Source organism: Pristiophorus japonicus, chromosome 23, assembly GCF_044704955.1.
Source record: "Pristiophorus japonicus isolate sPriJap1 chromosome 23, sPriJap1.hap1, whole genome shotgun sequence".
Taxonomy (NCBI): Eukaryota; Metazoa; Chordata; class Chondrichthyes; family Pristiophoridae; genus Pristiophorus; species Pristiophorus japonicus.
In genome coordinates this window covers 33950952-34095130 of record NC_091999.1, presented here as the reverse complement: position 1 = coordinate 34095130, position 144179 = coordinate 33950952, and the positions used below count along the sequence as shown (strand labels likewise).

General features: G+C 45.4%; 12 non-coding genes and 1 pseudogene across 12 annotated transcripts; all 13 read right to left on the bottom strand.

Moving 5' to 3' along the window:
• Window positions 1-43568: 43568 nt before the first annotated feature.
• Window positions 43569-115093, bottom strand: LOC139235475 (probable G-protein coupled receptor 139; annotated as a pseudogene).
• Window positions 49600-49682, bottom strand: trnal-uaa (transfer RNA leucine (anticodon UAA)). Its single transcript has one exon. It is a non-coding gene; the product is annotated as a tRNA-Leu (tRNA).
• Window positions 52007-52089, bottom strand: trnal-uaa (transfer RNA leucine (anticodon UAA)). Its single transcript has one exon. It is a non-coding gene; the product is annotated as a tRNA-Leu (tRNA).
• Window positions 54414-54496, bottom strand: trnal-uaa (transfer RNA leucine (anticodon UAA)). The gene has a single exon. It is a non-coding gene; the product is annotated as a tRNA-Leu (tRNA).
• Window positions 56820-56902, bottom strand: trnal-uaa (transfer RNA leucine (anticodon UAA)). Its single transcript has one exon. It is a non-coding gene; the product is annotated as a tRNA-Leu (tRNA).
• Window positions 59223-59305, bottom strand: trnal-uaa (transfer RNA leucine (anticodon UAA)). Its single transcript has one exon. It is a non-coding gene; the product is annotated as a tRNA-Leu (tRNA).
• trnal-uaa (transfer RNA leucine (anticodon UAA)) lies at window positions 61624-61706 on the bottom strand. The gene has a single exon. It is a non-coding gene; the product is annotated as a tRNA-Leu (tRNA).
• Window positions 63583-63665, bottom strand: trnal-uaa (transfer RNA leucine (anticodon UAA)). The gene has a single exon. It is a non-coding gene; the product is annotated as a tRNA-Leu (tRNA).
• On the bottom strand, window positions 65976-66058 carry trnal-uaa (transfer RNA leucine (anticodon UAA)). Its single transcript has one exon. It is a non-coding gene; the product is annotated as a tRNA-Leu (tRNA).
• On the bottom strand, window positions 68379-68461 carry trnal-uaa (transfer RNA leucine (anticodon UAA)). The gene has a single exon. It is a non-coding gene; the product is annotated as a tRNA-Leu (tRNA).
• trnal-uaa (transfer RNA leucine (anticodon UAA)) lies at window positions 70338-70420 on the bottom strand. Its single transcript has one exon. It is a non-coding gene; the product is annotated as a tRNA-Leu (tRNA).
• trnat-ggu (transfer RNA threonine (anticodon GGU)) lies at window positions 76264-76346 on the bottom strand. The gene has a single exon. It is a non-coding gene; the product is annotated as a tRNA-Thr (tRNA).
• trnas-aga (transfer RNA serine (anticodon AGA)) lies at window positions 80796-80877 on the bottom strand. Its single transcript has one exon. It is a non-coding gene; the product is annotated as a tRNA-Ser (tRNA).
• Window positions 115094-144179: the final 29086 nt, after the last annotated feature.

Genomic DNA, 144179 nt, shown 5'->3' with positions numbered 1-144179 from the left:
TTTTATACCTTGTGTAAAAATCAACAATCAACTCTGGATTTATACCTTGTGTATTAGTTATATCCAGCTTACCAATGAACTGTACCTCTAGTTATATCCAGTTTAACAATTACCGGTGAGATTAGTCAACTCTTGTGCATGAGATATCATGTCCAATTTAACAATTATCTGTAAATTTAATCAACCCTTGTGTATTAGTATTATCGAGTTTAACATTAAACTGTAGAGTTATTCAAACCTTGTGTATGAGTTACCATGTCCAATTTAACAATTTTCTGTAAATTTTCGCCCCGTGCCTATGTTCTTTTTCCAGATTTAAAATTAACTGCAGCTTTTACCCCTGTGCGCTCATTATCATGATCAGCGTAACAATTAACTCATTCCATTTTCTGTGTATTTGTTTTATTCAATTAAACAATTGACTGCAACATTACTAAGCATCGATATCAGGCTGAAACAGACTGTTCGCAATCTTAGTGTTAAATTTGATTTTGATTGAGTCCCACAAGGCAGAATGTTCAGGAAAATATAGGCCCATGGGATCCAAGGCATTGTGGCAAGTTGGATCCAAAATTGGCTCAGATGCAGATAGCAAATTGCAATGTTTGATGGGTGCTTTTGCGTATGGAAGGCTGTTTAGAATGGGGTCCAACAGGGCTCAGTAATAGATCCTTTGCTTTTTGTGGTATATATTATGATTAAAATGTTAGCAGATGATTCTAAATTTGGCTGTGTGGTTCAAAATGAAGAAGAACGCTGCAGAATGCACGAAGATGTAATAAACTAATCAAAGGTGGGCAGAACAGTGGCAAATGGAATTCAATCAGGAGAAGTGTGAGGAAATGCATTTGGGGAGGGCTAACAAGGTAAGGAAATATATATTAAATGGTACGGCATTGAGAAGTGTAGAGGAACAAAGAGACCTTGGTGTGCATGTCAACAGATCAATGGCGATAGCAGGTGAAGAAAATAAGGTGGTTAAGAAGGCAAACGGAATACTTGCCTTTATTGGCAAAGGAATAGAATACAAGAGCAGGGATGTTATGCTTGAACTATATAAAATACTAGTCAGGCCAAAGGTAGAGTACTGCGTGCATTTCTGGTCACCACATTACAGGAAATATGTGATTTCATGATAGGAGACTTACAAGGATGTTGCATGCACGGATTAATTTTAGATGAGGAAAAATTGGATTGACTGGCCTTGTTTTCTTTGGAAAAGAGGATGCTGAGGAGAGACGTTAATGAGGCGTGTAAAATAATTAGGGTATAAATAGAGTGGCTCGGAAGCACTTATTTCGCTCAGCCGTGGTGTCAGCAACCAACGGGCATATATTTAAAATAATAAGCCTTGGAGAGGCAAGAACAAGGTAAAATCCCAGGCCATTTAAGAAAAAAAATCTGCGAAAATTCCTCTCCGACTCATCCAGGCGATCGAAACTAGAGGTGATTTGAGGGGAAATGTTTTCACCCAGATGCAGGTGGAGGTCTTGAACTCACTGCCTGGAAGGGTGGTAGAGGCAAAAACGCTCACCACATTCAAAATGTGTTTGGATGTACACTTGAAGTGCTTAACCAACAAGACTCCGGACCAAGAGGTGGAAATTGGGATTAGGCCGGATAACCCTTTGTCAGCCATAATGGACACGATAGGCCGAAATGACCTCCTTCTGTAAATTTCTATGAATGTATGATTGTATGATTGATTTAACCCTGAAATGAAATTCCGACCACAAGATTGCACCGTTATTAAGACGGCCTATTCTCACCTCTGGAACATTGCCTGACACTCGTACTGTCTCAGCTCATTGGCTACTGAAACCCTCATCGTTGTCTTTAGAAACATAGAAACCTAGAAATCTACAGTGCAGAAGGAGGCCATTTCAGCGCATCGTGTCCACGCCGGCCGACAAAGAGCCACACGGCCCTTGGTCAGAAGCCCTGAAAGTTACATAAACCTATGAACAATGAACAATGGCGGAAAGGTGAACAGCACCTTTCATAGCCTGAGAATCTGTTTCAATCTGTCCTGAACTGTCTGTCAGTGGCCCGAAATCATCTTTAACGGTCTTCTGACTCCTGAAGTAGCTGGAAAAGCTTTTGCTATTATTACCAGTATTGTTCACCATCTTCTTTTTCCACAGATCTCTTAGATTCTCTAATGGCTGCTCTAGTCTCCCTCAATTGTGGGTGATATTTGCTGCTATTCTGCTGTAAACTGAATCCATCTTGTTCTGAACTGGAGTCAATGTGAGACAAGAGTACAATACTGTGGATCCTGGAATCTGAAATATAAACAGAAAATGCTGGAAATCTCAGCGGGTCAGACAGCATCTGAAGAGAAAAACTGAGTGAACGTTTCGGGTTGATGACCCTCCGTCAGAACTGGCGAATGTTCGAAATTAACAAATTCGTAAGGAGCACTGAAATGGGAAGGGGAAAAAAGGGAAGGTCTGTGATAGGGTGGATGACAGGAGAAACCAAAGGGATGATGGGACGACTTGAGATTATAATAGCAGAAGTTAGAAACGAAACGAAGCTACGTTATAGCCTTCTGGACTCAACATTCAGTTCAACAATTGCAGACCTTAGCCTCTGCCCATATTTTGCTCTGATATATTTTTTCTCTCTTTGTTTCCCATGGCAGCTGCTAATTAATCTGCCATTCACACCCTATCTAAACTAATCTTGATCTAACTTCTGCTATTACCATCTCAAGTCGTACCATTAGCCCTTTTGTCTCTCCAAACTCTCCTGTCTTCCACCATATCACAGATCTTCCCTTTAGTTCTTTCCCCCTTTGGTCATTTCAAATATTCGCCTGTTCTGACGAAGGTTCATCAACCCGAAACGTTAACTAGGTTTCTCTGCACAGATGCTGCCTGACCCGCTGAAATTTTCAATGTAAGACAGTTCTGGGAGTCAGGAATCATTCACCCCCAGACCTAGGCTGGCAGCTAAAACCCCAGGCGAGTCTTTAGTAAGGATTCATTTTGGTCCTTGTCATATATTTGTCAGGGTACCGAATTCCAGCTTTCTTACAGTCCACTCCTGGAGATTCCACTCCCTGAGCCTATAACCTTCAGCGGGGTCACTGGTGGAGTTCCATAGCGGGACTGTCCCAGATAAACTGTCGGGATCACGCCTCAGGGGTTGTTCCGTGTCATTTATTTTTAGCTTTACCGATGTCTAATAAGCAATCATCCATAAAGCAGGGAATTTCTGGAAACAGGCTGCAGGTCCTACTGTAACTGGAGAGGAAATATCTGTTGTATAATTGTACCAGGCTATAATGCAGATGCTGCAGGATGGTGGTGCTCAGCACCTTTCACTGTTTGCCCTCGGTACCTTGCCGAGTGTTAATTCTGAGCTCTTAGCCTTTCCAGAAGCTGCTGCATGATGGTGGGGTTCAGCCCCAGTCACCGTTTGCTCTCAGTAACTTGCCGAGTGGTAATTCTGAGCTGTGAGTGAGCCTGCGGCATTTCATAAAACATTATAAAGAGGAGGAGAGTAGGGCCCAGCGCACTTTGAGCCTGCTCCAACATTCAATAATATCCTGGCTGATCATCGACCACAACTCCACTTTGCCACCTGATCTCCATTCCTTGATTCCCCTAAAGGCCAAAAATGTCTCTGTCTCAGCTGTGAATATATTCAGAACTCAGCATCGACAGCCTCTGAGGTAGAGAATTCCAAAGATTTACAAGCCTCCGAGTGCCGAAATTCCTCCTTACCTCATTCTTAAGTGGCTTACCCCTTATCCTGAGACTGTGCCCTCGAGTTCAAACACTCCAGCAAGGGGAAACTACCTCCCAGGGCTAACAGGGGTAGCAGCACAGCCTCCGTCCCCGGCTGAATCTGTCTGGCGAAGCAGAGCAATAGCAACTAGAATTTACATAGGACCGCTACCATAGTAAAGCGACCGAATGCGCAACACAAGAGAGCAATCTCTCAAAAATGTACACTGACCCACGGAAGAAGACATTGGAACAGGTGACCCAAACCCGGGACAAACATTGTAGGTTATCAGAAACTGAAGGCACGGCCGCCAATGGTGGAGAGAAGGAAATGGGGTTTGCACAAGAGGCCAGAGTTAGAACCATACAACAACACAGCACAGAAGGAGACTATTCAGCCCACGGAACCTTTGCTGGCTCTTTGAAGAGCTTTTCGATTCAGTGCCAAACAACTGCGCTTTCCCCTGAAGGTACAGCAGTTATCATGGGCGACTTTAATCTACGTACAGATTGGGCTAACCAAACTGGTAGCAATGCGGTGGAGGAGGATTTCCTGGAGTGTATTAGGGATGGTTTTGTAGACCAGTATGTCGAGGAACCAGCTAGAAGGCTGGCCATCCTAGACTGGGTGATGTGAAATGAGAAAGGCTAAATTAGCAATGTTGTTGTGCAAGGCCCCTTGGAGATCAGTGATCATAATATGGTAGAATTCTTTACTAAGATGTAGAGTGACACAGTTAATTCAGAGACTAGGGTACTGAACTTATGGAAATTTAACTTCGATGGTATGAGACGTGAATTGGCTAGAATAGTCTGGCAAAAGGTACTTAAAGGCTTGATGATGATAGGCAATGGCAAACATTTAACGATCACATGGATGAACTTCAACAATTATACATCACTCTCTGGAGTAAAAATAAAACGGTGAAGGGGGCTAAACCGTGGCTACCAAGGGAAATTAAGTATAGTGTTAATTCCAAGGAAGAGGCATAGAAATTGGCCAGAAAAAGCAAAAAACCTGAGGACTGGGGAGATTTTATAATTCAGCAGAGCAGGACAAAGGGTTTAATTAGGTGGGGGAAATAGAGTATGAGAGGAAGCTTGCTGGGAACATAAAAAATGACTGCAAAAGCTTCTATAAATATGTGAAAGAAAAAGATTAGTGAAGACAAATGTAGGTCGCTTGCAGTCAGATTCAGGTGAATGGGGAACAAAGAAATCGCAGACCAGTTGAACAAATACCTTGGTTCTCTCTTCACGAAGGAAGACACAAATAAACTTCCAGAAATACTAGGGGTGCGAGGGTCTAGTGAGAAGGAAGAACTGAAGGAAATGCTTAATGTTGGGAAATTGTGTTAGGGACATTGATGGGATTGAAGGCCGATAAATGCCCGGAGCCTGATAGTCTGCATCCCAAAATACTTAAGGAAGTGCCCCTAGAAATAGTGGATATATTGGTGATCATTTTCCAACAGTCTATCGACTCTGGATCAGTTCCTGTGGACTGAAGGTTAGCTAATGTAACAACACTTTTTTTTAAAGTAGGGAGGAGAGAAAACTGGTAATTATAGACCGGTTAGCCTGACATCAGTAGAGGGGAAAATGTTGGAATCAATTATTAAAGATGAAATAACAGCGCATTTGGAAAGCAGTGACAGGAACGGTCCAAGTCAGCATGGATTTATGAAAGGGAAATCATGCTTGTCAAAGCTTCTAGAATTTTTTGACGATGTAACTGGTAGAGGGGACAAGGGAGAACCAGTGGATGTGATGTTTTTGGTTTTTCAAGAGGCTTTTGACAAGGTCCCACACTAGAGATTGGTCTGCAAAATTAAAGCACATGGTATTGGGTGTAATGTACTGACATGGATAGAGAACTGGTTGACAAACAGGAAGCAGACTCGGGATAAACGGATCCTTTTCAGAATGGCAGGCAGTGACTAGTGAGATGCCTCAGGGCTCAGTGCTGGCACCCAAGCTATTTACAATATACATTAATTATTTAGATGACGGAATTGAATGTTATATCTCCAGTTTTGCAGATGACACGAAGCTGGCTGGCGGTGTGAGCTATGAGGAGGACGCTTTGAGGTAGCAGGGTGACTTGGCCAGGTTAGGTGAGTGCATGACAGATGCAGTATAACGTGGATAAATATGACGTTATCCATTTTGGTGGCCAAAACATGAAGGCCGAATATTATCTGAATGGGGGCAGAATAGGAAAACGGGAGGTACAAAGAGAACTGGGTGTCATGGTACATCAATCATTGAAAGTTGGCCTGCAGGTACAGTCGGCGGTGAAGAAAGCAAATGATATGTTGGCCTTCATAGCTGAGGTATTTGAATATAGGAGGAGGAAGGTCTTACTGCAGTTGTACAGGGCCTTGGTGAGGCATCACCTGGAATATTTTGTTCAGTTTTGGTCTCCTAATCTGAGGAAGGACGTTTTTGCTCTTGATGGAGTGCAGCGAAGGTTCACCAAATTGATTCCCAGGATGGCAGGACAGACATATGAGGAGAGATTGGATCGGGTGGGCCTATACTCACTGGAGTTTAGAAGGATGAGAGGGGATCTCATTGAAACATATATAAAATTCTGATGAGACTGGACAAGTTAGATGCAGGAAGAATGTTCCCGATGTCGGGGAAGTCCAGAACCAGGGGGCATAGTCTAATGATAAGGGGTAAGCCATTTAGGACTGAGATGAGGAGAAACGTCTTCACTCAGAGTTGTTAATCTGTGGAATTCCCTACCGCAGAAAGTTGTTGATGCCAGTTCATTGGATACATTCAAGAGAGAGTTAGATATGGCCCTTACCGCTAAAGGGATCAAGAGGTATGGAGAGAAAGCAGGAGAGGGGTACTGAGGTGAATGATCAGCCATGATCTTATTGAATGGTGGTGCAGACTCGAAGATTCGACTGGCCTGCTCCTGCATCTATTTTCTGTGTTTCTATGTTTCCATGTCTCGCCTGCAATTTATTTTCCAATTTAAATTTTTACCCAATTTCCATTTAAAAATTGCTAGTGAATCTAGTTGCATTGGCCTTTCAGGCACTGCTTTGCATGTCTTAACATCTCGCTGTGTAATTTATGCCCTCATGTCACCTCTGGGTCTTTCACCAATTACCTTCAATCTGTGGCCTCTGCTTATCGACTCTTCTCACTGCAAACTGTTTCTCCTCAGTAAGGTGGGTTGTGGGGCTGGAGGAGGTCAAAGACATACGAGCGAGGCCATGGAGCGATTTGAACAAGAGGATGAGAATTTTAAATGCTGAAGCCACCAGCCCTATTTCCCAGTGCAGAATGTGACTCAGTACTAACAGGAAAGACATTAATTTATCTCCTAAAGGTGCAGCATGTTGAGAAATTGTCCCTCTAAATAACACAACAGATGCATAATGAGGGGAAATCAACCTCTGTACCTTTAACTAACAGTGACATGGAAATCGGAAAATGTATGGCCTTTAAATATCTGGTCCACTTGGCATTGAGCTGACTGAAACTCATAATAGGAACTCCAGGCAAATGAAAGAATGAGAGATGCTAAACAGTTCCCTTGACAACAGAAACCTCGATTTAACTTTCAAAAGATAAATAGTTTAACAGGGGTTAATATTGACTCACCAGAATGGCCAATCAGGCACCACGATTGGTTTCAGAACACGCTGCTCCCTTGGCCCTCCGACCTCTGACCAATATTCCTGTTGGTTCCTAGGACATTCGATCACCACTCATTACGCTACCAGGTGAGTCCCAAATGCTCCGAGGAAGAATCTGAGCTGGGAACTGCAGTTACAGAAATATGATACAGTTTATAAAATAAGCTATTTAAAATCAAATCAAATGAATTGCTGGAATTAATATTTGCCTCTTGCTCCAAGTGAGCAGCAAGTGGTGTGTGGGCTGTGCAGGAGTGTTTGCACCCGATTAAACTGCATGTTCCTGTCTGTCCACTCCAACTGCACTTCTTTCAGCTCATCGGTCTCATTCACACATCCAACTGACTGGATTAGCCTCGCCCTTCTTCACCCCATCACAGCAAGAGCAATATTGGTGTTGACTTCTGGAAAAGATTTATAAAACACTGGTTAAGTTTCAGCTGGAGAATTGTATTCAATTCTGAGCGTCACACATTTGGAAGGATGTCAAGGCCGTAGAGAGGATTCAGATTTACTATATTGGTAGGAGGGACGAGGGACATTTGTTGTGTTGCGAGACTGGAGAAGCTGGGGTTGTTCACCTTAGAGAAGAGACGGTTTAGAGGAGATTTAATAGATGGGGAGAAATGGAGAAACGGTTTCCTCTGGCAGAAGTTTCTGTTACCAGAGGACACAGATTTAAGGTGATTGGGCAAAGAGCCAGAGGTGATGTGAGGAACGTTTCCTTTACACAACAATTTTTTATGACCTGCAATGCACTGCATGAAAGTGTGGCGGTAACAGATTCAATCGTAACTTTCCAAATGGAATTGGATAAATACAGAAGGAGAAATATTTGCTGGTTTATGGGGAAAGAGCCCGGGTGTAACATAGAAAAAACATAGAAAATCGGTGCAGGAGCAGGCCATTCAGCCCTTCTAGCCTGCACCGCCATTCAACGAGTTCATGGCTGAACATGAATATTCAGTACCCCCTTCCAGCTTTCTCGCCATACCCCTTGACCCCCCTAGTAGTAAGGACTTCATCTAACTCCCTTTTGAATATATTTAGTGAATTGGCCTCAACTACTTTCTGTGGTAGAGAATTCCACAGGTTCACCACTCTCTGGGTGAAGAAGGTTCTCCTCATCTCGGTCCTAAATGGCTTACCCCTTATCCTTAGACTGTGACCCCTGGTTCTGGACTTCCCCAACATTGGGAACATTCTTCCTGCATCCAACCTGTCCAAACCCGTCAGAATTTTAAACGTTTCTATGAGGTCCCCTCTCACTCTTCTGAACTCCAGTGAATATAAGCCCAGTTGATCCAGTCTTTCTTGATAGGTCAGTCCCACCATCCCGGGAATCAGTCTGGTTAATCTTCGCTGCACTCCCTCAAAGGCAAGAACGTCCTTCCTCAAGTTAGGAGACCAAAACTGTACACAATACTCCAGGCGTGGCCTCACCAAGGCCCTATACATCTGTAGCAACACCTCCCTAATGTGTGACTAATTGGATAGAACATAGGAACATATGAACAAAGCCACAATGACAGGCAGGTAAAAACCATTTGGTCCATCAAGCCTTCCACATACAATTGCAATAGCGTGTGTATCACAACATATACACTTCACCCCACCCAAATCATGTGATCTCCTGGGAGCTGCGAAATACCAGATAAAAAGCACCGGTCAATTTGTGGGGAAAAATCTGGGAAATTCCTCTCTGATCCATATAAGCGATCGAAACTAGCTCAGGAGATCACTGTCGACTTTAATTCCCTGCAGAACCTACGCTTTGAAAGAGTTAAACTCCACCGCAGCAAGAAACAAATTCAGCTTTCACATGAAGAAATTCAGTGAGTGTGCATCCACCAAATGAAATGGCAGCTTTTTCCTGAAGTCTATTTTTTCTGGCGAATGAACTACTTCGTGACGTCTAACCTCGACCTAATTCTATAAAATTAAAATATGTGACTGCTTGTCCCGCCTAACCTATTTAATTCAAATAAACTGTCAGCTGGAACACCGTCTATTCTCTTTATTATCTTATAGAGCTGAACCAGATCGCCTCTAAGTCTGCGATGCTCTAATGTATAGAGGGGGCTGGAAGCTCCAAATTTTTTGCCTGCTTAACGCCCACTTAACGCCCATTTTATCGCAATGATTGTAGTAAAAAGCCATCTGGTTCAAAAAGGTCCTTTAGGGAAGGAAATCTGCCGTCCTTACCCGTACTGGCCTACATGGACTCCAGTCCCACAGCAATGTGGTTCACTCATAACAACCAAAAGGTATTAATCTCCGGACTACTCCTGCTGCCACGGCGAGTGAGTATAGAACCTGGAGGATAGAGCAGATTAATGCATGGCTGCAGAGATGGTGCACAAGGGAGGGCTTCAAATTTCTGGGGAATCTGGGACCGGTTCAGCGGATGGTGGAACCTCTACAGGCCCGAGGGAATGCACCCCAAAACAGCTGGTACCAATATCCTCACGGGAAGGTTTTCTATTGCTGTTGGGGAGTGTTTAATCAATTTGGCAGGGCGATAGGCCCCAGGGTGTAAGATTAGAAAGGGGAAAGAAAGTGTCCAAAGAATTGGGAGAGGCAGAGAGCACTAAAGTACGAAATAGTAAGGTATCTGGTGGGGTCAAAATAAGAGAGAATACAGGATGGCTTTACATTGTATGTATGTAAGGGAGTAAAGGGATATGGGGACCGGGCTGGGGAGGGGAATTGAGGCCAAGATCAGATTTGCCATGACATTATTGAATGGCGGAACAGTCTCGATACGCTGAATGGCCTTCTCCTGCTCCTATTTCTTATGTTCTTATTTGAATGCACGAAGTTTAGTAAACAAGGTAAGTGAACTGGAGGCACAAATAGCCAGAAATTGGAATATGATTTTGTGGCAATAAATGTGATCTGGCTAAAAAAAAGGCAGGATTGAGTATTAAGTATTCCTGTTTATAAGGTATTCAGGAAAGATAGGGAAGGAAAGATAGGAAGTGGCAATATTGGTTAAGCAGAATGTTACAGAGCTGGGGAGGGAGGATGTCTGGAGAGTCCCGGACAGAATCTTATGGCTACAGATAAGAAATAATAGAAATGCCATTACACTACTAGGTGTTATCTAAAGATCACTAAATTGTGGTAAAGATATAGAGGACGAAATTTGCAGATACATTACTGAGAGGTGCAAGAACTATAGACTAGTAATAATGGGGGACTTCAAATAACTTAATATAGACTGGGATCAAGTTAGTGTTATGGGCAGAGAAGGGGAAGAATTTCTGATGTGTGTTCCGGAGATATTTTTTGATCAGTATGTTTACGACACTACGAGAGAGGAGGCATTGCTGGATTTTGTTCTGCGGAATGAAGTTGGTCAAGTGGAGCAAATGTCAGTCAGTGAACATTTAACCATCAGTGATCATAGTATCATAACGTTTAGATTAGCTATGGAAAAGGACAGGGAGCAAACTAATGTAAAACATCTTCAACTGGGTGAAGGCCAATTTCAGTGGATGAGAACGAAATCTGGCCCGGGTAAACTGGAATGATATATTGGCAGGCAAAACTATAGTGGGATAATGGGCGGACTTTAAAGAGGAAATAGTTCCGGTACAGCCGAGGTACATTTGCACGTAAAGAAACTAAAGTCAGAACTCCCTGGATGAGGAAACAGATAGGGAATATGATGAAGCAGAAAAATAGCGTGTAAATCAGATATGAGGTTGCAAATATATATAGAAAGATGAGAGGAGAAATGGAAAAGAAAATGAGGGGCAAACAGAGAGTATGAGAATAGAATGGCAGCCAAAATATATCATAAAGGGTTAATAAGAGATGGGGTGGAGCCGATGAGAGAATTTGTGTGGAGGCAGAGGGTATGGCTGAGAAACTAAATGAGTAACTTGCATCTTTCTTCACTCAGGAAGAGCATGCTGCCACAGACATAGTGAACGACGAGGTCGTGGAGACACTTGATATGTTAATATTGGTAAAGAATGAGGTAGTAGAAAGGCTGGATATACTAAAATAGATCTATCACCAGGAGTGGATGGTATGCATCCCAGAATGCTGAAGGAATTGAGGGTAGAAATCGCAGAGGAACTGCCCATAATATTCCAATCCTCCATACGTACGATGGTGATGCCAGAGGCCTGGAGAATTGCAAATGTTGCACCATGTTCAAAAAGGGAGTGAAGACAAACCTAGCAATTACAGGCCAGTCAGTTTAACTGCGGTAGTGGGGAAGCATTTAGAAAGAATAATCAGGGACACAATTAACAGCCACTTGGATAGCTGTGAATTAATTAAGGAAAGCCAGTATGCATTTTTTAAAAGGCAAATCGTGCTTAAGCAAATTGATCGAGGCTTTTGAAGAGGGAACAGAGAGGGTTGAGGATGGCAATGGGATTGATGTAGTGTACATGGATTTCCAAAAGACGTTTGACAAAGTGACACATAATAGGTTTGCCAGCAAAATTGAACCCGTGGAATAAAAGAGACACTGGCAGCATGCACACGAAATTAACTACGTGACAGTGGTGAGTGATTGTTTTTCGGATTGTAGGAAGGTATACAGTGGGTGTTCCTCAGCGGTCGGACCTAGGAGCAATGCTTTACTTCATATATATTAATGACTTATATGTGGGTGTACAGAGGGTTAGTTCACAATTTGCAGATGAAACTAAACTTGGAAATATAGTGAACAGTGAGGAGGAGAGTGATAGACGTCAGGAAGATATAGACAGGCTGGTGAAGAGAACACACATGTGGTATTCGATGTTTAACACAGAAAAAATGCGAAGCTACAGAGGTAGAAATAATGAGGAGAAGCCTTATAAAGTAAGTGGTACAACCCTAAAGGGGGTGCATGTACAGAGAGACCTGGGGATATATATGTGCAGAAAGTGTTGAATGTGGCAGGGCAGGTTGAGAAAGCAGCTAAAAATGCTTACGGGATTCTCAGCTTCATAAATAGAGCTACAGACTACAAAAGTGTGGATATTATGATGAACCTCTTTGAAACAGTGGTTCAGCCTCAGCTGGAGTATTGTTTCCAATTCTGGGCACCGCACTTTAGGAAGGATGTGAAGGCCTTAGAGAGGGTGCAGAAAATAATTACGAGAATGATTCCAGGGATGAGGGACTTCAGTTACGACATCAATAAAGCACGCAAAGTCAAGATGGCTCCAATGTGGAACTTTGTTTATTTGTATTTCTACTTCATCTTTGGCAGTCCCTTGGACTCAAGGATGACTTTCTTGCACGCTATTATGAGTTCTCAGGTTACTGATGAGTCCAGTGTGGGACCGACAGTGTCTGTCACAGGTGCGTCAGATGGTGGTTAGGGGGACGGGTGGATGGACTGCTTGGGTTGCCATGTGCTCCTTCCACTGTTTCCACATGGCTTCCATGTGCTCGCAGCTAAGAGATTGGTGGAATTCGGCCCATTCCCGGATGCTTCTCCTCCACTTTGAGCGCTTCTGTGAGAGGGATTCCCAGGTGTCGGTGGGAATATTGTACTTTTTCAAGGAGGCTTTGAGGGTGTCCTTAAAGAATTTCCTCCACCCATTTGGGACTCGCTTACCGTGTCGCATCTCTGAATAAAGCTCTTGTTTTGCATGCGGATGCTGTGGCCCGTCCATCGGAGCTGATCAAGCAGGGTCAATGCTTCAATGCTAAGGATGTTGGCCTGAGCAAGAACACTGACGTAGGTTCGTCTATTCTATCAATGGAGTTGCAGGATCTTGCAGAGGCAGCGCTGATGGTTCTTCTCCAGTGCTTTAAGGTGCCGACTGTGCACGGTCCGTGTCTCTGTAGCATACAACAGGACGGTTATCACTACTTTTGGGTAGACTGTAACCTTACTGCCGGGCTTGAGGTCCTGGACTTCGTCATCCACGTCTGCCCTTGTCAATAGTAGGATCCAGAGGTATGGAAAAAGGTCCATGTGGTCCAAGGCTTCCTCGTGGATCTTGATAATCACGGGGCAGTACTGTTTGACGGAAGCAGATTGATTGAGGTCCTTTGCCTGACGGATGTTTATTATAAGGCCTATACTTGGTGCGCTCAGTGAAAGTGTTGAAGACGGTTTGGTGTTCGACCTCCGAGTGTGCACAAACACAAATGTCGTCTGATTACTGTAATTCAATGACAGACGATGGAATATATTGGATCTGGACTGGAGACGACGGATGTTGAATATTTCCCGTTTGTTCTGCAGATTACTGTAATTGAATGACCGAGGATGGGATGACCTCGGACCTGGACTGGAGGATATGGATGTTGAACAATTTCCCGTTTATTCTGCAGATTAGCTCCACTCCCGCGGGGAGATTATTGAATGTGACATTGAGCATTGCAGCAAGGAAGCTTGGGTAGAGCGGTGTTGCGATGACACAGCCTTGCTTGAGAGCGGTCCGCACGTGTATTGTGTCTGGGATAAATCCATTTATCAGGATCACGGCTTGCATGTCATTGTGAAGCAGGTGGAGGATCGTGACGAACTTTTGAGGCGAGCCGAATTTCAGCAGGACACGCCATTACCCTTCGCACTTGACAGTGTCCAAGACCTTTGTGAGATCAAAGAACGCCATGTACAGAGGTTTGTGCTATCCCTGCATTTTTCTGGAATTTGTGGGCGGAATCCACATTGCAAATCTAGGAGGAGCAGTTCAGCCACTTCAAGACAGCGATTGAGGAGGATTCTCGAGATGACTTTCCCTTTGACAGATAGCATGGAAACTCTTCTGTAATTACCACAATCGGTCTTGTCACCTTTCTTGAAGATGGTCACGATCACAGCGTCTCTGAGATTCCCTGGCATGCTCACCACCTTCCAAATAAGAGAGATGAGTTTATGGATTCGCACCAATAATGTTTTTCCAACATACTTTAGCGCTTCAGCGGGGATTCCATCTGCTCCTGAATCTTTTTTGTTCTTCAGTTGTCAGATGTCCTTTTCAACCTCATGCCGGGCTGGGCACGTGCTGAGGTTATGGAGTCGAGGATACTCTCGTCGAAGACAGTGTCTTGGTTAAGGAGATCATCGAAGTGCAACTTCCAGCGGGCAGTGACCCCCCCCCCCCCGCACCCTCTCTGTCCTTCACGAGTAATGCTCCGTTCTTGGCCCTCAGTGGGGTAGGTCCTTGGGTGCTTGTGCTGTAGGTGGTCTTGACTTCGATAAAGAGTGTTTGCATGTCGTGGTTGTCGGCTAGTTGCTAAATCTCCTGCATTTCTCCACACATCATCTGTTTTTAGGTCGCGAGTTTTTTGTCAGACCTCTTCTTCAGACGACAGTAGATTTGCTTTCTTGCTCTTGAGTTGTGTTGCTATTTCGAGTTCAAGAATGCCTTAAACTTGTCGGCTATTAGCTACTGGACCTCTGATCTTTCTCGTACAACCAGTCTTGGTATTTCCTGGTCGAATGACCGAGCGTCTTTTCACAGGTGCTAATTATAGAGGCCTTGAGGGCAGACCAGGCACTGTGGAGATTCTGTGCCTCTGGATCACTGGTAGTCGTCAGGTTGGCAGTGAGGCGCTGGCTGAATCGAACTTTCTTAGTCGGGTCTTTGAGTGCTCCAGTGTTGGTTTTCCTGCCGCATTGCTTCTGTTGCCGTTGCTATTATGGAGCTTCATTAATGGTGATGACAGAGCGGATTAACAAGTGGGCCGTCCAGCAGTCGTCAGCTCCTGTCATGCCGTGGGTGATGCGCATGAACTTGTGGTCCCTTGCTCGGACGATGACATAGTCTAACAGATGCCAATGCTTGGAGTGAGGGTGTTGCCATGAAGTCTTATATTTGTCTTTTTGATGGAATAAGATGTTGGTTATGACAAGGCCATGTTCCAAGCATTTCGTCAGGAGGAGGGTGCTGTTGGAGTTGGTTTTCCCTACTCCCTCTCTGCAGGACACAAATCCCCGGAGGTCTGTGTCCTTTCCAACTCTGGCGTTAATTTCGCTGAGGAGGATTAGATTGTCGCCCGCTGTTTTGGATCAATAATAACAGACCCAGGTTCGGGATCTGGATGAATGTTAACTAAGAGACAAGACAAATGAAGTAAAGAATAAAATGCCGTTTACTGAGAGAAAAGAAACATTAGTAATACAGTTTACGAAGAAAAGAGAAGTATGATAAGATGCAACAACACTCACGGTCTTCTGCCCGTCTGGAACTCCTCAAGGGACACCTGGTCTGGAGCATTGGGGTCCAGGCACCGCTCGCGAATCACGGTCCAAGGTGAAGTTCGAAGAGCTACGGTAGAGTGCTGTACCTTTATACTATCAAATAACATATTATTGAGCAAAACATGGGTGCATGTGGCTTATGGCCAACTCCTAATCTGTAAGGCCCCAGGTGCTCGTCCACAAAGCATGAGACCTCAAGGTCTCTCTCTCGCTGTTTTTCTGCATAACATTCCACGAGGCCTGGGGCAGAAACACACATAAGATGACTAAATATCATAATTAACCTTATATGATTAACCCTATAAATTACAATCCACCCTTGATATCTAGACATTCTAAGTGATATAATCAAGTTAAAGGCGTAATGCATTAGTTACACGTTGAGTAGGCACAAGCAACACACGCAATCTACACCAAAGAATACATACAAGCAGTAATATCAGTAATAACACGACGAGTCAAATGACGATCAGTGTTAGCTTTTAGAAATTGAGCTAAACGAGTTAGGTCTGCAGTGGGAGGAAGGTTAGTCATTGTCGTGCATACGACCAGTGTTAGCTAACCGCCACCCTATACAGCCATCCCATGCTGTGTTTGAGGATGGAGTAGCACGGTCACAGATAACGAGACACAGAGACTGGCCAGCATGAGTTGGTATTTCGCCATTTTGGGCAGAATTCCTGCGGGAGGAAGCATAGGTATGTTAATTCAGCCTCGTTTAGTCAATTTACCCTTGTCAACACAGCGAGGAATATCTTGACCAGTCAGGAACACCCAATAAGTGTTTTCTTCTCCTTTCGCTAAGATTTCTCCTGCTTGTAAGGGTTTCTGGGGGTACTGCACCACCACTTTTCCGCCTTCACAAACTGAGTCCTGAGTCTGATTTTCCTTTTCAATAGTAGGGACACTAACTTTGCTTAACATGTGGCTTATGGGAGGTCCCCCCGCTTAATGGTCGGTGATTCAGATTGCGCACTGCTTGTGGTAAGACCTTTAACCACCCTTGCAAGGTGTTAGTGGGAATTAATATTAATCTGTTGTTTAAGTAGACCATTCATGCGTTCTATTAACCCTTTGTTTGCAGATAGTAAGGTATGTGAAACATCCAATAGATCCCATTGTCTAACACCCACTGTTGCACTGCTTGACCTGTGAAGTGCGACCCATTATCGGACTGTACTTCTGCTGGCTCTCCGTAGTATACGTTTAAATTCTCCAGTCGTTTAATCGTACTTTGTTGATTCGCTTTAGTCACTGGATAAGCTACCAAAAGTCCAGAATAGTTATCGACAGCAGTGACGAAATATTGGAACCTTTGTTGCAATGGTAAGGTCCTATATAATCAACTTACCATATTTGTGCTGGTTGAGTCCCTCTCTTAATGTGGGCACCGGTTTGTCATTGTAGGGAACATGCTTCACCTTTTGACAAATTTCACAGGTGTTTATGATCTGTTTAACACCGTCCGTAATCAAATGTAACCCCCTATTTCGTGCCCATTGTATCGTACCATGAATGCACAAACGTCCAGATTAGTGGTCGGTCCACTTGCCTTTGCCATATTCTTCCTCTTCCGCCTCTTTGAAAGCCCATACCCGGGCTATATTATCAATGGTGTTATTATACTCAGAGGTCTTTGAAGTGTTTTTCACGTGAGCGTCCACATGATATACAGCTATTTTCATCTTCTGGACTTAGAACGATATTTGTTCCCATACGTGCTTTCCCCACAAGTCTTTGCCAGTTATTTGCCAGTTATGTTCATGGCAGTTTTGCATCCAGCTCGCCATGCCATTGGCTACTGCCCATGAGTCAGTATATATGTGTACTTGTTGCTGTTCCTCTTCTAACGTAAGGACTACAGCTGCTAGTTCTGCGAGCTGGCTGGAGCCTCCCACGCCCTCAACATACACATTTGTCTGGGTTTTTGTATTGAAGGCAGCGGCTCGCCATCACCGAAGGCCGTTTCGCCAGACCGCTGAGCCATCTGTGAACCAGGCATGGCTACGTTCTTCAGGTGTTAACTGTTCAAAAGACACGCCCCAGGAGACGGGTGACTCTTTGGTTAAACTGACAGACGACTGCGTAAGTTCACTCTCAGCTATATGTAGGCACTCATCCACATGATCATGTAGTCTGGTGATTCCTTCTATTCCTGTACTTGCTCTGTCTGCGAAATACAATTTCCAGCGCATTATGGAGCTTTCCTGCGCTTGCCTGACCTTGTGTGTCTCATTGGCCAGGTCGATTACCGCATACCACTCCGCACCTTATTTAGACAGCCGCTCTGTTATAGTTGCTACATCTGGAACAGCGGTTGCCAGGGGAGGGGTAAATTTGTTCAGTTATCGGTAGTCCACAGTCAATCTACAACTTTTGTCGGGTTTCTGCACAGGCGAAACAGGACTATTGTAGGGGGACACTGCATGTCCAATGATACCCGCCCCCAAGAGCTCTTGTATGGTGTCCGCTGTATGGTTCACACTTTCTGAAGACTTCCCACATACAGGAAAACACTACGAAGGGTTAAACATGTTTTCACTCTGTTTGAAAAAATGGGTGGAGCTAAAACAAACAGGCAGCTCCACTATTTTTCCAAACAGGCTTTCAGACATATGAAAAATTCATTCCGCAGACAAAAAAACACAAAAGCGCTTTCATTCACAGACAGTCATTCACAAAGTCTTTCGTCATTCAACAAAGCTGATTATGGTTACTCCCCTGTCAGGTAAGTAATCAGAATGTGTGGCCTCAGATCCCCGGGAGCTTGGGTTGATATAGTTGTAACAGGGGGTGCTCCCGGATTCCGGCAACACCCCTAGTCGAGGGGATCTTCTACATCCTCTAACTGTCCTAAAAATAGGCAGGCGTGCGCCACCCGCTGCCCTTGGGCTGGTCCCAATAATGCGTGTAGCGCACCCCTCATCATAGGAGGGCCACTCTTCATCAGCCTGCTCCGCCTTCCTGCAGTAAAGAGCTCCTGATCTGGCCCCCCAGATTGTTGGTGATATATTCCTCCCTGTGTTGCCATGTTGCGCAACTGTGTTGCACACTCTGCCATAGTCTTCCAAGGTTTTACCTCCCCTTCCCAATCAACGGCAGAGGGATAGTTTTGCTGGACCCCAATAGTAACCATTTCTTGTAACTCACGAGTGGTGAAGTCATGCACCCCTCTAGTGGTTACCGGCTGTTCCCCATCTTACTGTTTCGTCTTATTTGTTATAAGGGGTCTAGCTTCCGTGCTCGCAGCGTATGGGGGAGGGTCTTTAGTTTCTCCCATTCCCCCCTCCTCTCCATTTCTTCCACCTTGTATACATTCCCCATATGATTTTGCATGGGCTTTTAAACACTCACTGGGATCGGATTGAGCAAGCCCATACCACATGCAGCAGCAAATACAAACGATATATTTCGAATCCAGCTGTAATTTCCGTCGTCTAGCTTTCTTTTTAATTTTTACTGTCACCAGACGGCATATTAAAGATTCTGTTTGGTCATTGACCTTGTCCGCCCGCTCTTGTGCAGTGTGGACTGCTTCAGTCAGGGTCGAGTTTTGAATTTCCAAAACCTTAACAGCTGTTTTTAGCGGTAGGATTTCTGTCTCACTTTCCTTCAGTTGTTTACAAATCGCCCTTAAGGCTATCAACAAAATCCATTCCATTTGTGGGAGATTATTTTTCTCCTGTGGGAAGCCCTCTTCGTCCAGGAGAGGCAGTACTGCATGGGGTACGGCTCTACCTTTGTTCTGTTCCAATAACGGCGTCTCCCCATGTTGCCGGGGTCTAAACCGGGCTAGCACCTTGGCAAGAGAGCCAAAACCCTCATCCCTCGTGCCCCACCCTGGTATTCTATACTTCTCTCTCGCAGGAGGAGACTGCTCTTCGTCTTTTCTCTTAAGCATTTTACCAGATCCTGTTTGTGACGCCAAAATGTTTTGGATCGATAATAATAGACTCAGATTCGGGATCTGGATGAATGTTAAATAAGAGACAAGGCAAATGAAGTAAAGAATAACATACCGTTTACTGAGAGAAAAGAAACATTAAAAATACAGTTTATGAACAAAAGAGAAGTATGATACAAAGTAACAAAGCTCACGGCCTTCTGCCCGCCCAGAACTCCTCAAGGGACGGCTGGTCTGGAGCATTGAGGGCCCCGGCACAGCTTGCGAATTTCGGTCCAAGGTGAAGTTCGAAGAGCTACGGGACAGTGCTGTACCTTTTTATTATCAAATAACATACTATTGAGCAAAACATGTGTATGTGGCTTATGGCGAACTCATAATCTATAAGGCCGCAGGTGCTCGTCCACAAAGCATGAGGCCTCAAGCTCTCTCTCTCTGTTTCTCTGCATATCATTCCATGAGGCCTGGGACAGAAACACACTCAAGATGACTAAATATCATCATTAACCCTATATGATTAACCCTATACAATACACCCGCTGAGCCGAGGGACAGGGATTGTTCGAGCCTGGAGTAGAATTACTCTTGGGTCACGTCTGTTGCTTCCCGGGTTGGGGGGTACGCTCTGTAGACCGTAGCACCCTGGTTCTGGGCTAGGGTGAGGCAAAGAATCATGATGCTTTCGTTTATCCAGCAAGGGGAGTCTCTGACACGGCCGACTAGCTAATTTTTTTATGTCGAAGCTAACACTACGGAGCCGGCATTCTTCTTCTGGTTTATCTTTCCTGAAGAAGCTGTCCCCACCGCCTTGTTTTTTGAGCTGGCTTTCCCCTAGCCGCTATCTCGCTTAATGCGGTGATGTGTCCATTAAAACATCAGAGTTCCCGGGCAACGACAGTAATGCGACTTTTCTGTATATCACTGTTGAAGTTGTCCATGAGGGTCCTGACGTTCCAGGTCCAGCACTTCCTTTTGAAGGGAGGAAAATGCCTTTATGTGATATATTTTAAACTCGGGTTGCGGTTGCACACCAGCTATCACACGGGCTTGGCAGAGCAAGGTCTTGGCCAAGTGGCAAGGGGATACAAGGTGACTGAAGACCACGCTCTGCTGCAAAGGTATAGTACGTACACTCATGCATACACCAACTGTCTTCGTCTCTCGTTCCAGCAGTTTGGTCTCCCTGGGATTCATGGGACTCGAAGTTGCTGCTCATGGGTACTGCCCTCGCTGTTCCCAACATCTATTCCTCGCTACTTCCCATCTCCAGGCCTCGCTGGTCCCGTCCTTCGCTCCTCGCTAATGTCCACAGTTCGCCGACCTCCTGTCCTCTCCCTAATCGCCGACTAGCGAACCTCCTGCTGCTGGCCGACCTCCGAACCTTGCCACTGCTCCCACTGCTCACCGACCTGCGGAGCTCGTGCTGATCGGTGACATCCGGAACTCCCACTGGTTACCGTCCTCCGGACCTCACACTGCTCGCCAACCTCCGAAACTTTCCATTGTTCGCCAAACTCTTCTGGGCCCCGAGCTCGCCGCTTGGCTCGATGTCACTCCAAGTTACGCCAACAACCAGCTACCTGAGTTGCTGTGAAATCGGTTTTGTCACCCACTTTGCTTTTGTCTTCCTCTCAGGACGGCTTACGCTGCTCCCTGCGTTGGGCTAGCTCATCTTATCTCCGCTGTAGTTGCTGGTGTTCCCAACCAGGTCGGCCTCGGTGACTCCACCACTCTTTCAGGCAGTGCATTCCAGATCTTAACCACTAGCTGTGCGAAAAAGTTTGTTCCTTATATTGCCTTTGGTTCTTTTACCAATCGCCTTAAATCAGTGTTCTCTGGTTCTCTATCCTTCTGCCAATGCATATCGTTTCGTTCGATCTGCTCTGTGCAGAACCTTCATGATTTTGGACACCTCTATCACGTGCCAAACATCTCTGCTCTAAGGAGAACAACCACAGATCCTCTAGTCTGTCCAGGTAACTGAAGTCCCTCATCTGTGGAATCATTCTTGTAAAACTTTTCTGCACCTTCTCGAAATCTTTCGGATCGTTTTTAAAATGCAGTGCTCAGAATCGGACACAATACTCCAATTGAGGTGGAACCAGTATTTTGGGCGGGTTCATAACAATGTCCTTTGTACTCTATACCTGTATTCTTGAAGCCCGGTGTCTCGTGTGACTTGTAACCGCTTTGTCAACCTACCCTGCCCACCTTCAACGATTTGCACACATATACAGCTAGCTCTCTCTGTTCATGCACCCACTTTAGGATTATAACCTTCAGTTAACATTAAAACAGCCCCTGAGCTCAGGACTGGGTCGCTGGTAACATAAACTCGGTTCTAAACACAGGACTCGGCCTCTGTTAACATTAACCCGGCCCCTGGTCGCAGGAGTCAGCCTCTGTTAACATGAACCCGGTCACTGAACTCAGGACTGGGTCTCCGCTAACATGAACGCGGCTCTGAGCACAGAAATCGATCTCTGTTAATATGAAACCGGCCCTCTGAGCACAGAACTCGGTCTCTGTTAACATGACCTCGGCTCGTTTAACACAGGACTCGTCTTTTCATCAGAAATGATAGAATAGTTACAACGCAGAAGGAGGCCATTCTGCCAGCTAAGCCGGTACCAGGTCTCTGCCAGATCATAGAAACATATAAAACAGGTGCAGGATTAGGCCATTCGGTCCTTCGATCCAGCACCGCCATTCAATGAGTTCATGGCTGAACATGCAACTTCAGTACCCCATTGCTGCTTTCTCGCCATAGCCCTTGATCCCCCTAGTAGTAAGGACTACATCTTACTCATTTTTGAATATATTTAGCGAATTGGCCTCAACAACTTTCTGTGGTAAAGAATTCCACAGGTTCACCACTCTCTGGGTGAAGAAGTTTCTCCTCATCTCGGTCCTAAATGGCTTACCCCTTATCCTTAGACTGTGACCCCTGGTTCTGGACTTCCCCAACATTGGGAACATTCTTCCTGCATCTAACCTGTCTAATCCCGTCAGAATTTTAAACGTTTCAATGAGATCCCCTCTCATTCTTCTGAAATCCAGTGAATACAAGCCCAGTTGATTTAATCTTTCTTGATATGTCAGTCCCGCCAACCCGGGAATCAGTATGGCGAACCTTCGCTGCACTCCCTCAATAGCAAGAATGCCCTTCCTCAAGTTAGGAGACCGAAACTGTACACAATACTTTGGTGTGGCCTCATCAAGGCCCTGTACAACTGTAGTAACATCTCCCTGCCCTGTACTCAAATCCCCTCGCTATGAAGGCCAACATGCCATTTGCATTCTTAACCGCCTGCTGTACCTGCATGCCAACCTTCAATGACTTATGTACCATGACACCCAGGTCTCGTTGCACCTCCCCTTTTCCTAATCTGTCATCATTCAGATAATAGTCTGTCTCTCTGTTTTTACAACCAAAGTGGATAACCTCACATTATACTTCATCTGCCATGCATTTGCACACTCACCTAACCTATCCAAGTCACTCTGCAGCCTCATAGCATCCTCCTCGCAGCTCACACTGCCAACCAGCTTAGTGTCATCAGCAAATTTGGAGATACTACATTTAATCCCCTCGTCTAAATCATTAATGCACAGTGTAAACAGCTGAGGCCCCAGCACAGAACCTTGCAGTACCCCACTAGTCACTGCCTGCCATTCTGAAAAGTCCCCATTTACTCCTACTCTTTGCTTCCTGTCTGCCAACCAGTTCTCAATCCAAGTTAGCACACTACACCCAATCCCATGTGCTTTAACTTTGCACGTTAATCTCTTGTGTGGGACTTTGTAAAAAGCCTTCTGAAAGTCCAAATATACAACATCAACTGGTTCTCCCTTGTGCACTCTACTGGAAACATCCTCAAAAAGTAAAAAATATGATGGTTGGGAATTGAACCCAGGTCAACTGCTTGGAAAGCAACTATGTTTACCACTACACCTCTATGACACAAAGTACGTCGAAGGTTCCTGGGTGAGGGAATTGAGTTACATGGAGAGACTGGACAAGCTGTGGTTGCTCTCCTCAGAACATGGAAGTTGGAAAAGTGACGAGATTGAGGTGTTCAAAATGTAGCTAGCTCCACTACCCCGTCCTTTCCCCGTATCTTTGCAGTTTTTTTTTCCTTCGGGTTCTTATCCAACTCCATTTTGAAGGCAGTGATTGAAACTACCTCCACTCCCTTTCAGGCAGTTCATTCTAGATTCTAATCACTAGCTGGATAAAAAATGTTTATCCTCATGTAGCCTTTGGTTCTTCTGCCAATCACGTTAAATCACCTGTCCTCTGGTTCTCCACCATTCTGCCAATGGGAATCGTTTCTCTCTAACTACTTTGTACAGACCGCTCATAATTTTGAACACCTCAATCCAGTCACTTTTCCAACTTCCATGTTCTTCTGAGGAGAGCAACCACAGTATGTCCAGTCTATCCATGTAACTCAATTCCCTCACCCAGGAACCTTTGACGTACATTGTTTCTGCACCTTCTCTAAGGCGTTAACAGCCTTCGTAAAATAGTTGTCCAGAATTGGAGACAATAATCCAGTCGAGGCCGAACCAGTGTTTCATAAAGGTATGTCAAAGCTTCCATGCTTTTGTACTCTATGCCTCTATTTTGAAGCCCAGTATCTTTTCACGCTTTCTCAACCTGCTCTGCCATCTTCAACGATTTATGCACATAAAGCCCCTGGTCTCGCTATTCATGCACCTCCTGTAGAATTGTCCCCTTAAGCTAACATGAAGCCGGCCCCTGACCAAAGTTTTCGACCTCTGCTAAAATGAACTCGGCCACTTAACATAAAACTCAGCCTCTGTTAACATGAACCAGCCCGTGAACTGCAGGGTTTGCCACGATTTGCCGAATCATTTAACCTCATTTAAAGGTCTATACCATTTTGAGCCTCCTTGCATCCTGCCCACAACTTACCTTCCCACGTCACATTGTTTCATCAGAAAACTTGGATATATTTCTGCACGTCTCTTCATTTAGTCATTGATGTAGATTTTAAATTGCTCAAGCCAAAGCATTGGTCTTCTTGGTAACCCACAAGTTGCAACCAGCCATTCAGAAAAACACCTGTTTATTCCTGCTCTCCTTTCCAGCCGTGGCTCGGTAGGCAGCACCCTCACCTCTGAATCAGAGCTTCTGGCTTCAAGTCCCACACCAAATAGTTCAGCACAAAACTCTAGGCTGAAGCAGTGTTGAATTGTTGGCGTTGCCGTCTTTCAGATGAGACAATAAACTGAGGCCCCTGCTGTGCTCTCAGGTCTATGTAAAAGATCCCACAGCACTGAATAGGGGAATATTCCCCGTTGTTCTTGCCAATATGTATTCCTTAATAAATATCCTTTAAAACAGATTATCTCGACATTGCACATTGATGTTTGCGAGAGATTGCTGTGTGAAATTGGCTGCCGTGTTTCCTACAATACAACAATAACTACACTTCAAAAGTCCTTTATTGACTGTAAAATTATTTGTGATGTCCGGTGTTCATGAAGCGTGTTCTATAAATGCAAGTCTTTCTTTTTCATTTTTACTGGCCGTAAGCAATCCTCAATCCATGCTACATTTTGCAATTGCATGATCCGTAATCCTGTGTAAAAACCTCTTGTGTGGCAACTTATTGAATGTCTTATGGAAGTGCAAATATACTACATCCACCGGTTCCGCCTTATCTACCCCTTAAAAAACATGAATATATTTGTCAAACACTATTTTCCTTTCATTAAACAATTTTGGCTCTACCTAACTTTTTTGAGTTTTTCCAAGTGCCATGTTGCTATGCCCTTAATATTAGATTCTTGCATGTTCCCTATTCCTGATGTCAGGCAAACCAGTTTATGGTTTCCTGTTTTCTCTCTCCCTCCTTTCTTGTATAGCCGGGATATATTTTCCTCCTTCCAATCCACTGGTACCGTTCTAGATTCTGGGGAATCAATGCATCCACTATCTCTGCAGCTACCTCTTTTAGAGCCCTATGAGGTAGGCCGTCAGGTCCAGGGGATTGTCGTCTTTCAGTCCATTAATTTCTCCAATACTTTTACTTTACTGCTAATAAATACTTTAAGTTCCTCACTATAAATACACATTTGATTCCCCACAATTTCCGTTATTATCTTTGTGTCTTCTACTGTGAAGACACACAAAAAACATTTGTAGAAACCCTCTGCGATTTTCTTATTACAATTAACATTTCTCATGTCTCTGCCTCTCAGGGACCCACGTTTAATTTCGCTCATATGTTTTTTTCCATACTTGCAAATGCTTTTATATCTTTTAAAGTTTATTTCTGTTTAACTCTCATAATTTATATTCTCCCTGTTCATCAAGTTATTACTCATCATTGCTGATATTTAAAACCTTTCCAATCTTTATGGTTATTAGTAGTTTTTGAAACACTATAAGCCTCTTCTTTTAACCAAGTACTATCCATAACTTGTTTAGTTCGTCATGGCTGTCGTGATTTTCCAATGGAGTTTCTTCCCATACGTTATGTATACTCGTTGACAATCATGAATTATTCATTTAAATATTTTCCACTTCATCTTCCGTCATATTTTTTAATCTAATTACTAGAATGTATCTCAGCCAACTCGCCTCTAAATGGCATTGTTTAAATTTAAGACTGATGTTTCGGACTTAACATGGAATACTATCATAATTTGATGACTCTTCTCCAGATGATACTTCACTAGAAGGTTACTAATTAACCCTGCCTCGTCACACAATGCTAGATATAAAATAACCTGTTCCTTTTTGGTTCATCGACACATTGTTCTAGTAAACTCTCTCGAATGCATTCCAATAACTCATCCTTCAAGTACTTTTTGCCAATGTGTTTCTCACAGTCCATATGAAGATTAATAATCATTCACAATTTATATATTGTCCACTACTGTTAGTACTATCAGTGCAGCTATAAATTACTCCCACCACTGTTTACTGCCCTTTGTTTCATCCGACCTCCACCCATACTGAGCCCACATTCTGATGTTCTGAGCTAAGAGCCTTTCTCCCTACTGCCTTTACCTCTTTCTTTAATATCAGTGCTACCGCAACTCCTTGGACTGATCATCCATGCTGGAGAAATAAAGTCATTTCTGTATACTGAAATGACATGTGCAAACTCGAAGCATGTTGGAAGAATCAGCGATGGAAAGAGTTTGACGAACATTGGTAAGATGTTTGGTGTCAACGTTATGATATATATCTACGACATGACATGAATCTGATAAATCGGTGGGTCACTGGTCAGAATCTGTTTTACACGCAGATGGGGATCGACTCCAAACACATCCTGTTCCTGCGGCTGTTTGTATCCCTGGTAAAATAAATGGGAATATTGTCTCTCAGTGACTCACTGTGACTCCCATCGATATCGTTCATCTAGGAAAGCGGTTATCTGGGAGTACCTGACTGAAGTAGAGTTAACATGTCAGAGTCATATGTTATGCTCTTATCCTTCGTAAAAGCTTCTCGAAGCAGCAAAGAATGTCATCTTCCAGTCCAGATGGCTTCCGAAGTTGGTCCTTGCAGATGACATGGGGCAACTTCTAACGCAGCAGGTACAGAGGGTACACAACAAAGATATTTAAGGACATTTCAGTCACACAGCGGCGTGCCTGAGTGGTGGTGACAAATGAGGGAAAGACAGCGGAAGGGCATGGTAGGTGTTCTAAATTCAGGAACCTTCCTATTATTGGTAATTGAATCCTTCGCAGGACGAACATTTAGTTAACATAGAAACATAGAAACATGGAAAAATAGGTGCAGGAGTAGGCCATTCGGCCCTTATAGCCTGCACCGCCATTCAATGAGTTCATGGCTGAACATGCAACTTCAGTATCCCCTTCCTGCTTTCTCGCCATACCTCTTGATCTCCCTAATAGTAAGGACCATGACACCCAGGTCTCGTTGCACCTCTCCTTTTCCTAACTTGTCACCATTCAGATAATAGCCTGTCTCTCTGTTTTTACCACCAAAGTGGATAACCTCACATTTATCCACATTATACTTCATCTGCCATGCATTTGCCCACTCACCTAACCTATCCAAGTCACTCTGCAGCCTCATAGTATCCACCTCGCAGCTCACACTGTCACCCAACTTAGTGTCATCAGCAAATTTGGAGATACTACATTTAACCCCCTCGTCTAAATCATTAATGTACAGTATAAACAGCTGAGGCCCCAGCACAGAACCTTGTGGTACCCCACTAGTCAATGCCTGCCATTCTGAAAAGTACCCATTTACTCCTACTCTTTGCTTCCTGTCTGACAAACAGTTCTCAATCCAATTCAGCACACTACCCCCAATCCCATGTGCTTTAACTTTGCACATTAATCTCTTGTGTGGGACCTTGTCGAAAGCCTTCTGAAAGTCCAAATATACCACATCAACTGCTTCTCCCTTGTCCACTCTACTGGAAACATCCTCAAAAAATTACAGAAGATTTGTCAAGCATGATTTCCCTTTCACAAATACATGCTGACTTGGACCTATCATGTCACCTCTTTCCAGATGCGCTGCTATGACATCCTTAATAATTGATTACTTCATTTTACCCACTACTGAGGTCATGCTGACCGGTCTATAATTACCTGTTTTCTCTCTCCCTCTTTTTGTAAAAAGTGGGGTTACATTGCCAACCCTCTACTCGATAGGAACTGATCCAGAGACAATGGAATGTTGAAAAATGACTGTCAATGCATCCGCTATTTCCAAGGCCACCTCCTTAGGTACTCTGGGATGCAGTCCATCAGGCCCTGAGGATTTATCGGCCTTCAATCGCATCAATTTCCCCAACACAATTTCCCGACTAATAAGGATTTCCCTCAGTTCCTCCTCCTTACTAGACCCTTGACCCCTTTTATATCCGGAAGGTTGTTTGTGTCCTCCTTAGTGAATACCGAACCAAAGTACTTGTTCAATTGGTCTGCCATTTCTTGGTTCCCCGTTTAAGACTTCCCCTGATTCTGACTGCAGGGGACCTACGTTTTTCTTTACTAACCTTTTTATCTTTACATAACTGTAGAATCTTTTGCAATCCGTCTTAATATTCCCTGCAAGCTTCTTCTCGTACTCCATTTTCCCTGCCCTAATCAAACCTTTGTCCTCCTCTGCTGAGTTCTAAATTTCTCCCAGTCCCCAGGTTCGCTGCTATTTCTGGCCAATTTCTATGCCACTTCCGTGGCTTTAATATTATCCCTGATTTCCCTTGATAGCCATGGTTGAGCCACCTTCTGTTTTCTATTTTTACGCCAGACAGGAATGTACAATTGTTGTATCTCATCCATGCGGTCTCTAAATGTCTGCCATTGCCCATCCACAATCAACCCCTTAAGTATCATCTACCAATCTATCCTTGCAAATTCACGCCTCGTACCTTCAAAGTTACCCTTCTTTAAGTTCTGGACCATGGTCTCAGAATTAACTGTTTCATTCTCCATCCTAATGCAGAATTCCACCATATTATGGTCATTCTTCCCCAAGGGGCCTCGAACAATGAGATTGTTAATTAATCCTCTCTCATTACACAACACCCGGTCTAAGATGGCCTCCCCCCTAGTTGGTTCCTCGACATATTGGTCTAGAAAACCATCCCTTATGCACTCCAGGAAATCCTCCTCTACCGTATTGCTTCCAGTTTGGCTATCCCAATCTACGTGCATATTAAAGTCACCCATTATAATTGCTGCAACTTTATTGCATGCACCCCTAATTTCCTGTTTGATGCCCTCCCCAACATCACTACTACTGTTTGGAGGTCTGTACACAACCCCCACTAACGTTTTTTGCCCTTTGCTGTTATGCAGCTCTCCCCATAAAGATTCCACATCATGAAACTAACATGAAACTAAACGTCTAACACATCATTGTTGGGTTTACATAGGATATGTTTATACATCACACTACTGGATTAATTCGTTCATATTATTGGTTATTGTCATGTATATTTATTGCTTTATGTGAAGATATTATAGAATAGTGTCATATATCGCTATTTACTTTAAGTAGAGGCATTATTGATAATTGTCATGTATCTGTATTGCCTATGTTTAGACGTATTATAGAATATTGTCATTTATCCTTATTGCTTTAATATGAAGGTATTAAAATTCATCATGCATTCTTTACCTGTAACACAAGTTCGAAAAATGGAGAACAATTAAAAGATTATTTAAAGCTCCTGCATTTATATAGCGCCTTTCATGAACCGCAGATGCACCAAAGCGCTTTACAATCAATAAAGTTCTTCTGAAGTACAATCGCTGTTGTAATGTAGGAAATCAATTCAAAGAGATAATAATACACACCAATTATGCACAATGCATATGAGATCGGTAGTATTTATAAATAATTTGAAAATGATTGGTCATCAGGAGTTCACATGCGTGTTGTGTTTGCTTTTTACACTAGCCTCAGAAGAAGCAGATTGAAGATTTTCCAGCAGCTTCAGACAGTGGTATTTTTCTAAAGAATGTTTGTACCATATGTTAGGACTACCTCTCTGCGTAAATGCTATTGATACAGTTGCACTCATTTTGTCCTAAGTTTAACTGTTACTATTTGTTGTGCATGTGTTGATGTCTTATCTCTTCAAACCTTTATTTCATAATATTGATTTTTTCTTTTCTAAGCTGGCAATCGAAATTCCTTCTTCACACTCCCCTCTGATAAAAGCTCACTTCTACAGCTTTGCATCTCGCTGTTGTCTGTTTTAACCTTACAATCTTACAGTACTTTCGTTTAATTACACACAATACCAACTAAGTTATTTTATTTCATAATCTATACGTGCATCTGCTTATATTCAATAATCTGACTATCTCAATTATTAATGTCGACATTGTCAAGGGTGATTGGCGCTCTAAAATTTGTGCAAAAGTAAGACAGCGCCTGCAGAATGGATAGAATTACATAAAACCTAATCAGAGCCTTTTACAAGATTCGATTTGGGAGAAATAGTTAAAATACCCTCAAACATGCCCACGTTGTATGTATGTGGAACAATCTTGGAGCGAGAGGCAATCTGGGAGTTCCGTGTGAAAGCAAAGGTAGTGAGTGCATATGTTTGGTAAAGGTCTGCATCGTGGGATATTGGACAGAATCAATGTTACAATCTATGTAATTATGTAAATCATTTAACAAGTAGATTGAGAGGAAACGTCACCATATTCTTCAACTGTTGTCTGAATTTATTCTGGATAATGGCATAAATACAGGTGTTGGTGTAGGAACTCAAAAGCTTCAGCATAGTTACAAATAACCTGAAAATAAACTTTGGCTCATTGAAATTGAAACCCACGGAATAATTACCTTTTGTAATTTCAACAAATAATACCTTTGCAACATAGCCATCAATAAAAAGTTAAAACTTCATGACATGGCGAAGAGTAAAACGATGGAATTTCTGCGGTTCTCTGTTTCTAGCTCACTCTGAGTATCTTCATTGCCGTGGGCTCGAAGTCTCCTGCGGGCTCTACTGGCCTAGAATGCGTCTAACGGTCAGAGCTTTGAGCAGCAAGATCAGAATCAACGGGAGCCACGGGGCTAGAATGCAGCCACTCCAGTTAAACGCTGTCCATAAAGGAGGCGTATAAAAAAGTAACTTAACGTTGCAGTAACACGATATCTTGTTAATTATATACGATGATTTATAGATACAATCAAAATGGATGTAAAGCACAGCGCACAGACCGTTCAATAACCACAGCCGCCGTTTTCTCGATGCTGTATTTTGTTTTACGATTTTGCAAGAAATGGCTACAAATTGATCGAAAGTGAAAGCGATGTGTGAACCAGGCCGAACTGGCTGCAAATATTAATACACTACTGACATTAAACAGCGGGGTAATGGATAGGAAGCTACCTGGGGAATAAGTAATACTGATCCTATTTCATATTACAGCGATGATAATGACCAGGAGATCGGTCAGCCCCATCGACACCAGATACAAAATGATACATCTGGAGAGACCACACCTTCCTTGGGAAGGGATCCCTTTCGTCACAAAATTCGCTGCAAGTAAGAGAAATGGCAGATTAGAATTCCAATATGACTTTGTGTGAATGGTGTCTGAAGTTAGTAGCCTCTTTATTTTACAGAACTAACATAATGTCCGTTGATACCGATGCATGGCATATAACCAAGTGGTATAAGTGCGAAAGTAAATTGTGAGGAGGACATGAAACATTGCAAAGACCTGCAGTACATAGGTACCTGTGGGGTCCTTGTGCATGAAAAACAAAGAGTGAGTATGCAGGTGCAGCAAGTAATCAGGAAGGCAAATGGAATGTTGACCTTTATTGCAAGGGGGATAGAACATAAAGCAGAGAAGTTCTCCAACAACTGTACAGGGTATTGGTGGGGCCACACCTTGAGTACTGCGTACAGCTTTGGTCTCCGTATTTAAGGAAAGATATACTTGCATTAGTCGGTGTTCAAAAAAGGATATTTCCACTCATAGGGGAACTTAAACTAGTGGACAGAGATTCAGAATCAAGGCCGACCATTTAAAATTGAGGTGAGGAGGAATTTCTTCTCTCAGAGTGTTCTAAATCTAAGGAATTCTCGACCCCGGAGAGCTGTGAAGGCTGGGTCATTGAATAGATGTAAGGCGGGCAGAGACAGATTTTTGAGCGGAAGTGGTTATGGGGAGCGTGCAGGGACGTCCATGATCACATCAGCCATAAACTCATTAATTGGCGTTGCAGGCTCGAGGGGCCAGGTAGCTTAATCCTGCTTCTTTTTCACATATTCTTATGTTTTTATGGAATAATACAGTAACATTTGAAATTACAACTGAAGTTTGTCAAAAGACCTGAGTGAAAGTAAAATAACGTGAAAAATAATGGGTTAAAAGTGAAGGTAGTTTGTTGCAGTACATGGAACATTGAAGTTAATTGGAAAATAAGAAACTGTGAAATCACAATAAATTAAAAAGCAACGGTAAATGATGAAAATATAAAAACAGAAAATGAGCTTTCAACGTCAAGGTAAGAATTAATAATTTAATGAATCATCAATTCAAAATCAAGCAAATAATTTGGCCAGGATTTTGTCTTTGTAAGAATGACGAAACTCTCAGCGTTTGCCTTCATTAACTTATGAAACTACCAGCACATTCTAGTGTCCAAAGACGCAGATTTAAATGTCGAAATCTGGAAGTTGCTGCAAGTAATACCCTGCTCCTCCATAGGGTGCACTGATGAAGCTCTCGAAGAAAGAAATCTTAAAATCATCGGAATTAACGTGAACTTCCACTTTTACACTCTAATATCGCATCTAAAAAACTGAAAACGTTATGCCTTGTTGAATGCGGCGAACGGCGGGTTTAAAGGCATAGCAAGTCATAATTACTGTTGAAAACGCTCTCTTGCATTGGATAAATACGTAGTAGACTGTTAGATTTCTGCATTGTGAAAAAAATCCTAGATTGTTAAATTAATACAATATATATTTAAAGTTTTTTTATTTATATTTCAACTTCATTCTTAATGCCATGAGTATGTCCCAATATCATTTGCGCTTGCTATTAAATGAGTAAAAAGTGAATGATAATCCATGCTTTCTACTTCCTGGGTTGCTGTTTAAAGAATTATTCATTGTCACCGTCTTCTTAGCCTGCTTGATGACATCACTGTCGCTGCACGCCAGTGATCCCCTATAGGTAACACCAGAATGAAATTAATGTTGGGAAAGGTGCAATCCATGCCACAGTGATCGCTAGATGATTGTGGGCAGTATTAATTGAGGGCAGCTAACTGCAAAATCCGTGCCTCTCCTTTATCCTCTCCTTTTTTTCCATCACTTTCTTTTGCTTTGTGTCCATGACTTGGCTTTTGATTAACTATTATAACTTACACTTCCTGGATCAAACTTGGCATGTCCGTGTAAGGATTTCTTTCAGTCTGGTTGGTTAAGGAGATACGCATTTAATGGTCCTCTACACACACTGATCGGCGCTGTTTTGGATTTCTGCAGACCAAAAGTTCCAGTGCAAAAATCCATATAAAGTCTGTGGGCAAGTGTAAGTACAATGAACGGCTAGCGTTGTTCGTTGAACGCTGTCCACTATTAACCAATCAGATCGAACAATCCGCAGAATCTGAACCAAGAAGTGTAGTTAGAATAGTTACTTCAAAACCAATCAGGTAAAGCGAAATAAATTGAAGCAACGAAAGCTAGGATAAAGGGAGAGAGATAAAAGTGAAAGAAATAACAAATATTTATCTTTTACACTTATTGAACATCTCCAACAAAAATTAACAACTGAAGGAACAGGACTCTGCATATGTAAACGTTATGTTACAGTCCCAGAGAGATAGCTTGACAGTCATTAATAATTATCTCGCCGTTAAAAATAATTTACATATCAATTGACTTACCCTAAATGATTCTGCGGTGTAAAGTGTGTATCTATCACATAACTATTCCTACTTCACGCCGTGTTTTTGAAAGCCGAGTCTTTCGGCAAGTACCGGTTAAAGGATACAGGAAGCTCCTGTAGGAGCCAAGCAACTCGGATGGCAACTTTCTGATTTCACCATTTGATTCTGCATGTGTGGACGCCGCAAGTTGATGTCCGATTTACTTTTAATAAGAGTAAGCACTGATAGCCTCGCCTTTAATTGTTTTAGCAAAGTCAGGGCCAAAGCTTTTAAACCTCATTTCAAGGCACTGATCAGAAGTAAGACACAATGTCTCGGATTTTCCTGTAGAAACAACGGCAAGGCTATCAGTGCTGTGTTCCATAAACTGGGCGGGTTCAGATACGATGCTGCAAATCGGTTGTGAAGGAGAATAATCCTGTATCCATTGTGTGCATGAGTGTGTATGAGTGTGTGTAAAAGTGTGAATCGGAAGTTAACTAATTGTTTCAAAAAAATAAAAAACAGAAAGCTGGGATACATTATTGTCTCAAAGGATACAACTTTAAGGGAGGAATTGGTGGTTAAGACAACGAGACAATTATAACTTAACTCCAACAAGTAAGCGATTTGTATCAATAATAAATTAATACAATAACTTACATGGCACTCCGAGAGCTGCAAGAACGATGTAGTAAATGGTATAAATCAGGCTCTTTTGTGGTGCATGCATTTTCTGTGAGCCATTCTCTGTGACACATAAAAAGGTACCTTTGTTTATATCTGGTGTTACTCGTCCGAGAGACGATTTGATCACATCATAAATTTATTTTTGTCAGTTATTTAAACAAACAAATTAACAATGATTTTCACGCATGGGAATTGAATACAGTGAATGAAACAAGCAGATGTGAGTCACTTTTACTCGAATGGGTTGGATGCATTAGACTGGATTCAAATAGAAATTATACAGGCCTAAAGCGATTTTAAGAGATTCTATGAAAAGCTTGTTGTGGAGTTGCCATGGTGAAACAAAGAGCCAAACATGAAAGGAGGTCACAGTAACACTGTTACTGTTCAAACCTATTTGGCAGAGGGAGGGAAACAAGGGTGATGTGTCAGAGAGGAGAAACATGTCAAGAATATAACTGGGAGAGAAGGTACGTTAGAATAAAGAGTAGTCTAGAAAGAGAAGGAATCAGACAGAAGTTGCTGTCAGATTCACAGGATAAACGTGGTGAACGCTGACAGTTTCGCTGCAATTGCAACCGCAAAATCCGAGCCATTACGTCTACTGCATTACCCTTTATTTACTTCCTCAAATAAATTAAGCAGATTGTTTAGACATCATCGGACCTTTTGTATTCCGCAACGATTAATCTTTATGACATCTAGTTTCTAGTTTATAGATGTTTTTCTACTACATCTTTTGGTAAATGTTGAGTAAGTAGCAAGAAAGATAAAAACAGATTGTAAGACCTTTTACAAGTATGTAAAAAGGAAGAGATTAGCAAAAGTAAGTGTTGGTTCCTTAGAGACTGGAACAGGTGAAATAATGAAATGGCATAGACTTTAAACAAATATTTTATTTCTGCCTTCACAGTAATAGACACAAAAACATAAAAAAGCAATGGAAAAACAAGGGAATATTAAGAGTGAGGAACTTTAATTCATTAATATCAGAAGAGAAAAAGTACTTGAGAAACCAAAATGACTAAAGGCCTACAAATCCATTCGACCGGATTGCCTACACCCTAGCGTTCTAAATGGGGTGATTGCAGAGATAGTGGATGCATTGGTTGTCATCTTCCAAACTTTTCTGATAATAGAATGGCCCAGTGGATTGGGAGGTAATAAATATAACGCCACTATTCAAGAAATGGAGCAAAGATTAAAAAGAAAGGGAACTACAGGCCAGGTAGCCTGAACTCAGTCGTCGGGCCCATGCTGGAATACATTACTGAGGAAATGATAAAAGAATATCATAACTCAAATAAATGTGTGAAACGTGATTTCCTTGGAGCAGCTGACTCCATCCCTCTGCCCAACTTCTGTCTGAGACTGAAGCAAACCTTGATATCATATTTTGACCCTGAAATGAGCTTCTGACGACGTGGCCACAGCACTTGCCTCAGCGCATCCAGTGCTGTAGCCCTCATCCATGTTTTTGTTACCTCTAGATGTGTCTGTTCCAATGCACTCATAGCTGGCCTCCCACATTCTACCCTACATAAACGATAGGTATCCAAAACTTAGTTGCCCGTTTCCTGCTCACCCATCGTCCCTGGGCTCACTGAGCTACATTGGTTTCTGGTTAAGTAATGCCTTAATTTCAAAATTACCATCCTTATTTTGAAATCCCTCCATGGCATTGCCTCTCCAATCTCTCTAATTTCTTCCAGCCTCTAATTCTGCCCTCTTGCGCATCCCTGATTATAATCGCACAACCATTGTTGGCTGTGCCTTCAGTTCCCTGAGCTTCAAGCTCTGGATCTCCCTCCCTAAACCTCTCCGCCTCTCTACCTCCCTTTCCTCCTTCAAGGCGCTCCTTAAAATCTACCTCTTTGACCAAGCTTTTGGTACCTGCGCTAATTTCTCCTAATGCGGCTCGGTGTCAAATATTTCAGTAGCAAAATTCACATTCGGGTTTCTGACAGTTGCCCCTATCAAGAACCAACAAAGATTGGTGGAAAATTAGGTTTAATTTATTAACAAGTTTGATTATTGACATACGCATGCACTGCAGTCAAAGGTTAGCTGCGGGTGTATAGTTTTGACAGCTTTATTAAAACAAGATTAAAACTTGTAACCTCTACAGGGCATCAAATCCTGCAGTAGATTGATTGTACAGCCCGCCCTAATTTATTTATTTGTTAATGGGAATCAAATCGGATGGGGTATATGCTCTCTTGTAAGATCCATGCAAATTTGGGCGAAAGTTACTGGCGCCCAGATTGAGGCATATACTGGTTCATAGTTCAGCGTGATTGTTAAGTAACTAGGATCCAGGAAATTCCTGCTCGAAATTCAGGAGGAAGCCATGTGAAATACATTTTAAATGCAAATCTAGCAGTTAACTGGTTTATGTTGATGTGGGGTGAGGGCATTATGCGGTCTGGTTGCAAAGTCTAAAACCCACAGTTCCTGGATATAGCTCCTTGACCTAATCTGCAAGGGGAAATGATTTCCCAGCCCAATGGAGATCACACGCCTACAATGCGAGATGAATGGGAAAGCACTCTATTGGAATTGAACTGTATTGATGCAAAGTCTGGCAAAGAATGCTGAATATCATAGAACATAAAAAATAGGCGCAGAAGTCGACCATACGGCCCCTTGACCCTGAGCGCCAATTAATAAGATCATGGCTGTTCTTCGACCTCAACCCCAATTTTCCACCTGATCCCCATATCACATGATTACATTTGCGTCCAAATATCTATCACTCTAAGCATTGAATATAATCAACGACTGAACATCCACAGTCCTCTGCGTTACAGAATTCCAAAGAATCGCAACCCTCTGAGCGAAACAAAATCTCCTCATCTCAGTCCTCAATGGTCGACCCTTGTTCCTGAGATGAAACATCCTATTTCTAGACAATCCAGGCAAGGGAAAAACCGTCTGAGCATCTAGCCTATCAAACCCTCTGAGAATCTTACGTCTTTCAATGAGATCATACTTAATGCCAATACATTGAGATATAATCCAAAACCGGGCAAAACTGTGGCAGTTGGAGTTTAACGTGAGTATGTTTGCGATCATCCAATTGGACCTAAGAGAGATAGATCAGAGTATTTACTAAATTGTGAGTAGCTTGGAACTTGAGAGGAACAGAGAGGTTCCCACGTACAGGGAGCACTACAATTCAGTGGACAGGCACAAAATATATTCAGAAAGGCTAATGGAATATTGGCCATTATCGCAAGTTATTACAAGCGAACTGGAATACAAAAAGGTGGAAGTACAAGTACATATAAAAGACTGTAGGTAAAACACATTTAGTGTATTGTGTTCAATTCTGGACCTCTTTCAATTCCCATTCCAGCACTGTTACCTCTGGAGTTCCCCAAGTATCTATCCTTGGCAACTCATGCTTCCCATCTCCGTGCTGCCCCTCGGCGATTATATCCGAACACAATATTACAGATTGCACATGTATGCTGATGACACCACGCTTTACCTCATCATCTGGTCTCTCGACACCTAAACTCTCTCAGATTTGTCAAACAGCCTGTGCTACATCCAGTACTAAATATCATTGTCTTTGGTCTCTGGCACAAACCCCGTTCCCTAATTACTGACTCTACCTGGTAACTTTCTGAGCCTGAACGAGACTGATCGTAATCTTGGTGCCATAATTGAACATTGGATGTGCACCCTACCACATTACTGATCCATCACCACGACCGCCTACTCCGTACTCCATAACTTCGCAAAATCTATCTCTGCCTCAGCTCAGCTGCTGCTGAAAACATGAGCCATTGCTTTTTGACATCTAGACTTGACTTTGCAATGCACTCCTTGCAGCTTACCTACATTCTACCCCACCGTAAACTTTAGATCATTCAAGACTCTGCTGTCCATGGCTTAATTCGCTATAAATCCTGCTTACCAATCATCCCTGTGCTCGCTGACCCACGTTGGCTCCTCGTCTGATAAATGCTGGATTTTATAACATTAATTCTTGTTTTCCAATCCCTCTACGGTCTCGCCTCTCCCGACATCTGTAGTCTCCTCCAACCCGACACTCCTACGAGATCTCTGCGCTGCTCCAGTTCTGGCCTCTTGAATATCTCCGGTAACTGGGAGGCCAGAGGATTGGGAATTTTTTTTTAACAGCAAAGGATGACTAAAACAAAAACTCAGAGAGGAAAGATAGATTATGAGAGTAAATTAGCAAGAAATATAAACAAACAGATAGTAAGAGCTTCAACAGGTATAAACAAAGGACGAGCGTAGCAAAAGTAAATATTGGTCCATTACATGATGAAACTGGTGAAAAAATAATGGGGAACAGGGAAGTGGCTAATACTTTGAATACATATTTTGTATCGGTTTTTATGGTAGAATAAAAACATCGCAATAAAAATAATCAAGGGGGTATAGGGAGGGAGGAACTTTAAACTATCCTTATCACTAAAGTAAAAGCACTCGGTAAAATATGGCGACTAAAGATGGACAAGTCATCTGGACCTAGTGGCCTGCATCCTAGGATCTTAACAGAAGTTGCTGCGGAGATACTGGATGCATTGGTTCTAATCAAGTAAAATATCCTGGAGTTTGTAGAGGGCTCGGTGGATTGGAAAACCGCAAATGCAACACCACTATTTGAAAAGGAGGCAGATAGAAAGCAGGAAACTATAGACCAGTTAGACTAATATCTGACGTTGGATAATTGCTGGAGTTCATTATTAAGCAAGCAATAGCAGGACATTTGGAAACCAATAATAAAGTCAAGCAGAGTCAGCTGTGTTTTATGAAAGGGAAATCATGTTCGACAAATTTTCTGGAGTTGTTTGAGGATATAAAAGGGGGAACCAGTGGATGTGATGTGTTTGGATTTCCAGAAGGCAGTCTATAAAGTGCCACATAAAGGGTTACTGCACAAGATAAGAGTGCACGGGGTTTGGGGAAATATATTACCATGGATAGCGGACTGGCTACCGAACAGAAAACATAGAGTCTGGAATAATGCAACATTTTCCGGTTGGCAAATGATAAAGACTGCGGTGCAAGTGTCTCAACTATTTACAATCTATAATAATTATTTGGATGAAGGGTCCATGTAATGTTGTCAAGTTTGCTAATGATACAATGATGGGTGAGAAAGCAAATTGTGAGGAGGACACAGAAAATCTGGCAGGAAACATAAAAAAGCAAATTATTATTTAAATGGAGAATAATTGCGAAATGCTGCAGTACAGAGTGAACTGGGGTCCGTGTGCATGAAACATAAAAATTTGGTATGCAGATACAGCAAATAATTGGGAAGGCAAATGGAATGTTAACCTTTATTGCAAGGTGTAAAGAGTATAAAAGCAGACAAGTCCTACAAATCTGTGTAAAGTATTGGTGAGAACACTCCTAGAGTACTGTGTACGAATTTGGTCTCATTGTACAAGCAGGGATATACTTGCATTGGAGGCTATTCAGAGATGGTTCACTAGGTTGCTTCTTGAGATAAACAGGTTGACTTGTGAAGAAAGGTTGAGCAAGTTGGGCATATACTCCTTGGCGTTTAGAAGAATGAGAGTTGATCTTATTGAAACATACAAGATACTGAGAGGGCTCGTCACGGTAGATGCAGAGAGGATTTTTCCCCTCGTGGGTTATTCAAGAGCTAGGGGGCATAGTTTTAAAATAAGGGGTCGCCCATTCAGAGCGGAAATGAGGAGGAATTTTTCTCTCTGTGTGTCTTACATCTCTGGATTTCTCTGCCAAGGAAAGCTGTGGAGGCTGGGTCACTGAATATTTTTAAGCGGAGATAGGCAGCTTTTTGAGTGATTAGGGTGTAAAGGGTGATGGGGAGCGATCAAGGAAGTGGAATTGATTCCGTGATCAGATCAGCCATGATCTTAATAAATGGCGGAGCAGGCTCGACGGGCCAAATGGCCTATGCTTGCTCCTATTTCTTGTGTTCTTAATCGCTCAACCTTTGACAGCTGTACCTTCAGCTGAAAAGGCATAAGCTTTCTAATTCCCTCCCTAAACGTCTACGCCTCTCTGACACCTTCTCCTTCTTTAACACGCTCTTTATACCCTACCTCTTTGTCCAAACTTTTGATCACCTGCGCTAATATCTCCTTAAGTGACTCGTTGTCACATTTTGTTCGATAAAGATCCTGTGAAGTGCCTTGAGATTCTTTACTATGTTAAAGGCGCTGAATAAATGTAATTTATTGTTGTTGTGCACCGCGCAAGAGGAATGATATATTAGCCAGAATGACACGAAGCATTTATTTTTTGGTATCAGCGAATAGACACGGAAGAGAAACGTGTTGATTTGGTGAATTGCAAACATTCCTTTAAAGCCATAAAGTTCACAGTGTATATTTATACATTGAAGAAGTGCCAGTCAGTGCCTGGTAATCAGTTGGCCCAGTACATCACCATGTTTTCTCTAACATTTACCCTTCACGTTCCTATTTCACAGTCTCAGTGTATATATTCTTATCATTTCATTGGAACAGAGGCAGCTGGAATGGATAGGGGAGGTTCATCACATGTAAGACTGAAGAGTTGTTCTTCAAATTACAACAGGCAGAGATTGCGATGTCAAAGTGCGTGCTGTTTACATTAATCAACGATTAATGCAACAGAACAACATTACGAAAAAGCTGCGACCGAGATGTAGTCCCACTTTTGTGTGTAGACACTTTACAGTTTTATTTTTCGGAGATTTCTAGCGAAATATTGTACAAACATTCTTTCAATTTCGCTAGAACTAACGATGGAGAATATATTTTCTTATATTTACTGTATCAGTAATGGAGCAATTATTCCTTGCCCGTTTAGGCTATTCCAAGTGAAAACAACGAGGGACATTTTGTACATCCAAGTGAGCTGGCAGTGTTATGTTTAAGATTCGGGCCCATAGCTCTCTCATTAATGGATACAGCTACTTGTGTTTAAAGTGGAGACAGCAAATTTGGTAAAAAGGAGAACGAAAGAGGGATAATAAAATTATAGCTTATCTCTGCTAGAGGCAAAGTAACAGTATTCCATTTTCGGGACACAACTCACTCGCTGCAGTTTCAATCCTTTTCCCTTTCCTGATGCAATGTCCAATCTCAGCTGTACGGACAAAGGACTGCAGCTGAGCGGTGGGCAATAGGAGGATAGAACAACGAAGCTGTTCTCATCTGGGAGCAGTAATGAACTTGTCTGTCCAACCTATCGGGAGGCTCCAAAGGGCGTTGCAGCGAGGGTTGACCAAAAGAGTGTGACATGCAGGAAGGTACCAAAGAACTTTACAACCAGGGAGGTTCCAAAGCACTTTACACCCAGGGAGGTTCCAAAGGGCTTTACACCCAGAGACGTTCCAAAGTGCTTTACACCTAGAAAGGTTCCAAAGGGCTTTACACCCAGGGAGGTTCAATGGAGCTTTACAGCGAGGGAGGTTCCAAAGTGCTTTACACCCAGAGATGTTCCAAAGATATTTACACCCAGGGAGTTTCCAAAGATATTTACACTCAGGGAGGTTCCAAAGTGTTTCATACCCAGTGAGGTTCCAAAGTGCTTCACACTCAGGGAGTTTCCAAAGAGATGTATCCCCAGGGAGGATCTAAAGTGTTTTACACGCAGGGAGCTTCCAAAGAGATTTATACCCAGGGAGTTTCCAAAGATATTTACACCCCAGCAAGGTTCCAAAGTGTTTTACACCCGGAGGTTCCAAAGTGTTTCACAGCCAGGCAAGTTCCAAAGTGTTTTACACCCAGGTTGGTTCCAAAGTGTTTTCATGCAGAGAGGTTCCAAAGTGTTTTACAACCAGGGAGGTTCCAAAGAACATTTCACCCAGGGAGGTTCCAAAGCGCATTACACCCAGGGAGGTTCCAAAGGGCATTACACCCAGGGAGGTTCCAAAGAGCATTACACCCAGGGAGGTTCCAAAGTGTTTTACACCCAGGGAGGTTCCAAAGTGTTTTACACCCAGGGAGGTTCCAAAGTGTTTTACTCCCAGGGAGGTTCCAAAGTGTTTTACACCGAGGGAGGTTCCAAAGTGTTTTACACCCAGGGAGGTTCCAAAGAGCATTACACCCGGGATGGGGGGTGGTTCCAAAGTGTTTGACACCCACAGGGAGGTTTCAAAATGTTTTACATCCAAGGAGGTTCGAAGGCGATTTACACCCAGGGAGGTTCCCTGGAGCTTTACACCCAGTGAGGTTCCAAAGTGTTTTACACCCAGGGAGGTTCCAAATTGTTTTTCTCCCAGGGAGGTTCCAAAGTATTTCAGACCCAGGGAGGATCCAACATTTTTTACACCCAGGAAGGTTCCAAAGTGTTTTACTCCCAGGGAGGATCCAAGGCGATGTACTCCCAAGAAGGTTCCATGGAGCTTCACACCCAGGGAGGTTCCAAGGTGCTTTATATTGAAGTGTAGTCACTGTTGTAATGCAGGGAAACGTGGCAGCGGATTTGCACTCAGCAAAGTTCCACCTACCGAGAAATAAATACAGGCGCAGATAATCAGTTTTGGTGATATTTGTTGAGCGATAAGCATTGGTCAGGGCATCGGCAGAACATTTACTCACTTCTTGAAAATAATACACTCAGATCCTTGGCATCCACCTGAGAGGGAAGACGGAACCTCGGTTTAAAGTCTCACTTGAAAGACAGCACCATCTGACAAAGAAGCATTCCATCATTACTGCACTGGCGGGTCAGCCTGTAATGGGACTTGAACCCACATTCTTCTAACTGAGGTGCAAGAGGGCTACCACGGCTGAGTGCATCCACCTCAAAAACCAAGTTATTCCTAAAGATACAACTGACTTACTGCACTAAGGTAAGTGTCAGCATCCATAGGACATGACGGGTCAATTGGAAATAAAATAAATCAGTTTACAACATTAAATTGGGTGATAAAGTGTATGTTTCCACTGTGGAGAATAGGAATGACCAGCGGGTTTGGAGAATTGGAACGAAAGACTACAGTGCAGAGCTTAATGGAGGTTGAGTGCTGGAATAGCTAGTTTCGTTATAGAAGTAATTTAACAACTAGATTCAATGGATATTTCAGCGCGTTCTTTAACTGCTGTCTGAAGTTACTCTGAGTCACTGTATAAATAAACGTGTTAGTGCAGCAGCTTAGGAGCTGAAGCATATTTCCACTTTCCTGCAGAATAAATTTGGGGTCATTGAAATAATTATTGTTTTCAATTCGGACATAGAGAAAATTGATAACATACGTCAACCACAACAGGATGAAACTTCCCGAGATGGTGAAGAGTAAAATTATGGACTTTCGCCGGCTCTCCATCTCTGGATCACTCTGACTCGCTCCATTGTTTTGGGCCCGGAGTCTCCTGGGGACCCTACTAGCCCCTAGAATGTATCTGACGGTCACAGCATTGAGCAGTAACATCAGGAGGAACGGTGCACACGGGGTTAGAATACGGTCCAGCCAGTCAAACGCTGTCCAAGTGGGTGAAACATAAAAAGTAAGTTTTATGTTGCAGTACCAGGCCACCTTATTAATAGTAAATAATGGCTCATACGTGAAGTAGAAAGGGATGTTTTTTAAACAACTCAGGGCACAGACCGCTCCTATCACCACAGCCGCCGTTGTCTCGGTGCAGTATTTTGTTTTCAGCTTCTAGCAACAAATGGCCACAAATCGATCAAAGGTGAACGCGACCGTTAACCAGACAGAACTGTCTCTTGATGAATAAATGAGCACAGTGCTGATGCTGCACGCTGGTGTGGTGGACAGAATGCTATTCCGGAAATAGATACCACCAATTCTATTCAATATCACAGCGGTGATAATGACCAGGAGATCGGTCACCGCCATGAACACCAGGTACCGAGTGATACACCTGGAGAGACCGCACCTTCCTCGGGACAGGATCACAATCGCCGCGATGTTCGCTGCAAAAAGGAGCAAAATGGAAATTACACATCAGACTAACATCATAAGAACATAAGCACATATGAAATAGGAGCAGGAGTAGGCAATTTGCCTCCCACCGCACCCCCCTCCCCCGGGCCTGCTCCGCCATTTAATAAGATCATGGCTGATTTGATCATGGATCAGCTCCACTTCCTTGCCCAACCCCCCGAAACCTTCTTTCACTTATCGCTCAAAAATCTGTTTATCTCTGCCTTAATTATCTTCGGTGACCCAGCCTCCATAGCCATTCAAAGTCTTAGTTTGACTGGACTTGGTTTCTGAGTTTATTACCTGATCAGTTGATGGAAACCAATCAATTTGCCAGATCAGCAGAGCTTTACTAAATACGGAACAATAAGGAATCGCAGGGAAAGCGTTTTGCTCGATAGACTTGAAGCTATAATCGCCTGAACTCGGCACAAAAAGAGAAGGAGAGCGAAACTGACCATAGTAAAGAACAGACATAAACTAATAGTTAATGAATAATGTATCCCAACATTAAATAGGACAAGCTAAACATAATGTCACCTTGAAAATTGATGGTAGAAAGAGTGCGATCGACTGCTATTTACACCTCAGGAGAATCGTAAAATTCCCATATGGAATGACTCCAATTACGATTGTTGCTATCTGGTTAATGGAGCAGCCATTCTGCTAATGGGCGGTGAAAAAAGGCAATGAGATCATTGACCAGCAAACTGCACCTTTGTGATATTGTTTGAGGGACAAATGTTTGTCAGGGCACAACTCCCAGCACTCGGTCCAGTTGTTCCTTGACCATTAGACAGTGTCATGGTATCCAGTATCACTGTAATGGCGGCACTGCAGAGAACCTGTCAGTGACAGCTGGGTTGAGCCTATAAACTGCAGGATAAGTGGTGAGGGAGCGTTGTATGGGAGCCACTCAGTGAGAGCCAGAGGTGAGTCCATAACCTGTGAGATAGAAGGTGAGGGAGCGTATAGTGTGAGCCACTTCGTGAGAGCTGGGGGTGAGTCTATAAATTACGCGATAAGTGGTGAGAGAGTGTTTAATCGGAGCCACTCAGTGAGAGCCGGGGGTGAGTCCATAACCTGTGGGATAGGTGGTGAGGGAGCGTTTAATGGTAGCCAGTCATTGAGCGCCCGGTGCGAGTACATAATCTGTGGGATTGGTGGTGAGGGTGCATTTAATGTGAAGCACTCAGTGAGAGCCGGGGGTGAGCCTATAAACTGTGGGATAGCTGGTGAGGGAGCGTATAGTGTGAGCCACTCCATGAGAGCCGAGGTGAGTCTATAAACTGCGGGATAGGTGATGAGGGAGAGTTTAATGGGAGTCACTCAATGAGTGCCGGGGGTGAGTCTATAAAATGCGGGAAAAGTGGTGAGGGAGCATTTAGTGTGAGCCACTCAGTGAGAGCTGGTGGTGAGTCTATAACCCATTGGAAAGGTGGTGAGGGAGCGTTTAATGGGAACCACTCAGTGAGAGCCGGGAGTGAGTCTATAAACTGCGGGATAGGTGGTGAGGGAGCGTTTAGTCTCAGCCAGTCAGTGAGAGCTGGGGGTGAGTCTATAACCCATTGGATAGGTGGTGAGGGCACGTTTAATGGGAGCCATTCAGTGACCGCCGGTGGTGAGTTTATAACCTGATGAATACTTGATGAGGGTGCGTTTAATGGGAGCCACTCAGTGAGAGCCGTGGTCAGTCTATAATATGCGTGATACGTGTTCAGGGAGCGTTTAACATGAGCCACTCAGTGACAGCCAGGGGTGTGTCCATAACCTGTGGGTTAGGTGGTGAGGGAGCGTTTAATGGGAGCTACTCAGTGACAGCCAGGGATGAGTCTATAACCTACGGGATAGGTGGTGAGGGAGTGTTTAATGGGAACCACTCAGTGAGAACCGGGGGTGAGTCTATAACTTGTGGCATAGGTGGTCAGGGAGCGTATAGTGTAAGCACTCCTTGAGAGCCGGGGATGAGCCTATAAACTGCGGGATAGGTGGTGAGGGAGCGTATAGTGTAAGCTACTCCTTGAGAGCCGGGGGTGAGCCTATAAACTTTGGATATGTGGTGAGGGAGCGTTTAATGAGAGCCACTTAATGAGAGCTGGGGGTGAGTCCATAACCTGTGGGATAGAAGGTGATGGAGAGTATTGTGTGAGCCACTCCGTGAGAGCCGTGGTGAGTCCATAACCTGTGGGATAGGTGGTGAGGGAGTGTTTAATGGGAGCCACTCAATGAGAGCCGGGGGTGAGTCCATAACTTGTGGGATAGGTAGTGAGGGAGCGTTTAGTGTGAGCCAGTCAGTGAGCGACGGGTGTTAGTCCATAACTTGTGGGATAGGTAGTGAGGGAGCGTTTAGTGTGAGCCACTCAGTGAGAGCTGGGGGTGAGTCTATAACTCATTTGATAGGTGGTGAGGATGCCTTTAATGTGAGTCATTCAGTGACAGCCGGGGGTGAGCTTATAACCTGCGGCATAGTTGGTGAGGGAGCGTTTAATGGCAGCCACTCAGTGAAAGCCAGTATCTGTCTAGAACCTGCGTGAAACGTGTTGAGGGAGCGTTTAATGGGAGCCACTAAGTGACAGTCGTGGATGAGCTTATAGACTGCGGGATAGGTGGTGACGGAGTGTTTAATGGGAGCCACCCATTCAGAATCGGACATGCAACAAGAAGCAGATTGTAAAAGACACGTTAAATGTTGTGAATCATTTCAGAGGTGGTGAATGTGGACCATTCCACAAGGGATGATGAACGGTCGGGTTAAATTTGTATTTTGGCTCCCGGTTTGAAGATGGGATGAGGAGTTACACGGAAACATCCTGGAGGAGCAAATGAGCCACTGGTTGACCGGCTCCAGCAAAATGACGAAGGGGTTGCTCCAATCTGAAGTAGGAGGCCGAGGGCCAAGCAGAGAATGATACAGCACAGAAGTAAACCATTCGGCCCATCGTGCCTGTGCAGGCTCTTTGACAGAGCTATCCCCTGTTCTCCTCTCGGAACCGTGCTATTTCCATCTTAGAGTACTTATCGAATTCCCTTTAGAAAGTTACTATTGAATCTGCCTCCACCACCCTTTCAAGCATTGCATTCCAGATCACAACAACACGCTGCATCAAAAATGATTCCTCCTGATTCAGTCAAGAATGCTGCCACTGAACAAAAGCTGAGACAAAGGTTCCCAGCCATATTACTTTCTCCAAGTCTTTTTTTTAAGTTCCAGGACATACCAAATTCACGGTGATGATTTCCACAGACAGTTGCACATACACATAGACATTTTTATAGATAGACAGACACAGAGACACACACACAAAAATTTACACGCACCAACGGACATGCACAGATGCCTTAGACATCTCGAGGGATAGACAGACTGAATCACTGTCGCAACTTTGGCTGATTTTTGTGATTTACTATCCGTATGTATCGTGAATATTGCAGATTAATGAAAGAAAGAAAATAGCGGCGGCATTGAAAGGTGTGGGACGTTGTTCCGTCTATCTCAGAATCAGTTTTGCAGGGACCTGGTTAAATTGTCAAACAGAATGAAATATGCTGAGAAACGGAGTCGGCAGGATTCAAATCTATGCGGGGAAACCCGAATGAATTTTTAATCTATGGCCTTAACAACTGGGCCACGACTACTGGCTTGCTGTCTTTTTAAATGTTACTCAGTTAAAACTCAACCATCCATCTCTGTGCAGCAGACGGCCACAGAATCGTGAAAAAGTCACCGTTTGCTAAAAATCTGGAAGAGGCTGTATTTTTGCTGCTCTATATTGCTCTGGAACTTTTTTATATGAATCTATACCAAGAAACAGAAGCAAAATTCAGGATTTTGTGAAATGCAGCCTCCCCATTAGGGAAATGAACCGTGGTGTCCCGTGTGAGAGGCGGGGATATTCACCACTTTCCCACGAGGAATTGATGCGCATGGGTTTTGTCAACGCAATATTCGAGCTGTGAATAGAACTGGACATCATGAGAAGTCGACAGACAGATTGAGAGACAGAGACAAACCGACAAACTTGAAGAGATCGACAGCGAGATCGAGACAACGAGAGACAGCAAGTGTGAGACTGATAACGAGAGGCAGACTGAATGAGAAAAAGACTCTCAAACACATACATCTAAAGAGATCTGTGTGTGTGATCTATAAAGAGAAAGAGGGAAAGAGTGAGAGAAAGACAATGATAAAGACAGTGACAAGGAGCGAGACAGATGGAGAGAGAGCGACAGATAGACAGAGAGACAAAGATACAAAAAGAAAAATGTTGGAAATTCTCAGCAGGTTACAGACAGGAACTACCAGCGACAGGCAAAGAGAGACAGGCAGGCAGAGACATAGATAGACAGAGATGATGGGAAAGAGTGAGACAGTCAGACAGAGAGACTGAGAGAATCCCATTGGAACACAACTGGACAACGTGAGAAAGAGACAGGCACATTGAGAGACAGTGACAAACAGCGAAACAGGGAGAAACAGACAGCGAGGTAGAGACAGAGAGAGACAGAAAGTTTGAGACTGAGAGGGAGGGTCAGACTGAGTGAGGCAAAGACTCAAACACATAAATATACAGAGATGTGTTTGTGTGATTTATAAAGAGAGGGAGGGAAAGAGTGAGAGAAAAACAGGGACAAGGAGAGAGACAATGAGGGAGACAGATGGAGAGAAAGATAAATAGAGAGAGACATCGAGACAAAAATAGAAAATGATGGAAATATTCATCAGGTTAGAGACAGGGACGAGCAGAGACAGGCAAAGACATGGACAGACATAGATGATGGGAAAGAACGAGACAGTCAGACAGAGAGTATGACAGAATCCCATTGGAACAGAACTGGATACAGTGTGAAGGAGACAGATTGAGAGACAGAGACAAACAGAGAAACAGGGACAGACAGAGTGAATCAGAGAGAGGCAGACTGAGAGAGACAAAGACTCAAATACACAAATCCATATACAGCTCTCTAAAGACAGAGCGCGAGGCAGAGACTGAGCGATACAGATACATTTCACAATTTCATTTCATTATCTGCTCAGATTGTCACCGAGCTACAGAAAAATGCAAATGCAACAGATGAAAATCAGTTATCACTGAGCAGAATGGGAGATATCACTGTTTAATTCAGTAATTACCAGGAGTGGGGTTCGAACCCACGGGGGTATAAACCCATTGGATCTTAAGTCCAACGCCTTAACAACTCGGCCATCCTGGTGCCGTCAGCTATTGGATTCTGTCTATGTGAGAATCTGGGCTTCAACTCCACCTCCACAGACACACACAAACACATCGGGTTTCAGGGATCATTTCCGAACATTTTTCGGAATATTGACACGGGGGCAACTCTCCTATTCTTTTTCGAGTAATGCTCTGGGACCTCTCACAACCACCCGAGTGCGCAGACGGAGGTTCAATTTAACATTTCATCCGAAAGTTAACAGTTTCAACACTGCAAAATTCCCCAAATGCTGCAGTTGAGTGTTAGCCAAGATTATATGCTCAAGTCTCAGGTGTGCGACTTGAACACACAAACTCCTGATTCAGTCAAGAATGCTGCCACTGAACCAAAGCTGAGACAAAAGTTCACAGCCATATTACTTTCCCAATTCTTTTTTTTAAGTTCCACGACATACCAACTTCATGGTGATGATTTCCACAGACAGTTGCACATACACATAGACATATTTACAGATAGACAGACACAGAGACACACACACAAAAATTTACACGCACCAACGGACATACACAGATGCCTTAGACATCTCGAGGGATAGACAGGCTGAATCACTGTCGCAGCTTTGGCTGATTTTTGCGATTTTCTATCCGTATGTATCGTGAATATTGCAGATTAATGAAAGAAAGAAAATAGCGGCGGCATTGAAAGGTGTCGGACGTTGTTCCGTCTATCTCAGAATCAGTTTTCCAGGGACCTGGTTAAATTGTCAAACAGAATGAAATATGCTGAGAAACGGAGTCGGCAGGATTCAAATCTATGCGGGGAAACCCGAAAGGATTTTTAGTCTATGGCCTTAACCAATGGGCCACGACTACTGGCTCGCTGCCTTTTTAAATGTTACTCAGTTAAAACTCAACAATCCATCTCTGTGCAGCAGACGCCACAGAATAGTGACAAAGTCACCGTTTGCTAAAAATCTGGAAGAGGCTGTATTTTTGCTGCTCTATATTGGTCTGGAACTTTTTAATATGAATCTATACCAAAAAACAGAAGCAAAATTCTGCCTTTTGTAAAATGCAGCCTCCCCGTTAGGGAATTCAACCGTGGTCTCCCGTGTGACAGGCGGGGATATTCACCATTTTCCCACGAGGAATTGATCCGCATGGATTTTGTCAAAAGCAATATTCGAGCTGTGAATAGAACTGGACACCATGAGAAGTCGACAGACACATTGCGAGACAGAGACAACCTGGCAAACAGGGAGAGACAGACAGCGAGATCGAGACAACGAGAGACAGCAAGTGTGAGACTGAAAACGAGAGGCAGACTGAGTGAGAAAAAGACTCTCAAACACATACATCTAAAGAGATCTGTGTGTGTGTGAGATCTATAAAGAGAAAGAGGGAAAGAGTGAGAGAAAGACAATCATAAAGAAAGTGACAAGGAGAGAGACAGATGGAGAGAGAGAGCGACAGATAGACAGAGAGACAAAGAAATAAAAAGAAAATGTTGGAAATTCTCAGCAGGTTAGAGACTGGAACTACCAGCGACAGGCAAAGAGAGACAGGCAGGCTGAGACATAGATAGACAGAGATGATGGGAAAGAGTGAGACAGTCAGACAGAGACTGAGAGAATCCCATTGGAACACAACTGGACATCGTGAGAAAGAGACAGGCACATTGAGAGACAGTGACAAACAGCAAAACAGGGAGAAACTGACAGCGAGGTAGAGACAGAGAGAGACAGAAAGTTTGAGACTGAGAGTTAGGGTCAGACTGAGTGAGGCAAAGACTCAAACACATACATATACAGAGATGTGTTTGTGTGATTTTTAAAGAGAGGGAGGGAAAGAGTGAGAGAAAGACAGGGACAAGGAGAGCGACAAAGAGGGAGACAGATAGAGAGAAAGATAAATAGAGAGAGAGAGACATCGAGACAACAACAGAAAATGATAGAAATACTCATCAGGTTAGAGGCAGGGACGAGCAGAGACAGGCAAAGACAGAGATGATGGGGAAGAACGAGACAGTCAGACAGAGAGTATGACAGAATCCCATTGGAACAGAACTGGATACCGTGTGAAGGAGACAGATTGAGAGACAGAGACAAACAGAGAAACAGGGACAGACAGAGTGAATCAGAGAGAGGCAGACTGAGAGAGAGAAAGACTCAAACACACAAATACATATACAGCTCTCTAAAGACATAGCGAAAGGCAGAGACTGAGCGATACAGATACATTTCACAATTTCATTTCATCATCTGCTCAGATTGTCACCGAGCTAAGAAAAATGCAAATGCAACAGATGAAAATCAGTTATCTCTGAGCAGAATGGGATAAATCACTGTTTAATTAAGTAATTACCAGGAGTGGGGTTCGAACCCACGCGGGTATAAACCCATTGGATCTTAAGTCCAACGCCTTAACCACTCGGCCATCCTGGTGCCGTCAGCTATTGGATTCTGTCTATGTGAGAATCTGGGCTTCAACTCCACCTCCACAGACACACACAAAAACATCGGGTTTCAGGGATCATTTCCGAACATTTTTCGGAATATTGACACGGGGGCAACTCTCCTATTCTTTTTCGAGTAATGCTCTGGGACCTCTCACAACCACCCGAGTGCGCAGACGGAGCTTCAATTTAACATTTCATCCGAAAGTTAACAGTTTCAACACTGCAAAATTCCCCAAATGCTGCAGTTGAGTGTTAGCCAAGATTATATGCTCAAGTCTCAGGAGTGCGACTTGAGCACACAAACTCCTGATTCAGTCAAGAATGCTGCCACTGAACCAAAGCTGAGACAAAAGTTCACAGCCATATTACTTTCCCAAATCTTTTTTTTAAGTTCCAGGACATACCAAATTCATGGTGATGATTTCCACAGACAGTTGCACATACACATAGACATTTTTACAGATAGACAGACACAGAGACACACACACAAAAATTTACACGCACCAACGGACATACACAGATGCCTTAGACATCTCGAGGGATAGACAGGCTGAATCACTGTCGCAACTTTGGCTGATTTTTGCGATTTTCTATCCGTATGTATCGTGAATATTGCAGATTAATGAAAGAAAGAAAATAGCGGCGGCATTGAAAGGTGTCGGACGTTGTTCCGTCTATCTCACAATCAGTTTTCCAGGGACCTGGTTAAATTGTCAAACAGAATGAAATATGCTGAGAAACGGAGTCGGCAGGATTCAAATCTATGCGGGGAAACCCGAATGGATTTTTAGTCTATGGCCTTAACCAATGGGCCACGACTACTGGCTCGCTGCCTTTTTAAATGTTACTCAGTTAAAACTCAACCATCCATCTCTGTGCAGCAGACGCCACAGAATAGTGACAAAGTCACCGTTTGCTAAATATCTGGAAGAGGCTGTATTTTTGCTGCTCTATATTGGTCTGGAACTTTTTAATATGAATCTATACCAAGAAACAGAAGCAAAATTCTGCCTTTTGTAAAATGCAGCCTCCCCGTTAGGGAATTCAACCGTGGTCTCCCGTGTGACAGGCGGGGATATTCACCATTTTCCCACGAGGAATTGATCCGCATGGATTTTGTCAAAAGCAATATTCGAGCTGTGAATAGAACTGGACACCATGAGAAGTCGACAGACACATTGCGAGACAGAGACAACCTGGCAAACAGGGAGAGACAGACAGCGAGATCGAGACAACGAGAGACAGCAAGTGTGAGACTGAAAACGAGAGGCAGACTGAGTGAGAAAAAGACTCTCAAACACATACATCTAAAGAGATCTGTGTGTGTGTGTGATCTATAAAGAGAAAGAGGGAAAGAGTGAGAGAAAGAAATCATAAAGAAAGTGACAAGGAGAGAGACAGATGGAGAGAGAGAGCGACAGATAGACAGAGAGACAAAGAAATAAAAAGAAAATGTTGGAAATTCTCAGCAGGTTAGAGACTGGAACTACCAGGGACAGGCAAAGTGAGACAGGCAGGCAGAGACATAGATAGACAGAGATGATGGGAAAGAGTGAGACAGTCAGACAGAGACTGAGAGAATCCCATTGGAACACAACTGGACATCGTGAGAAAGAGACAGGCACATTGAGAGACAGTGACAAACAGCAAAACAGGGAGAAACTGACAGCGAGGTAGAGACAGAGAGAGACAGAAAGTTTGAGACTGAGAGTTAGGGTCAGACTGAGTGAGGCAAAGACTCAAACACATACATATACAGAGATGTGTTTGTGTGATTTATAAAGAGAGGGAGGGAAAGAGTGAGAGAAAGACAGGGACAAGGAGAGCGACAAAGAGGGAGACAGATAGAGAGAAAGATAAATAGAGAGAGAGAGACATCGAGACAACAACAGAAAATGATGCAAATACTCGTCAGGTTAGAGACAGGGACGAGCAGAGACAGGCAAAGACAGAGATGATGGGAAAGAACGAGACAGTCAGACAGAGAGTATGACAGAATCCCATTGGAACAGAACTGGATACCGTGTGCAGGAGACAGATTGAGAGACAGAGACAAACAGAGAAACAGGGACAGACAGAGTGAATCAGAGAGAGGCAGACTGAGAGAGACAAAGACTCAAACACACAAATACATATACAGCTCTCTAAAGACAGAGCGAGAGGCAGAGACTGAGCGATACAGATACATTTCACAATTTCATTTCATTATCTGCTCAGATTGTCACCGAGATGCAGAAAAATGCAAATGCAACAGATGAAAATCAGTTATCACTGAGCAGAATGGGAGATATCACTGTTTAATTAAGTAATTACCAGGAGTGGGGTTCGAACCCACGCAGGTATAAACCCATTGGATCTTAAGCCCAACGCCTTAACCAATCGGCCATCCTGGTGCCGTCAGCGATTGGATTCTGTCTATGTGAGAATCTGGGCTTCAACTCCACCTCCACAGACACACACGAACACATCGGGTTTCAGGGAGCATTTCCGAACATTTCTCGGAATATTGACACGGGGGCAACTCTCCTATTCTTTTTCGAGTAATGCTCTGGGACCTCTCACAACCACCCGAGTGCGCAGACGGAGCTTCAATTTAACATTTCATCCGAAAGTCAACAGTTTCATCAATGCAAAATTCCCCAAATGCTCTAGTTGAGTGTTAACCAAGATTATATGCTCAAGTCTCAGGAGTGCGACTTGAACACACAAACTCCTGATTCAGTCAAGAATGCTGCCACTGAACCAAAGTGAGACAAAAGTTCACAGCCATATTACTTTCCCAAGTCTTTTTTTTAAGTTCCAGGACATACCAAATTCATGGTGATGATTTCCTCAGACAGTTGCACATACACATAGACATTTTTACAGATAGACAGACACAGAGACACACACACAAAAATTTGCACACACCAACGGACATGCACAGATGCCTTACACATCTCGAGGGATAGACAGGCTGAATCACTATCGCAACTTTGGCTGATTTTTGCGATTTTCTATCCGTATGTATCGTGAATATTGCAGTTTAATGAAAGAAAGAAAATAGCGGCGGCATTGAAAGGTGTGGGACGTTGTTCCGCCTATCTCAGAATCAGTTTTGCAGGGACCTGGTTAAATTGTCAAACAGAATGAAATATGCTGAGAAACGGAGTCGGCAGGATTCAAATCTATGCGGGGAAACCCGAATGGATTTTTAGTCTATGGCCTTAACCAATGGGCCACGACTACTGGCTCGCTGCCTTTTTAAATGTTACTCAGTTAAAACTCAACCATCCATCTCTGTGCAGCAGACGCACAGAATAGTGACAAAGTCACCGTTTGCTAAAAATCTGGAAGAGGCTGTATTTTTGCTGCTCTATATTGCTCTGGAACTTTTTAATATGAATCTATACCAAGAAACAGAAGCAAAATTCTGCCTTTTGTAAAATGCAGCCTCCCCGTTAGGGAATTCAACCGTGGTCTCCCGTGTGACAGGCGGGGATATTCACCATTTTCCCACGAGGAATTTATCCGCATGGATTTTGTCAAAAGCAATATTCGAGCTGTGAATAGAACTGGACACCATGAGAAGTCGACAGACACATTGCGAGACAGAGACAACCTGGCAAACAGGGAGAGACAGACAGCGAGATCGAGACAACGAGAGACAGCAAGTGTGAGACTGAAAACGAGAGGCAGACTGAGTGAGAAAAAGACTCTCAAACACATACATCTAAAGAGATCTGTGTGTGTGTGTGATCTATAAAGAGAAAGAGGGAAAGAGTGAGAGAAAGACAATCATAAAGAAAGTGACAAGGAGAGAGACAGATGGAGAGAGAGAGCGACAGATAGACAGAGAGACAAAGAAATAAAAAGAAAATGTTGGAAATTCTCAGCAGGTTAGAGACTGGAACTACCAGCGACAGGCAAAGAGAGACAGGCAGGCAGAGACATAGATAGACAGAGATGATGGGAAAGAGTGAGACAGTCAGACAGAGACTGAGAGAATCCCATTGGAACACAACTGGACATCGTGAGAAAGAGACAGGCACATTGAGAGACAGTGACAAACAGCAAAACAGGGAGAAACTGACAGCGAGGTAGAGACAGAGAGAGACAGAAAGTTTGAGACTGAGAGTTAGGGTCAGACTGAGTGAGGCAAAGACTCAAACACATACATATACAGAGATGTGTTTGTGTGATTTATAAAGAGAGGGAGGGAAAGAGTGAGAGAAAGACAGGGACAAGGAGAGCGACAAAGAGGGAGACAGATAGAGAGAAAGATAAATAGAGAGAGAGAGACATCGAGACAACAACAGAAAATGATGGAAATACTCATCAGGTTAGAGGCAGGGACGAGCAGAGACAGGCAAAGACAGAGATGATGGGAAAGAACGAGACAGTCAGACAGAGAGTATGACAGAATCCCATTGGAACAGAACTGGATACCGTGTGAAGGAGACAGATTGAGAGACAGAGACAAACAGAGAAACAGGGACAGACAGAGTGAATCAGAGAGAGGCAGACTGAGAGAGACAAAGACTCAAACACACAAATACATATACAGCTCTCTAAAGACATAGCGAGAGGCAGAGACTGAGCGATACAGATACATTTCACAATTTCATTTCATTATCTGCTCAGATTGTCACCGAGATGCAGAAAAATGCAAATGCAACAGATGAAAATCAGTTATCACTGAGCAGAATGGGAGAAATCACTGTTTAATTAAGTACTTACCAGGAGTGGGGTTCGAACCCACGCGGGTATAAACCCATTGGATCTTAAGTCCAACGCCTTAACCACTCGGCCATCCTGGTGCCGTCAGCGATTTGATTCTATCTATGTGAGAATCTGGGCTTCAACTCCACCTCCACAGACACACACAAAAACATCGGGTTTCAGGGATCATTTCCGAACATTTTTCGGAATATTGACACGGGGGCAACTCTCCTATTCTTTTTCGAGTAATGCTCTGGGACCTCTCACAACCACCCGAGTGCGCAGACGGAGCTTCAATTTAACATTTCATCCGAAAGTTAACAGTTTCAACACTGCAAAATTCCCCAAATGCTGCAGTTGAGTGTTAGCCAAGATTATATGCTCAATTCTCAGGAGTGCGACTTGAGCACACAAACTCCTGATTCAGTCAAGAATGCTGCCACTGAACCAAAGCTGAGACAAAAGTTCACAGCCATATTACTTTCCCAAGTCTTTTTTTTAAGTTCCAGGACATACCAAATTCATGGTGATGATTTCCACAGACAGTTGCACATACACATAGACATATTTACAGATAGACAGACATAGAGACACACACACAAAACTTTACACGCACCAACGGACATACACAGATGCCTTAGACATCTCGAGGGATAGACATGCTGAATCACTGTCGCAACTTTGGCTGATTTTTGCGATTTTCTATCCGTATGTATCGTGAATATTGCAGATTAATGAAAGAAAGAAAATAGCGGCGGCATTGAAAGGTGTGGGACGTTGTTCCGTCTATCTCAGAATCAGTTTTCCAGGGACCTGGTTAAATTGTCAAACAGAATGAAATATGCTGAGAAACGGAGTCGGCAGGATTCAAATCTATGCGGGGAAACCCGAATGGATTTTTAGTCTATGGCCTTAACCAATGGGCCACGACTACTGGCTCGCTGCCTTTTTAAATGTTACTCAGTTAAAACTCAACCATCCATCTCTGTGCAGCAGACGCCACAGAATAGTGACAAAGTCACCGTTTGCTAAAAATCTGGAAGAGGCTTTATTTTTGCTGCTCTATATTGGTCTGGAACTTTTTAATATGAATCTATACCAAGAAACAGAAGCAAAATTCTGCCTTTTGTAAAATGCAGCCTCCCCGTTAGGGAATTCAACCGTGGTCTCCCGTGTGACAGGCGGGGATATTCACCATTTTCCCACGAGGAATTGATCCGCATGGATTTTGTCAAAAGCAATATTCGAGCTGTGAATAGAACTGGACACCATGAGAAGTCGACAGACACATTGCGAGACAGAGACAACCTGGCAAACAGGGAGAGACAGACAGCGAGATCGAGACAACGAGAGACAGCAAGTGTGAGACTGAAAACGAGAGGCAGACTGAGTGAGAAAAAGACTCTCAAACACATACATCTAAAGAGATCTGTGTGTGTGATCTATAAAGAGAAAGAGGGAAAGAGTGAGAGAAAGAAATCATAAAGAAAGTGACAAGGAGAGAGACAGATGGAGAGAGAGAGCGACAGATAGACAGAGAGACAAAGAAATAAAAAGAAAATGTTGGAAATTCTCAGCAGGTTAGAGACTGGAACTACCAGCGACAGGCAAAGAGAGACAGGCAGGCAGAGACATAGATAGACAGAGATGATGGGAAAGAGTGAGACAGTCAGACAGAGACTGAGAGAATCCCATTGGAACACAACTGGACATCGTGAGAAAGAGACAGGCACATTGAGAGACAGTGACAAACAGCAAAACAGGGAGAAACTGACAGCGAGGTAGAGACAGAGAGAGACAGAAAGTTTGAGACTGAGAGTTAGGGTCAGACTGAGTGAGGCAAAGACTCAAACACATACATATACAGAGATGTGTTTGTGTGATTTATAAAGAGAGGGAGGGAAAGAGTGAGAGAAAGACAGGGACAAGGAGAGCGACAAAGAGGGAGACAGATAGAGAGAAAGATAAATAGAGAGAGAGAGACATCGAGACAACAACAGAAAATGATGCAAATACTCGTCAGGTTAGAGACAGGGACGAGCAGAGACAGGCAAAGACAGAGATGATGGGAAAGAACGAGACAGTCAGACAGAGAGTATGACAGAATCCCATTGGAACAGAACTGGATACCGTGTGCAGGAGACAGATTGAGAGACAGAGACAAACAGAGAAACAGGGACAGACAGAGTGAATCAGAGAGAGGCAGACTGAGAGAGACAAAGACTCAAACACACAAATACATATACAGCTCTCTAAAGACATAGCGAGAGGCAGAGACTGAGCGATACAGATACATTTCACAATTTCATTTCATTATCTGCTCAGATTGTCACCGAGATGCAGAAAAATGCAAATGCAACAGATGAAAATCAGTTATCACTGAGCAGAATGGGAGATATCACTGTTTAATTAAGTAATTACCAGGAGTGGGGTTCGAACCCACGCGGGTATAAACTCATTGGATTTTAAGGCCAACGCCTTAACCACTCGGCCATCCTGGTGCCGTCAGCGATTGGATTCTGTCTATGTGAGAATCTGGGCTTCAACTCCACCTCCACAGACACACACAAACACATCGGGTTTCAGGGAGCATTTCCGAACATTTCTCGGAATATTGACACGGGGGCAACTCTCCTATTCTTTTTCGAGTAATGCTCTGGGACCTCTCACAACCACCCGAGTGCGCAGACGGAGCTTCAATTTAACATTTCATCCGAAAGTCAACAGTTTCATCAATGCAAAATTCCCCAAATGCTCTAGTTGAGTGTTAACCAAGATTATATGCTCAAGTCTCAGGAGTGCGACTTGAACACACAAACTCCTGATTCAGTCAAGAATGCTGCCACTGAACCAAAGCTGAGACAAAAGTTCACAGCCATATTACTTTCCCAAGTCTTTTTTTTAAGTTCCAGTACATACCAAATTCATGGTGATGATTTCCTCAGACAGTTGCACATACACATAGACATTTTTACAGATAGACAGACACAGAGACACACACACAAAAATTTGCACACACCAACGGACATGCACAGATGCCTTACACATCTCGAGGGATAGACAGGCTGAATCACTATCGCAACTTTGGCTGATTTTTGCGATTTTCTATCCGTATGTATCGTGAATATTGCAGTTTAATGAAAGAAAGAAAATAGCGGCGGCATTGAAAGGTGTGGGACGTTGTTCCGCCTATCTCAGAATCAGTTTTGCAGGGACCTGGTTAAATTGTCAACGAGAATGAAATATGCTGAGAAACGGAGTCGGCAGGATTCAAATCTATGCGGGGAAACCCGAATGGATTTTTAGTCTATGGCCTTAACCAATGGGCCACGACTACTGGCTCGCTGCCTTTTTAAATGTTACTCAGTTAAAACTCAACCATCCATCTCTGTGCAGCAGACACCACAGAATAGTAACAAAGTCACCGTTTGCTAAAAATCTGGAAGAGGCTGTATTTTTGCTGCTCTATATTGCTCTGGAACTTTTTAATATGAATCTATACCAAGAAACAGAAGCAAAATTCTGCCTTTTGTAAAATGCAGCCTCCCCGTTAGGGAATTGAACCGTGGTGTCCCGTGTGAGAGGCGGGGATATTCACCACTTTCCCACGAGGAATTGATGCGCATGGGTTTTGTCAAAGCAATATTCGAGCTGTAAATAGAACTGGACACCATGAGAAGTCGACAGACACATTGCGAGACAGAGACAAACCGACAAACAGGGAGAGACAGACAGCGAGATCGAGACAACGAGAGACAGCAAGTGTGAGACTGAAAACGAGAGGCAGACTGAGTGAGAAAAAGACTCTCAAACACATACATCTAAAAAGATCTGTGTGTGTGATCTATAAAGAGAAAGAGGGAAAGAGTGAGAGAAAGACAATCATAAAGAAAGTGACAAGGAGAGAGACAGATGGAGAGAGAGCGACAGATAGACAGAGAGACAAAGAAATAAAAAGAAAATGTTGGAAATTCTCAGCAGGTTAGAGACAGGAACTACCAGCGACAGGCATAGAGAGACAGGCAGGCAGAGACATAGATAGACAGAGATGATGGGAAAGAGTGAGACAGTCAGACAGAGACTGAGAGAATCCCATTGGAACACAACTGGACATCGTGAGAAAGAGACAGGCACATTGAGAGACAGTGACAAACAGCAAAACAGGGAGAAACTGACAGCGAGGTAGAGACAGAGAGAGACAGAAAGTTTGAGACTGAGAGTTAGGGTCAGACTGAGTGAGGCAAAGACTCAAACACATACATATACAGAGATGTGTTTGTGTGATTTATAAAGAGAGGGAGGGAAAGAGTGAGAGAAAGACAGGGACAAGGAGAGCGACAAAGAGGGAGACAGATAGAGAGAAAGATAAATAGAGAGAGAGAGACATCGAGACAACAACAGAAAATGATGCAAATACTCATCAGGTTAGAGACAGGGACGAGCAGAGACAGGCAAAGACAGAGATGATGGGAAAGAACGAGACAGTCAGACAGAGAGTATGACAGAATCCCATTGGAACAGAACTGGATACCGTGTGAAGGAGACAGATTGAGAGACAGAGACAAACAGAGAAACAGGGACAGACAGAGTGAATCGGAGAGAGGCAGACTGAGAGAGTCAAAGACTCAAACACACAAATACATATACAGCTCTCTAAAGAGAGAGCGAGAGGCAGAGACTGAGCGATACAGATACATTTCACAATTTCATTTCATTATCTGCTCAGATTGTCACCGAGCTGCAGAAAAATGCAAATGCAACAGATGAAAATCAGTTATCACTGAGCAGAATGGGAGATATCACTGTTTAATTAAGTAATTACCAGGATTGGGGTTCGAACCCACGCGGGTATAAACCCATTGGATCTTAAGCCCAACGCCTTAACCACTCGGCCATCCTGGTGCCGTCAGCGATTGGATTCTGTCTATGTGAGAATCTGGGCTTCAACTCCACCTCCACAGACACACACAAACACATCGGGTTTCAGGGAGTATTTGCGAACATTTTTCGGAATATTGACACGGGGGCAACTCTCCTATTCTTTTTCGAGTAATGCTCTGGGACCTCTTACAACCACCCGAGTGCGTAGACGGAGCTTCAATTTAACATTTCATCCGAAAGTCAACAGTTTCAACAGTGCAAAATTCCCCAAATGCTGCAGTTGAGTGTTAGCCAAGATTATATGCTCAAGTCTCAGGAGTGCGACTTGAACACACAAACTCCTGATTCAGTCAAGAATGTTGCCACTGAACCAAAGCTGAGACAAAAGTTCACAGCCAATATACTTTCCCAATTCTTTTTTTTAAGTTCCAGGACATACCAAATTCATGGTGATGATTTCCACAGACAGTTGCACATACACATAGACATTTTTACAGATAGACAGACACAGAGACACACACACAAAAATTTACACGCACCAACGGACATGCACAGATGCCTTAGACATCTCGAGGGATAGACAGGCTGAATCACTGTCGCAACTTTGGCTGATTTTTGCGATTTTCTATCCGTATGTATCGTGAATATTGCAGATTAATGAAAGAAAGAAAATAGCGGCGGCATTGAAAGGTGTGGGACGTCGTTCCGTCTATCTCAGAATCAGTTTTGCAGCGACCTGGTTAAATTGTCAAACAGAATGAAATATGCTGAGAAACGGAGTCGGCAGGATTCAAATCTATGCAGGGAAACCCGAATGGATTTTTAGCCTATGGCCTTAACCAATGGGCCACGACTACTGGCTCGCTGCCTTTTTTAATGTTACTCAGTTAAAACTCAACCATCCATCTATGTGCAGCAGACGGCCACAGAATAGTGAAAAAGTCACCGTTTGCTAAAAATCTGGAAGAGGCTGTATTTTTGCTGCTCTATATTGCTCTGGAACTTTTTAATATGAATCTATACCAAGAAACAGAAGCAAAATTCTGCCTTTTGTAAAATGCAGCCTCCCCATTAGGGAAATGAACCGTGGTGTCCCGTGTGAGAGGCGGGGATATTCACCATTTTCCCACGAGGAATTGATGCGCGTGGGTTTTGTCAAAGCAATATTCGAGCTGTGAATAGAACTGGACACCATGAGAAGTCGACAGACACATTGCGAGACAGAGACAAACCGACAAACAGGGAGAGACAGACAGCGAGGTAGAGACAGAGAGAGACAGAAAGTATGAGACTGAGAGTTAGGGTCAGACTGAGTGAGGCAAAGTCTCAAACACATACATATACAGAGATGTGTTTGTGTGATTTATAAAGAGAGGGAGGGAAAGAGTGAGAGAAAGACAGGGACAAGGAGAGCGACAAAGAGGGAGACAGATAGAGAGAAAGATAAATAGTGAGAGAGAGACATCGAGACAACAACAGAAAATGATTGAAATACTCATCAGGTTAGAGACAGGGACGAGCAGAGACAGGCAAAGACAGAGATGATGCGAAAGAATGAGACAGTCAGACAGAGAGTATGGCAGAATCCCATTTGAACAGAACTGGATACCGTGTGAAGGAGACAGATTGAGAGACAGAGACAAACAGAGAAACAGGGAGAGACAGAGTGAATCAGAGAGAGGCAGACTGAGAGAGTCAAAGACTCAAACACACAAATACATATACAGCTCTCTAAAGACAGAGCGAGAGGCAGAGACTGGGCGATATTGATACATTTCACAATTTCATTTCATCATCTGCTCAGATTGTCACCGAGCTGCAGAAAAATGCAAATGCAACAGATGAAAATCAGTTATCACTGAGCATTGTGGGAGAAATCACTGTTTAATTAAGTAGCTACCAGGAGTGGGGTTCGAACCCACGCAGGTATAAACCCATTGGATTTTAAGCCCAACGCCTTAACCACTCGGCCATCCTGGTGCCGTCAGCGATTGGATTCTGTCTATGTGAGAATCTGGGCTTCAACTCCACCTCCACAGACACACACAAACACATCGGGTTTCAGGGAGTATTTGCGAACATTTTTCGGAATATTGACACGGGGGCAACTCTCCTATTCTTTTTCGAGTAATGCTCTGGGACCTCTCACAACCACCCGAGTGCGTAGACGGAGCTTCAATTTAACATTTCATCCGAAAGTCAACAGTTTCAACAATGCAAAATTCCCCAAATGCTGCAGTTGAGTGTTAGCCAAGATTATATGCTCAAGTCCCAAGAGTGCGACTTGAACACACAAACTCCTGATTCAGTCAAGAATGCTGCCACTGAACCAAAGCTGAGACAAATGTTCACAGCCATATTACTTTCCCAATTCTTTTTTTTAAGTTCCAGGACATACCAAATTCATGGTGCTGATTTCCACAGACAGTTGCACATACACATAGACATTTTTACAGATAGACAGACACAGAGACACACACACAAAAATTTACACGCACCAACGGACATGCACAGATGCCTTAGACATCTCGAGGGATAGACAGGCTGAATCACTGTCGCAACTTTGGCTTATTTGTGCGATTTTCTATCCGTATGTATCGTGAATATTGCAGATTAATGAAAGAAAGAAAATAGCGGCGGCATTGAAAGGTGTGGGACGTTGTTCCGTCTATCTCAGAATCAGTTTTGCAGGGACCTGGTTAAATTGTCAAACAGAATGAAATATGCATAGAAACGGAGTCGGCAGGATTCAAATCTATGCAGGGAAACCCGAATGGATTTTTAGTCTATGGCCTTAACCAATGGGCCACGACTACTGGCTCGTTGCCTTTTTTAATGTTACTCAGTTAAAACTCAACCATCCATCTCTGTGCAGCAGACGGCCACAGAATAGTCAAAAAGTCACCGTTTTCTAAAAATCTGGAAGAGGCTGTATTTTTGCTGCTCTATATTGCCCTGGAACTATTTAAAATGTATCTATACCAAGAAACAGAAGCAAAATTCTGCCTTTTGTAAAATGCAGCCTCCCCGTTAGGGAATTGAACAGTGGTCTCCCGTGTGACAGACGGGGATATTCACCACTTTCCCACGAGGAATTGATGCGCATGGATTTTGTCAAAAGCAATATTCGAGCTGTGAACAGAACTGGACACCATGAGAAGTCGACAGACACATTGCGAGACAGAGACAAACCGACAAACAGGGAGAGACAGACAGCGAGATCGAGACAACGAGAGACAGCAAGTGTGAGACTGAAAACGAGAGGCAGATTGAGTGAGAAAAAGACTCTCAAACACATACATCTAAAGAGATCTGTGTGTGTGATCTATAAAGAGAAAGAGGGAAAGAGTGAGAGAAAGACAATCATAAAGAAAGTGACAAGGAGAGAGACAGATGGAGAGAGAGAGCGACAGATAGACAGAGAGACAAAGAAATAAAAAGAAAATGTTGGAAATTCTCAGCAGGTTAGAGACTGGAACTACCAGCGACAGGCATGGAGAGACAGGCTGGCAGATACATAGATAGACAGAGATGATGGGAAAGAGTGAGACAGTCAGACAGAGACTGAGAGAATCCCATTGGAACACAACTGGACACCGTGAGAAAGAGACAGGCACATTGAGAGACAGAGACAAACAGCAAAACAGGGAGAAACTGACAGCGAGGTAGAGACAGAGAGAGACAGAAAGTTTGAGACTGAGAGTTAGGGTCAGACTGAGTGAGGCAAAGACTCAAACACATACATATACAGAGATGTGTTTGTGTGATTTATAAAGAGAGGGAGGGAAAGAGTGAGAGAAAGACAGGGACAAGGAGAGCGACAAAGAGGGAGACAGATAGAGAGAAAGATAAATAGAGAGAGAGAGACATCGAGACAACAACAGAAAATGATGGAAATACTCAAAGGTTAGAGACAGGGACGAGCAGAGACAGGCAAAGACAGAGATGATGGGAAAGAACGAGACAGTCAGACAGAGAGTATGACAGAATCCCATTGGAACAGAACTGGATACCGTGTGAAGGAGACAGATTGAGAGACAGAGACAAACAGAGAAACAGGGACAGACATAGTGAATCAGACTGAGAGAGACAAAGACTCAAACACACAAATATATATACAGCTCTCTAAAGACAGAGCGAGAGGCAGAGACTGAGCGATACAGATACATTTCACAATTTCATTTCATTATCTGCTCAGATTGTCACCGAGCTGCAGAAAAATGCAAATGCAACAGACGAAAATCAGTTATCACTGAGCAGAATGGGAGAAATCACTGTTTAATTAATAATTACCAGGAGTGGGGTTCAAACCCACGCGGGTATAAACCCATTGGATCTTAAGCCCAACGCCTTAACCACTCGGCCATCCTGGTGCCGTCAGCGAATGGATTCTGTCTATGTGAGAATCTGGGCTTCAACTCCACCTTCACAGACACACACAAACACATCGGGTTTCAGGGAGTATTTGCGAACATTTTTCGGAATATTGACACGGGGGCAACTCTCCTATTCTTTTTCGAGTAATGCTCTGGGACCTCTCACAACCACCCGAGTGCGTAGACGGAGCTTCAATTTACCATTTCATCCGAAAGTCAACAGTTTCAACAATGCAAAATTCCCCAAATGCTGCAGTTGAGTGTTAGCCAAGATTATATGCTCAAGTCTCAGGAGTGCGACTTGAACACACAAACTCCTGATTCAGTCAAGAATGCTGCCACTGAACCAAAGCTGAGACAAAAGTTCACAGCCATATTACATTCCCCAAGTCTTTTTTTTAAGTTCCAGGACATACCACATTCATGGTGATGATTTCCACAGACAGTTGCACATACACATAGACATTTTTACAGATAGACAGACACAGAGACATACACACAAAAATTTACACGCACCAACGGACATGCAAAGATGCCTTAGACATCTCGAGGGATAGACAGGCTGAATCACTGTCGCAACTTTGGCTGATTTTTGCGATTTTCTCTCCGTATGTATCGTGAATATTGCAGATTAATGAAAGAAAGAAAATAGCGGCGGCATTGAAAGGTGTGGGACGTTGTTCCGTCTATCTCAGTATCAGTTTTGCAGGGACCTGGTTAAATTGTCAAACAGAATGAAAGATGCTGAGAAACGGAGTCGGCAGGATTCAAATCTATGCGGGGATTCCGAATGGATTTTTAGTATATGGCCTTAACCAATGGGCCACGACTACTGGCTCGCCGCCTTTTTAAATGTTACTCAGTTAAAACTCAACCATCCATCTCTGTGCAGCAGACGGCCACAGAATAGTGAAAAAGTCACCGTTTGCTAAAAATCTGGAAGAGGCTGTATTTCTGCTGCTCTACATTGCCCTGGAACTTTTTAATATGAATCGATACCAAGAAACAGAAGCAAAATTCTGCCTTTTGTAAAATGCAGCCTCCCCGTTAGGGAATTGAACCGTGGTCTCCCGTGTGACAGGCGGGGATATTCACCACTTTTCCACGAGAAATTGATGCGCATGGGTTTTGTCAAAGCAATATTCGAGCTGTGAATAGAACTGGATACCATTAGAAGTCGACAGACACATTGCGAGACAGAGACAAACCGACAAACAGGGAGAGACAGACAGCGAGATCGAGACAATGAGAGACAGCAAGTGTGAGACTGAAAACGAGAGGCAGACTGAGTGAGAAAAAGACTCTGAAACACATACATCTAAAGAGATCTGTGTGTGTGATCTATAAAGAGAAAGAGGGAAAGATTGAGAGAAAGACAATCATAAAGAAAGTGACAAGGAGAGAGACAGATGGAGAAAGAGAGCGACAGATAGACAGAGAGACAAAGAAATAAAAAGAAAATGTTGGAAATTCTCAGCAGGTTAGAGACAGGAACTACCAGCGACAGGCAAAGAGAGACAGGCAGGCAGAGACATAGATAGACAGAGATGATGGGAAAGAGTGAGACAGTCAGACAGATACTGAGAGAATCCCATTGGAACACAACAGGACATCGTGAGAAAGAGACAGGCACATTGAGAGACAGTGACAAACAGCAAAACAGGGAGAAACTGACAGCGAGGTAGAGACAGAGAGAGACAGAAAGTTTGAGACTGAGAGTTAGGGTCAGACTGAGTGAGGCAAAGACTCAAACACATACATATACAGAGATGTGTTTGTGTGATTTATAAAGAGAGGGAGGGAAAGAGTGAGAGAAAGACAGGGACAAGGAGAGAGACAAAGAGGGAGACAGATAGAGAGAAAGATAAATAGAGAGAGAGAGACATCGAGACAACAACAGAAAATGATGGAAATACTCATCAGGTTAGAGACAGGGACGAGCAGAGACAGGCAAAGACAGAGATGATGGGAAAGAACGAGACAGTCAGACAGAGAGTATGACAGAATCCATTGGAACAGAACTGGATACCGTGTGAAGGAGACAGATTGAGAGACAGAGACAAACAGAGAAACAGGGACAGACATAGTGAATCAGAGAGAGGCAGACTGAGAGAGACAAAGACTCAAACACACAAATACATATACAGCTCTCTAAAGACAGAGCGAGAGGCAGAGACTGAGCGATACAGATACATTTCACAATTTCATTTCATTATCTGCTCAGATTGTCACCGAGCTGCAGAAAAATGCAAATGTAACAGATGAAAATCAGTTATCACTGAGCAGAATGGGAGAAATCACTGTTTAATTAAGTAATTACCAGGAGTGGGGTTCGAACCCACGCGGGTATAAACCCATTGGATCTTAAGCCCAACGCCTTAACCACTCGGCCATCCTGGTGCCGTCAGCGATTGGATTCTGTCTATGTGAGAATCTGGGCTTCAACTCCACCTCCACAGACACACACAAACACATCGGGTTTCAGGGAGTATTTGCGAACATTTTTCGGAATATTGACACGGGGGCAACTCTCCTATTCTTTTTCGAGTAATGCTCTGGGACCTCTTACAACCACCCGAGTGCGTAGACGGAGCTTCAATTTAACATTTCATCCGAAAGTCAACAGTTTCAACAGTGCAAAATTCCCCAAATGCTGCAGTTGAGTGTTAGCCAAGATTATATGCTCAAGTCTCAGGAGTGCGACTTGAACACACAAACTCCTGATTCAGTCAAGAATGTTGCCACTGAACCAAAGCTGAGACAAAAGTTCACAGCCAATATACTTTCCCAATTCTTTTTTTTATGTTCCAGGACATACCAAATTCATGGTGATGATTTCCACAGACAGTTGCACATACACATAGACATTTTTACAGATAGACAGACACAGAGACACACACACAAAAATTTACACGCACCAACGGACATGCACAGATGCCTTAGACATCTCGAGGGATAGACAGGCTGAATCACTGTCGCAACTTTGGCTGATTTTTGCGATTTTCTATCCGTATGTATCGTGAATATTGCAGATTAATGAAAGAAAGAAAATAGCGGCGGCATTGAAAGGTGTGGGACGTTGTTCCGTCTATCTCAGAATCAGTTTTGCAGGGACCTGGTTAAATTGTCAAACAGAATGAAATATGCTGAGAAACGGAGTCGGCAGGATTCAAATCTATGCAGGGAAACCCGAATGGATGTTTAGCCTATGGCCTTAACCAATGGGCCACGACTACTGGCTCGCTGACTTTTTTAATGTTACTCAGTTAAAACTCAACCATCCATCTATGTGCAGCAGACGGCCACAGAATAGTGAAAAAGTCACCGTTTGCTAAAAATCTGGAAGAGGCTGTATTTTTGCTGCTCTATATTGCTCTGGAACATTTTAATATGAATCTATACCAAGAAACAGAAGCAAAATTCTGCCTTTTGTAAAATGCAGCCTCCCCATTAGGGAAATGAACCGTGGTGTCCCGTGTGAGAGGCGGGGATATTCACCATTTTCCCACGAGGAATTGATGCGCGTGGGTTTTGTCAAAGCAATATTCGAGCTGTGAATAGAACTGGACACCATGAGAAGTCGACAGACACATTGCGAGACAGAGACAAACCGACAAACAGGGAGAGACAGACAGCGAGGTAGAGACAGAGAGAGACAGAAAGTATGAGACTGAGAGTTAGGGTCAGACTGAGTGAGGCAAAGTCTCAAACACATACATATACAGAGATGTGTTTGTGTGATTTATAAAGAGAGGGAGGGAAAGAGTGAGAGAAAGACAGGGACAAGGAGAGCGACAAAGAGGGAGACAGATAGAGAGAAAGATAAATAGTGAGAGAGAGACATCGAGACAACAACAGAAAATGATGGAAATACTCATCAGGTTAGAGACAGGGACGAGCAGAGACAGGCAAAGACAGAGATGATGGAAAAGAACGAGACAGTCAGATGGAGAGTATGACAGAATCCCATTGGAACAGAACTGGATACCGTGTGAAGGAGACAGATTGAGAGACAGAGACAAACAGAGAAACAGGGACAGACAGAGTGAATCAGAGAGAGGCAGACTGAGAGAGACAAAGACTCAAACACACAAATATATATACAGCTCTCTAAAGACAGAGCGAGAGGCAGAGACTGAGCGATACAGATACATTTCACAATTTCATTTCATTATCTGCTCAGATTGTCACCGAGCTGCAGAAAAATGCAAATGCAACAGATGAAAATCAGTTATCACTGAGCAGAATGGGAGAAATCACTGCTAAATTAAGCAATTACCAGGAGTGGTGTTCGAACCCACGCGGGTATAAACCCATTGGCTCTTAAGCCCAACGCCTTAACCACTCGGCCATCCTGGTGCCGTCAGCGATTGGATTCTGTCTATGTGAGAATCTGGGCTTCAACTCCACCTCCACAGACACACACAAACACATCGGGTTTCAGGGAGTATTTGCGAACATTTTTCGGAATATTGACACAGGGGCAACTCTCCTATTCTTTTTCGAGTAATGCTCTGGGACCTCTCACAACCACCTGAGTGCGCAGACGGAGCTTCAATTTAACATTTCATCCGAAAGTCAACAGTTTCAACAATGCAAATTTCCCCAAATGCTGCAGTTGAGTGTTAGCCAAGATTATATGCTCAAGTCTCAGGGGTGCGACTTGAACACAAAAACTCATGATTCAGTCAAGAATGCTGCCACTGAACCAAAGCTGAGACAAAAGTTCACAGCCATATTACTTTCCCAAGTCTTTTTTTTAAGTTCCAAGACATACCAAATTCATGGTGATGATTTCCACAGACAGTTGCACATACACATAGACATGTTTACAGATAGACAGACACAGAGACATACACACAAAAATTTACACGCACCAACGGACATGCAATGATGCCTTAGACATCTCGAGGGATAGACAGGCTGAATCACTGTCGCAACTTTTGCTGATTTTTGCGATTTTCTATCCGTATGTATCGTGAATATTGCAGATTAATGAAAGAAAGAAAATAGCGGCGGCATTGAAAGGTGTGGGACGTTTTTCCGTCTATCTCAGAATCAGTTTTGCAGGGACCTGGTTAAATTGTCAAACAGAATGAAATATGCTGAGAAACGGAGTCGGCAGGATTCAAATCTATGCGGGGATTCCGAATGGATTTTTAGTCTATGGCCTTAACCAATGGGCCACGACTACTGGCTCGCCGCCTTTTTAAATGTTACTCAGTTAAAACTCAACCATCCATCTCTGTGCAGCAGACGGCCACAGAATAGTGAAAAAGTCACCGTTTGCTAACAATCTGGAAGAGGCTGTATTTCTGCTGCTCTATATTGCCCTGGAACTTTTTAATATGAATCGATACCAAGAAACAGAAGCAAAATTCTGCCTTTTGTAAAATGCAGCCGCCCCGTTTGGGAATTGAACCGTGGTCTCCCGTGTGACAGGCGGGGATATTCACCACTTTCCCACGAGAAATTGATGCGCATGAGTTTTGTCAAAGCAATATTCGAGCTGTGAATAGAACTGGACACCATGAGAAGGCTATGGGACCTTTCACATCCACCCGAGGGTGCAGATGAAGCTTCAATTTAACATTTCATCGGAATGTGAACAGCTTCAACAATGCAAAATTCCCCAAGCACTGCATTTGAGTGTCAGCCAAGATGACGTGCTCAAGTCTCAGGAGTGCGACTGACACACACTACCTCCTGATTCAGTCGAGAATGGAGCCACTGAAAAAAAGCCGATACCAAAGATCACAACCGTATTATTTTCCCGAAGCTTTTTAAAATTTCCAGGACGCACCAAATTCATGGTGATGATTTCCATAGACAGTTGCACATACACAGAGACATGCATACAGACAGACATACACAGACACACACACACACAATAACCAAAAATATACACGCATCAACATAGAAACATGGAAACAAATAAATTAGTTGCAGGAGTAGGCCATTCGGCCCTTCGAGCCTGCACCATCATTCAATAAGATCATGGCTGATCATTCAACCTCAGTACCCCTTTCCTGCTTTCTCTCTATACCCCTTGATCCCTTTAGCCGTAAGGGCCATATCTAACTCCGTTTTGAATATATCTAACGATCTGGCCTCAACAACTTTCTGCGGTAGAGAATGCCAGAGTGAAGAAGTTTCTCCTCATTTCGGTCCTAAATACCTTACCACTTAATCTTACACTGTCACCCTTGGTTCTCGAATTCCACAGCAATGGGAACATTCTACCCGCCTCTAACCTGTCCAATCTCGTCAGAATTTTATATATTTCTATGGGAGCGCCTCTCATTCTTCTAAACTCCAGTGGATACCAGCCCAGTTGATCCAGTCTCTCCTCATATGTCAGTCCTGCCATCCCGGGAATCAAGCTGGTGAATCTTCGCTGTACTCCCTCAATAGCAAGGACGTCCTTCCTCAGATTGTGAGAACAAAACTAAACACAATATTCCAGGTGTGACCCCACCAAGGCTCTGTACAACTGCAGTCAGACCTCCCTGCTCCTGTACTCAAATCACCCAGCTATGAAGGCGAACATGCCATTTGCCTGCTTCACCTGCGTGCCAACTTTCACTGACTGATGTACCATGACACCCAGATCAAGATATACACAGAGAGCCTTATACAAATAGATGGATAGACAGGCAGGTTCACTGTCGCTACTTTGGCTGCCTTTTGTTCCATCTATCTCAGAATCAATTTTGCATGAACCTGGTTAAATTATCAAACAGAATGAAATATGCTGAGAAACGCAGTCGGCCGGAATCAAATCTGCACGGGGAAACCCCAATGGATTTTCAGTCCATCGTCTTAACCACTCGGCCACAACTACTGGTCCGCTGCCTCTTTAAATGTTACTCAGATAAAACTCAGTCATCCATTTCTGTGCAGCAGACGGCCACAGAACCCTGAAACAGTCTCCGTTTGCTAAAAATCTGGAAGTAGCAATCTGATCTTGCTGTATTTTTAATGTTCTATATACTCTGGAACTTTTCAACATGAGTCGATACCAAGAAACAAAAGTAAAACTTTGTATATTTGAAACAACTGCCTCCTCGTCGGCGAATTGAACCCCAGTCTCCCGCATGACAGGCAGGGATACTCACCACTATACTAACGAGGAACTGACAGATAGTGGCTCTGGAATCGAGATGTGAACAGAACTGGACACCATGAGAAGCCGACCGACGTATTGAGAGACAGAGACAAACCGACAAACAGGGAGAGACAGACAACGAGATAGAGACAACGAGAGACAGAAATTATGAGTCTGAGGCAGACTGAGTGAGAAAAAGACTCAAATACAAACATATACAGAGATGTGTGTGTGTGATTTATAAAGAAAGAGAGGGAAAGAGTGAGAGAAATACAATGATAAAGACAGTGACAAGGAGAGAGACAGATAGCGAGAGAGAGATAGAGACAAAAAATGAAAATGATGGAAATACTTCTCAGGTTAGAGACAGGGACGAACAGAGGCAGGCAAAGACATGGTCAGACAGAAATGATGGGAAAGAGAGAGCCAGTCAGACAAAGAGTCTGAGAGAATCCCATTGGGACATACGTGGACACCGTGAGAAAGAGACAGATTGAGAGACAGAGACAAATCGAGAAACAGGGACAGATAGATTGAGACAAAGACTCAAACATACAAACGCATACACAGCTCTCGAAAGAGAGAGAGAGGCAGAGACCGAGCGACACAGATACATTTCACAATTTCATTTCATTATCGGCTCAGAGTGTCACATAGGTACAGAAAATTGCAGATTCAACAGATGAAAATCCGGTATCACTGATCGGAATGGGAGGAAATCCGTGTTAAATTAAAGAGATACCAGGAGTGGGGTACAAACCCACGCGGGAAAAGTCCATTGAATTTTAAAGCCACCGCCTTAACCACGCGGCCATCCTGGTCCTGTCACAATCTGGATTCTGTCTCTGCGAGAATCTGGATTCAACCCCACTCCCACAGACACACACATACACATCGTTTTTCAGTGAGCATTTACGAACATTTTTAGTAATATTGACACGGGGGCAACTCTCCTATTCTTTTTCGAGTCATGCTCTGGGATGTTTCACATCCATACGAGGGTGCAGACGGAGCTTCAATTTAACATTTCATCCGAACGTCAACAGCTTCAACAATGCAAAATTCCCCAAGTGCTGCACTAGAGTGTTTACCAAGATTATATGCTTAAGTCTCAGGAGTGGGAATTGAACACACATACTCCTGATTCAGTCGAGACTGCTGCCACTGCAACAAAGCCGATACCAAAGTTCACAACAGTATTATTTTTCCCAATTCTTTTTTATAAGTTCCAGGACATACCAAATTCATGGTGGTGATTTCCACAGACAGTTACACGCACCAACGGAGATGCACCGATGCCTTAGACATATAGAAGGATAGGCAGTCTGAATCACTGTATAAACTTTGACAGCTTTTTGAGTTTTTCTATCCGTATGTATCTTTAATATTGCAGATTAATAAATATCAGAAAGAGATGTCAGTGTTGAAAGGTGTGGGATGTTATTCCACCTATCTCAGGATCAGTTTTGTAGAGACATGGTTAAATTGTGAAATGCAATGAAAAATGCTGGGTATCGAAGTCTGCAGGATTCGAACCTGCATGGGGAAAACTCAATGGATTTCGAGTTCATCGCCTTAACCACTCGGCCACGACTAATGCATTTCTGCCTCCTTGAACGTTACGCAGAAACAACTCAGTCATCCATCTCTGTGCAGCAGACGGCCAAAGAATCATGAAAAAGTCTCCGTTTGCTCAAAATCAGGAAGAGGCAATCTCCTCTACCTGTATTTTTACAGTTCTATATTGCTCTGGAACTTTTTAATATGAATCTCTTCCAAGAAACAGAAGTAAAATTCAACATTTTGAAACAACTGCCTCCCCGTCGGGGATTTGATCCCCGGACTCCTCATGACAGGCGGGGATACTCACCACTTTACAAACGAGAAACTGACGAGCATCAGTTCTGTCAGAGCAGGAATCGAGTTGTGAATAGAACTGGACACCATGAAAAGTCGACAGACACATTGAGAGACAGAGGCAAACCGACAAACAGGGAGAGACAGACAGCGAGATAGAGACAACGAGAGACAGAAAGTGTGAGACTGAGAAGGAGGGGCAGACTGAGTGAGAAAAAGACTCAAACACATACATATACAGAGGTCTGTGTGTGTGATCTATTAAGAGAGAGAGGGATAGAATGAGAGAAAGACAATGATAAATACAGTGACAAGGAGAGATACAGATAGAGAGAGAGAGATAGAGACAAAAGCAGAAAATGATGGAAACTCTTATCAGGTTAGAGACAGGGACTAACAGAGACAGACAAAGAGAGACAGACAGGCAGAGACATAGACAGACAGAGATGATGGGAAAGAGTGAGACAGTCAGAAAGAGAGACTGAGAGAATCCGATTGGAACAGAACTGGACACCGTGAGAAAGAGAGAGACACATTGAGAAACAGAGACAAACAGGGAAACAGGGAGTGACAGAAAGTGAGATAGAGACAGAGAGAGACAGAAAGTTTGAGACTGAGACGGAGGGTCAGACTGAGTGAGACAAAGACTTGAAAACATACATACACAGAGATGTGTTTGCGTGCTCCAAAAAGAGAGGGAGGCAAATAGTGATGGAATGAAAAGAAAAAGCCAGGGACAAAGAGAGAGACAAAGAGGGAGACAGATAGAGAAAAAGACAGATAGAGAGAGAGACAAAGAGGCAAAAACAGAAAATGATGGAAATACTCATCAGGTTAGAGGCAGGGAGTAATAGAGACAGGCAAAGACATGGACAGACAGAGATGATGGAAAGAGAGAGACAGTCAGACAGATAGTCTGAGAGAATCCCTTTGGAACAGAACTTGACACCGTGAGAAAGAGACAGATTGAGAGACAGAGACAAACAAAGTAAAAGGGACAGACAGAGTGAATCAGAGAGAGGCAGACTGAGAGAGACAAAGATTCAAATACACAAACACATACACAGCTCTCTAAATGGAGAGAGAGGCAGAGACTTAGCGACACAGATACATTGCACAATTTCATTTCATTATCTGCTCAGAGTGTCACCGAGTTACAGAAAAATGCAAATGCAACAGATGAAATTCGGGTATCACTGAGCAGGATGGGAAAACAATCTTTGTTTAATTAAGCAATCACCAGGACTGGGATACGAACCCACGAGCGTAAAAACCCATTGGATCACCAGCCCAACGCCTTAACCACTCGGCCATCCTGGTCCCGTCAGCAATTGGATTCTGTCTCTGTGAGAATCTGGGCTTCATCTCCACCCCCACAGCCACACACATGCACATCGGGATTCAGGGAGCATTTCCGATCATTTTTAGCAATATTGACACGGGGGCAACTCTCCTATTCTTTTTGAAGTAATGCTCTGGGACCTCTCACATCCACCCGAGTGCGCAGACGGAGCTTCAATTTAACATTTCATCCGAATGTCAACAGCTTCAACAATGCAAAATTCCCCAAGTCCTGCAGTTGAGTGTTAGCAAAGATTATATGCTCAAGTCTCAGGAGTGCGACTTGAACACACAAACTCCTGATTCAGTCGAGAATGCTGCCACTGAACCAAAGCTGAGACAAAAGTTCACAGCCGTATTACTTTCCCCAAGTCTTTTTTTTTTATGTTCCAGGACATACCAAGTTCACGGTGATGATTTCCACAGACAGTTGCACATACACAGAGACATATATACAGATAGACAGACACAGAGACACAGTCGATTCAATCTCTCCTCATATGTCAGTCCTGCCATCCCGGGAATCAGTCAGGTAAACCTTTGCTGCACTCCCTCAATAGCAAGAAAGACCTTCCTCAGATTACGAGACCAAAACTGAACACAATATTCCAGGTGAGGTCTCACAAAGGTCCTGTACAACTGCAGTAAGACCTCCCTGCGCCGATACTCAAATCCCCTAGCTATGAAGGCCAACATACCATTTGCCTTCTTCACTGCCTGCTGGAACTGCATGCCAGCTTTCAATGACTGATGTACCATGACACCCAGGTCTCGTTGCAGCTCCCGTTTTCCAAATCTGCTGCCATACAGATAATATTCTGCCTTCGTGTTTTTGCCACTAAAGTGGATAACCTCATATTTATCCACATTATACTGCATCTGCCAAGCATTTGCCCTCTCACCTAACCGGTCCAAGTCACCCTGCAGCCTCTTAGCGTCCTCCTCACAGCTCACACCGCCACCCTGTTAGTATCATCTGCAAACTTGAAGATATTACACTCAATTCCTTCATCTAAATCATTAATGTATATTGTAAATAGCTGGGATCCCAGCACTGAGCGCTGTGGCACCCCACTAGTCACTGCCTGCTTTTCTGAAAAGGACCGTTTATCCCGACTCTCTGCTTTCTCTCTGCCAACCAGTTCTCTATCCACGTCAGTACATTACCCCCAATACCATGTGCTTTAACTTTGCACATCAATACGTGTGTGGGACCTTGTTGAAAGCCTTTTGAAAGTCCAAATACACCACATCCACTGGTTGCCCTTGTCCATTATACTAGCTACATCCTCAAATAATTCCAGAAGTTTTGTCGAGCTTGATTTCCCATTCATATATTCATGCAGCTTGGACCGATCCTGTCACTGCTTTCCAAATGCGCTGCTATTTCATCTTTAATAAATTGATTCGTACATTTTCCCCACTACTGATGTCAGGCTAACCGGTCTGTAATTATCCGCTTTCTATCTCCCTCCTTTTTTAAAATGTGGTGTTACATTATTTACCCTTCAGTTCATATGAACTGATCTAAAGTCGATAGACTGTTCGAAAATGATCATCCGCTATTTCTAGGGCCACTTCCTTAAGTACTTTCCAATGCAGACTATCAGGCCCCGGGGATTTATCGGCCTTCAATCCCATTTATTTCCCGAACACAATTACCTGACTGATAAGGATTTCCTTCAGTTCCTCCTTCTCGCTAGATCCTTGGTGCCCTAGTATTTCTGGAAGGTTATGCGTTTCTTCCATCGTGAAGACAGAACCAAAGTGCTTGTTCAACTGGTCTACAATTGCCTTCTTCCCCATTATAAATTCACCTGAATCTGATTGCAAGGGACCTACGTTTGTCTTCTCTAATCTTTTTGTCTTCACATATCTATCGAACTTTATTATGTTCCCAGCAAGATTCCTCTCATAATCTATGTTCCCCCTCCTAATTAAACCCTTTGTCCTCCTCTGCCGAATTCTAAATTCCTCCCAGTCCTCAGGTTGAAGCTTTTTCTGGCCAATTTATATGCCTCTTCCCTGGATTTAACACTATCCTTAATTTCCTTTGTTAGCCACGGTTGAGCCACATTCCCCGTTTTATTTTTACTCCAGACAGGGAAATACAATTGTTGAAGTTCATCCATTTGATCTTTAAATGTTTGCCATGGCCTATCCACCTTCAACCCTTTAAGTATCATTCGCCAGTCTATTCTAGCAAATTCACGCCTCATACCATCGAAGTTATCTTTCCTTAAATTCAGGACCCTAGTCTCTGAATTAACTGTGTCACTCGCCACCTTAATGAAGAATTCTACCTTATTATGGTCACTCTTTCCCAAGGGGCCTCGCACAACAAGATTGCTAATTGGTCCTTTCTCATTACACACCACCCAGTCTAGGATGGCCAGCCCTCTAGATGATCCCTCGATATACTGAGTGAGAAAACCATCCCTAATACGCTCGAGGAAATACTCCTCCACCATATTGCTACCTGTTTGGTTAGCCCAATCTACATGTAAAGTAAAGTCGCCCTTGATAACAGCTGTATCTTTATGGCACGCATCCCTAATTTCTTGTTTGATGCTGTCCCCAACCTCACTACTACTGTCTGCTGATCTGTACACAACTCCACTTGCGTTTTCTTCCCTTTGGTATTCCGCAGCTCCACCCATTCATATTCCACATCATCCAAGCTAATGTCGTTCCTTACTATTGCCTTAATTTCCTCACTATTGCCTTAATTTCCTCTTTAACCAGCAACGCTACCCTACCACCTTTTCATTTCTGTCTATGCTTCCTGAATGTTGAATTCCCAGCCTTGGTCACCCTGGAGCCATGTCTCCGTGATGTCAATTATTTCATATTCAGTAATTGTTGCTTGTACAGTTAATTCGTCCAGCTTATTACGAATACTCCTCGCAATGAGGCACAGAATCTCCAGGCTTGTTATTTTAACACACGTTGTCCCTTTAGAATTTTGCTGTAAAGTGGCCCTATTTGATTTTTGCCGTGGGTTTCTCTGCCCTCCACCTTTTCTTTTATTCTTTCACTTCTGCGCCCATTCTACTTCCCTCTGTCTCCCGTCGCCCTGCCATATAACTTTAAACCCTCCCCAGAAACGCTAGCATGCACTCCCCCTTGAACATTGGTTCTGGTCCTGCCCAGGTGCAGACCGTCCGGTTTCGTTCTGGTCCCACCTCCCGCAGAACCGGTTCCAAAGTCCCAGAACTTGAATCCCTCCCATCTGCACCACACTTCAAGCCACGGATTCATCTGAGCTATCCTGCGATTCCTGCTCCGACTAGCAGGTGGCGCTGGTAGCAATTATGAGTTTGCGACCTTTGAAATCCTACTTTTTAATTTAACTCCTAGTTCCCTGAATTCAGCTTGTTGGTCCTCAGACACATTGAGTCAGAGACTCAAACACGTAAAGATATACAGAGCTCTCTAAAGACATAGAGTGAGAGGCACTTCACAATCCCATTTCTTGGTCAGTTGAGAATGTGACAGAGTTACAGTTTCAACAGAAGGCATTAGGGTATCAATGAGCAGGATGGGAGAAAATCGGTGTTAAATTCAAGAGTTACCAGGAGTGGGGTTCGAACCCACGTAACTATAAACCCATTGGATCTTAAATGCAACGACTTATACACTCGGCCATTCTGGACTTGTGAACCTTCACATTCTGTCTCTGTGAGAATCTGGGCTTGAGCTCCACCCTCACAGACACACGCATACACACAGGTTTTCAGTGAGCATTTCAGAATATTTATATAAAAGTGACATGGGGGCAACTCAGTACTCTTTATCGAATAATGCTGTCGGAACATTCACATTCACCCGAGAGAGCAGATGGAGCTACAATTTAACATTTCATCCGAAAGTCAACATCTTCAACAATGCAAAATTCCCCAAGTACTGCACTTGAGTGTCAACCAAGATTATATGCTCAAGTCTCAGGAGTGGGACTTGAAGTCGAAAATGCTGTCGCTGAAGCAAAGCCGATATCAAATGTCACAACCGTATTATTTTCCCCAAATCTTTTTTAAAAGTTCCAGGACATACCAAATTCATGGTGATGATATCCGCAGACAGTTGCGCATACACAGAGACATATACACAGATAGACAGACACAGAGACACACACACAGATAGACAGACACAGAGACACACACGCATACATAACCAAAAATATAGATGCACCAATGGACATACACAGAGTGCCTTAGACATATAGAGGGATAGACAGGCTGAATCACTGTCGCGAATTTAGCTGATTTTTGCGTTTTTCTATCCGCATGTATCGTAAATATTGCAGATTAATGAAAATGAGAATAACATGTCAGTGTTGAAAGGTGTGCGACGTTATTCCATCCAACTCAGGATCCGTTTTGCAGGGACCTGGTTAAAGTCTGAAATTGAATGAAAAATGCTGAAATCCGTAGTCGGCAGGATTCGAACCTGCGCGGGTAAACTCCCATGGATATCTAGTCCATCGCCTTAACCACTCGGCCACGACTACTGCGTCTGTGTGTTTTTAAATGTTACTAAGATATAACTCAATCATCCATCTCTCTGTATCAGAACACCACAGATTCCTGAAAAAGTCTCCGTTTCCTAAAAATATGGAAGAGCCAATATCGTCTTGCTGTATTTTTACTCTTCTATGTTGCTCTGGAACTTTTAATATGAATCTATACCGAATAACAGAAGTACAATTCTACATTTCGAAAATGCTTCCTCCCTCATGACAGGTGGGGATACTCACGACTATACTAAAGAGGTACTGACGGGTGTAGATTTTGAGACAGCAGGAATCGAGCTGTGAAAAGAACTAGACACCATGAGAAAGAGACAGACACATTGAGAGACAGATACAAAAACAGGAACAGGGAGAGACAGACAGCGAGCTAGAGAAATAGAGAGAGAGCAAGTGTGAGACTGAGAGGGATAGGCAGACTGAGTGAAACAAAGACTCAAACACACACATACACAGATATGTGTGTGTGTGTGCTCCATAAAGAGAGGGAGGCAAAGAGTATACGAAAGCCAGAGACAAAGACAAAGACATGGAAAAAGGGAGCGTCAAAGAGAGAGAGAGAGAAATAGTGAGAGGTGAGAGCGAGAGACAGAGATAAAAACAGAAAATGATGGAAATACTCAACAGGTTAGAGACAGGGTCGAACAGAGACAGGCAAAGAGAGACAGACAGGTAGAGACATCGACAGACAGTGATGATGGGAAAGAGAGAGACAGTCAGACGGAGAGACTGAGAGAATCCCTTTGGAACAGAACTGGACACTGTGAGAAAGACACGGGCAGATTGAGAGATCGAGACAAACAGAAAAACAGGGAAAGACAGAGTGAGTCAGAGAGAGGCAGCGTGAGGGAGACAAAGACTCAAACACGCAAACACATGCACAGACCTCTAAAGTGACAGAGGTAGAGAGTGAGGCAGAGACTGAGAGACACAGATACATTTCACGATTCCATTTCTTTATCGGTTCAAAATGTCATAGAGTTACAGTAAAATGCAGATTCAACAGATTCTTACTGCAGTTGTACAGGGCCTTGGTGAGCCCTCACATGGAATATTGTGTTCAGTTTTGGTCTCATTATCTGAGGAAGGACGTTCTTGCTATTGAGGGAGTGCAGCGAAGGTTCACCAGACTGATTCCCGGGATGGCTGGACTATCATATGAGGAGAGACTGGATCAACTGGATTTTTATATATTGGAGTTGAGAAGGATGAGAGGGGATTTCATAGAAACATAAGGATTCTGGCGGGACGGGACAGGTTAGATGCGGGTAGCTTGTTCCCGATTTTGGGGAAGTCCAGAACCAGGGGACACAGCCTTAGGACAGCCATGTCTCCGTGGTGCCAATTATATCATATTCATTAATTGGTGCCTGTGCAGTTAATTCGTCCACCTTATTACGAATATTCCTCACATGGAGGCACAGAGCCTTCAGGCTTGTCTTTTTAACAAACTTTGTCCCTTTAGACTTTTGCTGTAATGTGGCCCTTTTTGAAAGGAATGACAAGGGTGTATGCGGTTACAGGAGGATGTGAGGGGAAACAAACATAATACGAGGGGAAGAGTGCATCCGCGATGGACCAGTATGAGATCAAAAAGAATGGAAATATAAGGGGAATATCTTTATCCATGTGCCGGAGAGAAGGGAGTCTAACTATATGCCCTCACCCAGTGGGAGACGGGAGCAAGGATAGCTGCGGGTTTGACAATACTACGGAAGGATGTGTCATGGGAATAAACCCTGCCCGAACCGAACCCACACATTACACCTATCATGGGCGAGGAGAATATTGTGTGGTAACTAGCCTGGGAACTTACGTTACTCCAAGACTGTCGGTGGCAGTGGGAAGAGCAAACATGACATGCCAGGAAGACAATGACATGAAATATAAGTGATGAGATAAGCAAGGCATGGATGTTTACATGGAAGAGCAAGCACAATCAATTCACCTGTTACTTGAAGATTTAACTGAGCTCAAGAAATAACATTAAAAGATATTAAGAGCTGAAGGAGAAAGCTGAAGAACTGGACAGTGAAATAAAGGATAACCTGAAAAACCCGCCTTGGTACTTGAGATTATACATCCCTGGATAAGGATCCTTTCCCATACTCTAGTGGCAGTAAAGATAGTAATAGCCTTGAGTTGGTTGGTGATGTTATGTAACAAGTGCAAAGACAGGCGAGGCTTACCCGAGTAAAGTTACAAGATAGCGATTCGAATTATATCCCATGTGTTAGTCCTAGTGCAGCTGATAGTGGTGTTGATGCTCCTGGGAGACTGCACAGGCAGATACAAGAGATGCAGGAAGAAGAGGTTGGCCAAGGCCCGCAACCAAGAACGCAGAAAGCCTTTGCTAGATCCAAAGAGGGTTAATCAAACAAAAAAAAACGGCATAACACCTGATCTGAGTCGTGAGTGTCCCAATCCTATCGCCTGATCAACGAAACCGAGGCGGGAGACATAGGAATCAGGTTAGGATAAGGCAGGGAAAGGAAGATTGTTGTTCATGGTGGGATATTTTTAAGGTCTGGTCACCTGAAGCCTACGCAGTCCTCAAATTGATGTGGCATTTAATTGAGATAATAATGGTAGTGGAAGGGACATGTATCGTGATCCAACTATATCTGATGTGTCAGATCAGAGAGATATACAACCACGTGGTTCTAGCCGAACAGCAAACAGCCTTGTTAATTTTGTAATGTAGGCATGATAGGGAGGCGAATGATTTTGCAACGCGTTAGGGAAACAACCAAGACCCCCGAGCTTATGCACTGTATGTACAAAAAGAAATATAAATGGCGTGCCAGGGGAATGGTCAGGGGTAGTGTGTAAATACTCCGCAAAAGATGGAACTACGAGCGATCCCAGGAATATGGACTTGATATCACCATTTCCAGCAGATGGCTCAGAACATATATGTGGTCAGCTGATTATTTAGAAATAATCAGGGATCAACAGGAGGTACTGAAAGGGCAGATTACAAATTGAAATTACAATTAATAATAACAATTGCGATGTTTTAAAATGGAGTTAAGAGGTTTTTAAAATGGATCCCACAGCCTGTTTTCAGACTGTGGGAACCATGTGTGGGATGCCTTCCACAGAGGAGCAGATGTTCCAATTCATAGACCAAAGGCCTTGGGAGCTGGGCACAGACACAGATAACATAGAATTTGAATTGTATAGCAAGATAAGAGTTAATTAAAAAGAATCATAACAACATGTATTTGGAATTGCCAATTAAGGCATATAGAAGCCAGATTGGAGGAAGCGCTGTACCAATCATGTATTAATCAATCAGCATGTATTAATTCGAACTTGCGTATTTACTTAATGCTATAATCTGAAACTGTATAAAGTAATATGTCTCTGGCTCTATCTTCGAGCATTCCTTCAAGGATAGCTCCCCTGCCGGCTTGTATTAATAAAACCTGCATTTACTTTAAGGCTAACAGAATCCTAGTGGTGGGTTGAAGTTAACCCTAACAACGTTAGAGAGATCGCGAGAGGTGGAGGGGCTCGAAGAGGTTAGAGAGAGAGGGACGGGTGTAGGGCTGGAGGAGGTTACAGAGATAGGGAAGGGTGTAGGGCTGGAGGAGGTTACAAAGATAGGGAGAGGTGTAGGGGCTCAAGGAGGTTAGAGAGATAGGGAGGGGTGTAGGGCTGGAGGATGTTACAGAGATAGGGACGGGTGTAGGGTCTGGAGGAGGTTACAGAGATAGGTAGGGGTGTAGGGACTGGAGGAGGTTACAGAAATAGGGAGGGAGTAGGGGCTGGAGGAGGTTACAGAGATAGGGAGGGGTGTCGGGACTGGAGAAGGTTACAGAGAGAGGGAAAGTTGTAGGGGCTGGAGGAGGTTACAGAGATAGGGAGAGGTGTCGGGACTGGAGAAGGTTACAGAGAGAGGGAAAGTTGTAGGGGCTGGAGGAGGTTACAGAGATAGGGAGGGGCGGGGCCATCGAGGGGTTTGAACAGGAAACTGAGAATTTTAAAATCAGCGCCTCACTGGGGCTGAGGAGGGGGGAGAAGTGCAAGAACACAACCCCCTCACTACCTACCCTGCACTAACCCCCATCATCTGTTACATCACCTGGAGTTCCAGCGACACTCCTCCCCCTCTCTCTTGGTGTTTATCTACTCACTGCCTCACTCGAAACTTATCTCCCATTGACAGTCCATGTGAGTGCCCTCGTTGTCCCAGAATTGCGCCCCGTGGACACCGACTGACCTTCCCCGTGCCTCCACCACCCTCCTCCTGTTCCGTGACGGCCGTCAAATTCAAGTTGTGTTCCAGTCAGCAAGCAAAAGATCGGGGCGGGGGGGAGGGGAGGGTTCATATAAATTAAAACACGTGGTGGGCCGGAGGAAGAGGCTTGCGGGACCGTGTTCGGCACGCGGGCCGTATGTTTGACACCCCTGATCTATACTGTCAAACCCTGTAAGAATTTTTACGTTTTAAAATGAGATCACCTCTCATTCTTCTAACCTGTACAGAATATAGGCCTAGTCTACTCAATCTCTCATCACAGGACAATCCCTCCATCCCAGGTATCAGTCTGGCGAACCTTCGTTGCCATCCTCAATGGTAAGTACATCCTTCCTTAGGTAAGCAATCATAACTGTACACAATACTCCAGGTGTCGTCTCAGCAGGGTCCTATATAATTGCAGTAAGATGTCTCGGAGCAAGTTATTATTTAAATGGAGAAAGATTGCAATGTACTGCAAAACAGCAGGCCCTGGGGTTACTTGTGCATGAAACACTAAAGGATAGTATGCAGGTACAGCAAGTGATCAGGAAGGCCAATTGTTTTTTGACCTTTTTTGCAAAGGGGATGGAGTATAAAAGCGGGGAAGTCTTGCTGCAGCTATAGAAGGTTTTGGTGAGGCCACACCTGGAATACTGAATGCAGTTTTGGTTTCCATATTTAGGAAAGAATATAATTGCTTTGGAGGCAGTTCAGAGAAGGTTCACTAGGTTGATATAAGGGATCAGCAGGTTGAATTATGAGGAAAGGTTGAGTAGTTTTGGCCTCTACGCATTGGAATTCAGAAGAATGAGAGGTGATCTTATCGAAACGTATAAGATGGGGGGAGACTCGAACTAGAGGGCATGATCTTAGAAGAAGGGGCTGCCCATTTAAAACAGATGAGGAAGAATTTCTTCTCTCAGAGGGTTGTAAACCTGTCGAACTCGCTGCCTCAGAGAACTGTGGAAGCTGGGATATTGAATAAACTTGAGACAGAAATAGTTTTTTAAATGATAAGGGGATAAGGGGTTATGGAGTGCTCGCGGGCAAGTGGAGCTGAGTCTATGATCAGATCAGCCATGATCTCATTGAATGGCGGAGCAGGCTCGAGGGGCCGTATGGCCTACTCCAGTTCCTATTTCTTATGTTCCTGTTCTTATGTTTACTATTATCCTCAACTCCTCTTGTAATAAAGGCCGACATAACATTTGTTTTCTTAATTGCTTGCTGTGCCTGCATGTTAACTTTCAGTGATTCGTGTACAAGGACACCAAGGTCCCTCTGAACACCAACATTTCCCAATCTCTCACCATTTCAAGTAGCTGTTTCCAGTCCACTTTGGCTAAACCACATCTAAGTTCAGTAAAATTGGCTTTCCCCCAATTGAGAACTTTTATTCCTAGTCCTTCTTTGTCCTTTTCCATAACTACCCTAAATCTAAGAGAAATACGATCAATAGCACCAATGCTCTCCCACTGATACCCCTTCCAACTGCCCAGCTTCAATCCCTAATACAAAGTCCAGAACTTCCCCCTCTCTTGCTGGGCTTGCTACATACTGGCTAAAAGGTTCAGCTAGTTGCTGACCTCTCTGCGAAGGGAAATAGGTCCTTCCTATCCACTCTATCTAGGTCCCTCATAATTTTCTACACCTCATTAACGTCTGCCCTCAGCCTCCTCTGTTCCAAAAAAAACAAACTGTTAAGAGGATTGGTGGGCTGGAGAAGGTTACAGAGATAGGGATGGGTGAGACCCTGGAGAGATTTGAACACGAGAATGTGTATTTTAAAGGTTGATGCCACCAGTCATCTCGCCCAGCACAGAATGTAAATCACTACCAACAGGAAGGATGTTACTTTTACTACTACAAATGCATAATGAGAGGAAATCAATCTCTGTCCCTTTAACTAACAGCGACATGAAAAGAGGGAATGAATGACCTTTAAATACCTGGTACACTTGGAACTGAAGTGTCTGAAACTCATAATAGGAACTCATAAATGGAAATAAAATACTGACAGATGTTAAACTGTTTTGTTGACAAAGGAAATCTCAATTTAACTTTTAAAGATAAATTGTTTAACAGATGTTGAAACATACTTACCCGATGGGCCGACTCAGGATCCACCCCTCAAGCACCGTGATTTGTTGCAGAACACGCTGCACCCTCTGCCCTCCGGCCTCTGACATCTCTTCCTGTTGGTTCCCAGGGCAATCAATCACCACTCGCCAACATTACGCTGCCAGATTAAGTTGTGGGGTTCGGAGGAAGAAATAAAATGAGGCCGTGAATCTGAGTTAAGAAATAAAATTAGAAAAGCATGATTAAATGAACAAGGAGAGACAATATAAACGAAAGGGTACAATCCTAAAGGGGATGCATGAACAGTGAGACCTGCGGGTATATGTGGACAGATCGCTGAAGGTGGCAGGACAGGTTGGGAAAGCAGTTAAAAAAGCTTGCAGGATCGTGGGCATCACAGAGTACAAAAGCAAGGAGGTTATGATGATCCTTTGTAAAACACTGGTTCGGTCTCAACTGGATCATTGTGTCCAATTCTGGGCACCGCAGATTCGGATGTGATGGCCTTAGAGAGGGTGCAGAAAAGATTGACAAGAATGATTCACGAGAATAGGGACTTCAGTTCCGTGGATTGACTGGAGAAGCTGGGGTTGTTCTCCTTGGAGCAGAGAAGGTTGCGAGGAGAATTGATCGAGGTGTTCAAAATCATGAGGGGTCCGGACAGAGTAGATTGAGAGATACTGTTCCCATTGGTGGAGGGGTCGAGAACCAGAGGAGACGGATTTAAAGTGGATGAGAAGAAGAACCAAAGACAATGGAAGAATAATCTATTTTATGCAGTGAGTCGTTAGGATCTGGTATGCACCGCCTGAAAGGGTGGTGGAGGCAGACTCAATCACAGCTTTAAAAAGGGAATTGGATAAGTATCTGAAAGAAAACATTTGCAGGACCGGTGGGAAAGGGCGGGGCAGTGAGACTAGTTGGGAGCCGGCAAGGGCTCGACGAGCCGAATGGCCTTTCGTGCTGTAATCATTCTTTGATTGTGTGAGCAGAACTACTCTGTTCCCTGACTCAATCTAAAGCCTTCCTGATTGTGAACAACTCGGTTAAACCTGTCTACCTCAGCCTTAAATATATTCAATGACCCAGGCTCCACAGCTCTCTGGGGCAGAGAATTCCACAGATTACAACCCTCTGAGAGAAGAAATTCCTCCTCATCTTAGTTTTAAATGGTCTGAGGAGAAAAGCTGCATTTGTAAATAGAACAGGATTTACTGGGATTGCTTTGGGCACTGAACCATGTTCATTCTGGCTGCTCTTGTTTGTTTCCGATTATCTTAATAACCCCTATATATGGGCTGGAGATTAATATCTTGTATAAATGTTGAACAAATTATCTTCGTTTCAAAAACAGTGTGTCGACTTTTTGATTGCTCCATGATCAGAGGAGACTAATTGATGTTCTGTTACCGACTGTTCCATTTTAGTGCTTTTTCTTAATCTAACTTACATCACTTCTCACCTAGTTCACCTTCTATTATATCAAACCCCAAACTTGTTCCGTTTGAGTACACGAGTTGTCGTTGTAATAGACTTAACTGCAGTTTAAACTCAGCTGAAATCCTTTGAACCGCCCCTTTATTGAACTGTCTTGCAGAAGATTTGAAATCCGTAACTTTCTGTAACCTGGTTTTGGAACCGATTGAATTTTAAAATGCATCCACACATTTTGCACGTGATAGCCTGTGAAATATTCTGATATTTGTAATTGTCATTGCCACAAACTCAGCTCTCTAGCCACCGACTCAATCCCTCTCCCCAACTTGTGTCTATGCCTGAACCGGACTGTTTGCAACCTTGGTGCCATACTTAACCCTGAAGTATGTTTTTGACCACATATCCACAGCATAATTATGAATACATATTTCCACCTCTGTAACATCGCCGTTGCCTCAGCTCATCCGCTGCTGACCCGTCATCCCTGCCTTTGTTACTTCTGGACTTGACTATTCCAACGCATTCCTGCCACATTCTCACCTGCATAAACTTGAGTTGATCCAAAATTCGGTTGCCCATGCCCTAACTCTCACCAAGTCCAGCTCACCCATCAGCCCTGTGCTCGCTGAACTACATTGGCTTCTCGTTCAGCAACGCCTTGCTTTCAAAATTCTAATACATTTTCAAAACTCTCCATGGCCTCGCCCCTCCCTAGCTCTGTAAACTGCTCCAGCCCCAACCAGCACCACACCGCCCCCCCCCCTCCGCCCACCCATGAGATATCTGTCTTCCTGAGCATCCCTGATTATAATTGTTCAACCATTGATGGCTTTGGTGGCTGTGCCTTCTGTTGCCAAGGCCCCAAGTTCTGGAAAACCCAGCCTAAACATTTCTGTCTAACCCGTGCTGTACCTGCCCTGGCAGTTCTTGATTGGATAGTGTAGAGCAAGCTTTTATCTGCATCTACTCCGTGTTGCATCTTTCCACGGAGTGTTTGATAGGAGAGTGTAGGGTGAGCTTTACTCATTATCTAACGCGTGTTGTTCCTCCCCTGGGTGTGTTTGATGGATAGTGTTGGGGGAGCTTTACATTGTAAGTAACCCTTGCTATACCTGCGCTGGGAGTGTTTATTGGGGCAGTGTTGCAAGAGTTGTACTCTCTATCTAATCCATGACGTAACTGCGATGCGAGTATTTGATGGATCAGTCTATGGGGAGCTTTACTCTCTGACTAACCCCTGCTGTGCCTATTGTGCGAGTGTTTGATGGGACAGTGTAGAGGGAGTTTAACTCTGTATCTAACCAATGTTGTACATACCCTGGGAGTGTTTGGGACAGGCAAGAGGGAGATCTAACCTTCAATAAACAAAGCTGTATCTGCCTGGGAATGTCTGGTGAGACATTGTAGAGGGAGTTTTACTCTGCATCTAACCTGTGTTATCATCATCATCATCATAGGCAGTCCCTCAGAATCGATGAAGACTTGCTTCCACACCTGAAGTGAGTTAATTGGGGCTGAACAGTCTAATACGAGAGCCACAGACTCTGTCGCAGGTGGGACAGATAGTTGTTGAAGGAAGGGGTGGGTGGCACCGATTTGCAGCACGCTCTTTCCTCTGCTTGCACTTGTTTTCTGCATGCTCTTGGTGATTAAACTCCCGGATACACTTCCTTCACTTAGGGTGGTCTTTGGCCAGGGACTCCCTGGCCAGGGATATCAGTGGTGATCTCACACTTTATCAGGGAGGCTTTGAGGGTGTCCTTGTAACGTATCCGCTGCCCACCTTTGGCTCATTTTCCGTGAAGAAGTTCCGCATAGACCACTTGCTTTGGGAGTCTCGTGTCTGGCATGCGAACTATGTGGTCTGCGTAGCGGAGCTAATCGAGTGTGGTCAGTGCTTCAATGCTGGGGACGTTAGCCTGGTCTAGGACGCTGATGTTGGTGTGCCTGTACTGCCAGGTGATTTGTAGGATTTTGCGGGGACATTGTTGGTGATATATCTCCAGCGAGAAAAAGTGTCTACTGTACATTGTCCATGCCTCTGAGACATACAGGAGGGCGGGTATTACGACAGCCCTGTAGACCATGAGCTTGGTTGTACCTGCCCAGGGAATGGTTAATGAGACAGTGAAGAGGAAACTTTACTCTGTCTCCAACCCACGCTGTATCTGTTCTGGGAGTGTTTGATAAGAACATAAGAACATAAGAATTAGGAACAGGAGTAGGCCATCTAGCACCTCGAGCCTGCTCCGCCATTCAACAAGATCATGGCTGATCTGGCCGTGGACTCAGCTCCACTTGCCCGCCCGCTCCCCATAACTCTTAATTCCCTTATTGGTTCAAAATCTATCTATCTGTGATTTGAATACATTCAATGAGCTAGCCTCAACTGCTTCCTTGGGCAAAGACTTCCACAGATTCACAAACCTCTGTGAGAAACAATTCCTTCTCAAGTCGGTTTTAAATTGGCTCCCCCGTATTTTGAGGCTGTGCCCCCTAGTTCTCGTCTCCCCGACCAGTGGAAACAACCTCTCTGCCTCTATCTTGTCTATCCCTTTCATGATTTTAAATGTTTCTATAAGATCATCCCTCATCCTTCTGAACTCCAACGAGTAAAGACCCAGTCTACTCAATCTATCATCATAAGGTAAACCCCTCATCTCCGGAATCAGCCTAGTGAATCGTCTCTGTACCCCCTCCAAAGCTAGTATATCCTTCCTTAAGTAAGGTGACCAAAACTGCACGCTGTACTCCTGGTACGGCCTCACCAATACTCGATACAGTTGCAGCATGACCTCCCTGCTTTTGTACTCCATCCCTCTCGCAATGAAGGCCAACATTTCATTCGCCTTCCTGATTACCTGCTGCACCTGCAAACTAACTTTTTGGGGAATCATGCACATGGACCCCCAGGTCCCTTTGCACCGTAGCATGTTGTAATTTCTCCCCATTCAAATAATATTCCCTTTTACTGTTTTTTTTCCCAAGATGGATGACCTCACATTTTCCGACATTGTATTCCATCTGCCAAACCATAGCCCATTCGCTTAACCTATCTAAATCTCTTTGTAGCCTCTCTGTGTCGTCTACACAACCCGCTTTCCCACTAATCTTTGTGTCATCTGCAAATTTTGTTACACTACACTCTGTCCACTCTTCCAGGCCATCTATGTATATTGTAAACATTTGTGATCCCAGCACCGATCCCTGTGGCACACCACTAACCACCGATTTCCAACCCGAAAAGGACCCATTTATCCCGACTCTCTGCTTTCTGTTCGCCAGCCAATTCTTGATCCATGCGAATACATTTCCTCTGACTCCGTGTACCTCTATCTTCTGCAGTCACCTTTTGTGTGGCACCTTATCCTTTTGGAAATCTAAATATACCACATCCATCGGTACACCTCTATCCACCATGCCCGTTATATCCCCAAATAATTATAGTAGATTAGTTAAACATGATTTCCCCTTCATGCATCCATGTTGCATCTGCTTGATTGCACTATTCCTGTCTAGATGTCCCGCTATTTCTTCCTTAATGATAGCTTCAAGCATTTTCCCCACTACAGATGTTAAATTAACCGGCCTATAGTTACCTGCCTTTTCTCTGCCCCCTTTCTTAAACAGAGGCGTTACATTTGCGGCTTTCCAATCCGCTGGTACCTCCCCAGAGCCCAGAGAATTTTGGTAGATTATAACGAATGCACCTGCTGTAACTTCCGCCATCTCTTTTAATACCCTGGGATGCATTTCATCAGGACCAGGAAACTTGTCTACCTTGAGTCCCATTAGCCTGTACAGCACTACCCTCTTAGTGATAGAGATTATCTCAAGGTCCTCCCTTCCCACATTCCCGTGACCAGCAATTTTTGGCATGGTTTTTGTGTCTTCCACTGTGAAAACCGAAGCAAAATAATTGTTTCAGGTCTCAGCCATTTCCACATTTCCCATTATTAAATCCCCTTCTCATCTTCGAATGGACCAACATTTACTTTAGTCACTCTTTTCCGTTTTATATATCGGTAAAAGCTTTTACTATCCGTTTATATGTTTTGTGCAAGTTTACTTTCGTAATCTATCTTTCCTTTATTTATTGCTTTCTTAGTCATTCTTTGCTGTCGTTTAAACTGTTCCCAATCTTCTAGTTTCCCACTAACCTTGGCCACCTTATAAGCATTGGTTTTTAATTTGATACTCTCCTTTATTTCCTTGGTTATCCATGGCTGGTTATCCCTTCTCTTTCCGCTCTTCTTTTTCACTGGAATATAATTTTGCTGAGCACTATGAAATAGCTCCTTAAAAGTCCTCCACTGTTCCTCAATTGTGCCACTCAGCTGTGTTTCCAGTCTACTTTAGCCAACTCTGCCCTCATCCCACTGTAGTCCCCTTTGTTTAAGCATAGTACGCTTGTTTGAGACACTTCTTCCTCACCCTCAATCTGTATTACAAATACAACCATACTGTGATCACTCATTCCGAGAGGATCTGTTACGAGGAGATCGTTTATTATTCCTGTCTCATTACACAGGACCAGATCTAAGATAGCTTGCTCCCTTGCAGGTTCTGGAACATACTGTTCCGAGAAGAAATCCTGTATGCATTCTATGAATTCCTCCTCAAGGCTACCCTGTGCGATTTGATTTGACCAATCGATATGTAGGTTAAAATCTCCATGATTACTGCCGTTCCTTTTTCACATGCCTCCATTATTCCCTTGTTTATTGTCCGCCCCACCATGAAGTTATTATTTGCGGGCCTATAAACTACGCACACCAGTGACTTTTTTCCCCTTACTATCTCTAATCTCCACCCACAATGATTCAACATTTTGTTCATGAGAGCCAATATCGTCTCTCACAACTGGCCTGATATCATCCTTTATTAACAGAGCTACCCCAGCTCCTTTCACTTCTTGTCTATCTTTCCGAATTGTCAGATACCCCTGTATGTTTAATTCCCAGTCTTGGCCCCCCTGCAACCACGTTTCTGTAATGGCCACCAAATCATCCCCATTTGTAATGATTTGTGCCGTCAACTCATTTATTTTATTTCGAATGCTGTATGCGTTTAGGTAGAGTGTTTTAATACTAGTTTGTGAACCATAATTTTTAGTTTTGACCCCTCCTGCAGCCCCTTTATATTTATAAATATTGTCCCTTCCTATCACCTTGTGGTTTACTCTTACCCCAGTGCTGCTCTGCTCTGTTGCCTCCTGCCTTTTGCATTCTTTCCTGGGGTCTTGTTCATCTGAGCTCTTCCCCACTCTAACTAGCTCAGAGCCCTCTCTTGGTTCCGAATACTCCTCGCATTGAGGCACCGAGCTTTCAGGCTTGCCTTTTTATTACAGTGGGACAGTGTAGAGGGAGCTTTACTCTGTATCTCACCCGTGCTGCACCTGTACCGCGAATATCCGCTGGAACAGAATAGAGGGATATTTTCTCTAGATCTAACAGATCTGTATCGGCTCTGGAATGGCTGAGACAAGTTAGAGGGCGATGTAGTCTGTGTCTAACCTGTGCTATACTTGCACTGGAAACGTTTGGTGTAACAGTATAGAGTGAGTTTTATTCTATACTTAACCTGTTCAGTTCAGAAAAAGTAATGTGATTGAGTACTGTAGACGTGAGTAATTGTGACCTGTCTCTTTATTCTAACTTCAGAGTGCACGTACAACATGGATGGTCTGCTTATATACAGTGCTCCCAAGGGACGCTGGGATCCCTTGGGACTCCAACAGATACGGCCTATTGTGGTGGTAGAATTCTGGTTACATAGGGTTGCACACATAACATCACTCCCTCCCAAAGTCAATCGTATACTTATTTGCAAGCTGAGATGATCTGGGGCTTTTCGCTCCTGAGTCGATCGTCTCGGTACAAATACAGGTGCAGGTGAGTTGGTTGGTTCTTCGCTGGACTGCTGCGCAGATGACCTTGCTGGGCTGCTGGGGATGATGAGTTCAGCTTCGTGGTCTACCATGATGTTGGCTGCCACTTATGTGTGCGTCGGAGGGTCGAAGTTGGTTGCTTGTGGCTGTCTGTGAATCGCAGCTTGGTTTGGTCCAAATGCTTTCTGCAAGTTATTCCATTTGCGAGTTTGACCTGAAACACCCTCCTCCCTTCTTTGGCTATGGCAGTGCCAGCAAGCTATTTGGGACCATGTCCATAGTTGAGTACAAATACAGGGTCATTGACTTCAATATTGCGTTACAAATTTGTGCGATCACGGTACATGCTTTATTGATGCCGCCTGCCCTCGACTTGATCGTGGAGATCAGGGTGAACGAGAGAAAGCCTTGTTTTGAGCACCCTTTTCAGGAGCAGCTCAGCTGGGGAACCCCGGTGAAAGAATGGTGTCTGGTGCAGTGGCTGAGCAGGATTCGGGACAGGTGGGTCTGCAGGGATTCTTTTGACAGGTGTTTCAAGCTTTGTTTGATGGTTTGGACTGCACGTTCTGTCTGGTCATTGGATGCGGGCTTGAACGGGGCAGTTGTGATGTGCTTGATCCCATTGTGTGTCATGAATTCCTTGGATTCAGCGCTGGTGAAGCACGGCCCGTTGTCGCTGACAAGGACATCAGGCTGGCCGTGCGTGGCTCGTAGGTTTTCGAGGGTGGCAGTGGACGTGCTTACAGACATTATTACACACTCAATCCAGTTGGAATAAAAATCCACAAGAACGAAGAACATTTTGCCTAGAAATGGGCCAGCAAAGTCAGCGTGGATCCTAGACCACGGTTTGGAGGGCCATGACCACAAACTTGGGTGCCCTGGGTGCATTGCTCAGTTACGAGCAAGTGGTGCATTGGCACACGCAAGACTCCAAATCTGAGTCGATATCGGGCCACCTGTATGGACATTTCGTCTTTACACTGCTGGAACAGCTTGATCTCTTCATGCATCTCCGCTGGGATGCTGGACCAGCTCCCGTGGAGGATACAGTTTTTACAAGGGACAGTAATGGACCCTGGCTGGTCCAGGTCCTCATCTGGCGGCCGTAACGGGTGACTTTTCATTTTCAAATGCATCCTTCACCAAGAGCAAGTCTGCAGGCTGTGCCATTTCCACCCCGGTGGTGGGAAAAGTAGGCGACTGAAGGCATCAGTGCAATTCTCTGTGCCTGGCCAGTGATGAATTACATACTTATATGCATACAGCGTGAGCACCCATCTTTCGATGCGAGCAGAAGCATTGGTTTTAATACCTTTGCTCTCTGTGAATAGCGATATGAGCGGCTTATGGTGAGTTTCTAAATCGAACTAAAGCCCAAACAGATACTGGTGTATTTTTTCATCCCGTAAACGTATGCCAGAGCTTCTTTTTCAATCATGCTGTCGGTTCTTTCGGCCTTGGACAAACACCTGGACGCATAGGCGACCGGTTGCAATGTTCTCAATTCGTTTGCTTATTGTAACATACGCCCGACCCCGTACAAAGATGCATCGCAAGCTAGCACTAAACGTTTACATGGATCATACAGGACAAGCAGTTTGTTGGAACATAACAGATTTCGGGCTTTCTCAAAAGCAGTCTCTTTTGATCTCCCCCATGCCTAATAATCTCCCTTGTGCAGCCACATGTGTAGAGGTTCTAGCAACGTGCTCAACCCGGGTAGGAAATTACCAAAATAATTGAGGAGCCCAGGAACGACCGCAGCTCCGTCACGTTCTGTGGTCTCGGTGCGTTCTTGATGGCCTCTGTCTTGGCGTCAGTGCGCCTGGTGCCATCTGCCACGATTCTTCTGCCTAAGAACTCGACCTTTGGCGCCCGGAAAGCACACTTCGAGCGTGTCAACCTGAGTCCCACATGATCTAGCCGATTTGGAACCTCTTCCACGTTCTGCATGTGCTCGATGGTGTCCCGACCTGTGACCAGTATATCATCCTGGAAAACCACGATGTGCAGCACCGACTTTAGCAGACTCTCCATGTCCCTTTGAAAAATAGCCGCGATCGATCGAATTCCAAACGGGCATCTAATGTCGATGAACAGACCTTTGTGCGTGTTGATGCAGGTGAGGCCTTTTTAAGATTCCGCCAGCTCCTGCGTCATGTAGGCCGAGGTCAGGTCAAACTTGGTAAATATCTTTCCTCCTGCCAGTGTCGCAAATAGATTGTCTGCCTTGGGTTGCTGGTACTGGTCCTGCAGCGAAAAATGCTTAATCGTTAATTTATAGTCCGGCATATGCTGACCGTGACATCACCCTTGAAAACCAGAACAATCTGACTATCCCACTCGTTGAACTCCACCAGTGCGATGATGTCCTCTCATTGCAGCCTGTCTAACTCGATCTCCACTTTCTCTCGCATCATATATGTCACTGCCCGTGCCTTGTGATGGATGGGTCATGTACCGGGAATCAAATGGATCTGCACCTTCGCCCTCAAGAAACTTCCGATCCCTGGCTCAAACAATGATGGAAACTTGCTCAGAACCTGGGCACATGAGGCGTCATCGATGGATGAAAGCGCTCGGATGTCATCCCAGTTCCAGCGTAATTTTCTCAGCCAGCTTCTGCCGAACAGTGTGGGACCATCTCCTGACACGATCCTTGGTGGTAGTTCGTGTACTGTTCCATCATAAGAGACTTTTAATATGCTGTGCTGTCAATTACAGGGATCAGCTCTTTCGTGCACGTTTTCAGCTTGGTGTGAATGGGGCTCAGCTTGGGCCTGTCGAAGGCCGTTTTCTCATGATGGACTGACTCGCACCCATGTCCAATTCTATGGATACAGAATTCCGTTCAGTTCAACATTTAACATGATCGGTGGACATTTCGTGGTGAAGGTGTGTACCCCATACACATCTGCCTCCTCGGGTTGAGTCTCTGGTTCAGTATGATCCACCATGGATCGGTCTTCCACTGCAATGTGGTGCTTTGCAGTGTTTGCAGCTCATCTGCACATTCGCTGGAGGTGTCCCATTGTTCCACAGCCTTTGCACGCATAGTGTTTGAAGCTGCATTGATGGGCTCGATGATCAACTCCGCAGTGCCAACAAGCTGTTAACTGCCTCGCATTAATGCTTGATGGCAGACTCTGAGTCATCTGAGATCATGCAGCTGCAGGCGTGTACATTCTGCCATATGCATTCCTGCCTGAAAACGATGTTACTTTGTGTACAGTACTTGCCGAAACATCTGATTGCTGCGAAATTTGTTTGGTGTTATCGCTGGTGGACATAAATGCCTCGGCTATCATTATGGCTTTGCTTAGGTGCAGTGTTTCAACAGTCAATAGATTGCGAAGGATATCCTCATGGCCAATGCCAAACACAAAAAAATCTCTTAGCATTTACTCCAGGCATCCATCAAATTCGCAATGTCCTGCAAGATGCCTTATTTCGCCGACGTAGCTCGCCACTTCCTGGCCTTCAGACCGTTGACATGTGCAAAATCGATACCTTGCCATCAGAATGCTCTCCTTCGGATTTAGGTGCTCCTGGACCAGCGTACACAGTTCTTCATGCGATTTGGTTGTTGGTTTCACTGGAGCAAGAAAATTCTTCATGAGGCCATAGGTTGTTGCCCCGCAGAGAGTGAGGAGGATCACCCTTTGTTTGGCAGCATTCACATTCCCTGCCAGTTGGTCATGAAGTATTAGTCGAGTCGCTGCATGAAGACATCCCAATCGTCCCCTTCTGAGAATTTCTCCAGGATACCAACAGTTCTCTGCATTTTTGCATGATGTTTCATTATCTCGTCGCCAATTGTTATGTCCAGAATAAAGTAATGTGATTGAGTACTGTAGACATGAGGATGTGTGATCTTGGTCTCTTTTTTTCTAACTCCAGAGTGCACGTACAGCATGGGGGGCCTGCTTATATACAATGCTCCCAAGCGATGCTGGGATCCCTTGGGACTCCAACAGATATGCCCTCTGATGGCGGTAGATTGTTGGTTTCATCAGGTTGCATACATAACATAACCCATGTTGTACTTGCCCTGGGAATGTCTGATGGGTCAGTGTAGAGGGAGTTTTAATCTGTATCTACTCCATGTCCGTTGTACTCCGTAGAGGACGAAATCCACATTGTGACTCCAGGAGGAGCTCCTCAGCCACAGGGGAAGACGGTTGAGGAGGATTCTAGCGATGACTTTCCCAGTGGCTGGTAACAGGGAGACTTATCTGTAATTGCCACAGTTGGACTTGTCTCCTTTGTTAAAGATGGTCACGATTACTGCATCTCTGAGATCTCCAGGCCTGCTCTCCTCCTTCTAGATGAGAGAGATGAGGTCACGCATTCATGCCAATATTGCCTCTCCACCATACTTTAGTGCCTCAGTGGGGATTCCATCTGCTCCCATTGCCTTGTTGTTCTTGAGCTGGCGGATGGCCTTTTCTATCTCATGCAGGGCTGAGGTTTTGCTGAGATGTTGGCGGGTATCATGCTGCTGGATGGAGTCGAGGACACTCGAATCAGAGGCAGAGTCTTGGTTCAGGACATCTTCGAAGTGCTCCTTCCAGCGAGTCCTGACGGCCTCAGTGTCCTTGATGAGTGTTTCCTCATTCTTGGCCAGCAGTGGAGTGGTGCCTTGGGTGCTTGAGCCATAGGTGGCCTTGACTGCGATGAAGAATCCTCGCACATCATGGCTGTCGGCCAGCTGCTGAGCCTCCTTTAATTTCTCCACCCACCATCTATGCTTTAGGTCACAGGTTTTTTTCTTGGACCTCGGCCTTAAGCCGTCTGTAATGCTGATTTGCTGCTCCCGAGTTGGGTTGTTGTTTTAGGTTCAGAAATACCCTGTGCTTGTGATTAATTAGCTCTTGCATCTCCTGGTCATTCTCATCAAACCAGTCCTGGTGTTTCCTCGATCAGGCTAACATCCCCATCATCGAAGCACTGACCACACTCGACCAGCTGCATTGGGTGGGCCACATTGTTCACAACTATTTTAAGTAGAACAATAATCAGGTTCCCCCTGATTAAAAGGTGGAGGGGGTCACACTCCAGAAACTTTCATTAAAGTGCCCCCTTGTTTTTTTGGGGGGAACCAAAAACACAAATTAACAATTCAACATAAAGGTAACTTTTGTCAAATCAAATCAAATGAATTAAAATTAAAATTCTGTTCCCTCTGGAATGATGCACTCCAGTCTCTCTGGTGCTCACCTCTCATGGAAGGCCACGAGTCTACCGGTGGACACTGCATGCTCAATCTCCAGGGATACCCTGGCTCGACACATTGTTCACATGCCTGACACAAGATTCCCAAAGCAAGGCTCTACTCGGAACTCCTACATGGCAAGCGAGCCTACAGTAGGCAGAGGAAACCTTTCAACGACACCATCAAAGACTCCTTGATAAAATTCAACAACCCCCTGATACATGGGAGTCCCTGACAAACGTCCGCCCTAAGTTGAGGAAGTGAATCCGGGAGGGCTCTGAGCAGCTCGTGTCTCATCACTGAGAGCATGCAGAAACCAAGCGTAGGAGCATGCGGCAAACCAGTCTCACCCACCCTGTCATTCAACGACTGGCTGTCCCACCTGTGACAGAGAATGTAATTCCCGTACTGGATTGTTTAGTCACGTAAGAACTCACCTTTAGAATATAAGCAAGTCTTCCTCGATTTTGACGGACTGCCTGTGATGATGATGATGTGTACCTAACCTGTGTTGTGCCTGTCCTGTGCATTTTTGGATTGGCTGTTTAGAGAGACGTTTACCCTGCATCTAAATTATGCTGTACTTGCCCTGGGAGTGTTTGATCGGACAGTGTAGACGGAGCTTCACTCTGTATCTAACCCATGCTGTACCTGCACTGGGAGTGTTTAATGGGACAGTGTAGAGGGAGATTTACTCCGTATCTAACTGGTGCTGTACCTGACCTGGGAGTGTTTGATGCGTCACTGTTGATGGAGCTTTACTCTGTATCTAACATGTGCTGTACATATCCTGGCAGTGTTTGATGGGACAGTGTAGAGGGAGCTTTACTCTGTATCTAACCCGTGCTGTACCTGCCACCAGTGCGCTTGCAGCCTTCTGTAAGAGGTCGGCACCGGAGGGACTGGAGTGCATCATCAGCTCCAGCAACCAAATTTTAATTTGATTTAAGTTTACCGTCCAAAGTTTAATTGGTTTATTTTGTCGGTTATAGTTCCCCTCCCTCCTTTAATCAGGATGCATTTGATTTACAGGTCAACGATAAAATAGTTGTGCTGTACCTGCCCTGGGATTGTTCCTTGGGACAGTGCAGAGGGAGCTTTATTCTGTAAGTAACCTGTGCTGTGCATAGCCTGGGAATACCTGGTGGGACAGTGCAGATGGATCCTTGCTATGTATTTAACATGTGCTGTACCTGCCCTGGGAGTGTTTGATGAGTCAGCGTACAGCAAACTTTAAATTGTAACTAACCCGTGCTGTCCCTGCCCTGGGATTCTTTAGGACAGCACAGAGGCAGCTTTACTCTGTATATAACCGTGTCGTAACTAGCCCACTCCTGCTCCTCTTTCTCATGGCCCTATGTACCCAGCATGCCCCGCGGGGGAGAATGTGACGCACCCAGACTACAGGAGCTCAGTGCGCAGGCGCGGGCCCAGGCTGTGCTGAGAGCGTGCGCAGTGCGTGTAATGGCGGAGGAGACATCTTTTTCAGAGGTTCCTGAGAGCTGTTCATTTCGGCGGGGCGGAGGGGAATAATCGACCAGCAGGGAGTCGTGGAGGCTTCATAAAGAACCGGCGCCCGCCGCATGCCCGGAATAATAACCGGAATATCGGCGGTTGCAGCTTCGGGGCTTTCGCCCTGTCACAGGCCCAGGCTAACGGCGGCCATCTTCGTGCAGGAAGGCAGGTTCAGCGCTCCGCCATCTTGATTCAGTGAGTAACAGAGCGCATGCGCAGCCATCTTGGTGCAGGAACAAAGTGAATGATGCCATGTCAGGAAGTGAACCCAGCCAGAGTCAGTATCTTCAGGGGAGGGGAACCAGTGAGTGTAGAACTGAACCCAGCCAGAGTCAGCACCTTCAGGGGAGGGGAACCAGTGAGTGTAGAACTGAACCCAGCCAGAGTCAGCACCTTCAGGGGAGGGGAACCAGTGAGTGTAGAACTGAACCCAGCCAGAGTCAGCACCTTCAGGGGAGGGGAACCAGTGAGTGTAGAACTGAACCCAGCCAGAGTCAGTACCTTCAGGGGAGGGGAACCCGTGAGTGTCGAACTGAACCCAGCCAGAGTCAGTACCTTCAGGGGAGGGGAACCAGTGAGTGTCGAACTGAACACAGCCAGAGTCAGTACCTTCAGGGGAGGGGAACCAGTGAATGCAGAACTGAACACAGCCAGAGTCAGTACCTTCAGGGGAGGGGAACCAGTGAGTGTAGAACTGAACCCAGCCAGAGTCAGTACCTTCAGGGGAGGGGAACCCGTGAGTGTAGAACTGAACCCAGCCAGAGTCAGTACCTTCAGGGGAGGGGAACCAGTGAGTGTAGAACTGAACCCAGCCAGAGTCAGTACCTTCAGGGGAGGGGAACCAGTGAGTGTAGAACTGAACCCAGCCAGAGTCAGTACCTTCAGGGGAGGGGAACCCGTGAGTGTAGAACTGAACCCAGCCAGAGTCAGTACTTTCAGGGGAGGGGAACCCGTGAGTGTAGAACTGAACCCAGCCAGAGTCAGTACCTTCAGGGGAGGGGAACCAGTGAGTGTAGAACTGAACCCAGCCAGAGTCAGTACCTTCAGGGGAGGGGAACCAGTGAGTGTAGAACTGAACCCAGCCAGAGTCAGTACCTTCAGGGGAGGGGAACCCGTGAGTGTAGAACTGAACCCAGCCAGAGTCAGTACCTTCAGGGGAGGGGAACCAGTGAGTGTAGAACTGAACCTAGCCAGAGTCAGTACCTTCCGGGGAGGGGAACCCGTGAGTGTAGAACTGAACCCAGCCAGAGTCAGTACCTTCAGCGACCAGTGATTGATTGGTGCCGCGGCCCCGCCCCCCGCCACTGATTGCGGGCAGACGGTTGGGGGGTTTGTTGGTGGGCTCCGCTCGCAGCCTTTGAGCTCGGGGCCCAGGTGAGGCGAGGCGGAGTTGTGCGCAGGCGCGGGGCCAGCCTATTGTGGGAGATTAGCTGCGGACGGACAACGTTTTGCACCCCCGTGGAGGATGGATGAGCAGCCCGGGCAGCGCGCTCAGCCTCCCTGAGGACTCACAGACTCACGGACACGCGCGGGCGGTGAGATTTGCCGCCGAGTCGGCGGGTGGGGCACCTTCGGGCGGGGACGGGCCTTGGTTACTGTCGGGGTTTGCCGGGAGTTCGGCCGCCATCTTTGGGCAGCACGGGGCCGCCCACCACGGGGGGCGGGGCTTCCTCGACGTCACAATACTTTCCATTGTCCCGCTGCAGGGCAGGGAGCATGCGCGCCGGCCATCTTACTGCAGGGAGCAGGTGCAGGATGGGGACCAGTGACATGAACACATGAGAATATCAGAAATAGGAGATGAGTCGGCCCTTTGGCCCCTCGAGCCTGCTGCCATTCAATAAGATGATGGCTGCAGCATCTGGGGTGGTTCTCCTTGGAGCAGTGAAGGTGCAGGGCAGGTTTAACAGAGGCGCTCACAATCAGGAAGGCTTTAGATTGAGTCAGGGAACAGAGTGGTTCTGCTCACACAATCAGAGAATGGTTACAGCACGGAAGGCCATTCGGCCCGTCGAGCCCTTGCCTGCTCCCAGCTAGTCCCACTGACCCGCCCTTTCCCCAGTCCTGCAAATGTTTTCTTTCAGATACTTATCCAACTTTTTTTTTTGAAAGCTGTGATTGAGTCTTCCTCCACCACCCTTTCAGGCCGTGCTTTCCGGATTCTAACCGCTCGCTGCATAAAATAGATTTTCTGATGTCACCTTTGGTTCTTTTGCCATTCACCTCAAATCCATCTCCTCTGATTCTCCACCTTTCTGCCAGTGGGAACAGTAGCTCTCTATCTACTCTGTCCGGACCCCTAATGATTTTGAACACTTCTATCAATTCTCCTCTCAACCTTCTCTGCTCCAAGTAGAACAAACCCAGCGTCTCCAGTCAATCCACGTAACCGAAGTCCCTCATCTCATGAATCATTCTTGTCAATCTTTTCTGCACCCTCTCTGAGGCCTTCACATCCTAATGTGCGGTGCCCAGAATTGGACACAATGCTCCAGTTGAGACCGAACCAGTGTTTTACAAAGGTTCATCATAACTTTCTTGCCCAGCAACCTGTAAGCTTTTTTAACTGTTTTCTCAACCTGTCCTGCCACCTTCAGTAATTTGTGAACATGTACCAGCAGGTCTCACTGTTCATGCACCCCCTTTCGGATTGTACCCTTCAGTTTATATTGTCTATCCTTGTTTATTTCATCATGCTTCTCCAATTTTATTTCTTCACTCAGGTTCACGGTCTTGTTTTATTTCTTCCTCCAAGCCCCTCAACTTGATCTTGCAGTGTAATGTTGGCGAGTGGTGATTGATTGCCCTGGGAACCAACAGGAAGAGAGGTCAGGGGCCGTTGGGACCAGGGAGCAGCGTTTTCTGCAACCAATCGTGGTGCTTGAGGGGTGGATCCTGAGTTGGCCTGTCAGGTGAGTCTGTGTGAACCCCTGTTAAACAATTTATCTTTTAAAAATTAAATCGAGATTTCTTTTGTTATCAAAACAATGTAACATTGCTCAGTACTTTGTTTTACTGGAGTTCCTATTATGAGTTTCTGACACTTCAGTGCCAAGATAATCAGGTGTTTAAAGGTCATTCATTTTCCTCTTTCCATGACACTGTTAGTTAAAGGGACAGAGATTGATTTTCCCGCATTATGCATTCTTAGTAGTTAAAGTAACATCCTTCCTGTTACATTCTGTGCTGGGCGAGATGGCTGGTGGCATCAGCCTTTAAAATACACATTCTCTTGTTCAACTCTCTCCAGGGTCTCACCCTTCGCTATCTCTGTAACCTCGTCCAGCCCACCAACCCTCTTAATAGTTTGTTTTCTTTGGAACAAAGGAGGCTGAGGGGAGACTTTAATGAGGTGTATAAAATTATGAGGGGCCCAGATATAGTGGAGAGGAAGGTCCTATTTCCCTTCACAGAGGGGTCAGCAACCAGCAGAACTTTTTAGGCAGTACGTAGCAAGCCCAACAAGAGAGGGGGAAGTTCTGGACTTAGTATTAGGGACTGAAGCTGGGCAGGTGGAAGGGGTATCAGTGGGAGAGCATTGGTGCTTGTGATCGTAATTCAGTTAGATTTAGGGTAGTTATGGAAAAGGACAAAGATAGACCAGGAATAAAAGTTCTCAATTGGGGAAAAGCCAATTTTACGAAGCTGAGATGTGATTTAGCCAAAGTGGACTGGAAACAGCTATTTGAAATGGTGAGAGATTGGGAAACTTTGGTGTTCAGAGGGACCTTGTGTGTCCTTGTACACGAATCACTGAAAGTTAATATGGAGGTACAGCAAGCAACGAAGAAAGCAAATGGTATGTTGGCCTTTATTACAAGAGGATTTGAGTGCAGGAGTAAAGATGTCTTACTGCAATTATATAGGGCCCTGGTGAGACTGCAGCTGGAGTATTGTGTACAGTTTTGGCTGCTTACCAAAGGAAGGATGTACTTGCCATTGAGGATGGCAACGAAGGTTCACCAAACTGAATTCCTGCAGTGGGAGTATTGTCCTATGAGGAGAGATTGCGTAGACCTAGGCACATATTCTCTAGAGTTTAGAAGAATGAGAGATGATCTCATTGAAACATACAAAATTCTTACAAGGCGTGACAGGATAGATGCAGGGAGGATGTTTCTGGCTGAGGAGTCTAGAACCAGGGGTCACAGTCTCAAAATAAGGGGTTGGCCATTTAGGACTGAGAAGAGCAGAAACTTATTTACTCATTAATCTTTGCAATTCTCTACCCCAGAGGGCTGTGGAGGCTCTGCCTTTGAGCATATTTAAGACAGAGATCGATAGATTTTTGTAAATTTAGGGAATCAAGGGATATGGAATAGTGCAGGAAAGTGGAGTTAAGGTAGAAGATCAGCCATGATCTCATTGAATGGCAGAGCAGGCTCGAGGGGCCGAATGGCATACTCCTGCTCTGAAATCTTATGTTCTTATGTTGAAGTTAAATCAGTCTCAGAGCAGTGGGAGGCATTCAAAGAGGAGATAATGAGGGTTCAGAGGAAGTATGTTACCTTCAAGAAAAAGGGTGGGACTAATAAATCTAGAGCCCCCTGGATATCAACATAAGAAATAGGAGCAGGAGTAGGCCATAAGGTCCCTCGAGCCTGCACCGCAATTCAATGAGATCATGGCTGATCATCGCCCTCAACTCCACTTTCCCGCCTGATCTCCATATCCCTTGATTCGCTTAATATACAAAAATCTATCAATCTCAACCTTGAATAGACTGAGCATCCACAGCCCTCTGGGGGAGAGAATGCCAAAGATTCACAACCCTCTGAATGAAGAAAATCCTCCTCAATTCTGTCTTAAATGGCCTACCACTTATCCTGAGACTGTGCCCCCTAGTTCGAGACAGTCCAGCCAGGGGAATCAACCACTCAGCATCTAACCTGTCAGTCCCCTTCAGAACCTTGTATGTTTCAATGAGATCACCTCTCATTATTCTAAACTTGAGAGTGTATAGGCCCATTCTACACACTATCTCATCATAAGACAGCCCAGGAATCAATCTTGTGAACCTTTGTTGCACAGTGTCCAAGGCAAGTGGTTCTGTCCTTCGATACGGAGACCAAAACTGTGCCCAGTACTCCAGGTGTGGTCTCACCAAGACCCTGTACAATTGTAGCAAGACCTCCTTACTCTTATATTCTAACCCCTTGCAATAAAGGACAAACCATTTGCCTTCCTTATTGCTTGCATACCTGCATGCTCACTTTCTGTGTGTCTTGCACAAGGGCACCCCAAATCTCTCTAAACACCAAAGTTTAAAAGTTTCTCATAATTTAAAAGATATTCTGTTCTTCTGTTTTTCCTACCAAAGTGAATAACCTCACATTTCCCTACATTATACTCCATCTGCCACCTTACTGCCCACTCACATAATCTATCTATGTATATCTTGCAGACTCTTGTGTTCTCACAGCTTACTGTCCCACCTAGTTTTGTATCATCAGCAAATTTGGATACATTACACTCGGTCCCTTCATCTAGGTCATAAATCATAAAATTATCGAAATTTACAGCATGGCAGGAGACCATTTCAGCCCACTGTGTCCGTGCCGGCCAACAAACAGCTATCCAGCCTAATCCCACTCTCCAGCTCTCGGTCCGTAGCCCTGTCGGTGATGACAGTTGAAGTGCACATCCAAGTATTTTTCAAATGTGCTGAGTGTTTCTGCCTCTACCACCCTTTCAGGCATTGAGTTCCAGACCCCCACAAACCTCTGGGTGAAGAAATTTCCCTTCGTATCTCCTCTGAACCAATTACTTTAAATCTGTGCCTCCTTGTTATTGACCACTCTGCCACAGGAAACAGGTCCTTCCTATCCACTCTATCCAAGCCCCTTATAATTTAATACTTTCATCAGGTCTCCCCTCAGTGTCCTCTGATCCAAAGAAAATGGACTCTGCATCTCCAATCTTTCCTCATCGCCAAAATTCTCCAGTCCAGGCAACATTCTTGTAAATCTCCTCTGTACCCTTTCCAGTACAATCACATCTTTCCTGTAATGTGATGACCAGAACTGCACACAGTATTCCAACTGCGGCCTAACCATTTCAAGCATAACCTCCTAGCTCTTGTATTCCATGCCTCGACTAATAAAGGCAAGTATTCCATATGCCTTCTTAACCACCTTATCGACCTGGCCTGCCACTTTCAGGGATCTGTGGACCTACACTTCAAGGTCCCTTTGTTCCTCTACAATTTTCAGTGTTGTAGCATTTAATGTGTAATCCCTTGCCTTGTTAGACCTCCCCAAATGCATTACCTCACACTTATCTGGATTAAATTCCATTTGCCACTTTACTGCCCACCTGAAAAGTACATTTATAGTTTCCTGCAGTGTGCAGTTTTGTTCTTAATTCTCAACCACACAGCCTATTTTAGTTTCACCTGCAAACTTCTTAATCATACCCCCAACATTGAAGTCCAAGTCATTGATATATACCAGAAAAAACAAGGGACCCAGCACTGAGCCCTGCAGAACCCCACTGGAAACAGCCTTCCAGTCACAAAAACACCGAATGGCCCACTCCTGCAACTATTTTCTATGTTTCTATGACCCAACTTCCACAGCTCTCTGAGGCAGCAAATTCCACAGATTTACAACCCTTTGAGAGAAGACATTTCTCCTCATCTCAGTTTTAAATGGGTGGCCCATTATTCTAAGATTATGCCCTCTAGTTCGAATCTCCCCCATCAGTGGAAACATTCTCTCTGCATCCACCTTGTCCCCCCCCTCATAATCTTATACGTTTCGATAAGATCACCTCTCATTCTTCTGAATTCCAATGGGTAGAGGCCCAAACTACTCAACCTTTCCTCATAAGTCATCCCCCTCATCCCCGAAACCTTCTCTGAACTGCCTCCAAAGCAAGTATATCTTTTCAGAAACATGGATCAGGAAGGCCAAGATTCTATTTGCTTTCCTGATCACTTGCTGTACCTGCATACTATCCTTTTGTGTTTCATGCACAAGTGCCTCCAGGTCCCGCTGTACTGCAGCACTTTGTAATCTTTCTCCATTTAAATAATAACTTGCTCTTTGATTTTTTTTCTGCCAAAGTGCATGACCTCACACTTTCTAATATTATACTCCATCTGCCAAATTTTTTCCCATTCACTTAGCCTGTCTATGTCCTTTTGCAGATTTTATGTGTACTCACATATTGCTTTTCCTCCCATCCTTTGTATCGTCAGCAAACTCGGCAACATTACATTCAGTCCCTTCTTCCAAGTTCTTGAATATAGAATGTAAATAGTTGGGGTCCCAGCACTGATCCCTGCAGCAACCCACTAGTTACTGGTTGCCAACCAGAGAATGAACCATTTATCCGACTCTCTGTTTTCTGTTAGTTAGCCAATCCTCTATCCTTGCTGATATATTACCCCCAACCCTGTGAACTTTTACGTGGCACCTTGTCAAATGTCTTCTGGAAGTCCAAATACACCACACTCACTGGTTCCCCTTTATCCACCCTGTTTGTTACATCCTCAAAGAATTCCAGCAAATTTGTCAAACATGCCTTCCCCTTCATAAATCCATGCTGACTCTGCCTGACCAAATTTTGCTTTTCCAAATATCCTGCTACTGCTTCTTTAATGATGGACTCCAACATTTTCCCAACCACAGATGTTAGGCTAACTGGTCTATAGTTTCCTGCTTTTTTTCTGCCTCCTTTTTTAAATAAGGACATTACATTTGCAGTTTTCCAATCACTGGGACCTCCCCAGAATCCAGGGAATTTTGGTAAATTACAACCATTGCATCCACTGTCCCTGCTGCGACTTCTCTTAAGACCCTAGGATGCAAGCCATCAGCTCCAGGGGATTTATCCGCCTTTAGTCCCGTTATCTTACTGAGTACCACCTTCTTAGTGATTGTGTTAAGTTCCTCCCCCCTGTAGCCCCTTGACTGTCCACTGTTGGGATATTGTTAGTGTCCTCGGCCGTAAAGACTGATAGAATATATTTGTTCAGTGTTTCTGCCATCTCCATGTTCCCCATTACTAATTCCCCGATCTCGTCCTCTCAGGGACCAACATTTACTTTAGCCACTCTTTTCCTTTTTATATACCTATAGAAACTCTTGCTATCTGTTTTTATATTTTGTGCTAGTTTACTTTCATAGTCTATCTTCCCTTTCTTAATCATTTTTTTAGTCATTCTTTGCTGGCTTTTAAAAGCTTCCCAGTCTTCTGTCCTCCCACGAGTTTTGGCCACTTTGTATGCCCTTGTTTTTAATTGGATACCGTCCTTTATTTCTTGAGTTAGCCACGGATGGCTATCTTTTCTTTTACACCCTTTCCTCCTCACGGGAATATATTTTTCTTGAGAGTTGTGCAATCAATATCTCCTTAAATGTACACCACTGTTCATCAACCGTCCTACACATAAATCTATTTTCCCAGTCCACTTTACCCAACTCTGCCCTCATACCTGCATAGTCTCCTTTATTTAAGATTAGTACGCTGGTTAGAGATCCAACTTTCTCACCCACCATCTAAATTTCAAATTCAGATCATGCTATGATCACTCATTTACTAGGAGATTGTTTATTAATCCTGTCTCATTACACAGGACCAGATCTAAGATAGCCTGCCCCCTGGTTGGTTCCGTTACATACTGCTGAAGGAACCCGTCCCTTATGCACTCTATGAACTCCTCCTCAAGGCTACCCTGACCAATTTGATTTGTCCATTCAATATGGAGGTTAAAATCACCCATGATTATTGCTGTTCCCTTTTTACAAGCCCCCACTATTTCCTGGTTTATGCGCTGACCAACAGAGTAGCTATTGTTACGGTGCCTATAGTCGACATCCACCAGTGACTTTTTCCACTTATTGTTCCTTATCTCCACCCAAACCGTTTCAACATCCTGATCATTTGAGCCAATATCGTTTCTTACTATTGCAGTGATTCCATCCTTTATCAATAGAGCTACTCCACGTCCTTTTCCTTTCTTTCTGTCCTTCCGGACTGTCCAGTACCGCTAAATATTTAATTTCCAGACCTGGTCACCTTGCAACCACGCCTCAGTAATGGCTATCAGATCATACCCATTTGTATCTATTTGTGCCGTCAACTCATCTATTTTGTTTCAAATGCTATGTGCATTGAGACAAAGTGTTTTTTTACACTTTTTTCCTGCTTGTTTCCTCTCTCCTTCAAACTCACTTTCTTTATTTTTGCTTTCTAATTCCAGCTTTACTCCCCTCCCTACTGAATCTATTTTCAGGTTCCCATCCCCCTGCCAAGCTAGTTTAACCCCTCCCCAAAAGCACGAGCACACCCCACCGTGAGGATATTGGTCCCGGCTCTGTTGAGGTGCAACCCATCTGGTTTGTCCATGTCCCACCTCCCCCAGAAGCGGTCCCAGTGCCTCAGGAAAGTAAAGCCCTCCCGCCTGCACTATCTCTCCAGCCAGGCATTCATCTGCTCTATCCTCCTGTTTCTGTAGTCACTAGCTCGTGACATCGGGAGGAATTCGGAGATTACTACCCTTTGAGGTCCTGCTTTTTAATCTCTCTCCTAGCTCCCTAAACTCTGCCTGCTGAGAGGGGAGGGAGGGGAAACAGTGAGTGTGGAATTGAAAACAGCCGGAGTTAGTGCCTTCAGGGACGGGGCAGATGGGAGGGAGGGGAACCAGTGAGTATACAACTGGACCCAGGCAGAATCAGCACCTTCAGGGGAGGGGAACCAGTGAGTGTAGAACTGAACCCAGCCAGAGTCAGTACCTTCAGGGGAGGGGAACCAGTGAGTGTGGAACTGAACCCACCCAGAGTCAGTACCTTCAGGGGAGGGGATCCAGTGAGTGTAGAACTTAACCCAGCCAGAGTCAGCACCATCAGGGGAGGGGAACCAGTGAGTGCAGAACTGAAACCAGATAGATTCAGCAACTTCAGGGGAGGAAAGGAGAGGCAGTTGAGAGGAGGTTGATTCCGGAGATGAGAGGGTTGACTTATAAGGAAATATTGAGTCGGGATAAATGGTTCATTCTCAGTTTGGCAATCAGTAACTAGCGGGTTGCCGCAGGGATCAGTGCTGGGACCTCAACTATTTACAATCTATATTAACGACTTGGAAGAAGGGACCAAGTGTAGTGTAGCCACATTTGCTGATGATACAAAGATGGGAGGAAATGCAATGTGTGAGGAGGACACACAAAATATGCAAAACCACATTGACAGGCTAAGTGAGTTGGCAAAAACTTGGCAGATGGAGTATAATGTTGGAAAGTGTGAGGTCATGCACTTAGCAGAAAAAACAATCACATATCAAATTATTATTTAAATGGAGAAAGATTACCAAGTGCTACTGTACAGCGGGACCTGGGGGTACTTATGCATGAAACACAAAAGATCAGTATGCAGGTACAGCAAGTGATCAGGAAGGCCAATGGAATCTTGGCCATTATTACAAAGGGGATGGAGTATAAAAGCTGGGAAGTCTTGCTACAGTTGTACAGGGCATTGGTGAGGACACACTTGGAATATTGCGTGCAGTTTTGGTTTCCATATTTACGAAAGGATATACTTGCTTTGGAGGCAGTTCAGAGAAGGTTCACAAAGTTGATTCTGGAGATGAGGGGGTTGACTTCTGAGGAAATGTTGAATATGTTGGGCCTACACTCATTGGAATTCAGAAGATAGAAAAGTGATCTTATCGAAATATATAAGATTATGAGGGGGCGTGACAAGGTGGATGCAGAGAGGATGTTTCACTGATGGGGGAGACTAGAACTAGAGGGCATAATCTTAGAATAAGGGGCCTCCATTTAAAACTGAGATGAGGAGAAATTTCTTCTGAGGGTTGTGGATGTGTGGAATTCACTGCCTCTGAGAGGTGTGGAAGCTGGGACATTGTATAAATTTCAGACAGAAATAGACACTTTCTTAAACAATAAGGGGTTATGGGGAGTGGGCAGGGAAGGGGACCTGAGTCCATGATCGGATCAGCCATGATGGTATTAAATGGCGGAGCAGGTTCGAGGGGCCGCATGGCTTACTGCTGCTCCTATATCGTATGTTACCCAGTGAGTGCAGAACTGAAACCAGACAGAGTCAGCATCTTCAGGGGAGGAGAGGGGAACCAGTGAGTGTAGAACTGAACCCAGCCAGAGTCAGCACCTTCAGGGGAGGGGAACCAGTGAGTGTAGAACTGAACCCAGCCAGAGTCAGTACCTTCAGGGGAGAGGAAACAGTGAGTGTAGAACTGAACCCAGCCAGAGTCAGTACCTTCAGGGGAGAGGAACCAGTGAGTGTGGAATTGAACCCAGCCAGAGTCAGTACCTTCAGGGGAGGAGAGAGATGGGTGGGAGGGAAATGAGTGATTGTCGAACTGATCGCAGCCAGATTCTACACCTTCAGGGAATCAGAGGGGAACCAGAGAGTCTATATCTGAACCCAGCAAGAGTCAGCACCCTAAGGGGAGTGGCAGATGGGAGGGAGGGGTACCAGTGAGTGCAAAATGGATCCCAGCCAGAGTTAGCACCTTCAGGGCAGGGGAACCAGTGAGTGCATAACTGAAACCAGATAGATTCAGCATCTTCAGCGGTGGAGAGGGGAGGCAGTTCAGAGAAGGTTTACGAGGTTGATTCTGGAGATGAGGGGATGGACTAATGAGGAAATGTTGAGGAGGTTGGGGGCAATATATTAGCATGGATTGAGGATTGGCTAACTTACAGAAAACAGAGAGTCAGGATAAATGGTTCATTTTCGGGTTGGCAACTAGTAACTCGTGGGGTGCCGCAGGGATCAGTGCTGGGACCCCAACTATTTACAATCTATATTAACGACGTGGAAGAAGGGACTGAGTGTAACGTAGCCAGGTTTGCTGACGATACAAAGATGGGAGGAAAAGCAATGTGTGAGCACACAAAAAATCTGCAAAAGGACATAAACAGGCTAAGTGAGTGGGGAAAAATTTGTCAGATGGAGTATAATGTTGGAAAGTGTGAGGTCATGTACTTTGGCAGAAAAAAAAATCAAAGAACAAGTTATTATTTAAATGGAGAAAGATTGCGAAGTGCTGCAGTACAGCGGGACCTGGAGGTACTTCTGCATGAAACACAAAAGAATAGTATGCAGGTACAGCAAGTGATCAGGAACGCCAATGGTATCTTGGCTTTTATTGCAAAGGGGATGGAGTATACAAGCAGGGAAGTCTTGCTACAACTATATAAGGTATTGGTGAGGCCACAGCTGGACTACTGCGTGCAGTTTTGGTTTCCATATTTACGAAAGGATATACTTGCTTTGGAGGCAGTTCAGAGAAGGTTCACTAGGTTGATTCCGGGGATGAGGGGGTTGACCTATGAGGTTGAGTAGGTTGGGCCTCTACTCATTGGAATTCAGAAGAATGAGAGGTAATCTTATGGAAATGTATAAGATTATGAGGGGTTTTGACAAGGTGGATGCAGAGAGGATGTTTCTACTGATAGGTGAGACTAGAACTAGAGGGCATAATCTTCGAATATGGGGCCGCCCATTTAAAACAGAGATGAGGAGAAATTTCTTCTATCAAACGGTTGTAAATCTATGGAATTTGCGGCCTCAGAGAGCTGTGGAAGCTGGGACATTGAATAAAATTAAGACAGAAATCGACAGTTTCTTAAACGATAAGAGATTATGGGGAGCAGGCCGGTAAGTGGAGCTGAGTCCATGATCAGATCAGTCATGATCTTATTGAATGGCGGAGCAGGCTCGAGGGGCGCTATAGCCTACTCCTGCTCCTATTTCTTATGTTCTTCTGTTCCCTGTCCGCTCCCCATAACCACTTATCACCTTATTGTTTAGAAACTGAGCCATTGTGAGGAGGGTCCAGTGATCCTGCTGGGAAATGCATGTGTGAGGCCTCAGGTGAGGACAGTGGAATAGCCTGTCGACACTCACTGTCGAGGTTCACACATGGAGATCGGGCACATGGGACATATATTGGAGAGAAACTGGTGAATGTAAAACTGAACCCAGCCAGAGTCAGCACCTTCATGGGAGGAGAGGGAGGGGAACCAGTGAGTGTAGAATTGAACCCAGCCAGAGTCAGTACCTTCAGGGGAGGGGAACCAGTGAGTGTAGAACTGAACCCAGCCAGAGTCAGTACCTTCAGGGGAGGAGAGGGAGGGGAACCAGTGAGTGTAGAACTGAACCCAGCCAGAGTCAGCACCTTCAGGGGAGGGGAACCAGTGAGTGTAGAACTGAACCCAGCCAGAGTCACTACCTTCAGGGGAGGGGAACCAGTGAGTGTAGAACTGAACCCAGCCAGAGTCAGTACCTTCAGGGGAGGGGAACCAGTGAGTGTAGAACTGAACCCAGCCAGAGTCAGTACCTTTAGGGGAGCAGAGGGAGGGGAACCAGTGAGTGTAGAACTGAGAATAACCAGAATCACCACACACATGGGAGGGGAACCAGTGAGTGTACAAGTGAACCCAGCCAGAGTCCACTCCTATAGGAGAAGGAAGTGTACCAGTGAGTGTATTTTTGAACCCAGTCAGAATTGGTGGTGAAAACTGGGAGTGGAGGAGAAACAGTTTAGAATTGTGTGTTGATTTGGATTTCAGCACAGCAGGAGAGACAATGTGTGGGACAGGGATTTACAGCTTTGGAAGAACAAGAGAGGACAGAATGTTCCATGGAAACTAGGAGGCCAAGTTTCGACTGACCCATAGAACGGTGCACCTCCGAGAGGTCCGCCGACTTTCTTGAAGGAAAAGTGAGCCTTATACTTACCTCGGGATTCTCCACGGTGATCTGGCCTGCTTTGGGCTGAGCACAAGAGAAGCAGCGGTGGGCGGAGCTACAGCCATGCGCCAAAAAGAGTGTCGGCAGCTGCCTGTGTGTGCAGTGGGGTCTGCGTGTGTACACAGTAGCTCCTGGCCCTCCCAGCGTGTCGTGGCTGTGGGCGATCCTATCACTGGCCGAAGGAACGACGCGATGTTCACTTCCCCTAGCCCGGGCCGAGTAGCCTGCCTGCCTGAGCCTCGCCTTGCCGCCCCTCGCCTTGCCTCACCGTCCCTCACCTAGCCGTTGCCTGTCCTCGGGCCTCGCATCACTGCCACTGCTCTTACCTCAAGGCCTCCCTGTCGGCCCGCCCAAACACCAGCTCCGTGATGGGGCCGTCTGACCATCTCTCCGACGGGCCCCACCCGACCACCTCCCAGGCGGCGGGCCCCACCCAAACTCTTCCCCGGCGGCGGGCCCTGCCCAAACTCTTCCCCAGTGGCACGCCCCGCCTGAACTCTTCAACCTTGAAAATGTAAGGAGGCAGGCAGGGCTGTGTGTGCTGCTGGAGGGCTCGCAGTGCTCCTGAACGGATAGGTGCTGCAGTTGGTGAGGTAGCAACTTTTAATTTTTTATTTATTGATTGATTTTTAATTTATTTTTAAATGTTATTTATTGATTGAGTTATTGATCATTTATTATTGATGATGGTTCTTTATTTTTAAAAGTGAAGTATTTAATGCTTTGGAAAATCCTCGAACTTCCCTTCCCTCCACAACCCCTCCCCCACCCGCCATCTCTGGCTACCGGCGCCTGATTTCTAAAGTCTCCACAAGGTTTTTCTGAGCGTACAAAAGTGAGCACTGACTCATGCCTAAATTAGTTTTGAGTAACTTTTCGCTGTCTAAACTTGCTTAACTGGCCAAAACGGGCGTAAGTGGCTGGAAAAAGAAACTGAACTAACTGACTGAAAGTGGAACAAACTAAACGTGGAGAATTGTGATTTATTGGATACTCCAAAACAATCGGAGCAACTCCTGTTGAAACCTGGCCCCGAGATGTGTCTATCCTGAATTTGTGTCTTGCACTGACAGTGATGAGTTTTGTTATTTCCTTTTACAGCATATTAGAAGGGGAGATTTTCAGACAGGAAACAGAAACCAAACATCGCGTCAAGATCTGACGGAGTCAATCGATTCATCAGGACCTGAATATCATCGGTCTTTGAAAGCGGAACGAGAAATATTTGTCTGTCCTGCCTTTGGGACAATATTTTAAATATCAGTGTGACTGGAAAAGCACCGAAACACACACACCCGAGTGAGTGTTCCAGTGCACTGCCTGTGGAAAGAGCTTTAACCAGTTACACAGCTTGAAGAAACATCGCACCATTCACAGCGGGGAGAAACTGTAAACGTGTTGTGTGTGTGGGCGAGGCTTCAACTGATCATCCAACCATGGAGAGTTACATGGATAACCGCACCATGGAGAAACCGTGGAAATGTGGGGACTGTGGGAAGGGATTCAGGTCGCCATCAGAACTGGAAATTCATCGACGCATTCACACTGGGGAGAGGCCATTCACCTGCTCCGTGTGTGGGAAGAGATTCACTCAATCATCCCACCTGCAGTCACACCAGCGAATTCACACTGGGGAGAGGCTGTTCACCTGCTCTGAGTGTGGGAAGGGATTCTTTCAGTCATCTGACCTGCTGGCACACCAGCGAGTTCACACTTGGGAGAGGTCGTTCACCTTCTCCGTGTGTGGGAAGGGATTCACTCAGCCATCACACCTGCTGGCACACCAGCTAATTCACACTAGGGAGAGGCCATTCACCTGCTCTGAGTGTGGGAAAGGATTCTTTCGGTCATCCGGCCTGCTGAGACACCAGCGAGTTCACACTGGGGAGAGGCCGTTCACCTGCTCTGAGTGTGGGAAGGGATTCAATCAGTCATCCACCCTGCTGGCACACCAGCGAGTTCACAACTGACTGCAGGGGTGGAATCTGCTGTTAATCACATCCTGACTGAACCATGTCCATTCTGACAATTGGAGTTTGTTTCTGCTGATGATAACTCCTGTAACTGGACTGTAGTTTAATATTTGGGATATAGACAAATACATACATAAATGGAGGGATGAAATCTCGCCTCTGGGGGGAGGCGGGAGGCTGACGTCCAGGTCACCTGGTCGGAGGCACACCTGCTTGCCAGGCATCGTCGTGTGTAACCTGGTTTCAAATGACTGAAAATGATGCTAATAAAACACACCAAACTATTTTCTCATTAGATTGGGGTACTGTATTCAATTCCTCAATAAAAAAAAAATTTAAAGAAAAGAATTCCTGAAAGTTCTTCCATGTTGGTTAAAAGTTTTTTCAGAAGTTTTAAATGTTTCTTCTGGAGTTTTAAAAAAGTTTTCCCAAGTTATTTATAAGTTTCCCAAGTTGATTTAAAGTTTAAAATGAAAGTCACGACTAAGCTACCTCCCTTGATACTATTCCATGGGCACTGCCAGCCTTCTGCAGCTGCACAAAGCCCTGGCTAGACCACATCTGGAGCACTGCGGGGAAGTAGAGGCCTGGTCGGCTCCATAGGGGGCCCGAATGCCTGGACACGATATACAGTTCCATGGTTAGAATCCCCGTGTACAGTGCCAGGTTTTGAATCCCCATTTACAGTGCCAGGTTTAGAATCCCCATGTACAGGGCCAGACTTAGAATCCCCATGTACAGGGCCAGGTTTAGAATCCCCATGTACTATCTCAGGGTTAGAATCCCCATGTACAGTCCCAGGGTTAGAATCCCCATGTACAGTCCCAGGGTTAGAATCCCCATGTACAGTCCCAGGGTTAGAATCCCCATGTACAGTGCCAGGGTTAGAATCCCTTTGTACTCTCCCCCAGGGTTAGAGTGCCCAATTACACTCCCAGGGTTAGAATCCCAATATACAGTCCCAGGGTTGGAATTGCAATGTACAGTCGCAGAATTGGAATCCTGTGACAGTACACAGTCGAAGCGAAAAATTGAGGCCTTGAACCTGAGTTGGGGCAAAAAAATCATAGAAACATAATTCAATTTCTATACTAAACTATTTGAAATCAAATCAAATGAATTGTTGCAACTATCACGTTCCTTTCATGCCAAATGGGAAACAAGTGATGTGGGGGGAGTGCAGGACTGTTTGCGCCCAGTTACACAGCATGTCCCTGGCTCTCCACTCCAAATGCGCTTATTTCAGATCGCAGTCTCATTGACACATCCAACTGACTGGATGGACCTCGCCCTTTAAACCCCATCAGAGAAATATCAGCATTTGATGTTTAGTTTGCCAAACCTTTATAAAAAAAAACTGGTTCGGCCTCAGCTGGAGAATTGTGTTCAAGTTTGGGCTCCAAACTTTCGGAATGATGCCAAGCTTTTAGAGAAGGTGTGGAAGTAGCGGTGCCAGGGATGTGGGACTTCCGTGATGTGGAGAGTCTGGTGAAGTTTTCTCCAGAGAGCAAAAAAGAGTAAAAGGAGATTTGACAGAGATGTACAAAATTATGAATGATTTAGAAGAAAGAGTAAATATGGAAATTCTTTCCAGCGGCATTAGGGAAGGTAACCAGAGGAGTCAGACTTCCGATGATTGGCAAAATAACGAGAGGTGAAATGTGGGATCATTTGTTACCCAGCGAAATGTTATGATCCAGAATGCACTCTCCGAAAGGGTGGTGGAAGCAGATTCAATCGTAACTTTTAAAAGGGAATTGGATAAATACTTGCCGGGAAGAATATACCGAGCTATCGGTAAAGAGAAGAGCAGTGAGACTCATTGAACAGCTCCACTGAAGAACTGGCACAGACACGATGGGTCGCATGGCCTTCTGTGCTGTACCACTCCCTGACAATAGCGAATGATTGTACACAGAGTGCTCCGCCCGGGGGAATACACCCAATCTCCATCAGCAGGGAGGCAACGCATTTGAAGGACTGGTTCCCAGAGAGCACCTCCCTGTGCGGAGAGGCTCCCAGGGACAGAGCGGAGCGAGCACGGCGCAGGGCAACACCGAGTGCGGCCCTCAGGCCCCGGGCAACACCGAGTGCGGCTCTCAGGCCCCAGACAACACCAAGTGTGGCCCTCGGGTCGCGGGCAACAGCGAGTGTGGCTCTCAGGCCCCAGGCAACACCGAGTGCTGCTCTCAGGCCCCGGACAAAACCGAGTGCGGCTCTCAGGTCCCGGGCAACACCGAGTGCGGCTCTCAGGCCCCAGACAACACCAAGTGTGGCCCTCAGGTCGCGGGCAACAGCGAGTGCGGCTCTCAGGCCCCAGGCAACACCGAGTGCTGCTCTCAGGCCCCGGGCAGCACCGAGTGCGGCCCTCAGGCCCCGGGCAACACCGAGTGTGGCCCCCTCCCCCGCCCCGAGTCAGAGAACCGGGCTCGGCCCCAGTAAACACCGGGGGCAGCGCCTCACCCAAACCATGAAAACAACTGGTTGCATTTATACAGCAGGCCCAGCAGTTCCCAGCCGCTCTGTATCAGGGTGGGTGCTGGATGCGGAAGTCAATCCCTGGCCTCCTGTGCAGTATAGTATTAGACAGTCTGTTGAATCGAGGATGACCCACTTCCACACCAAAAAGGGATGAGTTCACAGATGTTTCAATATGAGATCTGATATTCCAGGTCCCGAACTACATATTGAAGGGTGGGAGATGCCTATGCGTGGATTCTTTTAATGCTTGTGTCCGTTGTACGCCAGCCACCACACGGGCTGGACAGAGCGAGGTCTTGGTCCAGTGGCAAGTGTTAAACAAGACGACTGGAGACCAAGCTCTGCTGCACAGACCTGGTGCACATAATCCTAATGCCCATAGATCAGAGTGTGGTCTGGCCCATGCTGTCCCTGGGCCCTTGCCTCTTCCGGGCCCCGAATTCGTGCTTCTCGTAGGCCACAATCTCTCCACCCCAAACTCTCGCCTCTTGTGGGCCCCAATCTCTCAGCCCTGATCTCTCGCCGCTACTCCACCCGGAGTGTGGGAAGGGATTCATTCAGTCATTGCACCTACTGATACACCAGCAAGTTCACAAGTGACTGCAGGGGTTGGTATCTGCTGTTATTGCTGCTGTTAATCACATCCCGACTGAACCATGTTCATTCTGACAGTTGGGGTTTCTTTCCGCTGATGTTAATAACTCTGGTAACTGGACTTGAGTTTAATATTTGGGATATAGACAAATAAATTCGTGTTGCTTTCAACACATTGCTGTAGATTGTTGTCTTTCCCACCCGTGTGTTTAGCATCACCTGGCTGGAGCTCAGAGAGGACAATCTGGGGGAAGATCGTATGGGGGAGAACTTCAGCCTCGACACAGTCCTTCAGGGTCACACTGAGAGGGGCAAATGGCACTTTGGTCTTTCTCATCTCTCTTCACAGTCAGCAAAGTCACCGTGCGGGTTAATCTTGACGGTGTAAGGTGCGGATGATATCCACCCAAGGGTGTTTAAAGAGATGGGACGGGTGCTCTGTCAGCCACTTGCCCATATCTCCAACAGCTCAGTAGAGTCATGGGTTGTTCCCTGAGATTGGAAGATAGCACATGTAGTTCCCATTTTCCAAATTGGCCACAAGTCAGAGCTCAGGAACTGAAGGCCCATCAACGTGACCTTGATCAGCAGGAAGGTGCTAGAAGGGATCCTGAGAGCTGTTATTTTCCATCATGGGGAAAGGGAAGGGGCCATTACAGATACTGAACATGGATTCTGGTAAACATGGTCACATCTTACAAACTAGCTTGAGTTTGTGAAGAAGTTGTTCGGTTGGTGGATGGCGGAATCCGGTTGACATTATCTACCTCAAGGTGTCAAACTCATTTTCTGTGGTGGGCCTGATCCAATATCCTGGCACTTGGCATAGGCCACATTCAGCAAAAGCTATTATAATAGGAATAAATGAAGATAAACTACATCGGAATTTACATTTAGATTTTATTTACTGCCGCTGCTCCCGATCCCTGGCACCTCTTAGCTTGAGCATTCATGAACTGACCCTGCTCAAACCATAACGACAAGCATATCGGTGCATGGTTCTGCCTGTGACCACAAGGCTGTGTCACTGCCACACGCCAATACCATTTCCTCGTTTCACATCTCCATACAAACACCATCACTTCACACATCCTCTTTCTACACAATTGCAGCAGACATGAGCAAGGACATGAGGCTTATTAAAAGACACATTTCATTACAGCAAAGGTTACACTGGGAGAAATGTTCAGTTATTTTCCATTACAGGCAAATGCTGGATAAACCAGCAGCACACTGGCACCTGAGCAGTGTCTCATCAGCCTACAGGCTTTTCTTAAATAGATTTGCTGCCTGGATATAAATTTAAACCAGCTTTGCAGGCGTGATGCTGTATTCACACATTGAAGGTGAGAGAGATTCTGTGGGGCACACACTCACTCCAGTAGCTGAAAGTGATTGACAGACTGGGTTTTGTGTTAGTGATACCGGGCGTGTTACCAATACCAGCAAAGATGAAGCCCATGGAATAAAAGGGACAGTGGATACTGTCTCACTGTGAGCGAGTCAGAATGAGAAGCTTTAACAACAGCCGTGTTTCACAAAGGGAGACCTCACCCGACCAAAGGACATTGGCTGGAGTTTAATTGGCTGCTTGTGTCACTGGGCTACAGGAGGCTATTTGTGACAGAAGGAAAGCTGATCACGTCACAGCAAACAAATAGTTTCCCGGCCTGTCCAGGGCACACACTGACCCCCACCTTCTCTCTCTCACTATTGATGGACACGGCTGCAGTAATTGCTCCTCTGACCTTTCCTCTCTTGTCCCTCCTGCACCCTTAATACACGGCCCGTCACAATCTCCCTCCCACTACATCCTCACTGTGCTGGAATCCACACCAGTCTCCCCATCTGCTCCTTGTTCTCTCCCTGGATCCTGAAACTACAGAACTCACTGATCCCTCCTGAAGTCTCCAGGCTTTAAAACTGAAGCTTGGTGGCTCTCAGTCCTCACTCCTTGATTTACCTCTCCTTCTCTCCTCCTCTTTCCCCTTTGGTTGTGTTCTACACTCTGGGCCTTGGGCCTTGGGCCTTCCCCGGGGATTCTCAGTATGAACAGTGGTTTGTGTATGGAGACAGGATGTCCCAGCTCTCCACCTTTAAAGGGCAAGGAGACGACCAGCTGGCCTGAATGGCCCTGCTTTATGAAATCACTGCAGCGCCGAGCAACCACCCTCCCTGAGCCCTGCTCATTATGGGCTGGGTTGATTGCAGTGCTGTTACAGGAAGGAAACAGGAGCAGGATTCGAGCCGTGTGGAGCGCAGGATTAATGGGGAGAAGTACAGGATCAATTTATACCTTATTGAGTGAGAAATGGCAGTGTCCTGGACACTGCCTGTCACCTCAGTATCTATGCCGGGGAGCGACCGATGAGTTCACTCTGTATATAACCCGAGCTGTGCCCGACTGGAGAGTGTTTGATGCTGGCACGAGGTGCTCAGCTCGATGAGCACTACATTTAACCCAAAGATGATCAGATAAAACCATCAGCTTCTCCCCTGAACACATGTCCTGAAGGACAGGAGTGTCTCTAATAATTTGGCTGGCGTCCTTTATCAAAGTTAAACACCGCACATCCCTTTTTAAAAATGTGTTCATGGACTGTTGGTGTCGCCTCTCACCTCTCATTCTTCTAAACGCTGGAGAATGTAGGCCGAGTCTATTCAATCTCTCATAGGACAATCCCCCCATCCCAGGAATCAGTCTGGTGAATCTTCATTGCACTCCCTCTACAGCTAGTTTATCTTTCCTTAGGTAAGGAGAACAAAACAGTACACAATACTGCTGGTGTGGTCTCACCAGGGCCCTGTATAATTGCAATAAGACGTAAATATTCAAATCTCATTGTAATAAAGGCCAATATACCATTTGCTTTCTAAATTGCTTGCTGCACCTGCATATTAACTTTTGGCGATTTGTGTACAAGAACACCCAGGTCCCTCTGAACACAATGTTTCCCAATCTCACCATTAAAAAAACAATACTCTGCCTTTCTATTTTTACTGTCAGTGTCTAACTTAACATTTCTTCACATTATATTCCATTTACCATGTTCTTGCCCACTCACTGAGCCTGTATATATCCCCTTGAAACCTCTTTTCATCCTCCTCACAACTTACATTCCCAACTAGTTTTGCAACCTCAGCAAACTTCAATATATTACATTTGGTCCCCTCATCCAAATTATTGATATAGATTGTGAATAGCTGGGGCCCAAGCACCGATCCTTGCATCACCCCACCAGTTACAGCCTGCCAACCCAGAAATCACCCGTTTATTCCTACTCTCTGTTTTCTATCCGTTAACCAATCCTTAATCCTTGCTCGTATATTACCTTCAATCCCATGAGCCCTAATTTTATTTTATAACCTCTTGTGTGGCACCTCATCGAATGCCTTCTGTAAATCTAAATACACCACGTCCAGTGGTTCGCCCTGATCTATCCTGCTAGTTACAGCCTCAAAAATGCGAACAGATTTGTCAAGTACAATTTCCCTAAATAAATCCGTGCTGATTCCGCCCAATCCTGTTAGTACTTACAACGTGCTTAATAGTAGATTTTAGCATTTTTGCTGCGACTGATGTCAGGACGACCAGTAATGCAGGGGTTAGATACAGAGTAAATCTCACTCCATCTTGTCCCAAACACTACTAGGGTTGATACAGATTAAATCTCAGTCTACAATATCCCAAACACTCCCAGGGCAGGTACAACATGGGTTAGATACAGAGAAAAGCTCCCTCTACACTGTTCCATCAAACAGCACCAGGGCAGGTACAGCACGGGGTTAGATACAGAGTAAATCTCGCTCTGCACTGTTCCATCAAACACTCCCAGGGCAGGTGCAGCACGGGGTTAGACATGGGGTGCATCTCCCACTACTCTGTCCCAACCATCCCAGGGCAAGTACAGCATGGGTTAGATATAGACTAAGTCTCCCTCTATACTGTTCCACCGGACATTCCCAGGGCAGGTACTGCATTGGTTAGATAATAAGTAAAGCTCCCTCTGCACTGTCCAAATAAACATTCCAAGGGCAGGTACAGCATAATTTAGATACAGTGTAATTCTCTCTCTAATCTCTCTCTACAATTGTACAGGGCCTTGATGAGACCACACTTGGAGCACTGTGCACATTTATGGTCTCCTTATCTAAGGAATGAGAGACTTGCCTTGCTTAGATACTGAGTAAAGCTCCCTCGACACTGTCCCACCAGACATTGCAAGGGCAGGTACAACACGGGGTTAGATACAGAATAAAGCTCCGTCTACATTGTCCCATCACACACTCCGAGGGCAGGTACAGCATGGGATAAATACAGAGTAATCTCTCCCTCTACAATACCCCAACAAAAATTCTGAGGCGTGTACAGCACACGTTAGATACAGAGTAAAGCTCCGTCTACATTGTCCCATCACACACTCCCAGGGAAGGATAGAACAGGGTCGATGATAATATAATAAGTAGGAGCAGGAGTAGGCCACTTGCCCCTCGAGACTGCTCCGCCATTTAATAAGATTATGGCTGATTGATCTTGAGCTCAGCTCTACTTCCCTGCCTGCTCCCCATACACCTTATTCTCTTGTCGCTCAAAAATCTGTCTACCTCTGCCTTTAATATATTCAATGACCCAGCCTCTACAGCTCTCTAAGGCAGAAATTCCATAGATTTATAACCCTTGAGAGAAGAAATTTCTCCTCCTCTCAGTTTTAAATGAGCGACCTCTTATTCTGAGACTGGGTCCCCGAGTTTTAGTTTCCCCTATGAGTGCAAATATCTTCTCTGCATTCACCTTGTCGAGCCCTCTCATTATCTTATCTGTTTTCCAATCCATCTTTGGATCATCAGCAATCGTTACTACATTACACTCGGTCCCTTCATCCAAGTCATTAATACTGATTGTAAATAGTTGAGGACCGAGCACCGATCACTGTAGCACCCCGCTAATCACTGTTTGCCAACTGGAAAATGGCCCATTTATCCCGACTCTGATTCAAAGTAAAGCTTCGTCTACATTGCCCCATCAAACACAACTAGGGCAGGTACATCACGGGTTAGATACAGAGTAAATCTCCCCCTACACTGTCCCATCAAACACTCTGAGGTGAAGTACAGCACCATTTAAATACAGAGTAAATCTCTCTCTACACAGTCCAACGGCAGATACAGCACGGGTTACATACAGAGTAAAGCTCCTCCTGCACTGTCCTAAAGAATCCCAGGTCAGGTACAGCAAGGGTTAGTCACAATTTAAAGCACCCTGTAAGCTGACCTATCAAACAATCCCATGGCAGGACAACACAGGTTAAATACACAATTAAATACACATTGTCCCATCAACTATTTCCAGGGAACTTGCAACGCAGGTTAGATGCAGAGTAACGGTCCCTCTACATGGTCTCACCAGACATTCAAAGGCAGGTACAGCACGGGTTACATATAGATTAAATCTCCCTCTAGCCTGTCCCAAACTCTCCCAGGTTAGGTACTGCATTGGTTAGGTAGAGTTAATCTCCCTGTACACTGTCCCATCAAAGACTCTCAGGGCAGGTACAGCACGGGTGAGATAGAGTGACGCTCCCCCTCGACTGTCCAGTCAAATGTTATTGAATGGAGAGCAGGCTCAGGGGTCCGGGTGGCCTACTCCTGCTCCTATTTCTCATGGTCTTATGTATCCAGCATGCCCCGCGGGGGAGAATGTGCCGCACCAAGTTTAACGGAGGTCAGTGCGCAGGCGCGGACCCTGGCTGTGTTTGGAGCATGCGCGACACCTGTAATGGAGGACAAGACGTGTTTTGGACAGGCTCCTCAGAAGTGTCCTTTTCAGCGGGACGGAGGGGATTAATGGACCAGCGGGGAGCTGGGGAGGCTTCATAAGCAACCGGTGCTCGCCGCAAGCCCGGAATAATCACCGGAATATCGGCAGTTGCAGCTTCGGGGTTTTCTCCCGGTCACAGGCCCAGGCTAACGGCGGCCATCTTCGTACAGGAAGGCAGCTTCAGCGCTCCGCCTTCTTCATTCAGTGAGTAGCATAGCGCATGCGCGGCCATTTTGCTGCAGGAAAATGCGAATGATGTCAGTGCCTGAAACTGAACCCAGCCAGAGTCAGTACCTTCAGGGGAGGGGAACCAGTGAGTGTCGAACTGAACCCAGTCAGAGTCAGTACCTTCAGGGGAGGGGAACCAGTGAGTGTAGAACTGAACCCAGCCAGAGTCAGTACCTTCAGGGGAGGGGAACCAGTGAGTGTAGAACTGAACCCAGCCAGAGTCAGCACCTTCAGGGGAGGGGAACCAGTGAGTGTAGAACTGAACCCAGCCAGAGTCAGCACCTTCAGGGGAGGGGAACCAGGGAGTGTAGAACTGAACCCAGCCAGAGTCAGGAACTTCAGGGGAGGGGAGTCAGTGAGTGTAGAACTGAACCCAGCCAGAGTCAGCACCTTCAGGGGATGAGAACCAGTGAGTGTAGAACTGAACCCAGCCAGAGTCAGTACCTTCAGGGGAGGGAAACCAGTGAGTGTAGAACTGAACCCAGCCAGAGTCAGTACCTTCAGGAGAGGGGAACCAGTGAGTGTAGAACTGAACCCAGCCAGAGACAGCACCTTCAGGGGAGGGGAACCAGTGAGTGTAGAACTGAACCCAGCCAGAGTCAGTACCTTCAGGGGAGGGGAACCAGTGAGTGTAGAACTGAACCCAGCCAGAGTCAGTACCTTCAGGGGAGGGGAACCAGTGAGTGTAGAACTGAACCCAGCCAGAGTCAGCACCTTCAGGGGAAGGGACGGAGTGGAACCAGTGAATGCAAGTTGATTTTGGAGATGAAGGGGTTGACTTATGAGGATAGGTTAAGTAGGTTGGGCCTGTACACATTGGAGTTTAGAAGAAAGAGGGGTGATCTTATTGAAATTTATAAGATAAGGAGGGGGCTCGACAAGGTGGATGCAGAGAGGATGTTTCCACATGGAGAAACCGATTACTAGGGGACATTGTCTTTAAAGAAGGGGCCGCCCATTTCAAACTGAGATGAGGAGGAATTTCTTCTCTTGAGTGCTGTAAATCTGCAGAAATCTCTGCCCCAGAAAGCTGTGGAGGCTGGGTCATTGAATATATTTAAGGCGGAGATAGACAGGTTTAACAGAGGTGCTCACAATCAGGAAGGCTTTAGATTGAGTCAGGGAACAGAGTGGTTCTGCTCACACAATCAAAGAATGGTTACAGCACGGAAGGCCATTCGGCCCGTCGAGCTCTTGCCGGCTCCCAGCTAGTCCCACTGCCCCGCCCTTTCCCCCTGCAAATGTTTTCTTTCAGATACTTATCCACCTTCCTTTTGAAAGCTGTGATTGAGTCTGTCTCCACCAGCCTTTCAGGCCGTGCTTTCCGGATCCTAAACACTCGCTGCCATAAAATAGATTTGTCTTATGTTGCTTTTGGTTCATCTACCAATCACCTTAAATCAGTCTCCTCTGGTTCTCGACCCCTCCACCAATGGGAACAGTATCTCTCTATCTACTCTGTCCGGACCCCTCATGAATTTGAACACCTCTATCAATTCTCCTCTCAACCTTCTCTGCTCCCAGGAGAACAACTCCAGCTTCTCCAGTCAATCCACGTAACCGAAGTCCCTCATCTCATGAATCATTCTTGTCAATATTTTCTGCACCCTCTCGAAGGCCTTCACATCCTAATGTGCGGTGCCCAGAATTGGACACAATGATCCAGTTGAGGCCGAACCAGTGTTTTAAAAAGGTTCATCATAACTTCCTTGCTTTTGTACTCTGTGATGCCCAGGATCCAGTAAGCATTTCTAACTGCTTTCTCAACCTGTCCTGGCACCTTCAGCGATTTGTGCACATATACCAGCAGATCGCACTGTTCATGCATCCCCTTTAGGATTGTACTCTTTAGTTTATATTGCCTCTCCTCATTCATTTAATCATGCTTTTCTAATTTTATTTCTTAACTCAGATTCACGGCCACATTTTATTTCTTCCTCCGAGCATCTCAACTTAATCTGTCAGTGTAATGTTGGCGAGTGGTGATTGATTGCCCTGGGAACCAACAGGAAGAGAGCTCAGAGGCCGGAGGGCCCAGGGAGCAGCGTGTTCTGCAATCAATCGCGGTGCTTGAGGGGTGGATCCTGAGTCGGCCCATCGGGTAAGTATGTGTCAACCCCTGTTAAACAATTTCCAGTCCACTGTGGCCAAATCACCCCTCAACTTAGCAAAGTTAGCTTTTCCACAATTTGGGACTTTTATTCGAGGCCTATCCTTGTCCTTATCCATAACTAACTTGAATCTGACTGAATTATGGTCACTGGCACCTAAGTGCTCTCCCACTAATACCCCTTCAACCTGCCCAGCTTCATTCCCCAAAACGAAATCCAAAACCGCCCCCTCTGACAAGTTCTCTTGAATGCAGTTTCAGAATTCCGCACCCTCTATACCCTTCACACTAAATTTGTCCCAATCAATATTAGGATAGTTACAATCCCCTACTATTACTGCCCTATGGTTTTTGGACTTCACAGCAATTTGCCGACATATTTATTCCTCTATCTCCCTCCCTCTGTTTGGGGGTCTATAATACACAGCCAGCAGTGCGATTGCCCCTTTTCTATTTTTAAATTCGACCCATATGGCCTTATTTGATGATCTCTCCAAAATATCCCTCCTCACCGCTGTAATAGTTTATTTAATCAATACTGTGACACCCTTTTTACCCCCCTCTCTGTCTTGTCAAAAAATCCTGTAACCAGGAATATTGATCTGCCAAACCTGCCCCTCTTTAAGCCATGTCTCTGTAATGGCTATAATGTCATACTCCCAAGTATCTACCTGTGCTCTTAGCTCATCTGGCTTACTCGCTACACTTCTTGCATTAAAGTATATACCATTTAGCACAGGAAGACCTCCTTGTTTCCTCTGTTTTACAGATTTGCTTTCTAAATTCATGCTATCCAATTTCTGCTTTACTTCCTTCCCTATTGAATGTGTTCTCAGGTGCCCATCCCCCTGCCAAGCTAGTTTAAACTCTCCCCAACAGCACTAGCAAAGCTTCCCGCGAGGATATTGGTCCCGGCACTGTTGAGGTGCAACCCGTCCGGTTTGTACATGTTCCATCTCCCCCAGAAGTGGTCCTAATCCCTCAAGAATTTAAAGCCCTCCCTCCTACACCAACTCTCCAGCCACGTGTTCATTCTCTCTGTCCTTCTATTCTTGTACGCATTAGCACGTGGCACTGGTAGTGATCTGGAGATTACTATCTTTGAGGTCCTACTCTTTAATTTTCTTCCTAGCTCCCTAAATGTTGCCTGTAGGACCTCATCCCTCTTTCTATCTATGGTACTGGTCCTGATATGGTCCATGACCTCTAGCTGTTTACCCTCTCCACACCCCCCCAGAATTCCCTGTGTCTGCTCTGTCACATCCTTGATCTTGGCACCACACCATTCTGGAGTCACGTCTGCGGCCGCAGAAACGCCTCTCTGTTCTCCTACTACAGAATCCCCTATCACTACAACTCTTTTATTCTTTGTCCCTCCCCCCTGTGCAGCTGAGCTACCCGTGGTGCCTTGGAAGGGCAGTGCTGTGTGGCGGGGCTAGTTTGATAGAGCACCTTTGTTTTTCGGAGATGTTTAGTGTCAGGCCTATGCTCTCAGACACTACGGTGAATGTGTTGACGATGGTTTGGAGCTCGTCCTCTGAGTGAGCGCAGACACAAGCATCATCTGCATATTGTAATTCGATGACAGAGGATGGCACGACCTTGGATCTGGTCTGAAGGTGATGGAGGTGGAACAGTTTCCCATTTATTCTGTAGATTATCTCCACTCCAGCGGGAAGCTTACTGACGGTGAGATGTAGCAATGCAGCAAGGAAGATCTAGAAGAGTGTGGGTGCAGTGACACAGCCTTGCTTCACCCCGGTCCGTACATGAATTGGGTCTGTGGTGGATCCATTGCTCAGGATCACAGCTTGCATGTTATCACCAAGCAAGTGGAGGATGGTGAAAATTTCTGAGGACAGCTGAATTTGAAGAGTACACTCCATAATCCCTCACAGTTGACAGTGTCAAAGGCCTTGGTCAGGTCAAAGAAGGTTGACCCAACCCCACAGTCACTGACACCAATCTCCTCCCATGTGATATAAACCAACCGTTGTCACTGACACCAAGTGGACTTGGAAAATATGTTCAAGGGTAAGACTGTAGAAACGCAGTGGCAAATATTTAAGGAGACATTTCATAATCTCAGCAAAGATTTATTCAAGTGAGAAATAAAGATACTAAGAGATGGATGAACCATCCCTGGCTAACTAAGGAAGTAAAGGATGGTATCAAATTGAAAAAAAAGCATACAATGTTGTGCAGGACAGTGGAAGGCCAGAGGATTGGGAAATTTTTAGAAACCAGCAAAGGACGACTAAAAAAATGATAAAGACGGAGAAGAAAGCAGATCAGAGCAAACTGCAAGAAATATAAAAACAGACAGCAAGAGCTTCTACAGGGATGTAAAAAGAAAAGGAGTATCTAAAGTAAATGCTGGTCCCTTTGAGGATGGGACTGGACAATTAATAATGGGAATCATGGAAATGGCAGAGATTTTGAACACATATTTTGTATCTGTCTTCACGGTAGAGGACACTAAAAACATCCCAACAGTTGTTATTCAAGGAGCTATTGTAGGGTGGGTGGGAACTTAAAACAGTCACTATCATTAGAGATAAAGTACTCAGCAAACTAATGGGACTAAAGGTGGACAAGTCCCCTGGACCTGATGACATGCATCCCAGGGTCTTCAGAGAAGTGGCTGCAGAGATAGTGGATGCACTGGTTGTAATCTACCAATATTCCCTGAATTCTGGAGAGGTCCCAGCCGACTGGAAAACAGCAAATGTAACATCCCTGTTGAAGAAAGGAGTGAGACAGAGAGCAGGAAACTGTAGACCAGTTAGTCTACCATCTGTCATTGGGAAAATACTGGAGTCCATCATTAAGGAAGTAGGAGCAGGACATTTAGAAAATCATATTGCAGTCAAGCAGAGTTAGCATGGTTTTATGAAAGGGAAATCATGTTTGACAAATTTGCTGGAGTTGTTTGAGGATGTAACGAGCAGAGTGGATGAAGTAGAATCAGTTGATGTCGTATATGTGGATTTCCAGAAAGCATTTGATAAGTTGCCACACAAAAGATTACTGCGGAAGGTAAGAGCTCACGGAGGTGGGGGTAATATATTAGCATGGATAGAGGATTGGCTAACTAACATAAAACAGAAAGTCAGGATAAATGGGTAATTTTTAGATTTGACAAACTGTAACTAGTGGGGTGACACAGGGAGCAGTGCTGGGGCCTCAACTATTTAGAATTTATATTAATGACTTGGATGAAGGGACTGAGAGTAACGCAGCCAAATTTGCTGATACAAAGATAGGTGGGAAAGCAAGTTGTGAGGAGGATGCAACAAATCTACAAAAGGATATAGACAGGCTCAGTGAGTGGGGAAAAATCTGGCAGCTGGACTATAATGTGGTAAAACGTCAGGTTATCCCCTTTGATAGGAAAAATAAAAACACAAATTATTTAAATGGAGACTATTACAAAATGCTGCAGTACGTAGGGATCTGGGAGTTCTTGTACAAGAAACTCAAAAGGTTAGCATGCAGGTACAGCAAATAATCAGGAAGGCAAATGGAATGCTGGCCTTTATTGCAAGGGGGATGGAGTTTAAATGTAGAGAAGTCCTGCTACAACTGTACAGGGCGTTGGTAAGACCACACCTGGAGTACTGCGCACAGTTCTGGTCTGGACTTGTCTCCATTCCTGTGCCGAGGGGATTGTTACACCAGACGGGAGGGGCAACATTTGGGGACACTAATTCCGCACCAATTCCCATTCCCCTTCTTTCTCGTGTATAATGGAGGGGCCACTGTGTGTAATGTGCAAGACAGTAAGCATTGTCAGCAAGCTCTTTCTAATTGGAGATTATATTTAGTGGAAAGTTTGACACTATTGGAGATTTTGTACCAAAGATCAATGTAGGATTAAAGTAAAAATGCATAATTTTATTGCAAACTGAATTTCTGTTGAGATTCGCTGAATTAAGGGAAAAATATAACACACAGCGTTTCTGAAATGGACACTGCAGCCCTGAGAACACAATCAGCAATATATCCAGAATATAAAAAAGTCCAGCCCAGTTGTAGAGTTATTAACATCAGCAGAAACACACCCCAACTATCAGAATGAACATGGTTCAGTCAGAATGTGATTAACAGCAGCATTAACAGCATATTCCAACCCCTGCAGTCACTTGTGAACTCGCTGATGTGTCAGCAGGTGGGATGACCCAGTGAATCCCTTCCCACACATGGTGCAGGTGAACGGCCTCTTCCCAGTGTGAATGCGTCGATGAATTTCCAGCACAGAAGGCAATCTAAATACCTTCCCACAGTCCCCACATTCCCACGGTTTCTCCATGGTACGGGTATCCTTGTGACTCTCCTGGTTGGATGATCAGTTGAAGCCTCGCCCACACACACAACACGTTTACAGTTTCTCCCCGCTATGAATGGTGCGATGTTTCTTCAGCCTGTGTAACTTGTTAAAGCTCTTTCCACAGGCAGTGCACTGGAACACTCACTCGGGTGTGTGTGTCTCGGTGCTTTTCCAGTCACACTGATGTTTGAAATGTTTTCGCACAGGCAGGACAGACAAACATTTCTCCTTCCACTTTCAAAAGCCGATGATATTCGGGTCCTGATGAATGGATTGACTCCGTCAGATCTTGACACGATGTTTGGTTTGTGTTTCCTGTCTGAAAATCTCCCCTTCTAATACGCTGTAAAAGGAGATAAAAAAACTCATCACTGCCAGTACAAGACACAAATTCAGGATAGACACATCTACTTTCCATGGAATATCTTTTCCTCTCTTGTTCTTCCAAAGCTGTAAATCCCTGTCCCACACATTGTCCCGCCTGCTGTGCTGAAATCCAAATCAACACACAAATCTAAACTGTTTCTCCTCTACTCCCAGTTTTCACCACCAATTCTGGCTGGGTTCAGTTCGACACTCACTGGTTCCCCTCCCCTGAAGGTACTGACTCTGGCTGGGTTCAGTTCTACACTCACTGGTTCCCCTCCCCTGAAGGTACTGACTCTGGCTGGGTTCAGTTCTACACTGACTGGTTCCTCACCCCTGAAGGTGCTGACTCTGGCTGGGTTCAGTTCTATACTCACTAGTTCCCCTCCCTCTCGTCCCATGAAGGTTTTTTTCTCTGTTAAGTTGGTATTTAGTCTGCAAATAAAGGTTAGTTAAATCAGCGGATTGCTGAGTAGTTGCTGGGTGTATTTCTCTAAGGTTTAGAGTTTAGTTCTACTTGATAGCTGCGAGTGTAACTCGAGGGATGACAGGACAGCTCAGTCCCGTGGATTAAACATCCTGTGGCACGTGGGAAATCCTGGGAGCTTCACACAGCCGGGACGACCACATTTGCAGGAGGTGTATCCAGCTGCACCAACTCCAGCTCCGCGTTTTGGAGCTTGAGCGGCAGCTGGAGTCACTGAGACTCCATGAGACTGACAGCTACGGGGATATCACGTTTCTCGAGGTGGTCACCCCGCAGCTTAGGAATGTGCAGGCAGATAGGGATTGGGTGAACCCTGGACAGAAGAGGAGGACGAGGCAGGTAGTGCAGGAGTTCCCTGAGTCCATCTCGCTCTCCAACTGGAACTCTGTTCTGATTACCGCTGAGGGCGATGCTGGCTCTGGGCAGTGAGCCAGAGCCACATTCACAGCACCACTGGTGTCTCAGCTGTACGGGGGGGGGAGGAAGAAGAATGGAAGAGCTATAGTGGTAGGGGATTCAATAGTCAGGGGAACAGACAGGTGTTTCTGCGGCCACAGACGTGACTCCAGGATGGTATGTTGCCTCCCTGGTGCCAGAATCAAGGATGTCACTGAGCGGCTGCAGGGCATTCTGGGGGAAGAGGCTGAACAGCCGGAGGTTGTTGTCCACATCCGGACCAATGACACGGGTAGAAAGACGGGTGAGGTCCTGCAGGCAGAGTTTAGAGAGCTAGGAGAGAGATTAAAAAGCAGGACCTCAAAGCTAGTAATCTCCGGATTACTCCCAATGCCAGGAGCTAGTGAGTACAGAAATAGGAGGATAGAGCAGATGAATACGTGGCTGGAGAGATGGTGCAGGAGGGAGGGCTTTAGTTTCCTGAGGCATTGGGACCGCTTCTGTGGGAGGTGGGACCGGTACAAGCCGGACGGGTTGCATCTCAACAGAGCCGGGACCAATATCCTCACGGGGGTGGGGGTTGCTAATGCTGTTGGGGAGAGTTTAAACAAGCTTAGCAGGGGGATGGGAATCTGAAAATAGATTCAGTTGGGAGGGGAGTAAAGCTGGAATTAGAAAGCAAAATTAAAGAAAGTGAGTTTGAAGGAGAGAGGAAACAAGCAGGAAAAAGTGCAATAAAACAAACTTAAAGCACTTTGTCTAAATGCACGAAGCATTCGTAACAAAATAGATGAGTTGACGGCACAAATTGATACAAATGGGTATGATCTGATAGGCATTACAAAGACGTGGTTGCAAGGTGACCAGCACTGGGAATTAAATATTCAGGGGCAATTGACAATGCAGAAGGACAGACAGAAAGGAAAATGAGGTGGGCAGCTCTATTGATAAAGGATGGAATCACTGCAATAATGAGAAACAATATTGGCTCAAATGATCAGGATGTTGAACCAGTTTGGGTGGAGATAAGGAATAATAAAGGGAAAAAGTCACTTGTGGGCGTAGTCTATAGGCCCCCTAACAGTAGCAAATGTTTTGGTTGGAGTATAAATCAGGAAATAGTGGGGGCTTGTAAAAAGTTAACAACAATAATCATGGGTGATTTTAACCTCCATATTGATTGGACAAATCAAATTGGTCAGGGTAGCCTTGAGAAGGAGTTCATAGAGTGCATAAGGGATGGCTTCCTTCAGCAGTATGTAACGGAACCAACCAGGAGGCAGGCTATCTTAGATCTGGTCCCGTGTAATGAGACAGGATTAATAAACAATCTTCTAGTAAAGGATCCCCTTGGAATGAGTGATCATAGCATGATCTAAATTTGAAATTCAGATGGTGGATGAGAAAGTTGGATCTCTAACCAGCGTACTAATCTTAAATAAAGGAGATTATCTAGGTATGAGGGCAGAGTTGGGTAAAGTGGTCTGGGAAAATAGATTAACGTGTAGGAAGGTTGATGAACAGTGGCGTACATTAAGGACAATTTCACAACTCTCAAGAAAAATATATTCCAGTGAGGAGAAAAGGGTGTAAAAGAAAAGATAGCCATCCGTGGCTAACTGAAGAAATAAAGGACGGTATCCAATTAAAAACAAGGGCATACAAAGTGGTCAAAACTAGTGGGAGGACAGAAGATTGGGAAGCTTTTAAAAGCCAGCAAAGAAAGACTAAAAAAATTAAGAAAGGGAAGATAGACTATGAAAGTAAACTAGCACGAAATATAAAAACAGATAGCAAGAGTTTCTACAGGTATATAAAAAGGAAAAGAGTGGCTGAAGTAAATGTTGATACCTTAGAGGACGAGACCGGGAATTAGTAATGGGGAACATGGAGATGGCAGAAACACTGAACAAATATTTTGTATCAGTCTTTACGGTAGAGGACACTAACAATATCCCAACAGTGGACAGTCAAGGGGCTATAGGCGGGGGAGGAACTTAAGCACCTCCTTCTTAGTGATTGTGATTGTGTTATCAAGATAATGGGACTAAAGGCGGATAAATCCCCTGGACCTGATGGCTTGCATCCTAGGGTCTTAAGAGATGTAACGGCAGGGATAGTGGATGCCTTGGTTGTAATTTACCATAATTCCCTGGATTCTGGGGAGGTCCCAGAGATTGGAAAACTGCAAATGTAACCCATCCATTTAAAAAAGAAGGCAGACAAAAAGCAGGAAACTATAGACCAGTTAGCCGAACATCTGTGGTTGGGAAAATGTTGGAGTCCATTATTAAGGAAGCAGTAGCAGGACATTTACAAAAAACACAGTTCAGTCAGGCAGAGTCACCATGGATTTATGAAGGGGAAGTCATGTTTGACAAATTTGTTGGAATTCTTTAAGGATGTAACAAACAGGGTGGATAAAGGGGAACCAGTGAGTATGGTGTATTTGAACTTCCAGAAAGCATTTGACAAGGTGTCACATAAAAGGTTACGCACAAGATAAAATATCATGGGGTTGGGGGTAATATATTAGCATGGATAAAGGATTGGCTAACTAACAGAAAACAGAGTGAGGATAAATGGTTCATTCTCTGGTTGGCAATCAGTAACTAGTGGGGTGTCGCAGGGATCAGTGCTGGGACCCCGACTATTTACAATGTATATTAACGATGTGGAAGAAAGGGCCGAGGGTAACGTAGCCACATTTGCTAACGATACAAAGATAGGAGGAAAAGCAATGTGTGAGGAGGACACAAAAAATCTGCAAAAGGACATAGACAGGCTAAATGAGTGTGCAAAAATTTGGTAGATGGAGTATAATGTTGGAAAGTATGAGGTCATGTGCTTTGGCAGAAAAATTCAAAGAGCAAGTTATTAATTAAATGGAGAAAAATTGCGAAGGTTAGTTTGCAGGTACAACAAGTGATCAGGAAGGCCAATGAAATCTTGGCATTTATTGCAAAGGGGATGGAGTATAAAAGCAGGGAAGTCTTGCTGCAGTTATACAGTGCATTGGTGAGGGTACACCTGGAATACTGTGTGCAGTTTTGGTTTCCATTTTTACTAAAGGATATACTTGCTTTGGTGGCAGTTTCTTCTCTCGGAGGGTTGGAAATCTGTGGAATTTGCTGCCTCAGAGAGCTGTGGAAGCTGGGTCATTGAATAAATTTAAGACAGAGATCGACAATTTATTAACCAATAAAGGATTAAAGGGTTATGGGTAGAAGTCAGGGAAGTGGTCCTGAGTCCATGATCGGATCAGCCATGATCATGTTGGGTTGTGAAGCAGGCTGGAGTATGGCCTGCTCCTGCTCCTATTTCTTATGTTCATTTGTTCTTATGTTCTACACTGTTTCATCAGACATAGCAAGGGTTAGATACAGAGTAAAGCTCCCTCTACACTGTCCCATCAAACACTAAACCTTGCCCATAATGATCAGGGCTCAGGGAGGTTGGTTGCTAGGCACTGCAGTGATGTCATGAAGCTAGTTTGAACAGCTAATAGTTACTCCAAACTAACTTAGGCCAGCATATCTGGCCGCATAAAAAAAACCTTGTGGAGAGTTAAGAAAGCACCAAGCACTAAACAAAGCACAGATATAAACATTCAATAACAAATAAAAAATACAAGGAAGCTGAGATAACCTGCATCTAAAGCACCAAGACCAAAGTAATTGATAGGATTGAAGGCCAATAAATCCCTGGGGCCTGAAAGTCTGCATCCCAGAGTACTTAAGGAAGTGGCCCTAGAAATAGTGGATGTATTGGTCATCATTTTCCAACAGTCTATCGACTCTGGATCAGTTCCTATGGACTTGGTGGGTAGCTAATGTAACACCACTTTTGAAAAAAGGAGAGAGAAAACGGGTAATTATAGACCGGTTAGCCTGACATCAGTAGTGGGGACAATGTTGGAATCAATTGTTAAAGATGAAATAGCAGTGCATTTGGAAAGCAGTGATAGGATCGGTCCATGGATTTATGAAGGGGAAATCATGCTTGACAAATCCTCAATTTTTTGAGGATGTAACTCGTAGAGTGGACAAGGGAGAACCAGTGGATGTGGTGTATTTGGATTTTTAAAAGGCTTTTGACAAGCTCCCACACAAGAGACTGGTGTGCAAAATTAAAGCACATGGTACTGGGGGTAATGTACTGACGTGGATAGAGAACTGGTTGGCAGATAGGAAGCAGAGAGTCGGGATAAACAAGTCCTTTTCAGAATGGCAGGCAATGACTAGTGGGGTGCCGCAGGGCTCCGTGCTGGGACCCCAGCTATTTACAATATACATTAACGATTTAGATGAAGTTTGCAGATGACACCAAGCAGGGTGGCGGTGTGAGCTGTGAGGAGGACGCAAATGGTTGCAGCTTGACTTCGACAGGTTAGGTGAGTGGGCAAACGCATGGCAGATGCAGTATAATGTGGATAAATGTGAGGTTATCCACTTTAGTGGCAAAAACACAAAGGCAGAATATTATCTGAATGGCAACAGATTAGGAAAAGGGGAGCTGCAACGAGACCTGGGTGTCATGGTCATTGAAAATTAGCATGCAGGTACAGCCGGCGGAGAAGAAGGCAAATGGTATGTTGGCCTTCACAGCGACGGGATTTGAGTATCGGAGCAGGGAGGTCTTACTGCAGTTGTACAGGGCCTTGGTGAAGCCTCACCTGGAATATTGTGTTCAGTTTTGGTCTCCTAATCTGGGGAAGGACATTCTTGCTATTGAGGGAGTGCAGCGAAGGTTCACCAGACTGATTCCCGGGATCGCAGGACTGACATGAGGAGAGATTGGATCGACTGGGCCGCTCCAACCGGCCGTGGCACTGCCCCGATCCCACCCCCAGGATCGTCGGCAGAGGAGTCCCCACTGGGCTCTGTTAAAAATGGTGCTGGGTCGGGAAATGACAGCGGAAGGGGTTCCCCCCCCGCCCCAGGAACCGGAGAACAAGGAGAGACCCGGCCATAGGAAATCCCCAGGCTCTCCAAGTGCTCCAGCTCCACAGCAAGAGGCGAGGGTGGGTGTTCCTCCCCCTCCCCGCTGCCACCCCCCGGCCCAGCATCTACAGTTTCATTACAATCAGTTCGTGTTTCTGCCGGGTCGAGCGACTCCCGGGGGAAGTTGGGTATTGGCTGGGCGGGCTCAGGTTCGGCCTTTTCGGCCCCGCCCGCCTCAGTCCCCGGGACGCCCGGCCCGGCGGCAATGCATTCTTCCGCTGGCCCCACGCCCCCCACGACAGGCAGATCTTCCACTCCATCCCCAGGAGGCAGCGGCTGGGCAGCCTCGACTGCCTCACCCTCCCCGGGGACAGACTCTTCGCGCCTGCAGCGCAATTTGGGAGCGCTGGTGGGGGACGCGGGACACGCGGCGGGCACCGACTCCTCCGCGGAGGGATGTTGTTCCCCCTCCGCCTCATCGGAGCCGCGCCTCCTTTTGTTCCTGGGGGTGCGCGGAGGCAGGGAGACCCCCATGTCTGCCGAGGCCCCCCACTCCGCCCCCCCCTTTTCCTTTCCTTTCCCGCGCCCGGGCCCCTCTGCGGTATTGGTCAAGGGCTCGGGCACGAACTCGGGGCACCACGCGCTCGCCGGTGAGGGGGTTGGGCTGAGCGCGGTGGGCAATCTTTCTGGCGCACTGAGGGGACCCGCCTCTAGATGTTTCTTCTTGTTCCGCACCTTCTTTCCGCTCGGACGCTCTCCCTCCCCCCCGCCGGAGGCCCTGAAAACAAAGGCCTCCGACGATGCCCGCGCACCTACGGCTCCCGGCACGCGGACGCAACTAGGGGGAGGGGTGACGGCGGCGCCAGCCTTGGCCGCCTTCGGTGGTTTGGCGGCCTTGGAGGCGGGGCAGTTCTTACGAACATGCCCCACCTCCCTGCAGGCATGGCACCGCACGCCGTCCGACGTCCAGAAGACGCGGTAGGCAGTCCCCTCGTGCACCACATTAAAGTTCCCCTCCGTCGTCTCCTCCCGCGCCAGCCGGACAAAGAGCTGGCGACGGAAGGAGAACACGTGGCGCAGGCTGCTCTCCCTGAGGCCGAGCGGTATGGGGTTGATCCCCGACCTTACCTCCCCCAGTTGGTGTAGGTGAGGGAGGAGGAGCTCAGCGGGAACAAAGGGCGGGACGTTCGATATGATGACCTTCTGCGCGGTGGCCTCGAGAGGGTCCACCGGCAGGAACGTCCCGCCCACCGTGAGCCCCTTTTCGAGTGCCAGGGACACCGCCCGCTCCGACCCCAGGAAGAACACGGCCTTCCCAGACATCTTGGAGGCTGCGACAATGGCCGAGGGGCCGACTACCCCAGCCATCGCCCGCACGCACTCCTCAATGCTCATTGTGGGGTGAGTGTAGCTCTTGACCCCGTGTTTTTTTGTAATTAATCTGAAAGGTGGCAGGGCAGCGGGTGGCGCAGGAGGTGCCGTGGAAGCGGTTGCCACCTGCGCATACGTCTTCGCTGGCCCTGCCACCGGCATGGATGGGGTCGCCATCACGGGGTCCCTTTAAGGGCTACACCCACCCCAAAGTCACAGGCCTTAATGGTCTTTAATGGCCTCGTATATTTAACTGAGCAGAGGAGCCCTTAACGAGGCACCTCTCCCCTCGTTGGCAATTGGGGAGAGGCCTTGCTCCCTCTGCTCAGTTGTCTTAATTGTTTTTTTTTTAAAAAAAATTATGAAGAAAAGGGTTCTCAGAGAGAGAGGGGAGAAACAGAGGGTAACGGAGAAAGAGAGAGGGGGGTGGGAAGGGGGGGGACTGCTAGGGCAGGTCTCCCCTCGCAGCTGTGGGTGGGTGCACTCCCCAGATGTCAAAAACACACACAAAAAACACAGTCTTTGGGTTGGTCTTCAGGTGGGGGGAGAAGACGTCTTCACCTGTTGTATCTAGAGCCACCAGGCACCCACTCCCAACGATGTTAATCGGGTGATTAAACAATCTTCAGCCTGGTAGCTCCTGCTATCCCAGGCTAGGCAAATGTGGGGGGGTGGGGGGGGTTCCAATTGTGGGGGGGGCCTAGTTGTAAGCACGGCCCCCACGCACACTACCACACACACACACACCCCCCGCGATGTTCCGGCCCTCAGTGGTCTTCTTTCCTCCCCCCACCGATACAACAAAGTCTTTTTGGGAAATGCACCCACACCCACCTGTAGAAGATGTAGAGTCTCCCTCCTTCCACACTAGATGTTGTTGGTTTTTCCCCCTCTCTCCAACTCCTTGCAGAATGGTAAAAAAGTTGAAATGTTTTCTGTTCTCCTCCTCTCCCTCTGGGTAAAGTTGGTGGTGAAGCCCCTTCCTTCCTTCTTTTCCTGGGCTGGTCTCAGGGCTCTCCAGGCAGGAGCAAAAGTTGCTAGCTGCTTCTCTCACTGCTCACAGCTCCAACTGAGCAGGACACGCCTCCACTGCTCTACCATTGGTTCCTTGTGCATGAAACTCTTTTGAGTTTACCTGCGAAAACATAAAACATGTATCCGTGTCACCCGACCTGGATGACACACACAAGACATTTACAAGGCCCTTTTTTTTTTTTTTTGTGTTTTTTTTTTGGGCACTAAAATCAAATTTTTCCTTTTTTCCAGTGCCCCCTATAAAAGGAGAGGGGGACACTAAAAGCACCGGCAATTAAAACAAATTAAACTTAAAAAACGTAAAATCAAATTAAAATTTGGTTGCCGGGCGTGATGATGCACTCCAGTCCCTCCGGTGCCCACCTCTCGCGGAAGGCCACGAGCGTACCGGTGGACACCGCGTGCTCCATCTCCAAGGACACCCTGGACCGGATGTAAGAGCGGAAGAGAGGCAGGCAGTCAGGTTGAACGACCCCCTCGACCGCCCGCTGCCTGGACCGGCTGATGGCACCCTTGGCCGTGCCCAGGAGCAGTCCTACGAGGAGGCCTTCGGACCTACCCGCTCCCCTCCGCACAGGGTGCCCAAAGATCAGGAGAGTGGGACTGAAGTGCAGCCAGAATTTCAGGAGCAGCCCCTTCAAATAGTGGAACAGGGGCTGCAACCTTGTGCATTCAATAAAAACATGGAACACGGACTCCTCCAGACCGCAGAAATTGCAGGCGGCCTGGGAGTCCGTGAACCGGCTTAAAAATTTGTTGCACGGCACTGCTCCGTGCACCACCCTCCAGGCCAAGTCCCCGATGAATAGTGCGAGGACCCCTGCGTAGACTGCCCTCCATCGGGGACCCCCGCCTCCTCCGGACGGCAAGATGGTACGCCATGGCGTGTCCGGACGGCCGGCGAGGATGGCAAACTTGAGGGTGTGCAGGAGCAGCCCGTACAGGAAACCCCTCCGCGCGGAACTGAAAGGCACGGAGGGGATTTCCCCGAGGCGGCTCAAGTTGTGAGGCGCCGGCCCCCGAGGGAGGTTCCGGGGTTTGGCGCTGATGAGGAATTCCGTCCGGACGGGGGTCAGTTCGGACGGGATCTCCCCACGTGCCTGAGCCTCCTCGATGCACCTAACGGAGTCAGGGCCCAGAGCTGTTTTTAGCGACTCGATGGCATCGGCCGCGTGGCGGACGTTGGCAGAATTTAGGCGCCGCGCCAGCGTGTCTGGCGCCATCCAGCCCGCTCCTCCGCCATCGAGCAGGTCCCTGACCCTGGTCACCTCACCAGCCACAGCCCTCTCTTCCGACCGCCACATAAAGCCTCGGCCGTGGAGGTACGGATTCCCGAGCAGCGGTTCCTGCAGGATGGCCGCCACTCCAGCCGGCGGAGAGCTGCGCTTGGTGGAGACTTTGTTCCAGACCCTGATGAGTTCCCTGTAAAAGACAGGCAGCTCCCGGAGGGCGGTCCTGGCACCCCACAAGTTCACAAACAGGAGCTGCGTGTCATAATTGAGGTCGAGCTGCTGGCGGAAGAAATACCTCGCCAGATCACACCATCTAGGAGGGGGCTCGACGTAAAGGTATCTCTGCAGGGTCTGAAGACGGAAAGTCGCGAGCTGGGCGCTGACACACACCAACGGCTGACCGCCCTCCTCAAGCGGGAGACTCAAGACCGCAGCAGAGACCCAGTGCTTCCTGTTGTTCCAGAAGAAGTCCACCAGCTTCTTCTGTATCTTGGCGACAAACACAGGGGGAGGGGTCAAAGTGACCAGCCGGTACCACAGCATTGCGGCCACCAGCTGGTTTATGACTAGCGCTCGACCCCTGTAGGACAGCACTCGGAGCAGTCCTGTCCAGCGCCCTAGGCGAGCGGCGACCTTGGCCTCCAGCTCCTGCCACTTCGCCGGCCAGGCTCCCTCATCGGGGCTAAGGTAGACTCCCAGATAGAGGAGATGGGTCGTGCTCCAGGCAAAAGGCCTGAGCTCCTCCGGCAGGGAGTCCACCCGCCACTGACCCACCAGGAGTCCGGAACATTTCTCCCAGTTGATCCTGGCGGAGGACGCGGCCGAGTAAATCTCCTGGCACTCACGCATCCTCCGCAGGTCAGCGGGATCCTCTACCGCGAGGAGCACGTCATCGGCGTAAGCCGAGAGGACGACCTCCACGCCCGGCCCTTGCAGAGCCAGTCCCGTCAACCTCGTCCGCAAGAGGCGCAGGAAAGGCTCCACGCAAACAGCATATAACTGGCCGGACATGGGGCATCCCTGGCGCACCCCTCTCCTAAAGCGAAGGGGCGCCGTCAAGGACCCGTTAACCTTAATCAGACACTCCGCGGCGGCGTACAAAAGTCGGATCCGGGCGACGAAATGCGTCCCGAACCCGAAAGCGCGCAGAGTTCCGAGCAGATAGTCGTGATCCACCCTGTCGAACGCCTTCTCTTGGTCGAGGGATAGGAAGGCGACCGACAGACCAGCCTCCTGGGAACAATGGATGAGGTCCCGGACCAGATGGATGTTATCGTGGATTGTCCGGCCCGGGACCGTGTATGACTGATCGGGGTGGATCATGTGGTCCAGCACGGCACCAAGGCGAGCAGACATCGCCCTGGCGAAGATTTTGTAGTCCGTGCTGAGGAGGGAGACCGGGCGCCAGTTCTTAAGGAGGCGGAGATCGCCCTTCTTAGGCAGCGGGACGATGACTGCCCTGCGCCAAGAGAGGGCCATCTCCCCGGTCGCCAGACTTTCCCCCAGGACCCGCGCGTAGTCGCTCCCCAGGACGTCCCAGAACGCCCTGTGGAACTCCACGGTCAGCCCGTCCAGCCCCGGGAATTTTCCCCTCGAGAGCCGGGCGAGGGCACCGGTCAGCTCCGCCAGGCTTAGCGGAGCTTCCAGATTTTCGGCGCCCTCTGGGCTGACCTTCGGCAGGTCCTCCCACAAAACTCTACGCGCTTCCTCGCTGGACGGATCCGGAGAGAACAGAGCCCCATAATATTCACGGACCCTGTTGTTGACGCCCTCCGGATCCGAGACGA